This window comes from Pleurodeles waltl, chromosome 6 (genome assembly GCF_031143425.1).
Source record: "Pleurodeles waltl isolate 20211129_DDA chromosome 6, aPleWal1.hap1.20221129, whole genome shotgun sequence".
NCBI lineage: Eukaryota > Metazoa > Chordata > Amphibia > Caudata > Salamandridae > Pleurodeles > Pleurodeles waltl.
In genome coordinates this window covers 46,781,991-46,926,169 of record NC_090445.1, presented here as the reverse complement: position 1 = coordinate 46,926,169, position 144,179 = coordinate 46,781,991, and the positions used below count along the sequence as shown (strand labels likewise).

The following is a 144,179-nucleotide window of genomic DNA, read 5'->3' as shown; positions in this document are numbered from 1 at the left end:
CAGTTCTGATGTTCTTGATAAGTAATTGGGATTTCAAGATACTGGTATGCTTGGTACCGTTGAGGTATGTTTACAATTCTCTATGTGTGGAATGTAAATGATCTTTGGTCTTCCTCAGGAAAGATGACCCAAGAGTAGAAAGTTTCTGTTTGGTAAACTTCACTAGCTTCTACTAGGAATGTTACATCCCCGCCCTCATCTGTTAAGCCAGGCGCTACTAGGACTAATGTTAATGCTTGTCTAGCATTCTCAGGAATGTCTATGGCGTTAGCCATATTGTGTAATGGGTAAAGAGATGGGGATGTCGTAGTTTGGACTCTTGCTCTGAGCAAGACTGCTGGTCTCAGGATGACAGTACTTTCGTATGTAGGTAACTAAGTCTCTTCCTACAACTAGTTGTAACTGTTGTCCAAACCTTACCGGCTTACTAGCAGTACCTCACCAGAAACACAATAGTAAAAGGTGATTTGTAGCAGTCGCTTACGCATGGACTCAAATAAGATCTCTCAGGGTTGTCGTGGTTAAACGGGAATTACCCTTTTCTCACAGATTTAGTATGTCTCATACAAACAAAGGCAAAAACACAGATGCAGTGAAGTTAAAATAGTTTTTATTCAACATAACTGCAATTTGCGATAAGTTGCATGAACTGCAATGATTAAGATAATGAATATACCAAGCAGTAATGTTGTAAAGAGGAGAGTCATTGTTATAAAGACCCCCACCATTATGCAATGTATGAAAGAAATATATGTATATGTATAAAAATGGAATAAGCCCTAATACCCTGAATAAAGTAAGTCTAACCTCCTATCTGGAAAAGGAGAGCTGGGTTCGTTAAACCTAATCTGCCAAAGCCATGTCCATGAGAGGAGCCCCCAACCCTCGTTACCTTGGAATGAGGTCTCTATCTCAGTCTCCGCAGGGACACGAAGACTGGGTCAGCGTCAAGATGACTGCAGCATCGGTATCAGCGATGGTGGCGATGCCCTGTGGTCGGAATCCCTCTGATTATCTGTCTAAAAGTGTGTTGTATTTATACAGATCTACAAGGTCCCTTGACTTAAGTGTTATTCATAACAATAGATAACAGGCATGCTTGGGACGGCAATTAATATCAACAATTCCCTCGAAAGTATAGAGAGGGAAAATCCCTAAGTGTGAATGCCTACTGTATGTTTGTCTTTCGCGCTTGATCTTGACGCCTTGGCGCAGTGACACTGATAATAGAACTCATAACAAGTGGCCTAACTATAAACAAGGCTGCCATCTTAACAGAAATAAATAATTAAATGGAGCAAGCTAAGTAGGTTAAAAATCACTGGGTGACGGGGGCACGAGTTTACAAGCCTATAGCTAAGCTAACTCCTGTTACCCTGATAAAATAAACTAGGATTCACTACACCCTCCCCATTGCCGTAACAGGTATGATAAAGGTAAAGAAACCCAATCACTAAAAAGCTGCTACTGAACTAAACAATGCAAAAAAAAAACAAATTCTAAAAAATCTAAAAAGTCGTTAAAAAAACAGTCAGAGATGTCAATATCAATCATGACAAGTGTAGCAAACTTTTAATATAATCAGCATTTTTTAGAACCGGGAACTGGTAATCAAATTCATCAAATTATGTGCTATATGCAGGATCTTGAAGAAAGTCATCGAAGTCACCATTCAACGATCTAAAAAATGAATCAACATCGTCCGAAGTGAAATCGAGAGCTGGACGAACAAACAGATCCACAGAGCAGAAGTGAGCCGTAGTCATCGGTGTATCTACACTCCCTGCAATGGCCTCATCAATGTTAGATTGTATAACGGAAGGCTCATAGGCGGCCTCGTGGAGCAACCTCAGTCTCAAGGGGCATGACCGTGTATGAACCCTCATCGGGGACATCAGCAGTTCGTGGTCCACAGAAGATGTCGGTGCCACAGCAAGACAGATCGTAGGAAGATGTTCAAAGAGGCACCATATGCAGCGGAACACCGGTTGTACACACCATAGTAGAGGTCGAAATGACAATGACCAATCAAATTCCAGTTCCACCAGCAAAGGTGTACCGAAGATCCGAACCATGCGTTCACGGCACAGCGGTGTTGACGGGAGTGGCTCCATTGCTCTGTACTGCTGGAAAAAAACAACCACCGCGAATCAGAAAAAATAGCAGTAGTAGTCCGCCAATTAAAGCCAAAATTATCGGAAAGCCACCAAACACACTGGAAAAGATAGAATGGATGGCTGATGGGATGACTCCGAAGACAGTCTGGAAGATGGACACAAAACCAGACCCGACAGCCTTAAAGAAATGAACAATCCCAGTAGTGCTCGCAGCATTGAATATTCTAGACACCAACTCTCCAAAGTGTTTGGGGAAATCGGTATTTAAAAGGGATTGTATCTCGGCTGATGATCTCGCTATCTGGAGAGCATACGTCTCTTTAGCGGATGTCAAGGCGACCTGTTTTTGAAACAATAGCGCCTTCAGTCTGCTCAACTTGTCATAATTCACATTAATAGTATCTATGTGGGGCCACATTTCAGATACTTGTATCTCTCGTGTGGGGGGAAACAGAACATGGCCACAACACGTAACGACCTTCGTGACTGAGATCGCGTAGGCAATTCCAGGTCGCAAGCCGCAACAGCTGTCATCGCTCAGTAGAACATAACTTTCATTCGAAAGTACATGAAACACTGAACGAATCAAAGGGACGGGTGTACCTTTTAGAAAACAGGCCAAATTTGCGACCCCCGCATTGCAAAGACCGTGAAGAGACACCTGCTTGCATATCATGGAATGACGAACAGTAGTCTCACATTCACTACCGCTAAGAAAGACCTCCTGTTCACCATTTAGACAGCGATACTCAAAGGGTAACTCCCACACTTCCTTAATAAAGCTATCTCCCAGCCGCTCATATCGTCCCACTGCAGGATGTTTCAGGCAGTTCGAGAAACGAAAGGTCGAAAACTGTAAAGTTATTATGCCGTGTAAGAGCCAAATAGTCGAAGGACTTTCTGCTACAGTGAAGGGCAACTTATCTAATTTTTCTACTTGAAGCAAGGTGAAACGCGCCTCCCTTTTAGCCATCGTCTCTTGTTCCCTGGAAAAATTAAAAGTAGCAAATAGTTCACTCCCATTAATGTATTTCCATGGAATGTGGCCGCTTCTCAGTGTCTGTAATGTCCAACCCAGCTGCATGATGGAACGTAGCTGTGTTTGTCCATGATATAACCGGGACAAATCAGTCTGAGTGATATCAATAGCAGAAGACACTATATTTGACAGCGAATAAATCCTATTGGATAGCGTGTTCATGTCATTATCGACAACAGCCAGTGTTTTTTCTAAATTCTCCCTGTCAAGTTGCCTTAAACGTGTAGCAGCTTCAATTTGAGAAAGCTTCCAAATTTCATTATACATAGCATATAAAAACCGCTTCGAGCGTTGTCTTCTAGGACCTAATATGAAATCCTGTAAATCTATATTGTCAGAAAGAGTGTTCAGGTGTTGTTTAACTGCTGTCAAAGTGTTCGTTTGCACCCATTGCTGGCACAGCTTACCCACACTGTATGTTGTAATTATACCAGTATGTTGACCTGATAGAAATCGAGGGTCTGGTCTATTAATGGTAAAACCCCCGGATGTGTTCAAAAACCGCCGTTGACATTCATCAGTGTCGGTGGGCCACACTAACCATCCCCCGGAACGGGAAAGTGAAGAATTATAAGCACCAGCCTGAACCAGTGCATCCAGACTGCCCTCTGAAATATTCAAAAAGCGCTGCCAATCTTTAAACTTTGTTGGTGTAGGGATATTGGGCGTGTTGAGATCTTTGATTTTAGCTAACCCCAGACATGATGTCTGCTCAATAGTATCATTCAAAAAAATCATTTGCACAGGAATCAAGCAAGCTCGAAACAAAGCCTCCCTTCCCTGTATTTGCCAATCTTGTGTACCCCACACGCTTTTCAAATGTATAGTATTTTTCCAATATTCATAACCTTCAATCGATAGTCTGGAAACAAAATGATCAGAATAAATCAATTTTGTATCTGTCAGCAATAATTTACCAATTCGTGCTGCAGGTACTTTAAAATAATATGATTCCGCTTTCTTTGTATCATGCCCAGAAAAGTATGTGAATTTGTCACTGTAATACTTCGGACTCCCCACCTGTGGTCTCGAACAGTGTTCCCACTGTGTGTAGTTAAAGAGAGGCCTATATCTAGTTGCACGGTGCAGGTAGTGATGTCCCCAATTGTGATAGCAGAACATTTCCCCATAATTCATCGTATAATCATATACATCATTACTTCCAAAAGCGGAATAGTCCTTCATTTCAGTTAGCATTGAATCAACCGTTTGGACATCCCAATCATCAGAGACAACATTAGGTGTAATAACATCAGACATTGATATTTTGAACACGTATGGTACTTGAATTATCTCTGTAGGCCCGTATATATCGAACGGAACTTTGTCCCACACAATCCCATCAGGAATTGGAATAGCTGTAATACTGACAGAGAACAAATCACGTCGGACTTTGTGTGATGAACGATGTGGTGTTAGAATTACATCAACGGGCTCTACAGAGGAGCGATCAGCGATATAGTGACCATTAATTAGTAAAAAGAAAACAGTCACAAAACCAATCCATAAAAACAATGCAATAAATGTCAAACAGAACCAGAGATAGTTCCAGGGATATTTAAAATAGTTTTTTTTAAGCCAATTATAGAATTTGCTACAATTAAAGAGTCTGTCAGTCTCAGCTGAGGATGAATCTGAAGAAAAATCATCAATATCTACAAAATAGCCAGACGAAGTCTCCGCAAATACCGGACACATGGAACTCCCATCCACCGTTTGTGGAGGCTCTTGATAGTCAATGTTATTAGTTGTGGAAGTATTAGTGTAAAATACCGCCACATCCTGAAGCGGGTTGTTCACCGAAGTTGTTACTGGAACCAATAAAAGTTCATTTTCTGCCCTCCCCACGGTCGAGGAAGTGTCCGGAACAGCAGTTGACATAGTTGCATAGTCAGTAGCAGTGATATTCATCCTACTATGTAGATGGATGTCCTGTTGGGTAGTGAGAGGGGATCGGGAACTACCCAAGGAACCTCCTGGTCTTCTGTGTAGAATCGGCCACATGATGTAGTTTGATGTCATCAATTGAGATAAATCTGTTTGATTTCGAACCAGACAATGGCGGAAGGATGACAGTCCTGGTGCCTTTTATCCCCAAGACCTGTACAGGTGCTCTGTATGATGGACCAAATTCTTTTTTCACAGCGATCTTCTCACGAACCAGATCCCGAACTTTAGGAATCCAGCCAGTCGAAGTTTTCGCCAAGTCCCTTATTCCCAAGGTGGCAGCACTCGCAGATGATTTATCATCACGGAATTGTTGAAGCTCCTGTAAAACAGCGAGACGTTCTTTTATGTCAAATGGTGTATCTGCTGCCACCACACCAGGGGCATCAAGATCGGGAACATACATAGGTGTCCCAAAGAGAACCTCATATGGAGACTTACCCCCCAAGGACCGTCTTGGCAGATTATTCAGTGCTCTCTGGACCCCATATAGGTGATGCAACCAACTGCGGCCTGAACCTAATACTCGGGCTGTTAAGGATTGCTTTAGATCACGATTCCGCCTCTCCACGACCGAATTTCCCTCGGGATGGTATGGTGAGGAGTAATGGAGTTCAACACCCATCGTCCTCATGGTGTCCCTGAATGCCTTAGAGGCAAATGCAGGGCCCTGGTCCGAATGGAATGCTGCAACCGCATATGTACCGATAAAGATCAGCAAATCTTTTATAACAGTCCGAGCGTCAGCCGACCGTTGTGGCCATACCCACAGGAATCTAGAACAGGAATCTACAGCCACCAAAATATATTTGTATGCACCATCAGGTTGTAAGGGACCACAATGGTCCAAGTACACACAATGAAGTGGCTTATCTGACACTAAAAGAGAGGTCTGCCGAGGCCGTTTTATATTAGAACCTTTAATCTGCTGACAAATGTCACAGCAAAGGACATACTGTTTAGTCCGTCTGCATAGACCAGGCCACCAATATCGTTGTTGTAAAATGGTGATAGTGGCCTGTATGCCAGCATGTGCAGAAGCTACCCCCTCATGTGCTGCTGTAATTAGTCCTAATCTTTGATCTTCATTTGGGATCACTCGATCACCAACATCAGGAATCGTTGCAAAAGCAACATTCTGTGCACTGATATGATAGGTATAATTCATAGGGTATCCTTTCGGAAGGGTTTTTCCCGCAGCCGAGGCTTTAACTGCAATCAGTATTTCATTATCCAATCTCGTACGTGAACGAGTCACCGCAGCCACAGTAGCCGTAGCTACTGATGCTTTGGCTGCTTCATCAGCCAATGTATTACCTGCAACATGTATTCCTACACGTTGGTGTCCCAATGTATGAATTACATGGACACATGGCAGCTTATCTTTAAGATCAGCCACCCTTCCCCACAATATTCTGTGTTTAATGGTGTTCCCTTTAGAATCTCTGTACCCGTTCAGCTTCCAATGATTGAGGTATTCATTGTATGACTGGACGCAGTAGTATGAATCACAGACGATCAAAGTCTGTGTTCCTGGGTCTGAATGTTCAAGCGCTAGAAGAAGAGCCTTAAGCTCGGCCAACTGGGCTGTGCAGTCCCCTAAGGTCTGCGTATAGGTATTATGAGGATGAAAAATTCCGTCTTCCATGACCCCACATACGGCTGCGCAAGCCGCCGAGTATTGATGTTTAGTACCTACCACCGGTTGTGCCGAGCTATCAGTATATATGATGGAATCATAACTGTCTATTGGCAATATGTGCATGGGAGTGGGGTACTCCTGCTCATACTGGAGAAATTCTTGCGTCTGAAGTTTTGGGTCAAACACATAGTCAACATCAGTGGCGGTCAGAGATGTCGCCCATTGAATCCAGCGTGGATGTAATGCTTTAGCGTTTGGAACGCTGGCTTTAGTGACAGCCTCTAAGGCCGGTACTGGGGAGACAACAATAATGCGCTTCCCCTGGGCAAGTGTCCTCTCTTTTATGACGGCCATCTGAACTGCTGTCAGAATTTTTTCAGTAGGAGCAAAACGTTTTTCAGCATTGGAGTACAAATGTGATTTGTATGCTATTGGCACCGTGTCACCCTCATTAAAGGTGACATAGGTAAATCCAAGGGCACCAGCTATTATTCTGATGACCAAATTTGTTTTATTGTCTCGTGTATATAAGTGTCTAGCTTCCAGTAAGTCTTGTTGTAAATCCCTAAGGATGTGTGTGTGTTCAATTGTCCATTGCCTGCTAGAAAAATTAGGTCTAATTAAGTCATAAAGTGGTTTTATGCGTTCAGCATAATCCGGAATGTATGTTCTGCCAAAATTAAAGAAACCCAGTAATGACTGTAACTTTTTAAGTGTATTTGGAGGCTGTAGTTGAGCACACTTTTCTACGAAGTGCGGGGCCAGGCTCTTTCCCTCGTTTGACAGCTCATATCCCAGGAACAATACACTAAGAAAAGCTATCTTACTTTTCTTAAAATTAAATTTATAACCAAAAGCTGCAAACCCCAATATTATCCGATCGACCCTCGCAAGATGAACGTCAAGGGTGTCGTCTGTGAGATAAATGTCATCCACATAGGATAATGCATCGGAATCAAGCTCGTGCAAGATCGAAGTTACACGTGCCGAGAAAAGTCCTGGACTGTTTTTATAGCCTTTGGGTAAACGACAAAAGCGTTTTTGAGAGCCAAAAGAGAATGCACTTAGGTCCCTACTTTCATGTGCTAAATTCTGGCAGAAAAACCCATTAGATATATCCAATGTAGTTTTATACTTTTGACGCACTATATTATTGACCAGCGCTGTGCTGTGTGAATTTTGTATAGCATATGTGCGTGTATGACTATTCAAATGTCTGTAATCAACCACTATTCTAAATGAATGATCAGGTTTGGCAACGGGAAATAGTGGATTATTCATTGCTGATGTACAGGGCTCTATTACTCCCTGATACTCAAGTTGTGACAGTATCTCCGTCACTGGAGTTTTCGCCTCATGTTTAACAGGGTATTGTGGCTGTGGTTGTGGCGTAGATCGTATGGGAATAACATGACAAGGAGAGTCCTTGTCCCAACCTACATGATTACGGTATAGTGCAGGTGCCTGCGCTAAAGCCCATTCAACAGCATATGCTTGTTTGTCTGCGTCTGGAACAAGATTGGAGAAAGAAGGCAAAATGACATCTTCCCCATGCGGGAGCTTGCGGACATGTTCAGGCGGCCAATCTTTCTCGGCCAACAAGATATCACTAGCTAGTTCATCCCAGAATATTACACTAATAATACGTTCCACGTCTCCCTCAATCTGAATCGTTAAATCATAAACCCGATCAGGTGGGAGTACGCGGCCATCCGCCGTTTCAACTGCGATGTAATCGCTAGTTGCTGTCACAACCAGATGATCTTTCAGACTCTGGCGACATATCGTGACCTCTGCTGCGCTGTCCAACAGAGTCACTGCCCACGTCTTTTTCCTCAACAGTGTTCTCAATACTATTGGCATTTTTAATGGTCAGTGCCGCCACTTTCTTCTTTTTAAATTGTGGCTTTTGCTGAGCAGTCTTTTCTCCTTTTTTAATGGTAGACTGCGGCGAGTCTTTCTTTTCTTTCACGTATTCCGGACGTCGATCTTGACGGCCCCCTCTCTCGCTACGTCTATCCGGTGCGTCCTGAAAGGAACGAGAAGGACGTGAATCAGTATATCTGTCTGGAGTTCTAATGTTATCCCTATTCCTGAGATTATATCTCTTTTTGGAGTATTCTGGATGTGGAGAATCTGCTCTTTTATTTCTCCTATCTTTGAAATCTTTTTGTTTGTCCCAGCGCTTTTTAGAGCCCTCTTGTGCTTGCTTTGTACCTTCCTTATGGGTGGTACTTGGGGCCATATTTATACTCCGTTTGCGCCGAAATTGCGTCGTTTTTTTTGACGCAATTTCGACGCAAAACTAACGCCAACTAACGCCATATTTATACTATGGCGTTAGAGGCGAATAGCGCCAAAGTTCCCGGAATGTGCGTCATTTTTTAGCGTGAACCCCTTCCTTGCGTTAATGATATGCAAGGGAGGCGTTCCCGTCTAAAAAATGACTCCCAGGCCTTTACGTGGTATTTATACTCCCGGGCAAAAGAGACGCCCGGGAGTTGGCGTGGCTAAAAACGGCGCATTTGCGCCACTTTTTAACGCCTGCTCAGGGCAGGCGTTAAGGGGCCTGTGGGCTCAAAATGAGCCCACAGGTGCCCTCTCATGCCCCCAGGGACCCCCCCTGCCACCCTTGCCCACCCCAGGAGGACCCCCAAGGATGGAGGGACCCACCCCAGGGACATTCAGGTAAGTTCAGGTAAGTATAATTTTTTATTTTTTATATTTTTTTTTGGTGGCATAGGGGGGCCTTATTTGTGCCCCCCTACATGCCACTATGCCCAATGACCATGCCCAGGGGACAGAAGTCCCCTGGGCATGGCCATTGGGCAAGGGGGCATGACTCCTATCTTTACAATGATAGGAGTCATGTTGATGGGGGATGGGCGTCGTTAAAAAATGGCGCAAGTCGGGTTAAGACGATTTTTTCGACGTAACCTGACTTGCCCCATTTTAAGACGCCCATGCGCCATTTTCCCCCTACGCCGGCGCTGTCTGGTCTACGTGGTTTTTTCCCACGCAAACCAGGCAGCGCCGGTCTGATTGCGCCGTCTAACGCCATTCCATAAATACGGCGCCCGCTTGGCGCTTCAGAATGGCGTTAGACGGCGCAAAACTTTTTGACGCTAAACTGCGTTAGCGCAGTTTAGCGTCAAAAAGTATAAATATGGGCCTTGGTACGTCCAATCTTTTAGGTTTGGCTCTCAGCCCATCCCGTCCTATACTGGTATAGGTATCTGATATTATTTTTGGTAGCTGTCTCTCTTGGTCCCCATTTGGAGTTTCTCGGAGACGCTGGCGTATTGCCAGTGCCACCGCTTCCCCTTTAATATTACTTAGTATTATTGAGGAAACGCCGTCAAAATTACGCATTAATTTCATTCCCAGATCTAGGGCCGGTGCAGCCCCATGTTCATTTTGTATATGTTTTAATACTTCCGGTAAATTGGCAAGTGTAGGGGTACCATGTGTGGTAGTATATACGGCAGCGAAGACTGTACCCCAAGTGGCACATTCATCTACCGAGGGAACCATCCCGAATGGCAAGCACATAGTGAGCAGCCTATGTTTTTCCTGTGGCCCCGTATGGGGGAACACAGCTTCCAGCTGATTCGTTTTTTGAGCAATCCAGAACGGTATTTTTTCTCGTTCCGCGGGCACTTTACCCATAATAGTATGTACTGTTTGTGGATTAATGCCAGTAGCCAATTGATATCCACCAGCAATTGGTGGTGCTGGACGCGCTGGTGTCGTGTTCAATGTTCGCATTACGAACTGAACCAATCGTCTATATAATGCCACTAATTCATTATATAGTACTCTTAAATCTGCGATGGGCATATTCATTATGCCCGGGTGAGGTGTATATGTGGCAAACATGGGCCATGTAGGCCCTTCATTACTTAAAGGTCCCAGCCTCACCCGTTGTTGTACATGTGGTAGGGCGCCTTCAAACCAGTTCTGATGCTCTTGATACGTGAGCGGTATTTCATGATACTGGTATGCTTCGTATCGTACTGGAGCGTCCGCAATTTCATAGGTGTGAAATGTGTGCGTCCGTTGGTCAGCCTCTGGAAAGGCAATCCAACAGTAAAATGTTTCTGTTTGGTACGCTTCAGCTGCTTCTATAATTAAAGTAACCTCCCCACCCTCTTCTCTAAGGCCATGTGATAATAAATGTTGTGTAAGTGCATGTCTAGCATTTGCAGGAATCTCAATGGCATTAGCCATATTTTGTTTAGAGAAACGGAACACCAAAACAGGGGAAGTTTTTCCTTTTGTAAGTCCGAGCTCGAACAACCTACAGCCTAATTAGGGGTTTCCTGTTCGGCTGAGGAGGATTTTTCCCAAAGACCACGGACGTCTCTGTATAATGGTACTGAGGGTACCTGTTGTCTGTGAGACTGTGATAGTCAGGGTACCCGTAAATTAGTGCCTAAACACCATCGTTGGTGGCGCCATGTCGTAGTTTGGACTCTCGCTCTGAGCAAGACTGCTGGTCTCAGGATGACAGTACTTTCATATGTAGGTGACTAAGGGGCTGATTCTAACCTTGGCGGACGGCGGAGGCCGTCCGCCAAGGTTCCGCTGTCAGAACACCGCACCGCGGTCGAAAGACCGCTGCGGTGATTCTGAGATTTGCCCTGGGCTAGCGGGCGGCCGCCAAAAGGCCGCCCGCCAGCCCAGGGCAAATCAACCTTCCCACTAGGATGCCGGCTCAGAATTGAGCCGGCGGAGTGGGAAGGTACGACAGGTGCAGTTGCACCCGTCGCGTATTTCAGTGTCTGCTAGGCAGACACTGAAATACTTTGTGGGGCCCCCAGGGGCCCCGCGGCACCCCCTACCGCCATCCTGTTCCTGGCGGCCGAACCGCCAGGAACAGGATGGCGGTAGGGGGTGTCAGAATCCCCCATGGCGGCGCAGCAAGCTGTGCCGCCATGGGGGATTCTAAGGGCAGCGGTAAACCGGCGGGAGACCGCCGGTTTACCCTTTCTGGCCGCGGCTAACCCGCTGCGGTCAGAATGCCCTGCGGGGCACCGCCGGCCTGTCGGCGGTGCTCCCGCCGACCCTGGCCCCGGCGGTCTTAGACCGCCGGGGTCAGAATGACCCCCTAAGTCTCTTCCTACAACTAGTTGTAACTGTTGTCCAAACCTTATCGGTTTACTAGCAGTACCTCACCAGAAACACAATAGTAAAAGGTGATTTGTAGCAGTCGCTTACGCATGGACTCAAATAAGATCTCTCAGGGTTGTCGTGGTTAAACGGGAATTACCCTTTTTCTCACAGATTTAGTATGTCTCATACAAACAAAGGCAAAAACACAGATGCAGTGAAGTTAAAACAGTTTTTATTCAACATAACTGCAATTTGCGATGATTAGGATAATGAATATACCAAGCAGTAACATTGTAAAGAGGAGAGTCATTGTTATAAAGACCCCCACCATTATGCAATGTATGAAAGAAATATATGTATATGTATAAAAATGGAATAAGCCCTAATACCCTGATTATAGTAAGTCTAACCTCCTATCTAGAAAAGGAGAGCTGGGTTCGTTAAACCTAATCTGCCAAAGCTGTGTCCATGAGAGGAGCCCCCAACCCTCGTTACCTTGGAATGAGGTCTCTATCTCAGTCTCCGCAGGGACACGAAGATTGGGTCAGCGTCAAGATGACTGCAACATCAGTATCGGCGATGGTGGCGATGCCCTCTGGTCGGAATCCCTCTGATTATCTGTCTAAAAGTGTGTTGTATTTATACAGATCTACAAGGTCCCTTGACTTAAGTGTTATTCATAACAATAGATAACATGCATGCTTGGGATGGCAATTAATATCAACAATTCCCTCGAAAGTATAGAGAGGGAAAATCCCTAGTGTGAATGCCTACTGTATGTTTGTCTTTCGCACTTGATCTTGACGCCTTGGCGCAGTGACACTGATAATGGAACTCATAATAAGTGGCCTAACTATAAACAAGGCCGCCATCTTAACAGAAATAAATAATTAAATGGAGCAAGCTAAGTAGGTTAAAAGTCACTGGGTGACGGGGGCACGAGTTTACAAGCCTATGGCTAAGCTAACTCCTGTTACCCTGATAAAATAAACTAGGATTCACTACACGTTCTTATGAAAGTTCAGGCCAGGTTGAAGCACAATGCCTGGCTCTGGCTCAGCTAAAGTTCCTCTATGACGCTGAGGACAAAAAAGAGCTAAACTTTCAGTGAGACGTTATGGCCTTGTGGCTGAAGCTGCTGACGGTGTAACATGCGAGACTAGGTTTCAATCCCAGTCTTGGTTTACCATTCTGTGAATCTTAGAAAATCTCCCTGGGTTGAAAAATAAAAATGACACATACCCTGTGTTGTTTGTGAAGCACTTGTGTCCTTGGGCAATGTTTGGGCTGTGTAAAACTGAGCAAAATTAAATATGGAGTGTGCTGTTAACCACACTCTAATCTCACGCTCCAAACATTTATAACAAAGAATTAACCTTTGAAGGCAGAAAGAGATACCCAACTAGTGGCTGAATTGCACAGTGTGAAACTGGATAATCTAGACTCAATCCCGGCTTCCCTGCTTGACCAACTTGTGTGATCCCAGCCAAATTCTTAATTTCACTAATCCCCTTTTTTGTTTATTATTACCTATCAGAGTACCTTCAAATATGTGAGTTCATGATGTGTACTGTACAACATATTGTTTTGCATTTAGAAGCCTATAACATTGCTCCACCACTAATAAGAATCTAGGAAACATTTAGGGCCATATTTATACTTTTTGACGCAAAACTGCGCTAACGCAGTTTTGCGTCAAAAAAATTAGCGCCGGCTAACGCCATTTTGAAGCGCCGTGCGGGTGTCAAATTGATACTTTGACGCACGGCGGCGCAACCAACAGGTGGGAGTCATTATTTCGTGATGCACACAGCGGCGTCACGTCGTAAAGGAAACCAACGTTAACGCGACGCAAATCACTGTGTGACAGCGCAACCCGGAAAGCGTTGGTTTTTTTTACTCTATTGCGTCAAATTTACCAGCGAAAACTGCCCTTTCAGCAGAGGAGAGTCAAAATGGATCCCAGATGCCACTACAGACCCCAGGAGGATGACAGCAGACCAGGAACCAGCCAGGAGGATCCATACCGGAAGCAGGACATTTTTAGAAAAAAAAGAAAGTGTTGCTTCAGTGCAGAGGAGCAGGAAATCCTGGTGAAAGAGGTGACGGAACACCAGCACCAATTGTTCATCACCTCTAAATTGCCTATCAGTAGGAGAGAGGCCATATGGAAACAAATTGTGGACAAGATCAACAGTGTGGCTGAAGAACGCCAGACAGTCACCGAGTGTAAGAAACGCTGGCATGACTGCAAACGTAGGACAAAAGAAAAAATGGCCAGGAAGGCAGCAATGCAGACTGGAGGGGGGAGTCCAGCACACCAGGAGGCCCTGGACCACATGGAGGAGATGGTCGCAGCCGTCATCCCTGAGGAGATCGTCACAGGGATTCAAGGACAGGACAGCGCAGACTACCACGACACAACGCACATGCAGGGTAAGTCGCATGGGGAATAAAAATGCAATAATGGGGACTGTAAGCAGAGGGGGGATACCTACTACACAATGCATGTAAGTCAGCACATATATGAAGTGGCATGGGTAAAGGGGCACGGCAGGGGGGCATGCCCAGCACAGACTGACTCTGGGGCACGACAAAATACAGCACCAACAACAGTCCCATGGGGCCATCCTGTAAGTACAACAATAGAGCCAAGGGAAAGCAGCGACAGGTGTGAAGGCCACTACGTCAAACTCACATCCAGGCACTTGTCTTGCAAAATCTATCCTACATCAACTAGGTCCCTATCAGTAATGCAGTAGCCAAAACAACAACTGCAATGTAACTGCCACAACAGTTGACAATAACACCTTTCATCTCTGTGCAGCTATAGTACCAAATGGCAGGAACCTCCCCATTGAACATACATACCTAAATTAGGGGGTGAGGATGACATCTGCAACTATTCATAGAAATAAGACAAAGGCACCAGTACACTCAAATGCCGAATGTCCATACTTGACACTTACATAAGCCAAAGTAAACAGCAATAGGAGCCACACAGCACTAAGGACACACACATGCTGCATACGTCAGGGTCTCTCACGTGCCTGGCTAACAAGGCAACATCACTAATGTCATACTGCTCAGACAACAACATTGAGGAGGGGACACAGGCAACTGGTCACTGAAACACACCTGCACAGTCTGACAACCAAATAGAACCTTCATACGATAAACAGGCCAATCCAATTAAACACACATGACCCAACATCATCTTCAAACATCAACAATGTTTACATCCATACCACATCCTAACATTGACATGCATAGGATATGCCACGTCACATGTACATTTCGGGCAATGTGAATAAAAAGTGTTTGTGACAGGTCCTGAGAGGCAAGTGTGCTGCCAGGGCATTCACAACACCCACAGTCAGTCAAAGTGTAGTGTTGTAAGTGTAACGTATACTTTGCGCATTAGCTTCAGGCTTTAGGCCTTTGTGCACCTTGCCCTGAATGTACTTTAACGCATTTGCTCACATCTAAGAGCCTCAGAGCACTTTGCACTAAATGCTTTTTATTGGCCTTCCTATCAGTTAATTTAGCAAATAGCCAGTCCTATGGTGTTGTTAATTAGTCAAATCACACTGTTTTGCCTACTTCAGCACTGGAGTTTGCCAGAACATATTCACTCTGTGCCCCAGTCAAGGATACAGTCTGGTACATTGCCGATAGACGTGGTAGGGGTTAAGATTTGGTATTCCTGCGTAGGGACACTTTGTCATCACGATGACATATTACTTATAAAATCACTTCCTTGTCCCAAGACACGCAAGAGGGAGTTTCCAAACAGAGAACCACAACTAGACGCTGCCTGCCTTGCTGCAGATGCAGAACCAGATCACAGGCTATTGCTCTGATATGAGGGATGATGTCTCCCCAGTGATTCAGACAGGCAAGCTCCAAGCTTAACATGCTGTGCTATAAATAGAACAAGCAGAGGGATAGTAGAAACAGTTAGGCTCCATGATAGCTTTGTACTAATGTTTTACTCTCCTGCTGACTATTTCAATTCTAACAGTTTGTATTGTTTGGGTTATTGTGGCTCACACCTAAATATCTACAAGTCAGTTGTACAATGAAATCATCATATTAAACAAATACTGTCTTTGTCATTTGTGTATGAGAACATACTGGAAAAGAGAGAATTGTGTAGGATCTGAGTGACCACGACTTCCCTGAGAAGTTCCAAAGATGTCATGCGCTCGGATGTCTAAACATTCCTTTGCTGTGGGAGACCAGAGGCACTGCTAGTTAGCCACAGCAAAAAGAAAGAATCAGGGTGACAGAGTTAATTACAAGTGTGTCAGACTTAGTCCCCCACACCATTAGCTATCCTGCTGCCTAGAAAGCCAGTAATCTCATGTAGGATAATGAGAGCCCACCCAACAAAATGTCCCTCCATAAGAATAGTTAAACACGGAGGGAGGAGTAGGACAAAAACATGCCTATTCCTAAATTTTTACAAAGCAACACCTAGAGGTGATTAGGCAGACAAGTCTGATAGCTCTATATCATACATGTGACACACAGGTGGGCCATAGGCCTACAACAATGCCCATATGAACGACAGCAGATGCCAAGACAAAAACAGAGCACAAAGTTAAGGCATCCAAAGGCTTGTATCTTAGTGCAAAATTGTCACAACACAGACACACTAATTGTACCCTGTTTCATTGCAGAGGCACATGGATCTCCTGCCGATATGCCTGTCCCTGATTTCCCTGATGACATGGATGACGAGCCCATAAACATTCCACAGGAGACCATCCAAATGGTCCTTGAAAGCCTCCAAACCCCGCCTTCAGTCACAAGGAGGAGCACAGAAGAAGCAGACACCACAGGAGAACCACCCGCCACCCCAATTGTAAGACCTGCCAGCTCCAACACAGCTGAGGACTCTGACGACACTGGCACCAGCTTCGAAAGAACCGTCGTTGGGGTACAGCGGGAGCTGACCAAGGAGGTGCGGTTGGGGATGCAAACTATGGCAGCCAGCCTTGAGGGGGTGCGTTCGTGCATGATGTCTTCTGCTGATCAGGCAGCTGCTATGCAAGCCCGAACATCTCTCTTGCAGGAACTTGCCAAAACACAGAAGGAAATCTGCACAGCTGTCATCCAGTTGACACAACACCTACAACTGCAATCCAGTCAACGTGTGCACGAATGCAACATAGAACCCCTCAGGGCCGACCTGGCTGCCTACCATCGTGATGTGGCTGCCATTCTCAAAAACCAGCAGGCCCTCCTTGCTGCAGTACTGCCCTTCATAACTCCACAGGGAGCAGCCCCCGGGATGTCTGCCTCCACGTCTTCTAACACTGAGGTGTGTGTTGCCTCTTCACAACCAACAACAACAAGGACAAACCAGGCAACACACACATCAGAAGAAGAAGACATGGAACAGATAACATTCTCACTTGAAGAGTACCCGGAAGCACTAGTCCCTGCACCATGGCCTACTTTGACCAAGGTCCTACGTTTTGTCAAATGCCAGTCTCACTACAACTACACTCAATGACTGTTCGGCAATCCACTGTATGACTTGTCCCCATTGCCAGTGAATGTCTCTCTCCTACTATTTGCCAATTCCTGTCCCTCTGCACTGTCTGTGACATCACCCCAGCATGTCAGGAGCATCATCCACACCCCTTCTGTAGGATCACCATGTAAGAATGCACCAGAACGGACACAGCAAACATGGTGAATGGACATTTTGCACTACAGCACCTATAAATAAATAGCACTTGCACACCTATTATGTCTCTGTGTTATTTCACACTTCAACTGTGCAGTACCTAACTCCAAAGTGCCTGTGTGGCAACCATGTAGATTCTCAATACTACTGTCCTGATTTCATGTATTCTGAAACATCTGTGCAGTGGCCAGGATTGCATCATAGCCTTACCATACTGAGGAAAATAACTGATGAAGGGACTAAGCCCACACAATCATGCTGTGTTGGACAGAATGATGCACCATCTATAGCTATTCTAGACAACTAATGGTGGCTGAGAAATGTAGGCACCATGCAATACTAAAATAAGAAATTATGCCGCAAAATGTAAGGAAACATTAATAAATTACACTGCATCAATCACCCTTTCGGAGTATACTTCCATGAAGGAAAGTCATGCAGAATCAGTACACACATGATGTAGGTCAGCAATGAAAGCAACAAGACAAGAGTTTGAACAACTCCTCATCTACAAAGATCTCCCTGAACTTCACACTGCTGTCCGTCCTATCAATTTACCCACAATAACAAGTCTGGAAGCACTCTTTGTGAAGTAGGATACATACCAACACAAAACCTTGGTGATCAATGCACGCTACCAATGGTGGTTCTCCCAAATGGTGGATACTTACCAAGTTAGCACACGGGTAGCTGGAATGTTAAACCTCATTTTCCTGGGGATGGCGAGCATAGGACACAAATGTCATACTAAAACATTCAGCTACACTGATGTCAAGGCCATGATAAAGTAGCACCTAACGCATCATGTAAAGGGTTAACTATATATTTATTTCTATTGAGTAACACAAGAGGCAACTAAGGGAAAGGTAAACCTACACTAATCTAACCTGACTACTACTAACCCACAACTGTCCCTAACTAACCTAAGCTAAACTTACTCTACACATGTAACGAAACGATCTAAACATCAACCCCCCACCCACCATTATGAGACAGGACACATGCAGGACAACACTTACTAACCTACACACATACTATACTATCCTAAACAAACATATATTTTTTTGTAATTTTTTGTATATTTTTAAAAATTATTTTTTTTATTTTATTTTTTTAAACAGGAATCCCAACATTGCCCCCCACCCACCCACCCACACAAAAAATAAAGATAGAAAGAATAAGGACCCCCCACCCTCTTCCCTAACACTAACTAAGCTAATTACCTATACTTACCTAATACTAATCCCCAAAACCCAACTATCAGTAGAAAATAGGAAAGAGGAGAGAGGGGAGGGGTAAAAGTTCTACAGGGCAAAAGTCCTACAGGTTCGCCCTCCGTAGTGTCCGCCTGATGGAGCGGACCCTTTTTTTAATATAGGCCACATCCTGGCTCAGGTTGTCCACCTTCTTGACAAGCTTGTCCATTTTTCTACTTAATGCCAGGAAGGCGGCTGGGTCCACAGGAGGGGCTGATGTTGTTTGTGTGCCGGCGGAGGTTGAGGTTGTGCCAGGAGTTGGTTGCCCACTGGACTGTCCTGGTCTCACAACACGGCTGGGTCCAGGTCTGGAGGAAGAGCCAGGGTCTATTGTTCCCGACGTTGCTGGTGCCACTTGGTGAGACCTGGTGGATGTGGTGTTGGTGGCTGTTGTTGGCAATGTAGGCAGAGCCTGTGGTGTGGCCCACCACGCCCCGGAGGCCCGATCTGAATGATATTTGCGGGCCATCCTCCGGTACCCACACTGCACCTGCAGGATGTGCCTGTATCTCATGGCACGCCTCTCAAAATGGTGTCGATCTGCGGCACTCATGTTTGCAGCTGTGAAGAGAAAAGGCAAATATTTACCTTTGAATTGCATTGGGTGGAATAGCACAATGGGTTATTTGTACATTACTAGAAATGTATTGGTTGCAGCAATTGTCACAACATAGTTCACTGAAAGGCTCAGAGGAAGTACATGTGAAGCCTGCATACATAAGGGCATATCACACCTAGCATATCCATGTCTCTACATGATGGATGACATCACCCTAAACTACTCATCCAAATTATACCTAAGTCATCTGACATTATGGCTGCACCTCTTCTGCATACTGACTTCACTACATATGTCACTCTATGTGATAACTATCACAATCCTCACTCAATGCCATTTGTAATTTGTTGTGTGCTAATATTGAACCCATGGGCCATAACCGAATGTGTACACTAGGGGCCAGATGTAGGAAGATGGAAAATTGCGAATTGCAATTTGCTATGCAGAAAGGTGTCTCCAACACCGTCTGCGAGTCGCTATGGGGTCGCTAAGACCCACCTCATTAACATCAATGAGGTGGGTCCCAAGTTGCGCCCCCTTAGCGACTATGGGCACTCACGGGGATGGAGGCCTGCTGGGAACAGCAGACCTCCATGGCTGTGACTGCTTTTAAATAAAGCTGGTTATTTTTTCCCAAGTGTAGGCCGTTTGCCTGAAAGGAAAACGAGCTGCACTTAGAAAAAAATAAAAAATCTTCAATCTTGGATTATTTCAGGGCAGGTAGTGGTCCCTTGGACCACTGGCTGTTTTGTAAAAGATTTTTTAGGTCCACTCACAAAGGGGAAGGGTTCCTATGGGGACCCCTTCCAGTTAGCAAGTGGGTTACCATCCACTTCAAGTGGATGGTAACTGCGACTCCCTTTGCGACCACGTACTCGGTTGCAAATGGAATTGCATACCACTGCGAGTCGCAAATAGGACGGGAAAACCCCTTCCTATTTGCGAGTTGGAAAAGCATTTTGCAAGTATGTTCAGAATCACAAAATACATTTCTGCATAGCAAACAGACGTTTGCAACTCACAAAGAGCAATTTATGCCATTTGCAACTTGTAAACAGTTTGCTACATCTGGCCCTAGGTTCTAAATCAAGTCGCAAAAGGTCACAAGTACGTGTAACATACTGGTTGCTACAGTCCTAGGTACCCTGTTTCACATTAACATGGCAGTCTTTGAGGGTGGTGTGGGAAGAACAACCAACAATCCCATGTTTAATGCACACCCAGGAGTGTATAGAAAGTTCAACAAGTATGTGCCTTCACACACAACACCTATGAAGGGCTAGCAACACGTTGGAGTTAGCCAAATATTGTCACATCCAAGGTCCACACATGTCAAAATGCTATGACTTAGGCCAACATCACATACTATCAGTGAGGCATGTTTTACAACACACACAGAGGAGCAAGAACAGCCATTATCATGAGTCAACAGAACACCTAGGCCATTGCACTCAAGTCACACACACTTCTAGTTCACCTTGTGGAAGTACATGCCCCCGGAAGATCCAACCTACAGTGTACACAGTCCATCCTCAACTAGGAAGATGCACTTTTCATCAAACCATTTGCCAAAGCTATATGGGAGAATGTCAGTCTGATATGCAGACTCAGTTCATGCCAAGTCACCGAGCAAGTCTTACATTGACCAGTGTATTCCAAATGACTCATCCCATTCCCCATTGCGGCCCAACTGGAATGACCTACAGCCCCTAAATCTGAGAGATGGCTAGGTATTGCTTTACAGAAACAGAAGTGCTATTTGATATCCCACTAAAGCAACAATGCCAATGAACGGCCAGCGCATAAAATCATGAATTCTGTTGAACACACAGTAGCCCATCATGCATCACTAGCAAACAATAAAAATAGCACTCAGGCCACACTCAATGTAGGTATTGGGGTCCTCAAAATGTGCCACCTCTCCCACGGTGTACGGTGCTGGTCCACCTGTAAAGCATGAAAGGAAGAATATACTCAGACTCTGTGCCCTGACAAATAATTGCAGTTACTATGACACTGTGTGAATATGACATGGTAATGATACACTTTCTCACATGCTCATACTGCATGGATGAATTTTTATCCAACATTAACATTGGATGAGTTTCCTGCTACAGTTACACACCCTACTACACACATGCAGTGGCCAGGACAGTCAGGTGTTGTCAAAGATACCCCTCCATTAGTATGCCCAAACAATAATGTCTTCCATACATCTCAGCATGTGCATCCCAGAGAGACATCCAAAAGCTGGTTACTTGAGGACTGCATGACCCCTCACAATCAAACAGGCTAGGTGGAGATGTTCAACACACAGCAACCAGACACACATGTGACATATGTGTGGACAACATATCTAACTTCATGTGACGTGAAGGCAACACACATTTATAGCATCATCATGGGTTTCAAATTTTCTGTCTAGCTATGGCGTCAACATATGTAGGTATGTTGTTTCTACATGACTTACTCACTGGCCAATATGACTTGTAGAGTTCAAATAGAGGCATTAACGTGTCGCTTGTCTGACACAAATGCAACACTACATTACATACAGCTACAAGCATCTGGTATGTGTTGAAAACATGAGCCATCTGACTGCTAGCATTGATCTTCCTACACATTGTGCAACAAATACAAATTAGGGCACATATTTATACTTTTGTAGCGCAGCATTTGCATCATTTTTTGACGCAGAGACGGCGCAAACTAGCAAAATACAATTATATTTCGTAAGTTGGCGCCGTTTTTGCGTGAAAATGTGGCGCAAAATCGGGGATAGAAATGTATAAATATGGGCCTAGGTTTCCCTAGCATTACACACAGTCAGCTACTTATCTAGCAGATTGGGTAACAATCATCACATGTCCCCACACAGATTTCCATTATTCACATGTAATTGATTTGTACTCACCAACATGGCCACCAATCCTGATTCCCAGGTGGTCCAGCAGGTCCTGTTCCCTGGATATCAGATCTGCCCAGCGGTGCTTTAATTGATGGTCATTCCGCATGCTCCCATACACCCGGACCAGGTGATGGCGCACCTTCCCCCACCGGACTTTCCGTGCCTCCGTGTGATACCCCTGTATCACACGGCCCCCAGCCTCCAGCATCAGTGGGAGGAAATGGCAAACTAGCCAAATGAATCCCCCCAATTCATCCTCACCCATCCTGGAAAGGCGAGGCCTACCTGACATATTAATAGAAAAAATGAGAAAAATGAAATAAACAAGTAAAAGTGGGAAATGGGGAAGGGTAGAGTAGTGAAGGAAAAAGAAAAATGTGAAAAATAGCCCAACTAACCCCAAAGTTATACTACCCAGAACAGACTCCCACAGACAATACAAACAAAAACAGGCTTGGACAAAACTAGACTAAACAGACTGAGACAATATTAGGCAACAAGACTAGGATCACAAAAAGACAAAATACAACGTACACAGGACACAAAAGCAGTTAAACACAGGACAACACCTTTCACACAACCACACAGTCTAGATAAATCTGAGACTGCAAAGTGAAAGTGAAAGTTAACTCCCAGTACAGATTTAGTAAACAGGATATCCTATTACATCACTTCCTGCATAAAATGGCCGCCGTTTTTATTTTCCCGTTATGCGTCATATTTTCACGCATACACAATGTGCGTCATTTTTTTTTACGCATAACATTGCACATAATGCAGAGTCAAAAATTTTGATATGAATATTAATAAATTAATTAGGTACATGAGATGTCCAACATATTGTCCATGTTGCGTCAAATTTACCACGCATACATCATGGGCGTCATATTTTTTCCATGTACAGGAGTGCACATAATGCAGAGTCAAAAAATATGATATGAAAATTAATAAATTAATAAGGTACATGAGATGTCCAACATATTGTCCATGTTGCGTCAAATTTACCACGCATACATCATGAGCGTCATATTTTTTCCACTTACAGGAGTGCACATAATGCTGAGTCAAAAAATATGATATGAAAATTAATAAATTAATGAGGTACATGAGATGTCCAACATATTGTCCATGTTGCGTCAAATTTACCACGCATACATCATGGGCGTCATATTTTTTCCACGTACAGGAGTGCACATAATGCAGAGTCAAAAAAAATTATAGGAAAATTATAATTTCATGGCTAAATATGAGAAACATTTATGAAAATGTATATTTGACTCTGCATTCTGTGCACTCCTGTACGTGAAAAAATTATGACGCCCATGCTGTATGCGTGGAAATTTGAGCAATTTTAAAATTATGTCTTCTTTTTTTAAACTTGGGGAAGGAGATTTGTCATGGCCAAACGGTGCTATGTGATACACATTTGTGGTTAGCTATGACACATGTCCGTTGTTGTATGTATAGAAGGCATTCACACTGTAATATTTATGATACGTTAAATAATGTATTAACCATATTTGTCCACATATTTTGGGTAATTGCTGATGGCTATTTTGAAATGATGGATGGGATACCATGATGTATTCCTTCTCCAAAATGTGTCCACAATTATGATGGTGATGCTTTTATCTATAGTCCGAACAGGGAGTGCAATAGTCACTTACAGTTTTTATGGGGCTAACCATGTCCCATTATGAATTTGTGTTTCTGATTTTTGTTTTACTTTTGACATGTTGCCCACACATGTGCCTTATGCATGTGTTTAGTTCACAAGTACAAGATTCTTGTATATTTGTGGGGCGGTAGAGGTGGACTTAGGCCCCCAGCACCCAAGGGTTTGCCCATCCAGATTAGCTAATGTATCCATGGCTTTTATTTATTCTGTTATGCAAAACCTGCAGCAGCAGGCTAATGTAAGGCCATATGGTATGAATCACTGTTAACCATTCATTCATCTCAGTAGCCCATTTGACGTTTGCACTATTGATGATTTGGAGCAATCTGGCATACCATTTTCCAATGACTATGTTTGCAAAATCTCAGCGTTCCTCATGTGCTGATGACAAATATTTTGTTGATGTCTGTGGCCCTTTCTGCATTACCTGGTTTAGTGGCATGTTACATTCTTCCTGCTAGGTTCAAACTGGGACACTACTGTGATGGGCTGCTTTCAAATATTTGGTTGATTGGATGACATATGTGTATATGTGTGTGGGAATGTGGATCCACTATCACCTGTCTGGGTGTATGTTGTCACTGTAACTTCAAGGTCTCCTCATGTGTTAGTGGCAGCTAATGTTGTTCCAATTGGGTATTGCTCATATCAAACACTTGAGAGAAGCCATTGAGGACATGGTCACGTACACATGGATGGTCCCACCCTGTCTCTGAACACGTGTGATGAGACTTTCAAATGATCTACATTTTTGGGCTGGGTGAGAGACTGTCTCAGGTGTCTGGATCAGGCATGTGTCATTGCCACATTTGTACTCCTGTTGGCCTCTGTGGATGGTAATGTATCATGTAACATCCTACCCTCTGTGCATACATTTGTGATGTTTATTTTTGGTGTGATGATTGTTATAGCATTCTTGCTCAATGAGACGACATTCTTCTTCAGCAATTTCAAACTAAAGGTGGTCAGAAATGCATAGGCCAAAGCATGATGTGGTGTTTGTTATCTGTGTTTATTTACAATTGTGCAATAAGAGTTGTTATAAGAAATTATGAAAAAAAATTATTGACAAGCTGTTGGCGCCTACGCACTCCTGCTGCCGTGTTAGGTTGTTCCCCCTCCTGTTGCAGGCCAGCATCCTCCTCTTCGTCATCCTCAGGCATGTCTGGGTCCGGTTCAAGGAGGGGAATGTTCCTTTTTACACAAATATTGTGCAATATGGCACAACTGAGTATGATCTTACAGACCATCTCTGGGGAATAGAGTAGGCTACCACCAGTTATGTCAAGGCAGCGGAACCTTGACTTTAGGATCCCAAAGGTCCGCTCAACAATGCTGCGTGTCCTCTTGTGGGCGTCATTGTATGCCCGCTCTGCAGCAGTATTTGGGTTCACAAATGGTGTCATTATCCAAGGCTGGATGCCATACCCCTGATCAGCTGAAAGAAAAACACAGAATGGGATCAATTAGATGTATGAGGCACTGTTGTACAGATCTTTGATGGCAGTAGTTGTCTTGTGTTGTCTGTGACTCTTTTGTGTACTAATGTGACAACCTATAGTTGTTGGTGAAAACTTTTGCATTGAGTTTTTTTCCTTGGCTGAGCAAGTGTTTGTTGGCTAACCGTTTGTCAGCAGTATGTATTTGTTTTTTCAGTACAGTGTGCCCTCCCTAGCATTGTGACTTGTCATACAGGTGTCCGTGTGTCTTCACTGGGGGTGAGATGATAGTTCCATGCAGAGTTGAAACATGAAAGTGTAGTTAACACGTTCATGTGAAAGTACCCAGGACATCCCATACCTTAAAACTTATGCAATGTATTAGTGTACAGGTTATTGTGACACTTTCAATATGCAAGGTGACATTTAGGCAACCACACTCATTAATGTCTTCACATTAAGCTGTACAGTAAATTCCAATGTGTGACAGGTTCAATGGTGAGTTAAGAAACATGGCTAGTGATGTGAGGACCTCAGTGTGTTCCTGTCTAGGTGTTGCTGTTGTGGTGTATGTGTTGTGTGTCCTAGAGGGTTGCTGTGCAGTGTGTATATAAGTAGGTTTCTGTACTTACCAACAAGTAGTCCATTGCCATACCGTCCATCCTGGAAGTGTTGGTTGATGGTGCTGTGACGGAAGATGAATGCGTCATGTACACTCCCAGGATATTTAGCCACAATGTTGCTGATCAATCCTTGGTGATCGACTATGGCCTGCACGTTGATTGAACGTGTGTGCTTCCTGTTGCAGTAGAGGTGTTCACTCGCAGCAGGTGGCACAAGGCGTACGTGTGTGCAGTCGATTGCACCAAGGACGTGCGGGAAGCCACTGATGGCGTAGAACCCCTGTTTAGTTTCCTGCTGCTTCTGCAGTGTGTTAGGGAAGCAGATGTGGAGGGGTGTCAGGCGAATGATGGCATCCAGTACTTTTGGCAGGAATGCAGAGAATGATGGTTGGGATATTCCACCAACCAGGGCACCAGTTGTCTGAAACGAGCCACTTGCCAGCAGGTGAAGTACGGCAAGCAGCTTTGTTTCTGTTGGGATAGTGCGGGGTGTCACTAAAGTGGGGGCCAACTGCTGTTCAATATTTCTCAGCAGCTGCTGAATGGCCTGCCAGTTCAACCGGTACCTCTGGATGATGTCCCGTTCCCTGAGGCCATGCAGGGTTGTTCTTGGGCGGAATATCCTCTCCTGCCTTCTGCACTGCCTTTGGGGTCCCTGCTGTTGTTGTTGTAGCTGCTGTTGTTGCTGCGGGGCTCTGCGTCTACGTGCACGCTGAATGAAAATCACCTCCATGTCTCCCTGTTGCTGCTCTGCTGCTCTGTTGTTTGTTCTGTGTGTTCTGATTAAATACAGGTGTGTTTGCCCCATTTTAACGCCTGCCCTGACCCAGGCGTTAAATTTTGACGCTATTCGTGCTTTGCGTCATTTTTTTGCTCCGCCTACCGGCCCGGAGTCATTTTTGCCCGGAAGCATAAATACGACGCACGGCTGTGTGCGTCGTTTTTTGGACGGGAACGCCTACCCTGCATGTCATTAACGCAGGGCGGGTTGCTGCATCCAGAAACTGACGCACATAGCGGAATTTTCCTTTGCGCCGGCTAGGGCGTCAGTGTTTAAATATGGGGCAATGTTTGCGCTGATTGTGCGTCAAAATTTTTGACGCTCATTCGGCGCAAACGGAGTATAAATATGCCCCTTAAGGTGTACATGACAAATGACTTGACTCTTAGGGTCGCGCTTACAAGAATCTTACACATCTTCATCGATCCATCAGATTTCTTGCACCTGCCACACGTCCCCTAACAATGCCATGGATGTGCTGTATTTACAATACAGAGCTTCATGGCACACGCTTTCACCGATGTGTCAGAATTTCTGACACATCTGTTGGTGCTAAACTGACGCACTGCTGGAGTTGAGTCATTAAAGTGATGCACCTCCAGCAATGCGAGGAGAGTCCCATAGGAAAAAGACCTCTGTCAATTTTACACCTGCTCTGAGCAGGTGGTAAAATTTTGATACAGCGAAGTTGTAGAATGACACAGTGAAAAGTTGGAAATTTCACTACGTCATTTCTATGTGTCTTTTTCGAGGGAACGCCTACTCTGCATACATTATTGCTGACACAGGTAAAATCTGATTCAGGGCTTTACAAACTGATGCATTGGGCACTGCTAGCATCACTGCTGCGTCAAAAAAATTGACGCAGCAGTGGCGCAAAGGGATTGGAAATGAGGCCCTTAGGCCCATATTTATACTTTTTTAGCAGCGCATTTGCGTCATTTTTTGACGCAAAAGCGGTGCAAACTTACAAAATACAATTGTATTTTGTAAGTTTGCGCCGCCTTTGCGTTCAAAAGTGGCGAAAATGCCACACTAAAAAAGTGTAAATACGTGCCTTAGTTCACAAGTATGCATCACTACTACAACTGGGGCAGAAACATTTCTCAATCCATGTTTAAAAAAAAAAATCTCATTAAAAAAAAAAATACTTTTGAAATAATCGGTATGAAAGTGAAACGTTTCACATGTTACAGATATATACTTTTGTAATTTTTAAACACACCTCATCATATTCTAACATGCGTGTTGCATAATTTATATTGAAATATATTCAAGGCTCAGGTCATGCTTGGCGCGGCTCTCCCTGTTAATTGACTGGCTCGCCCACCTCTATTAATGAATGTTGGTAGGCCTGACGAAAGGACCAGAAAAAAATGTAGTCAAGTGCTGTAGTTATTTAAAAAATCCTGTAGATGGCACCATTTGATAAGGTGGTGGGTGAGAGGCAACGCTTTTGCTCTCTCTTGCTAAACTCTCTTAAAACCGAGTCCTAGCAGTAACACACACAGGACAGTGGCGGACGGGGGTAATTGCCTACATAGGCACGACCCTTGACCCTTCCAGGCACGGCAAAAGAGGCCATAGAGAACTCACCTGTTAAGTGCTTCCTTCATGTCGAAATGACCGAACGTTATGATGTTGTTTCATTTTAATTATCAGACAGGGGTCAAGAAGAAACTTCTAGAACAGTGGTTCCCAACCTGTGGTCCGGGGACCCCTGGGGGTCCGCGAAGCCTCCTCTGGGGGTCCGCGACAGCTTAGAAAATTAAACAATATTAACAGATAAGGTCCCCAGTTTATAGTGATGACTTAGTGGGGGGTCCCCAGACTCCAATAATGAGTCAGTGGGGGTCCCCGGGTCCCAGTAATCATGAAGTGGGGGTCCACAGAAGTCAAAAGGTTGGGAACCACTGTTCTAGAACACATTTAAAGTGCAGTTAATATTACAATTACTGTTTTCACGTATTCAGAAGTGGAAAAAATACTGACATTAGGTGATTTTGCCTATTGTTGTCTTCGCTCAGACATTAAAATACTCATCCTTGAAGTAAAAAAAAAAGATCAGGTTGCAACCCTATCTCATTTTTGAGGCAACCTGTAGTTAGGTGGTATGAGTTGGGGGGCTGGGAAGAAGTGGGGGTTTACCTGTGAAAGATGCAGCAGGTTCTGTGGCCCCCGGGCCCATGGCTGTGAGCATCCTTCTGTGCCTCAGCTATGGGTGTTTCTGTGTAGGAGTTCTGAGAGTGTTTATGTCTGTGTATGCGGTGCTCAGGAATATATTGTAAGATAGTGCATCCATTATACTATTCAGATAGCAGTAGTGCAAGCCTCATTGGAGGAGCAGCCATGGTGGAATTACAAATGTCCGCCCATTAGCGCCTGATTTAGAGTTCAGCAGATGGGTTGCTCCATCACAACCGTGACCGATATCCCGCCTACTGCATTACAAGCGCAATTGTATATAATATATTCAGTATCAATCCACATTACACTGCACCTTTCACCCCTTTCATGCGCCCTGCTTGTCTTATCATGTATTTTAACATAATATGCCAGTGCGATTGTTGGAAAATCTGAATCTCAAACAAATGTCCCCGCAGCAAGTAAGCGGACAAGAGAGCTAAGTGCAGACCAGAGAGCAGGGTGTGGGTCAGAGAGTGGGGTGTAGACCAGAGAGCGGGGTGCGGGTCAGAGAGTGGGGTGTAGACCAGAGAGCAGGGTGCAGGTCAGAGAGCGAGGTGTACACCAGGTGGTGCAGGCTAGAGACTGAGGTGCAGGCCAGAGGGAGTGAGGTGCAGACCAGAGAGAGCGAGGTGCAGGCCAGAGAGAGCGAGGTGCAGGCCAGAGGGAATGAGGTACAGACCAGAGAGAACGAGGTGCAGACCAGAGAGGGAGGCGCAGACCAGGGACCGAGGTGCAGGCCAGAGGGGCAGACCAGAGGGAGTGAGGTGCAGACCAGAGAGAGCGAGGTGCAGGCCAGAGAGGGAGGCGCAGACCAGGGACCGAGGTGCAGGCCAGAGGGAGTGAGGTGCAGACCAGGGAGAGTGTGGTGCAGACCAGAGAGAGCGAGGTCCAGGCCAGAGAGGGAGGTGCTGGCTACAAGGTGCAGACCAGAGAGCGAGGTGCAGGCCATAGACAGTGAGGTGCAGACCAGAGAGTGCGAGGTGCAGGACAGAGACAGCAAGGTGAAGGCCAGAGACCAGGGTGCAGAAAAGAGGCAGGTGCAGGTCACAGAGACACACGCGCAGACCAGAGAGCGAGGTGCAGACCAGTGAGCGCGAGATGCCAACCAGAGAGAGCGAGGTGCGGGCCAGAGACCGAGGTGCAGACCAGAGAGAGTGAGGTGCAGACTAGAGTGAAGTGCAGGTCACAGAGAGACACGTGGAGACTAGAGAGAGAGAGGTGCAGACCAGAGAGCGAGATGCAGACTAGAGAGAGCAAGGTGCAGGCCAGAGAGCGAGATGCAGACTAGAAAGAGCAAGGGTCAGGCCAGAGAGCGAGGTGCAGACTAGAGAGCGCAAGGTGCAAGCCAGAGAGCGAGGTGCAGGCCAGAGAGAGTGCGGTGTAGACCAGAGGGAGTTGCAGGTCACAGAGAGACACGTGCAGACCAGAGAGCTAGGTGCAGACCAGAGAGAGCGAGCAGCAGACCAGAGAGCGAGGTTCAGACCAGAGGATGTAGAGAAGGACAGAGGACACAGAGAAGGACAGAGAACACTGAGAAGGACAGAGGACATAGAGAGGGGCAGTGGAGATAGTGAAGGACAGACAGAGGACATAATGAAGGACAAAGGACACAGAGGACATAAAACATAGGAGATAGAGAAGGACAGAGGACGTAGAGAAGAACAGAGGACATAGTGAAGGGCAGAAGACGTAGTGAAGGGCAGAGGACATAGAAAGGGGCAGAAAACATTGAGAAGGACAGAGGACAGCGAAGGACAGACAGGGGACATAGAGAAGGGCAGAGGACATTGTGAAGGACAGAGTACATAATAAAGGACAGACAGAGGACATAGTGAAGGGCAGAGGACATTGTGAAGGACACAGTACATAGTAAAGGACAGACAGAGGACATAGAGAAGGGAAGAGGACACTGAGAAGGGCAGAGGACATAGTGAAGGACAGACAGAGGACATAGAGAATGGCAGAGGCCATAGTGAAGGACAGAGGACATAGTGAAGGACAGAGAACATAGTAAAGGACAGACAGGGGACATAGTGAAGGACAGAGGACATTGTGAAGGACAGAGAACATAGAGAAGGGCAGAGGACCTAGTGAAGGACAGAGAACACAGAGAAGGACAGAGGGCATAGAGGACAGAGGATATAGGGAAGGACACAGTGAAGGACAAGAGGACATAGAGAAGGGCAGATGTCATTGAGAAGGGTAGAGGACATAGTGAAGAGCAAGGGACACTGAAGGTCAAATGCACACTCCAGGTCTGGTGGCTTCGTAAAAACAAAAGTGACTGATCAGATGGCATAGTGAAAGCCAAACAGCGTGTTCAAGGTCAGAGGGTCTAGTCAAGGTCAATATTTCCAGCCAAGGTCAGACAGCAGAATGGGAGATAGAGCGCACAGCGAAGGCTGGCTGTGTACACAAGTTGGACGGATGACATGGTGAAGATTAGGAGCCTCTAAGACTGACTGGTGCATATCAGAGGTACAGTGTACACCTATTTTCCTCACTATTGCACAATGCTTCTGATGTGTACATCTATGTAACCACATCACACAAATATATGGCATTCAGACGTGAGCAGAGTGCATATTTCAAGAGCGCAGACACTCAGGTGTTCCTGGGAGCACGCCCTGGCCTGCCCTCCCTCCCACCTCCCCTACAAGCACACCTGGGAGACATAGCTCTGTACATCACTTCCCCCAGGCAGCCTCGGTGTGAGGGCTGCGGGTCTAGTCTCTGGAAAGGAACCACACTCCAACACACTCCATCCCTGCCAGTCTGCCTCAGAATCAGCCCTCTAGGACCCTACATCCCTGGTATTCTTCGTCGGAGTCTGACATCCATCACCGTCCATCCCTGGTATTCTTTGTTGGAGTCTGACATCCATCGCCGTCCATCCCTGGTATTCTTCGTAGGAGCTTGCACTCGAGCATCCTTCATCCCTGGTACTCATCGTTGGAGCCTGCATTCCAAGACACTCCATACCTGGTATTCTTCTTTAGTGTCTGCACTTCAGTACATTCCATCCCTGGAATTCTTCGTTGGGGTGTGTACTCCAACATCCTTTATCCTTGATACTCGTGGTTGGAGTCTGCACCGTCCATTCCTGGTATTCTTCTTTAGAGTCTGCACTCCAGCATCCTTCATCCCTGGTACTTGTTGTCGGAGTCTCCACCCCAGTACACTCTGTACCTGGTATTCTTCATTGGTGCCTGCACTTCAGTGCCCTTCATCTCTGGTACTCGTGGTTGGAGTCTGCACTCCAGCATCCTTCATCCCTGGTACTCGTGGTTGGAGTCTGCACTCCAGCATCCTTCATCCCTGGTATTCTTCGTTGGAGTCTGCACTCTGCCATCAATAATGATCCTGCTCTATGTATAGTCTTCGAAGTGGATCAATACTCTAGCACCTCGATCACCAGTGGAGTTTGATGAGGATCACAACTCCATTGGCCTCGGTCACTGAGAGTTTGTATTGCAGCTTGTCTTCCGGGAGGGTGCGCAGGGCAGCACCATACATCACCAAGGACATCTAGTGCATCTATTCCCAAAAGAACCCAAATTCTAGAACCATCAATCCCAGGTGTGTTTTTTAATGAGGACCCACGATTCCTGAGGAACTTGCTCTGTGTCTGGTTTTCCCAGAGATCTGTGTTGAAGTGCCTTCCATCAGTGAGACCCCTGAGTCATCAGAGGACTCAGCACTGCTCAAGCACTAGCATTGACGCAAAGGCTTTGTTTCAAGTCTCCAAAAAAAAAAACACTGCAGGTTTCTTCTTCAGGATACTGAAAGAGTGGGTCCCTCCTCGAAATCTGGTCTCCTTCGAGGGTCAGTGCACGTGGTGTCCAGAGGGACTCGGTCCTCCTGGTCTTCATTGAGGCCTGGTGCTGCTGGTCTCCAGAGGCGACGAGTGCTCGTGGTCTCCTGTGAGGGTCCACGCGCCTAATCTCCAGTGAGGGAGGAGCTCCAGACATTGGTTCCACCACAGGCATGCACATCTACCCCCTGGCCCTCACTCCGGTCCTCTTCCTTGTCATCGCCTGGACGTGGGTGAGTAGTTGAGTAAATCATGGGCTCCTCCTAAGGTGGGTACACTTTGTGAGTTATTCTTTCCATTCACCTGAGAGCATGAGGTGTTCTGAGAGGTCGTTGACACTGGACATTCAATCAGCCCTAGTTCCTCCTCTCGGAAGGAAAGGCTGGACCTGGGCACTTGTGGGTCGGTGGTAACAGAGAATCGTAAAGTCAACATCACTTTGGAGTGGGCGGGTGATGCCTGAGGTGTTGCTCAAAGGCTTAAGCCAAAGAAATTGACCATTGTGTTACATTTGGCACAGTGCCTATCATCTTACGAAAGAGACTGTACATCTTGTATTGTGCCATGGAATTATGTGTGTGTACGGTGGTTTTGCACCAGACATTGGTGCTCAGACTGTGGAAATTTCTTCAAGCGACACCTCAGCACTAGGTTCTGCGTGTGGGAATGTTTTCACCAGATGCTTCAACACTGGGTTTTAAGCTTTAGATTATTCCTGACTAGACTTTTGAACACAATGTTCCAACTTTAGAAAGTTACAAACAAACACTTCAAAACAGTGTTCTGTCATTAGCAAGCGGGTCTGAGCTTTAGAAAGTTCTTTCTCAGACACCTCAACATTGGGGGGCATATTTACAAGCCCTTATTGCCATCAGAGCAACAGGTGGTGGAGTGTGCCGGCCCTTATTTGCAAGGCCACGCAAAGCCACTTTAGGTGGTTTTTCACGTCCTTGTAAAAATGGCCCCCTTTCAACTATAACTGTGTGAAAGGGGCGTTCCATGGATATTGCTGTTGATGTTCCCACGCAACGCTCATGGAATCTGACCGCCCATGGAAACTGACGCATTCCCAGATTCGCAAGGCTGGGAAAGCGTCAGACTCCTATCCTACACCACCCTAGGGGTGGTGTAAAAGTGGCGCAACAAGGAGAAATAACTTTATTTGTCCTCGTTTTTTGCTCCATGTGTGCTGCATTCTGTATTCTGCAGCACACATAGAAGAAGGAAAATGCCATTAATGATTATTTATGTGTAGGAAGGTGTCCCTTCCTGCACATAAACAATCATCCCTGCAACGCAGGCACTCTTGCACCATGGTGCTAAGGTGCCGGCGTTTGCGGTAGGCAGCCAATTGTGTGCCAGCAAAGAGGAAAGTACAGGATGCATAGTATTGCTGTAACTGTGACGCATCCCTGCACTTTCATATTGACGCAGCGTGACACAGCAAGCTGGCTTGCAGAGCCACGCTGCTTAATTGTTTTGTAAATATGGGCCATGTTCTGAAATTAGAAATTTCTTCATTTCCCAGCTCATGTTCTGAGCTTTAGAAAGTTTTTCTTCTAACACCTCAACACTGGGTTCAAGAATTAGAAAGTTCCTCATCAGAACACCAGTGCCCGACATTAGAAAGTACTTTATGCCACAACTCAGGGTCAGGTTCTCAGAAGGGCACAAGAACAAATGGATCAGATATTATAAAATTCTTCACCAAACAATTCAACACAAGGTCCTGAGGTTTAGACACCCACATGTTGGGTTCTGAGCTTTAGAACATTGTTCACAGGACACTGCAGCCTGGTATCTGAGCTTTAGAACATTCCTAACCATAATATAACACGTTTTTGTAAAGTGAATGTTTACCAACAAGAGTATCTTGGCACTGAATAACAGATGTTTATTGTTACTCAACTCAGTGGTACTCATTTTAGCAGCTTTGGAAGATCAAAGGATGAATGCATCTGCCGGGAGTTGAACCTCTGACCATGAGGTCAAAAACTGATTCCTGCAGCTGGTGTATTAGTCAGGAGTCAGCACACTTCAACACCAAGTTCCAAGATTAAAATGTTCTTAACTAAAGTCCTCAGTGTCATTCCTTGGCAACAGAAAGTGATTCATTCTATAACTCAACACCAGGTTCATCACCAGACACGTGAACATAGGAATCAGATGTTAGATGTTTTTCCACCCAGTACTTGAACATCAGGACCAGACATTAGAACGTTCTTCAATCATCACGTGAGCACAGGTACCAAAGATTAGAAAGTATTTCATTCAACACAAGTACACAAATATAGGACATTAACAAGTTCTTTGCTCAACACGTGTACACAGGGATCAGACAATAGAATGTTCCTCTCCCAACACATGTACACAGGGATCAGACAATAGAATGTTCCTCACCCAACACATGTACACAGGGATCAGACAATAGAATGTTCCTCACCCAACACATGTGCACAGGGATCAGACAATAGAATGTTTTTCATCCTAATGTACACATGGATCAGACAATAGAATTTTCTACACCCATCAAATGTACACAGGGATCAGACAATAGAATATTTTACACCAAAATTTACACAGGGGTTTGACACTTCAGGTGTTGTACAAGGCACCTGAAGTTACAGACAGTGATTCGCACAAGTAAGGGGGTGTTAAGGTTTGTCAGCCGTCCACTCCACAAAAGGTGCTCTGTCAGACTTGTTCAGCGGTTTGTATGAGAGAAAGAGGCTTTAGAGAGCCTGTATATCACCCATGTTCTGCAGCATCCCTAATGAAACTAACCCCAGTCCACTTACATTAGTCTGCCTGGGGTAAATTGGCAATGAACCTTAAGATACCTAACATTACCTTTCCGGTGCCCTCTGACCTCCAGGTCCCGGTTTTACTGTGACTTCTAGAACCTTCACAGTGCCCTCTGACCTCCACATAGCCTCTGAACATGTATTGGCCCTCACTGTGCTCTCTGAATTTTGTCAGGCCAGTCCCATAAGGTAAAAAAACTGTGTATTCTACAACACATTTTTCATTATATATTCAATTGTGTTAGTTCTCAAACCATTGTAACTGAAGACCTTTCAGAGCACCAGGATCCGACAATCTTTATTGGGGCTCTTCAATGATTCCCTCAACATCACCCTCTACCAGTGCCTCTCATCTCTCCCTATCCCCTCTCTCACATGCATTTAATTTCTTTTATAGCACCTCTCTTACCAGCGTAGGGTGTTGGAGCACTTTACATCACCCCTACACATACAGAGACAATGAATCATACGTGTGTAAATCAGAGTATAGACAATGGCACGTAAGACAAAGGGGGCAACAAGGTGTAGGATTCACATCATCCATACTGATAGGCATTGTTTTAAGAGTACTGGGTCTGGGGAAGCATAAACTCCAGATTCAGGGTTTAACACAGTGGGTAGGGTTGACTTTACTAATAACAATTTATTTCTACCCAAACACCCCTTATAAGCAAAATTAGGATAATCAAAGACTGGGAAAAAACATAACTTTCTAACCTGTACAATGCAGTTTGCATGCAGCTCTTTGATGGCAGTTCATAGCTCACTGTGCTAGGTCATGATTGTAATTTATAAACTGCACAATAGGAAAAGAATCTCTGTGACAAAAGCAGTAACCCACTGAGCTATGCACATAAAATACTGTTTTATAATCCACATAGTACACATTCTTTGCAGCAGGCACATTAACCCTCTTTGCTACCTTAGATGAGTCAAAACTGCTACTGGACAAAACTCCCATCTCTCTCCAGCAGGTACATTAATCACCAGAGTTATCTTGGCTCTTTTATCATTGCTTGAAAGCTGCTGGATATACCAGGAACTCTGCAGTGCTTTTAAAACTGCTGCACTCAGTGCTTTAAATTGAAATGTTGAAGTGCAGGAACTCTCTCTTCTGAGTAACTGTTTACTCCTGGGAAGTGCCGGTACTCTCCCAATAAATATATGGTAGCAGTGCTGAGAAGTGCAGGTACTCTCACCTCCAAATTAAAGAAGTGTAGGTACTCAGTACCGGACAGTACCTGCCCATTTCAAGCAATGACTGCACTGCTACAAAGCCGTCACCCCCACCCCCCTGGCAACAAAAGTGGCCACCACCCTTCTAGCCTTCCGGGGAAACATTCGATGCCCGGTACGGTGGGTCCAGCCGTGCCTGCTCCTCTCTACCGCCTGAAGCCACAAGAAGAGGCTTCTTGTGGCTCTTCAGAGACCCCCTTAGCAGCTGGGTTAGTGAGTAGGAGCAGGGCAGGAGTCAAGGGTGCACCTGGGTACACGGCGTCTACCCACTATTTTCACAGGGTGGTGGAGTCTACCCTGCCAAGAGTTTGGCCTCCACAGAAATATGCTAAATTTGTCCCAGTGTCATTTTTAGACACTGGGACAGATTCAGCGCCATCTGCACGTTATCTGCTTTTGTTCGGACCAGCAACGTGCAGGCAGCGAGGGGGCTTATCAGATTCCAGCTGGGCCCATAACGAAGGACAGCCAACAAGCTCCTGGCTTGACGCTTATGGTGGAGAAGGCTGGCAGGTGGGGGAGGAGGGAGAAGAGGGCTTCACACCTAAATGCAATGGAGGGGAAACAAAGGCACACAGCTTTTCTCTACACAGGCACTTAAGAAAGGCATGCCTTTGGCTTCATTCAGTGCCTGCATATACAGTAGGAGAGCACTGTAGGAATGTCAGAGGAGTTGGTTTCTACCAGTATTTACACAAATACAGTAGCAATTTAAATGCCACTATTTTCTTTATATCTGTTAAAACGCTTGAGCGCTACTCATCCCAGTGAAGGGTGTCAGGGCACTTTACCTTACACATACATATTAGACATTGATAATAAATCATATATGTGTCAATCAATGTAGAGGATGTGTACATAAGACAGTGAGGGTTACAAGGTGGAGGAGTCACGCCCTTCATAGCTCACTGTGTAGTTTCAGAAGGATTACAATTTATGAACAGCATGTAACAGAAGGATCTTTGTATTAATTTGCATATAATAACAATCTGTTATCTTTGAGTGACATAAAGTGCTTTGCAGGAGACATATTAACCCTATATGCTACTTTGATTCAAAATTGTGACTACACAAAACACAGATCTCTCCAGCAAATATATTAACTAGGGTGGGCAGTGAGCTCTGCCTGCTTCACTGGCAGAGCTAACATACTCTGCTTGGAGTATGGAGTTTGGCCAAAAACTCTGCTACCCCCAGAGCGGAGGGGCACTCACTGCACTAGCTGTTATGGGTCACAAAGGGCAAGCACAGATTGACTGCGCTTAAGCTGTGTGGCCCATAACTAGTCTGCAGCCCAGTTATGGGCCACACAGCGCAACCACAAACAATATGCACTTGTGGTGTGTGGCCCATAACTGGGCTGCACGTTATTGTGCGCATCTGCATGGAACTGCTGCTGAGGGGCTGCATTAGTGCCAGCTCCATACCAAGGCCTCTCTCCTTTCACTGTCCTCAGCAGCCCGGGGGCAGAGGGAGGCAGAGAGCCATGCTGCTGGCAACGGGGACCCCGCTGGACCCAGCAGGTAAGACCCTCATTTCCGTTTCTCTTCTGTGTGCACAGGGGCTTCGGCACTGGGCATGGCAGGATTTGCATATAGGGGGGTCTGTGCTTGTAAACAAGGAAACTTGGAATCAGAGTTCCACTTGAAGAGAACCTTTCTCCCCAGCGTCCCTGGGAAAGGAAGTGGTGTTATGGGGTACGGTGTTGAGGCCAGCACGCACGACCATTAGCTGCTAAGTGGTAGTCCGGCAGGCCCGCCAGATGTGTGTGGCCTGAGAGAGTGCCTTAGAGCCCAATGGCAGGCAAGGCTAGGCTCTTTATGAAAAGCTGGTGAGCTGGTTTGCTGCTGACTAGCGGTGAGCCCTCAAGAAAGGGCGGTCTGAGGCTGTGTGTAAGTGCAGAGGAAGCGATTGCAAGGTTGGTGCAAGACAAGGGGTGTGCTTGGCCCTCTGTAGCAAGTTTTGGAAGGAGGGGAGTCAGTGAAAGGAAGTGTGGAGACTTGTGCCCGATCTCGTAAGCACTAAGTAGGGTTGGGCCGTCCGACATGGCTTAGCGCTTCTGAGATCGGGCGCATAAGCCAGGTGTATCTAGCCACTACGCGGCACTCTGCCTCACACGGAACTCTGTGGAATTGCACAGAGTTTTTAACCAACTCCACGGAATTCCACAGAGTAGAACTGTGTGCTCCGCCCGGGCCTAATATTCACCCCCAAAGTTATCTTATCATTATTATCATTCCACAAGATTTAGTTGGCACACAAAGATCTCTGCAGCAGGTGCCTTAACCCATAAGATCTTTTAAAATGCTGACTTTGCAACCAATTAAGCAGAACAGATTTACTGCCATGTGTCTCCCTGTTTCCAATTTCTTTTCAGCAGAGTTTAAAAAAATAAATGTAAAAATTGAGGCCCAGATTTAGCATCAGGGTTGTGTCACTATTTTGGCACAACCACGACTCAAAATCTCATTTGTTAAAAACTGTAATGTGCTCAAGTGTACTCATGATAGACCTGCTAAACATATGTCTGAGGTACTAACATTTGATGTTGTTTCTTGTGATGTCAGTTCCTGAGACGTCATTAACCCTGAGAGGTCATGGGTTGTGTTGACGTCACTCCGGGTAATTTCACGTGCAATGTCACATAGAATGATGTCACTTGCATGCAGCCTAACTTGGTTAGTCCCCTCACTTCTGTTTTTTAGGACTTGTGCCCTGCGGAGGAGTGAGGGAGATATGGGAGGGGGCTGGGCCACTCGGCATTACATACTCTTGCCACTTACAGCAAGCAGTCAGATCTGAAAGTCATGGCTTGGACTCTGTGCCAAAACCAAGGTTTGTGGACCCATCACATCTCTATGAGCCAGAAGGGGGCCGTGACGTATGGAGAAGGGTGCAGAGGCCTGCTAGCCCCATCGTTGACCTTCTGCAGGAAGACACGAGTGTAGGCACTACTCAGCCATGAGATGTACTCATGATGGTCCTTCAATGCATATGAGGAATGGTTACCTCCAGGAAGCTGTGAGTGCAGTCACTATTAGGGGTGGGTGGTGAACTCTGCTCCACTCGAGGGGTTTGCCAAATTTTTCCCACTCCGTGCTCTGCTTAGAGTATGGAGTTGTGAAAAACTCAACTGAGCTGAGTTTTTTTTCTCGTTTGCGCTCACCAACATTAAGTTGGCGACCGCAAGCAAGGAAACTCTTACTCCAGATTTCACAGCGCAGGAGGTCTCAGATGGTCGCTACCGCTTGCTTGAGAAACCTTCTGTTCACATTGAGGAAGCTGCCACTGAAGTAGAAAATCTACTCGAGTGGCATAAAAGAAGCAGTGCTCTCTTGCTCTGCGCATGGTGTCATTTGCACTGATTTTATAGCGCAAGACAAACACCTGGCGCTAAAAATCAGCCCAAACAGTGTGACCTAACGCACTCTGTCGCTTGCGGAACTCTGCATATCACAGCAGAGTTTTTTGGTCACTCCGCAGAGTTCTGCATAGCGGAACTCTGCAAACTCCACCCAGGCCTAGTCACTATGTGCCCAAAGTCACAAGAGCTGCAAACCTAGCAGAGGAGCTGCTATGGGTGGTACTACTCCGTATATGGGCGCTCCAGTGACTCTGGGTTGCCCTTAGGCACTGCCAACCTGGCACGGGAAGTGCACCCACTCGAGCCACAGGGGGCGCAGGGTGGGTGAGATGAGGGAAACTCGACCCCTTGAACCACAGGACCAGACCACAACTAAGAAAGAGACATTTCCAAGTACTGATCACATAGGGCTGAGTTTAAGAGGTGTATTAGGATGATCCATTCAAAAAAGAACTGTTTGTAATAGCTTGGTGCACAGTAACCAGTTCAAAATAAATTCCACACTTCTGAACGGTCTACAATAAAGGTCAACTTTGTTCTCCCCCCACTAACATGCGAAAGTCTGTGAACCCAGGACAATTTTGTCTATAGTGTAATAAGTACTTGTTAAAACTCCTGTAATTCACAACGATGCTCCACTGAGGGCCTGAGGGACTTTGTGGTGGGTACCTTAACCGCTGAGAGGCTTCTAGCACTAGTTTCACTTGGCACTCACCAGAAGAGATGAGAGGGAATTCAGCAAAAGCTGCAGAGTGCCAGCACACAGTCAGGATCAGAGACAAGCATAGACCTCTTGGTGCCACTACCAGCCATGATGACCCTGTAGAGGAAGTGTGCATTGAGCTCTTGGTACCTATGCAGCCCAATGGCACATGGAATACACAACCAATACAGATAATGGTGGTCTCTAGCATACATGATGGGGCTTTGCATGGCTCTGCTTGTGATTTGGGTCTTAGGACCAAGCCAGGCCCATGACTCTTCTTACGAACTTGGTGGCTTGCCCACCTCTCCTTTAAAGTAAGACACAGGGCCAGATTTACAAACCTTTTCCACTGGGTTTGCTTTACAAATGTAATGCAAACCTACCAGGGGTGAAGTGGCAAATAGTTGCGCAAGGGGGGATTCAGTCTGGTGTAGTGAGGCATCTGTTGGATTTCACCCTAAATTTGTACATATACAGAGAAAATTCTCACACAAACTCTCTCCCTCTCTATGTTTTGAAAGTCTTCAAAAATTACATTTGTTTGCATAATGTTGTGTCTACCCTCACTTAGTACCCCCACCAAGCCACATTCCACTGCCCCTTAAGCCCCTTTCCTGCACTCTGCTAGTTGTATAATGTATTTTAACATTATATGCCAGCGTGATTGTTGGGGAATCTGAAGCTCACCCCCATCCCCCAGTCTTATTGACCAAGCTACGCCCCTGAAACCTGTGCTGGAAAGGTGCCTAAAATTATCACAAAGCACTCCTTTGCATTACTCTACGCCAGAGGGATGTCACATGGGTGTGCCCATGCTACCGCTTCCAGTACAAAACCTACTTTAGACTCACACAGACACACTTGCTCTGTGGTGCAAAGGTGTGTGCATGGCGCTCACAGCCTGTTTGTGCGCCGGCGCTTGGGAGAGTGGGGGAGAGTGCCACATCTCTGTAAATATGGAACTTTCCTCCACTCTACGTGTCGCAAAGCATAGCAATTTTGGATGCTGCGATGTGTGACAGGGTCGTAAATCTGTCAGTTTTTACTACAAGCTGGGCCTAGCATCCCACTGCTTTAAAATTAAAAAGTCTAATAAAAGGGAGGATTACATTCCTGGACTGTGTGCCTGAATCTTACTCAGGAGAGGAGCCTAAAAGGCTGCTGCCTAGCAGTGAATTCATGAATCTGCTGCAGAGATCTGGGTGTAACCAGCAGGTCATGGGTTTCATCCTCGGTGGCGCAAACACCTTCTGACGTGGATAAAATGTGCATTTTTGAGTAGGCCGGTTGTAAAACCTACAATTTAAAAATCAAATGAGCAATTTAGTCTATGGTTTGCTTCTAGAAATGATCAATATTGTAGCCATATAGCCTGCTGCCAAGGGCTATGCCGGTTGTAGAACCTGAGTTGTAGGCCTGAGCCGCAGGGGAGGGCCTATATAGAGGGAAAGGGCCTCTAGCAACCAGCATAGCCTGAGGCAGAAGGGCTATAGGGCTATTAGGCCATTCCACCCACTAAGGGTAGAATGTTCTATATTAAAAAGGGAGAGACATGAAGACAAACATTGGAATGTTGGAGCTTCGGGCTTATACCAGCCATTATAAGCCCAGGACACTATGGGCCTCATTATGACCCTGGCGGGCGGCGGAGGCCGCCCGCCAGGATCCCGCCCTCCATTATACCGCTCCGCGGTCTGAAGACCGCGGAGGGTATTATGAGTTTTTCCCTGGGCTGGCGGGCGGTCTCCAAAAGACCGCCCGCCAGCCCAGGGAAAAACTCCCTTCCCACGAGGATGCCGGCTCGTAATCGAGCCGGCGGAGTGGGAAGGTGCGACGGGTGCAGTGGCACCCGTCGCGTATTTCAGTGTCTGCAAGGCAGACACTGAAATACTTTGCGGGGCCCTCTTACGGGGGCCCCTGCCGTGCCCATGCCATTGGCATGGGCACGGCAGGGGCCCCCAGGGGCCCCGCGACCCCCCCTACCGCCATCCTGTTCATGGCGGCTTTCCCTCCATGAACAGGATGGCGGTAGGGGGGGTCAGAATCCCCTCGGCGGCGCAGCGAGCTGCGCCGCCTTGGAGGATTCTAAGGTCAGTGGAAAACCGGCGGGAGACCGCCGGTTTTCCCGTTCTGACCGCGGCCAAAGCGCCGCGGTCAGTATGACCAAGGGAGCACCGCCGGCCTGTCGCCGGTGCTCCCGCCCCCGTTGGCCCTGGCGGTAGAGAACCGCCAAGGTCAGAATGAGGGCCTATATTGTCTTCAATGGAGTTCTCAACATTCCGATGTTCTAATATAGCCTTAGAACCCCCGTAGCGGGCTCTACCGGCTATTAAAGGCCCGCTCCCGCGTTAAATGCCCGAGCCGAAGGCGAGGGCATTTAACAAGGGAAAGGGCCTTTAATAGCCGGTAGAGCCCGCTACGGCTGGTTCTAAGGGTATTAGAACATTCTGCCACTCAGGGCAGAATGTTCTATTAAATAAAACAAATTGCTCACGGAGCCCGAGGAGATTAAAATCCCCTCGGGCTCCGTGAGGCTTTGTTCACAGCTGTTGCTGTGAACAAAGCGAACATTGGAATGTTGGCGCTGCGGGCTTTTACCGGCCAGTAAAAGCCCGCAACACTCCATTGTCTTCAAAGGACATGCCAACATTCCAATGTTATAATATATTTGAAACGCCCAGTGGGAGGTCCACTTACCTTCATCTCTATCCCTTTCTCCACAGGCCCAGAAAAGTGCCAGAGACAAGCACCCAGAAGCCCCTGCAGAAGCGGTGCCTAGCTGCCACTGCAAGTGTGTCCTGTGGCGACTAGACATGCATGCCTGCAAGAGCAGGGCCTTCCCCGCCAACAGCTCGTATTCCATGGATGCCTCAGCGACTGAGCCCCACTGCCACTGTGACTGCCAGCTGGGCAAGTCCTTGGCCAGCTTCTGTGACCGCCTCTGGAAGGCCGAGAAGATGGTGAACAGCTCCCCTGACATGAACAAGGTAAAGAGCAGGAAATAGTGGGGGGAAGCAACACCAGGTTCCTTCTAGTGGCACCACTGATAAAGGGGGTGCAGCTCAGGACACTCCCTGTAGCTCCAACAGGAGGGTGCTAAAGCTCCCTCTTCAGAAGTCCAGGTCAGGACCGTCTTACATTGTATTATACTGTAGAGGTTGTATAACTCCTCCTATTCCTGACGAGGCTGTGAAGCACATCCGGGTCATCAGGTAGAAGGATACGTTATTTAGTGTGCATGGTTGGTAGAGTGTGCACTTATAAAGAGGCCTGTGTGGGATCACATTTTTGTAGCAATTAAGCATGGAGTAAAAAGCAGATGCTTACCATCTTTTGGGTAGTTGGATAGGAGGCTACCAAAATTGTTTTGCCTATTTTGTTACATTTGCAAGTGTAATGTGCTCTATGGGGAAGGGTGGGTGTCATGCATGTTGTTTCAGGGGTGTGTGCCTGTTGTGATGATTTGAAAATGCACTTACACGTGGAGTGCATCCTCTGACCTGACCTGTGGATGATGAGGTTATCTACTTGGGATCAGCCAGGTTTCTTCTGCCCTCTTCTGCCCTCCTGAATACAATGTGGGTGTGGATCATTCTTATTCTTGCTGAAAGTGAGTTCCAAACCTTTGCTCCCTTAACAGGGAGTTATGTTCAACCAACATGCTTTTTCCTGAGGGGAGGGACGGTCAGGAGCCTGCCAGCCTGTTACAAATGCCGTTCAGGGTGGATTCCGTGCCTCTCTCTCTCTGGACAGATTTCTGTATGATGGTCCAGGGTGGAGGATGTTGTCTTCAGGGAAGGCTTAGATCTCACTGAAGGTTTCATTGACTTTATTTAAGAACAGCCGGTTGGAGATAAGTTGGAAGGAGAATGGGTATTCCTGGTCAAAGCCTTGTTTCTTTTGATATCTTGAGGTTGCTTGAGAACGTGCCAGATAAAGATTTGTTGATGATGATTTTAGTTCTTTAGACAAAAGGAACAGAGAGAAATATGTTCTTGAATATCTGTCGTGGTCTCTGGGTGGTGCCACTGGCTTTAATAGGTTCCACAAACTTGTTGGCAGCGAGTGGCTTGACGAAATTTATGTTCTGTGGATGTTGGGCAGCTGCCCACTTTGCAGGTTTTTTTCACTGTCTGATTTCCTCTGAAGCTGCTTTCCCAAGTTCTTGGAAGTAGTGCAGCCTCTTCAGCTTATGGTGGCAGCTGTAGCGAATTCGCCAATTTTGCATGATCGACCTGGATTATTCGCCTCTGTCTAAACCCACTTTTTGCTGGTATTAGAACTTTGTACATTGTAACACTACTAGTCAGTGCCACAGTGTGTGTTCTCTTGCCCTAAAATAGTATTTGGTAAAATGTGTTTCGCCCAGTTGGTATATTTATCTTGCCTTTCAAGTCATGGTAGACAGCACTGACATTGCACCAATAGCATGGGAGTTAAATCCATATATGGCTGAAGTGCATATGAACACCAACTTCATGTATGACAAATGTATATGACTGTCAAGAGCACCACTACTCTCTGGCTTCATTGCCATATCAAATGGCAGGGAAAAGTTTATTTCTTGTGTAGGAAACCCTATCTTTATATATTAACAAGTTATTCCTAAAAATATAGAAAATATAGACCACAATGCAGGGTGCCCAATATATATATATATATATATATGTATATATATATATGTGGCACACTATATATTTAAGAAGTGTGCCTTCACAGTGGCTGGTGGCTGGTGGCCTAAAAGCTATGTTACTATGTAGGTGCTGCTACATGTTCCATACAATAGGCCTAGGTGTGATTCAAATATTTAATTCTATATCTCTGCCTGGGGAAATGATAGCAAACTCATTCTAAGTCATTTCCTACTTAATTATCATAATCTCATGTAAAGGTCAAATCCGATTTTTTGTTACCTAAGTGGAAAATTAACTTTATAAAAAATGTCCTGCATGAGCTTTAAAACCATTTCTGCCACTTATCACACCTCCGGGCCTGGAATATACATTATTGGCTGGGAGAGTTAACAGCCCTGGCTTCGAAAGCAATGTCCTGACTCTGAGCTGAGGAAGAACAGGGTGGTGGTAATTGCTGACCACTTAGCAGGGAGTAGCTTTCTGGAAGTGGACAGGAATGGCTGGCTGAACAAAGGACAATCTTTTCCTATTCATTCCTAGATCCCTTAGCAACAGCCAAAGTCCAGTGAACAAGTGTGGACACTGTAAGGTGGGAGGAGAGCTCATCTAAATAGGAGAGTTGTTAAAGGGCTAAAGACAGGCCTGCCTATGGCAAAATAATTCTACCAAATCGAAATGGGGTTCCTGGGTAATTTTACAGTAAGGCAAAGAGGAATTATTGCAAAGGGAACTGGGGGCTGTGAGAACATAGTTAGGACTGAGTGACTGCATTTCTCCAGTCAGTGGCTGGTGCACATGATAAATATGGTACCCCGACAACTACCTCTTCAGAACATTCCTTGGAAGACTACACCTGAAGAAGATAGTTCTGCTGATATAAAAATACTTCTGACTTCTGCTGCAAGTAGAGGATTCACATAAGGAATTCAGACTCCTGTTGGCACCCAGTGTAGGAGGCTGGTGTGGCTTATAGTGGGTACCTTGTGGTACTTACACCCTGTGCCAGGGCCAGTTATCCCTTATTAGTAGAATAGAGGTGTTTCTAGCAGCTTAGGCTGATAGAAGGTTGCTATGGCAAAGCAGCTTAGGCTGAACTAGGAGACATGCAAAGCTCCTACTATACCACTTATATCATATAGCACAATATCATAAGAAAACACAATACTCAGAGTTACTAAAAATAAAGGTACTTTATTTTTATGACATTATGCCTAAAGTATCTCAGAGAATACCCTCACTTAGGAGGTAAGTAATATACACAAGATATATGTACACAAACCCAAAACAGGTACGTAACAGTAAGAAAAGTAGTGCAAACAATGTAGAATCACAATAGGATGCAATAGGTGAACATAGATCTAGAGGCAACACAAACCATATACTCCAAAAGTGGAATGCGAATCACAAATGGACCCCAGACCTATGGGAGCTTGTAGAGGGTCGCTGGGACTGTAAGAAAACAGTCAGGGTGTCCAAGATAGCCCACCCCAACTCCTGGAAAGTAGGAGTAAAGTTACCCTACTACCCCAGAAAGACACAATAGTCGTGATAGGGGGATTCTGCAAGAACCACAAGCACCAGCAAAACACTGAAGACGGATTCCTGGACGTGAGGACCTGCAAGGCAAGGGGACCAAGTCCAAGAGTCGCAATAGTGTCCAGGGGGGGCAGGAGCCCAGGAAACCCCGGAGGAAGGTGCAAAAGGGCTGCCTCCGGGTGGAAGAAGCCGAAGATTCTGCAACAACAAAAAGGGCTAGGAACTTCTCCTTTGGATGGAAGCTGTCCCACGGCGTACTGGATGTTGCAGAAGTGTTTCCACGCAGAAATACTGCAAACAAGCCTTGCTAGCTGCAAGGGTTGTGGTAGAGGTTTTTGGGTGCTGCTGGGGATCAGGAAGGACCAGGATGTCGCCCCTTGGAAGAGGAGACAGAGGGGGCGCTCAGCAACTCAGAGAGCCCCCACAGAAGCAGGCAGCACCCGCAGAAGTACCGGAGCAGGCACTTGGAAGTTCTGTGAACTCAGAGTCACAAAAAGAGTGTCCCACGACATAGTATGTCCAACTCAGCGGGTTGAGCACTGCAAGACGGAGTGGTAGGGACCCAGGCTAGGCTGTGCATGAAGGAATCCGTGGAGAAGTGCACAGAAGCCGGAGCAGCTGCAAATCACGCAGTGCACAGGTTTGCTGTCTGGCGTGGGGAGGCAAGGACTTACCTCCACCAAATTTGGAAAGAAGGGCCACTGGACTGTGGGAGACACTTGGACCCAGCTCCTGTGTTCCAGGGACCACACTCGTCAGGATGAGAGGGGACCCAGAGGACCGGTGATGCAGTCTTTTGGGGCCTGCGTTAGCAGGGGGAAGATTCCGACGACCCACTGGAGATTTCTTCTTGGCTTCCAGTGCAGGGTGAAGGCAGACAGCCCTCAGAGCATGCACCACCAGGAAACAGTCGAGAAAGCCGGCAGGATGAGGCGCTACAATGTTGCTGGTAGTCGTCTTGCTACTTTGTTGCGGTTTTGCAGGCGTCCTGGAGCAGTCAGCGGTCGATCCTTGGCAGAAGTCGAAGAGGGAAGTGCAGAGGAACTCTGGTGAGCCCTTGCATTCATTATCTGAAGAATACCCCAGAGGAGAGACCCTAAATAGCCAGAAAAGGAGGTTTGGCTACTTAGAAAGGAGGCTTGGCTACTGAAAGAAGTAAGCACCTATCAGGAGGGGTCTCTGATGTCACCTGCTGGCACTGGCCACTCAGAGCAGTCCATTGTGCCCCAACACCTCTGTTTCCAAGATAGCAGAGGTGTGGGACACACTGGAGGAGCTCTGGGCACCTCCCCTGGGAGGTACTGGTCAGGGGAGTGGTCACTCCCCTTTCCTTTGTCCAGTTTCGCGCCAGAGCAGGGCTGGGGGAACCCTGAACCGGTGTAGACTGGCTTATGCAGAGATGGGCACCATCTGTGCCCATCAAAGCATTTCCAGAGGCTGGGGGAGGCTACTCCTCCCCAGCCCTTCACACCTATTTCCAAAGGGAGAGGGTGTAACACCCTCTCTCAGAGGAAATCCTCTGTTCTGCCTTCCTGGGCCTGGGCTGCCCAGACCCTAGGGGGGCAGAAACCTGTCTGAGGGGTTGGCAGCAGCTGCAGTGGAAACCCCGGAAAGGCAGTTTGGCAGTACCCGGGTTCTGTGCGAGAGACCTGGGGGATCATGGAATTGTCCCCCCAATACCAGAATGGTATTGGGGTGACAATTCCATGATCTTAGACATGTTACATGGCCATGTTTGGAGTTACCATTGTGACACTACACATAGGTAGTGACCTATGTGCAGTGCACGCGTGTGATGGTGTCCCCGCACTCACAAAGTTCGGGGAAATTGCCCTGAACGATGTGGGGGCACCTTGGCTAGTGCCAGGGTGCCCACACACTAAGTAACTTGGCACCTAACTTTCACCAAGTGAGGGTTAGACATATAGGTGACTTAGAAGTTACTTATGTGCAGTGAAAAATGGCTGTGAAATAATGTGGACGTTATTTCAATCTGGCTGCAGTGGCAGGCCTGTGTAAGAATTGTCTGAGCTCCCTATCGGTGGCAAAAGAAATTCTGCAGCCCATAGGGATCTCCTGGAACCCCAATACCCTGGGTACCTAAGTACCATATACAAGGGAATTATATGGGTGTACCAGTGTGCCAATGAGAATTGGTAACATTAGTCACTAGCCTGCAGTGACAATTTTAGAAAGCAGAGAGAGCATAAACACCGAGGTTCTGGTTAGCAGAGCCTCAGTGATACAGTTAGGCACCACACAGGGTACACATATAGGCCACAAACCTATGAGCACTGGGGTCCTGGCTAGCAGGGTCCCAGGGACACATATCAAACACACTGACAACATAGGGTTTTCACTATGAGCACCGGGCCCTGGCTAGCAGGATCCCAGTGAGACAGTAAAAACTCCCTGACATAGACTCACAAACAGGCCAAAAGTGGGGGTAACAAGGGTAGAAATTGGCTACCTTCCTACACAACCCCACCACCCCAAACGAAGGACAATAAGGCTAACCTTGGCCAGTTGAGTCTTTATTGTCTAAGTGTTGATAAGTGGAGAGTAGCTCTGCAATAGATTGGTTACTCCCTTTATCATCCACTATATGGTTACTTCCCTGTGGGGATGTAAGCCACCCTGTTTGAAGTTTTTTAGCTAGCCAACAATGTGAAGTTATATTCTCAGAGTTCCTATTAGTATGTTTAAGTTTAGAGCAGTGGGAATTGTCCACTGGATCTATATCAAGTGATGAGAATGCCAGACAGGGATGCTGTCTCAGTAAAGCCATAGCTGGGCAAAAATGTTGTCCATATGGCGGTAAGAGAGAACAGGGTTGCTGTTTCTCTTGAGTTGGAGCAGGGCAGGCATGCTGTCCTATGAGCTCCACACTAGGGCAGGACTGCTGTCCTAAGTGTTGTGAGGCAGTGCACGGTTGCTGCACTAAAGTTTCTCTGGGAGGGTTGGAAGGATGCTCCATGTTAACTAAAATGGTGCACTTTTTCTCACCAATATTAGTTATCCCACAGAGAGGTACTTCTACCTCAGGGAGTTCAGCTGTGCTAGCTGATGGTTCCCTTGGTACAGGTGCCACCCCAGGAGAGTTTTCTCCCACCACATCCTGAATGGCAGGGTGGGTAGGGGATACTTTGATGCCCTTTTTACCTGTTGTTGGAGAAGGACCCTGAGTTTTCAGGCCTTTTTCTCTCCTTTGATTTTTCATTTCAGCTGAAATGAGAGGATGCAATTCCTCAGGGATACCCAGCATGGCTGCATGGGTATTAAACTCTACTTCAGCCGAACCTGAGGCCTCTAGGTCATTACCTAAGAGACAGTCTACAAGTAAGCTAGGTGATACTACCACCTGCTTGGGGCCAGTAAACTGAATTATAGCTAAGGGCAGGAACTTAGTGGAGTTATGGACATCAATAATCTTGTACTGTTGTCCAATGATGTGTTGTTCTGGAGACACTAGGTTTTTCAGTCACCAAAGTGATACTGGCACCTCTGTCCCTGTAGGCCTGAGCCTCAACACCATATATTGAAACTGTCTGCCTGTACTTACCCATTGTAAGGGGACATGCAGCCAGTGTGGCAAGGCCAGTGCCGCCAGGTGTGACAGAAACTGTCTTGGGACTGACTACCCCAGTTTCTATGATGGACCCATAAGTGAACCCAACAACACCCTTATTTTGACTGTTGCCAGCAGTCCCACCACTGTTACCACTACTGCTAGGGGCACTAGAGTTTGATGTATTAGTGGTGGTAGGGTCAGGGGGTTTACCTGGACAGGACTTATCCCCTGGCCTATGGCCTTTATTTTTACACACAAAGCACCAAGGCTTTTTGATGTGTGTGTGTTGTGAAGAAGAGGAAGAATTTGATTTATCCCCACCCCCTGAAGAGTGTTTATGATTTGAAGAAGGATCTTTGGTTTTACCCTTGTCCCCATGCTTATCCTGAGATTTCTCACCATCTTTCTTCTTGCCATCCTTGTCACCTCCTGTATGAACTTTTCTGTTCACTCTTGTTCTGATCCATTTGTCTGCCTTCTTTCCCAATTCTTGGGGAGAGGTCAGATCTGAGTCTACTAGGTATTGGTGCAACAAGTCAGACACACAATTGATAAGAATATGCTCTCTCAGAATAAGATTATACAGGCTTTCATAGTCAGAAACTTTACTGCCATGCAACCACCCTTCCAAGGCCTTCACTGAACAGTCCACAAAATCTGTCCAGTCTTGAGAAGACTCTTTTCTGGTGTCTCTGAACCTAATCCTGTATTACTCAGTGGTTAAGCCAAATCCATCCAAGCGTGCATCTTTCAAAACTTTGTAATTATTGGCATCACTTTCTCTGACAGTAAGGAGCCTATCCCTACCCTTTCCAGTGAAAGATAGCCACAAGATAGCAGCCCACTGTCTTTGAGGGACCAACTGTACCATACAGGCCCTCTGAAGTGCAGCAACCCACTTATTAATGTCATCCCCCTCCTTGTAAGGGGGGACTATCTTGTGCAGATTCTTGGAATCTTGCTCTCTTACAGGATTGCTATCAGAAATACTGCTGCTGCCACTATGGGGAACTAACCCCAACCTCTGTCTTTCCCTCCCTATGTCTAGGGATTCCCTATCTAAGGCCAGCTGGTGCTGTTTAAGCTTCAGTCTGGTCTCTTCTACCCTCAGCTTTCTGAGTTCCCTTTCCATTAAGTTATCCTCAGGGTGGGTGGGTTGGGAATGTTTAGACACAGAGGAAATGTGGGAACTTTCAGAGAGAGACCTGTCCCTAACTGTCTGGACCCTAGTAATCTGGCCTCTAGGAGTGAAAAATGCTCTACTGGTGTGGGACACTCTAACACTACCAGTGTCACTAGGTGCCCTATTAGGGGGCAGGACCTTGTAAGAACCCTCCCCAGCTTCTTCGGGGAACTCCTCTGAGTCTGACTGGGAAGCTTCCCCTTTTTCTAACCTCTCCTGAGATGGGCCAGACTGGTTCTGGTCATCTAGAATGAGCATGTTAAAGAGAAACTCTTTTGTAGGATTCTTACCTATAGTCAAACCTCTATCCAGGCACAGACCCCTCAAACTTTTATAGTTCAAACTCTCATATGTTGCATTAACAGTTTTTGGGAGTGGGCTCTACTACAGACATGATAGAAAAGGTTTAAGGATAGTGAGAGAAAAAGTTTTAGAACTTTAGAAAGCACAGAGAAAACCTTTTTCAAACTTTGGAAAACCTTTAGAAGTTTTCAAAACTTTTCAGAAACTTTGTTAAACGTTTTAGAGTAGAAAAGTAAACAGTTTTGGTTAAGTGTACATATACTGAACTATTTGGTATATGATTTTCTTATGAAAAGCACCAAATGACAAAGTGGTAAAGCAGTTACAAGTACTTATCCCACCGCTGCACCACCAATGTAGGAGGCTGGCCTGGCTTATAGTGGGTACCTTGTGGTACTTACACCCTGTGCCAGGTCCGGTTATCCCTTATTAGTAGAATAGAGGTGTTTCTAGCAGCTTAGGCTGATAGAAGGTAGCTATGGCAAAGCAGCTTAGGCTGAACTAGGAGACATGCAAAGCTCCTACTATACCACTTATATCATATAGCACAATATCATAAGAAAACACAATACTCAGAATTACTAAAAATAAAGGTGCATTATTTTTATGACAATATGCCAAAAGTATCTCAGAGAATACCCTCACTTAGGAGGTAAGTAATATACACAAGATATATGTACACAAACCCAAAACAGGTAAGTAACAGTAAGAAAAGTAGTGCAAACAACGTAGAATCGCAATAGGATGCAAGAGGTGAACATAGATCTAGGGGCAACACAAACCATATACTCCAAAAGTGGAATGCGAATCACGAATGGACCCCAGACCTATGGGAGCTTGTAGAGGGTCGCTGGGACGACTGTAAGAAAACAGTCAGGGTGTCCAAGATACCCCACCCCAAGACCCTGGAAAATAGGAGTAAAGTTACTCTACTACGCCAGAAAGACACAATAGTCATGATAGGGGGATTCTGCAAGAACCACAAGCACCAGCTAAACACTGAAGACGGATTCCTGGATGTGAGGACCTGCAAGGCAAGGGGACTAAGTCCAAGAGTTACAATAGTTTCCAGGGGGTGCAGGAGCCCAGGAAACCCCGGATGAAAGTGCAAAAGGGCTGCCTCCGGGTGGAAGAAGCCAAAGATTTTGCAACAACGAAAAGGGCTAGGAACTTCTCCATTGGAAGGAAGCTGTCCCACTGCGTGCTGGATGTTGCAGAAGTGTTTCCACGCAGAAATACCGCAAACAAGCCTTGCTAGCTGCAAGGGTTGTGGTAGAGGTTTTTGGGTGTTGCTGGGTACCAGGAAGGACCAGGTTGTCGCCCCTTGGAGGAGGAGGCACAAGGGGCGCTCAGCAACTTAGAGAACCCCTGCAGAAGCAGGCAGCACCCACAGAAGTACCAGAGCAGGCACTTGGAAATTCTGTGAACTCAGAGTCACAAAAGGAGGGTCCCACGATGTTGGAGTCCAACTCAGCGGGTTGAGCACTGCAGGACGGAGTGCTGGGGACCCAGGCTAGGCTGTGCACAAAGGAATCCTTGGAGAAGTGCGCAGATGCTGGAGCAGCTGCAAATCAGGCAGTGCACAGGTTTGCTGTCTGGCGTGGGGAGGCAAGGACTTACCTCCACCAAATTTGGACAGAAGGGCCACTGGACTGTGGGAGACACTTGGACCCAGCTCCTGTGATCCAGGGACCATGCTCGTCAGGATGAAAGGGGACCCAGAGGACCGGTGATGCAGTCTTTTGGTGCCTGCGTTAGCAGCGGGAAGATTCAGTTGACCCACGGGAGATTTCTTCTTGGCTTCTTGGCAGGGTGAAGGCAGACAGCCCTCAGAGCATGCACCACCAGGAAACAGTCGAGAAAGCCGGCAGGATGATGCGCTACAGTGTTGCTGGGAGTCGTCTTGCTACTTTGTTGCGGTTTTGCAGGCGTCCTGGAGCAGTCAGCGGTCAATCCTTGGCAGAAGTCGAAGAGGGAAGTGCAGAGGAACTCTGGTGAGCTCTTGTATTCGTTATCTGAAGAATACCCCAGAGGAGAGACACTAAATAGCCAAAAAAGGAGGTTTGGCTACTAAGAAAGGAGGCTTGGCTACTGAAAGAGGTAAGCACCTAGCAGGAGGGGTCTCTGACATCACCTGCTGGCACTGGCCACTCAGAGCAGTCCATTGTGCCCCAACACCTCTAAATCCAAGATGGCAGAGGTCTGGGACACACTGGAGGAGCTCTGGGCACCTCCCCTGGGAGGTACTGGTCAGGGAAGTGGTCACTCCCCTTTCCTTTGTCCAGTTTCACGCCAGAGCAGGCCTGGGAGATCCCTGAACCGGTGTAGACTGGCTTATGCAGAGATGGGCACCATCTGTGCCCATCAAAGCATTTCCAGAGACTGGGGGAGGCTATTCCTCCCCAGCCCTTCACACCTATTTCCAAAGGGAGTGGGTGTAGCACCCTCTCTCAGAGGAAATCCTTTGTTCTGCCTTCCTGGGCCTGGGCTGCCCAGACCCCAGTGGGGCAGAAACCTGTCTGAGGGGTTGGCAGCAGCAGCAGCTGCAGTGGAAACCCCGGAAAGGCAGTTTGGCAGTACCCAGGTTCTGTGCTAGAGACCCGGGGGGATCATGGAATTGTCCCCCCAATACCAGAATGGTATTGAGGGTGCCAATTCCATGATCTTAGACATGTTACATGGCCATGTTCGGAGTTACAATTGTGAAGCTACACATAGGTAGTGACCTATGTGCAGTGCACGCGTGTGATGGTGTCGCCGCACTCACAATGTCCAGGGAAATTGCCCTGAATGATGTGGGGGCACCTTGGCTAGTGCCAGGGTGCCCACACACTAAGTAACTTGGCACCTAACCTTCACCAAGTGAGGGTTAGACATATATGCGACTTATAGGTTACTTATGTGCAGTGAAAAATGGCTGTGAAAATCAGGCTGCAGTGGCAGGCCTGTGTAAGAATTGTCTGAGCTCCCTATGGGTGGCAAAAGAAATGCTGCAGCCCATAGGGATATCCTGGAACCCCAATACCCTGGGTACCTAAGTACCATATACAAGGGAATTATATGGGTGTACCAGTGTGCCAATGAGAATTGGTAAAATTAGTCACTAGCCTGCAGTGACAATTTTAGAAACCAGAGAGAGCATAAACACTGAGGTTCTGGTTAGCAGAGCCTCAGTGATACAGTTAGGCACCACACAGGGAACACATATAGGCCACAAACGTATGAGCACTGGGGTCCTGGCTAGCAGGATCCCAGTGACACATATCAAACACACTGACAACATAGGGTTTTCACTATGAGCACTGGGCCCTGGCTAGCAGGATCCCAGTGAGACAGTAAAAACACCCTGACATATACTCACAAACAGGCCAAAAGTGGGGGGTAACAAGGCTAGATAGAGGCTACCTTCCTACACCCAGGGACTGTAAATGCTCCCTAAGGGTCAAGTGCTTGGCCTCCTTTTTCCCCACTTCAGGGACACAAACAGTAGGAGGGTTACTCACTCCAAGAGCGCTCAGCTGACCACCAACGACTTAACCCTGCGGGAGACCTGGATGGAGAGCGACATGATGCCTCGAAGTTTGCCCTGATGACCTGTGGGCTGTAGAACCAACTCAAATGAACTTTCCATGTCAGAGACTGAGGGCCTCATTTAGATATTTTCTGGATGAGTTACTCCATCTCAATGGTGATTTATGTCCCGTCTGCTGAAATCTAAATTCCATTATATCATATGGGATTTAGATTTTGGCGGACGGCATATCCATCACTGTTATAATGGAGTAACTCATCCACCAATATCTAAATCAGGCCTGTAGAAAAGTGTTCCTTTTTGACGTGGTTACCCCCGACTTTCTGCCTGGTATCTGATACAATTTTGACTGAAAATGCACTGGGCTCCTACTAACCGGGTCCCCAGTGCAACATCTTTTTCCCCAAAACTGCACAGTTGTTTTCCCAATTGGCAAAACCTTTAGCACCCTCTGTAAGTCCCTAGTAAATGGTACCCCTGGTACCTAGTCCCTGGTATACTAAGGAGGGTTCCTAAGGAATGCAGCATGAATTGTGCCACCCTAAGGGACCCCTCACCAAGCACATGACAGGCTGCCTTTGCAGGCTGCCTGTCTTGGTGCAGACAAAAGTGAAAACACAACATGGCACACAGCCTGTGTGCCATGTGCCCTAACACTGAATGCAATATCTGTAAAACAGCCCTTGAACAGGCCTTACAACCCTAAGGCCAGTGCATTATATTACATGTGAGGGCAAATCTGCACAAGTAGATATGTCCCTACTATGTCTTTGTCGATTGTCTGACACAGTAAGTGACCAGGAAAGCCATTTTAAATACAAATGCTGGCCACTGGTCACTTCAAGTTCCCCACATACATTATGGCTTCACTGATGACTGGGATGCTTGGTATCAAACATCTCGTATTGGTGAACTCACACTGATGCCAGTGTGGGATTCACCAACACATGCACACAGAGGGCACCTAAGATGTGCCTTCTAAAATCTACCAGCTACTAGTGTGTTAACTGACTGGCCCTGACCAGTTCAGCCACCTTAGCTACATTTCGGACACCCTAAAGTAACAGCCAGCGCTCTTGGGATCCAGAGACAAAAGCCTGCACTGGCCGGGGGTGTTGACACCTCCCCCAGGCTGGGAAGCTTCACAGGCTTAGCTGCCTTTGTAAAGCTACCCAGGTCTTTCCAAATGGTGGAAATGACCAACCCCCCTGTCCTGACCCCACTTTTGGCAGTGAGACAGGAGGGAAATTTAGGCAGATTAGGAGGGGTGTCCACTTCATGCCAGTCCCACCCCTAAGGAGGGCCAGACTGGGAACCAAAGCAGCCCTTCTTTGTCAGACCAGCCCCCTGTCGGGAAGGGGGAGGGGGACGAAAACCTGCGGCTTTTATTCTTTTGTTACTGGGGGCCACTATTGCAGCACTGCTGCAAAACTGGCCCCCAGTAACAAAACCAGCCCCCAGCGCTGAAAAACCGTCCCCCATCCTTCCAGCCCACAGGGAAAATGCCTGATGCCTGCTGTGGTCAGTCGGGCCCTGCTCCTAAGTTGGATGAACTGAAGTGGAAACCACTTTTTACATTCCTCCACCTTGGTTTGAAAGAAATTAGGCCTCTAGGGTCAGGGTTATGCCCACTTCCCAATGGAAGTGGTCATAGAGAGGGTGTAGTCACCCTAAAGGTGGGCAACCCATTGGCTGCCACATGGCACTCCCTGTAACTCCTCTAAAGTGAGTGTTTAGGTGGCACCCCTGAACCCCAGAACTCAGGCTCTGCCAACCTAAAAATAAAAAGGACAAATAAGATACACACCCGCAGAAGAGGAGAAGAAGAAGCAGCTGACCTGGTACCAACCCCGCCGGCCTGTCTGCACTCCTCGACAGACTCTTCACCAGAACACACCTTGTCCTGCAGCGGAACCTCCAGAAGCCTGGGAGGACTGCCTGCCTTCGAAAAAGACTCAAGTCTCCTGTGAGTAGGGGACCTGCTCTCCAACCAACTCTAAGGAAAGGATTCGGCAGCCTCCGGAACCGCAAAGACCCAATGGCTGAAGTCACCACTGCACCCACCGTCACCGATCAGAGTGTTAGTGGTCCTTCAGTGCCTGCAAGGATCCGCAGCTGTCCAGAGTCTGAGTCCATCATGGTTTCACCCCTCCTGGACTACCTGTAGTCGCCTGCAGCCTCTGCACGCAGGCCCCCTCTCCCCAGCCTCTGAGGTGAGAGAAACCCAACACCTAAAGCAACCACTGCACCTGTTGCCACCAGCCCAAGTTGAAGTGGACCCCTGGTGTCAACAACGTCCCCCAGCTCTCCTGAGCTTGAGTCCACTGTGGTTTCACCCCTCCTGTACTACACGGCTACGCCAGCAGCTTCAGACCACAGCCACCCCCAACCGCGAGTGCTCCTGGACAAGGAAGCCCAATGCCAAAGGACGCCCATGCATCCGTTGCCCTTGGGCCTTGGAGAAGCGGACCAAAGGTGCATCTACGTCCCTAAGCAGCCCACATTTGCAACCTACCTGTTGGTTGTCCCTGACTGGCCCCCCAGCGAGAGCCTGCAGCCTTAATCCACTGAGATCAATCCCCATTGAAATACATTAGTCACCCAATGCCATACTGCACCTCTGCACCCAGCTGCCCGGTGCTGCCCAAAGTGACCTGTTGGTGTGGTCCTGACCCTTGCCCAGGACCCATCACCATAAGTCTACAAGATTGGCCCTGTGAATCATCATAAAGTGCTTGTTTGCTGAATGTGTTTTCCTTCCATAGGCTAACATTGAAGAACTCTGAAATTGCACTGTGACGATTTTTGCAAGGAAGAAGTATTTATGCTTAAAAAGTGCTTACCTTATAACGAAGTTCTTGCATTTAAAGTATAAACAAAAAGAAGTGTTATTTTTCTAAATTGGTCTCAGATGTATTCTTTGAGTGTGTGTCTTATATATTGCCTCTGTGAGTACAATAAATGCTTAGCACTACCCTCTGATAAGCCTAACTGCTCACCCACACTACCACAAAACAGAGCACTAGTCCTATCTACATTTGCCTCTGCAAACCAACTGGGGATCCTCTGGAATCTCTGCACGGTGTACGTCCATATAGAGAGCCAGCTTCCTACAGGCCCTATGTCAGAAAGTAAAAACTTTGACCAGGGCAAACCACTTGGTGAATCCACCCACTGCTCCATCGTGGTCAAGTCCCGGTCACGCTTGAACTGTTGCTTCTAAATGCTGCTTTACATTATTTAGGCAATTTTTGCCTTCAAACTCTGCATATTTATAGATCTATTCCCCCCTATTCCTGTTTTAAATATCTCAGTGTCATTTTACAGGCTAAATTTGTCTCTGTTTTTCGAAATTGGTTTTTGAATTTTATTGTGGTTTACTCTTTACTTTAACATTGTTTTGTTTTGACATACAAGATTGTGTTTATTGAGTCTCCTGATCCCTAACTTATAGCCCAATTTGTCACATCATCTACTTTGTAGTTTCTTGAGCTTAGGCTCCATAAACAGGTCCCATAAACCGCTGGGTACTTGGCTCTTCACTTATTACTGGTTAATCTCTTGTTCATCCCCAACCATCTCAGTATCAGGACACCCTTTTGGGTAGCCGCACACACTGATCGAATCTTTTTCATTCAATCACATCGGAGTCGAAACCTGTGGCTGAGGGTTTTTGTTCTTTCCAATGTCTTCAATGAAAACTGTTTTTATTCTTCAAAATCTTTGCACCTGTGCGGAACCAACCTGGTCTTTCATCTATTTTGGGGATTTAATGTGCTCCTATACGGGGACCGTTTCTTGATGGTGGTGGAGATCAGCAGTAGCACTGCTGAACTTTCATTACAGGATTGATTAGTAGTGAATCTATGTAGGAAAGTACCATCTTGCCTGGCTTACATTTCACTGTATATATGTTGTTTTAGTGTATGTGTCACTGGGACCCTGCCAGCCAGGGCCCCAGTACTCATAAGTGTGCCCTGTATGTGTTCCCGGTGTGATGACTAACTGGCTCTGCTAACCAGAACCTCAGTGGTTATGCTCTCTCTGCTTTCTAAATTGTCACTAACAGGCTAGTGACCAATTTCACCAATTCACATTGGTATACTGGAACACCCTTATAATTCCCTAGTATATGGTACTAAGGTTCCAAGAGATCCCTATGGGCTGCAGCATTTCTTTTGCCACCCATAGGGAGCTCTGACAATTCTTACACAGGCCTGCCACTGCAGCCTGAGTGAAATAACGTCCACGTTATTTCACAGCCATTTACCACTGCACTTAAGTAACTTATAAGTCACCTATACGTCTAACCTTCACCTGGTGAAGGTTGGGTGCAAAGTTACTTAGTGTGTGGACACCCTGGCACTAGCCAAGGTGCCCCCACATCGTTCAGGGCAAATTCCCCGGACTTTGTGAGTGCGGGGACACCATTACACGCGTGCACTATACATAGATCACTACCTATGTATGGCGTCACAATGGTAACTCCGAACATGGCCATGTAACATGTCTAAGATCATGGAATTGCCCCCTCTATGCCATCCTGGCATTGTTGGTACAATCCCATGATCCCACGGGTCTGTAGCTCAGACCCGGGTACTGCCAAACTACCTTTCCCGGGGTTTCACTACAGCTGCTGCTGCTGCCAACCCCTCAGACAGGTTTCTGCCCTCCTGGGGTCCAGCCAGGTCTGGCCCAGGAAGGCAGAACAAAGGACTTCCTCAGAGAGAGGGTGTTACACCCTCTCCCTTTGGAAAAAGGTGTCAGGGCTGGGGAGGAGTAGCCTCCCCCAGCCTCTGGAAATGCTTTGATGGGCACAGATGGTGCCCATCTCTGCATAAGCCAGTCTACACCGGTTCAGGGACCCCCCAGCCCTGCTCTGGCGCGAAACTGGACAAAGGAAAGGGGAGTGACCACTCCCCTGACCTGCACCTCTCAGGGGAGGTGCCCAGAGCTCCTCCAGTGTGCTCCAGACCTCTGCCATCTTGGAAACAGAGGTGCTGCTGGCACACTGGACTGCTCTGAATGGCCAGTGCCAGCAGGTGACGACAGAGACTCCTTCTGATTGGCTCTTACCTGTGTTGCTGGCCTATCCCCCTTCCTAAGTAGCCAAATCTCCTTTTCTGGCTATTTAGGGTCTCTGCTTTGGGCAATTCTTTAGATAACGAATGCAAGAGCTCATCAGAGTTCCTCTGCATCTCTCTCTTCACCTTTTGCCAAAGGATCGACCACTGACTGCTCAGGACGCCTGCAAAACCGCAACAAAGTAGCAAAGACGACTACTGCAACCTTGTATCGCTGATCCTGTCGCTTTCTCGCCTGTTTCCTGGTGGTGCATGCTCTGGGGGTAGCCTGCCTCCTTCTTGCACCAGGAGCTCTGAAGAAATCTCCTGTGGATCGACGGAATCTTCCCCCTGAAACCGCAGGCAACAAAAGACTGCATCACTGGTCCTCTGGATCCCCTCTCAGCACTACGAGCATGGTCCCTGGAACTCAGCAACTCTGTCCAAGTGACTCCCACAGTCCAGTGACTCTTCAGTCCAAATTTGGTGGAGGTAAGTCCTTGCCTCCCCACGCTAGACTGCATTGCTGGGTACCGCGTGGTTTGCAGCTGCTCCGGCTCCTGTGCACTCTTCCAGGATTTCGTTCATGCACAGCCAAGCCTGGGTCCCCGACACTCTAACCTGCAGTGCACAACCTCCTGAGTTGTCCTCCGGCGTCGTGGGACTCCCTTTTGTGTCTTCGGGTGAGCTCCGGTTCACTCCTCTTCCAAGTGCCTGTTCCGGTACTTCTGCGGGTGCTACCTGCTTCTGTGAGGGCTCCCTGACTTGCTGGCCACCCCCTCTGTCTCCTCATCCAAGTGGCGACATCCTGGTCCCTCCTGGACCACAGCAGCATCCAAAAACCCTAACCGCGACCCTTGCAGCTAGCAAGGCTTGTTTGCGGTCTTTCTGCATGGGAACACCTCTGCAAGCTTCTTCACGACGTGGGACATCCATCCTCCAGAGGGGAAGTTTCTAGCCCTCTTCGTTCTTGCAGAATCCACAGCTTCTACCATCCAGTGGCAGCTTCTTTGCACCCTCAGCTAGCATTTCCTGGGCATCTGCCCAATCTCAACTTTGTTGCGACTCTTGGACTTGGTCCCCTTGTTCCACAGGTACTCTCATCCAGAAATCCACTTTGGTTGCATTGCTGGTGTTGGTCTTCCTTGCAGAATTCCCCTATCACGCCTTCTGTGCTCTCTGGGGAATATAGGTGCACTTTACACCTGCTTTTCAGGGTCTTGGGGTGGGCTATTTTCCTAACCCTCACTGTTTTCTTACAGTCCCAGCGACCCTCTACAAGCTCACATAGGTTTGGGGTCCATTTGTGATTCGCATTCCATTTTTGGAGTATATGGTTTGTGTTGCCCCTATACCTATGTGCTCCTATTGCAATCTACTGTAACTTTACATTGCTTGCATTACTTCCTTTTGCTATTACTGCATATTTTTGGTATTGTGTACATATATCTTGTGTATATTTGGCATCCTCATACTGAGGGTACTCACTGAGATACTTTTGGCATATTGTCATAAAAATAAAGTACCTTTATTTTTAGTATATCTGTGTATTGTGTTTTCTTATGATATTGTGCATATGACACCAGTGGTATACTAGGAGCTTTACATGTCTCCTAGTTCAGCCTAAGCTGCTCTGCTATAGCTACCTTCTATCAGCCTAAGCTGCTAGAAACACCTCTTCTACACTAATAAGGGATAACTGGACCTGGTACAGAGTGTAAGTATCCCTTGGTACCAACTACAAGCCAGGCCAGCCTCCTACAATCTACCAGCTGTAATTAGAGAGCAGTGATGTCAAGTTTCTTCCATTGTCCAAAGAGGGTTTTGTTGATTTCTGTTGGTGGCATTGTAGCGGAGAGGAGGAGGAGGCGGAATGGACAATTTGGTGGCCTCTCCATTTTATGAGTTGTCACAGTGATGTGCCCAGGCTTGTACTGTGCATATGTCTGGTTCTATGCATGAGATCCAAGACCAGAAGCGTGGGTTGTTTTAGTACAGTCTGTAGATCAGCAGAAACCAAGAGCAGAAGGCTGTAGAAGGTGAGTTATTGATATGTAAGAATTTTCATTTGGCGATTGCAAGCTAGTGCTGGAAGCAACATTTTTTAAGACGAGCACTACTCCCTTGCCAGCGATAGCTGAGGAAGGTTGCTCTCATGAAGAGTAAGCTCTGTGTTATCTCGGAACCATGCCTCAGTGGTAAAGAGAAAGTCTGTCTGGAGCCAGAAATCAGGACAAAGATGTTTGGTGTGGCTGGTCCATGATTTTGTGTTGATGAGGGTGCCTGATAGATGGTGTTTAGAGGTAGAGTGTGGAGGTGATTAAGGGTAAGAGGAGATGAGCGAGGAGTAAAGTAGATGACACTGGATGTAGCAGCAACTTGACAGGTAGTGTCCTATGATTCTTACCATGGGGGTAAGACTGCTGAGTTTAGGGTGGAATGCACCACCGTGTGTGAGTGACTGAGTCGGTTTTGCACCAGAAGGAAGCTGTCGGCCTGACTGCATCGGCTAGTTAGAAGCACCTCATCCAAACCTGGAAAGTAAGGATGATTTGTGGCAGCCCAGAGACATAACACTCAGACTCCTCGGAGAAGTTGTGGTCGACAGATCATGGCCCTTTCTCTCATGTCCACAAGGTCTCATACACATGAAGGCAAACAAAGGGATGCAAGAAAAGGTTCTATACATTTATTGAAGCGACTGCATCCTAGTAGTATAAACATGAGCTGGAAGACAAAACTAGAGTTGGTGTAGCTGTCAAAAAGATGACGGACAACATGTGATGGCTCTGGCCGAAATCCCCTCTGTCCTAATTCAGCCTAAGTGGTGTTTTTAATACAAACATGTGATGTTCTAAGAACAGGCCTGGCGTGTTTCTATGTCTAGGGTGTGAGGCTGGACTCCAGGACTCTTGAAGCGGCAATTCTAGGTAAATTATCACATACAGCCTTGAACACAGAGTGAAATGTATGCAAAGGGCTGATAAATGTAAAACACGAACAGCAATGCTTTCTCAGAAACAACAACAACAACAACAAGCCATGCTAAAATGTAATGAAATGTAATAAATGTAATAAAATGAATAAACAACTAAAATGTGTATGTAGGTAAAAGGGCACACACCTGGGGCCTAAGGCTAAAATAAGAGTGCCCAAGCAAAGCGCAAAAAATGAACCCACAACAGCAGAAGGGGCGAGGGAGAAAGTGTGAGTAGGGAGGTTGATAGTTAAGGTTTAGAAAAGAAGAGAAGTCAAAAAAAATAAATAAAGAGTGGTGGGAGGAAACAGGAAAGAGGGGCAAGTAGAAGAAAAAAGATAGGGGTGAAAGTAAAGAATTAAGGGGATGAAAGAGGTAGCTTCCCAAAGCCATCACATAATAAGAGTCAATGGTGTCCTTCTAGCAGTGACGCAACCCACTGGAAGGCCTTGCTTCGGGAAAATCTGCATGCATATGAGTCTTTAGGGTTCTTTTCTAGTGCCTTGCAGTAGGGACCTTTGGATCGGGATATTTCTGCAGCTGATGCCTGGCCTCTACATACAGCCCACATCAAGACCCCTCCTGAGGCTTACATCAGAAACAGCAGTAAAGCTGCCTGTGAAAGGCCCAGATCAGTTCACAGATCAAAACAAAGCAGTAATGAAGGATCCTCCTACCCGGTATAAGTCAAGACTAGGACATTTCCTGCAGCTCATATTTGACCAGACATTCCCCCCAGTTCACACTAGGCCAGGTAACTCCCTGCAAGTCATACTAGGTCAGTGTTGGACCTGGCTTTTTGACAGGGTCATCCCCAAACTTTTTGCCTCCTTCCCCCTATTTTTTTCTGACCTGTTGTTGTTGGCTTTTGAACTCTGGGCAGTTTACCACTGCTAACCAGTGCTAAAGTGCATATGCTCTCTGTGTAAATTGTACTGTTGATTGGTTTATCCATGATTGGCTATTAAATTTACTTGTAAGACCCTAGTAGAGTGCACTATATGTGCCTAGGGCCTGTAGATTAAATGCTACTAGTGGGCCTGCAGCACTGGTTGTGCCACCCGCTTCAGTAGCCCCTTAACCTTGTCTCAGGCCTGCCATTGCAAGGCCTGTGTGTGCAGTTTCACTGCCACTTCGACTTGGCATTTAAAAGTACTGGCCAAGCCTAAAACTCCCCTTTTTCTACATATAAGACACCCCTAATGTGTGCCCTAGGTAACCCCTGGAGCAGGGTGCTGTGTGGGTAAAAGGCAGGACATGTACCTGTGTAGTATATATGTCCTGGTAGTGTAAAACCCCTAAATTCGTTTTTACACTACTGTGAGGCCTGCTCCCTTCATACGCTAACATTGGGGCTACCCTCATACATTGTTGAAGTGGTAGCTGTTGATCTGAAAGGAGTAGGAAGGTCATATTTAGTATGGCCAGAATAGTAATACCAAATCCTGCTGACTGGTGAAGTTGGATTTAATATTACTATTTTAGAAATGCCACTTTTAGAAAGTGAGCATTTCTCTGCACTTAAATCTTTCTGTGCCTTTCAATCCACGCCTGGCTAGGTTTAGTTAACAGCTCCTTGTGCATTCACTCAGACACACCCCAAACACAGGGTACTCACTTGCATAGATCTGCATTTTGAATGGGTCTTCCTGGGCTGGGAGGGTGGAGGGCCTGCCCTCACACAAATGACTGCCACACCCCCTACTGGGACCCTGGCAGACAGGATTGAACTGAAAGGGGACCTGGTGCATTTCTTAGCCACTCTTTGAAGTCACCCCCACTTCAAAGGCACAATTTAGTATAAAACAGGGCCTCTGCCCTACCTCATCAGACACTTGCTGGAGAAGAAACCTGAACCAGAACCTGCATCCTGCCAAGAAGAACTGCCTGGCTGCTCAAAGGACTCACCTGTCTGCTTTCTACAAAGGACTGCTGTCTTGCTGTTGGCCTGCTGTCTTGCTGAACTCTTGTCTGGCTGCAAAAGTGCTCTCCAAGGGCTTGGATAGAGCTTGCCTCCTGTTCCCTGAAGTCTCAGGACCAAAAAGACTTCTCTTTTTCATTTGGACTCCTCGTGCGCCGAAACATTTGACGCACAGCTTGCTCCGTGGTGAGAAAATCACTGCACGCCGATCCAGAAAGACGCTGCTCGACGCGACGCCTGCGGTGCGACATGAACTTCGACGCACGGCCTCGCATGGACAACGCCACCCGACTTCCAGAGAGGATATCGACGCGACGCCTGCCGTGAGAAAGAAAATTCCACGCACAGCCTCCCGGAACGACGCTCAGCCGGATAACAAGCCAAGGAATCCACGCACAGACCCTGGGACATCTAGTAATCCTGCGTTCCATAGAAGGAGACGGTCCGCGTGCCGGAAAATGAGGCACGTCTTCCCCGAGTGAAAAATAACGACGCAAGTCCGTGTGTGAAGGGGCGCAACCGATGCTCACACCATTTTTCCTCCCGTAGAACAACGCACGTCTCCCCGCGTGAAAAATAACGACGCAAGTCCGTGTGTGAAGGGGCGTAACCGACGCACACATCATTTTTTCACGCATCTCCTCTTCTGTGGCCCTCTGCGGAGATTTTCCACTCCAAACCAGGTACTTTGTGCTTGAAAGAGACTTTGTTTACTTTTTAAAGAGTTAAGACACTTCATATCACTTTTCAGTGATATCTTTACAAATTCATATTCCATCTTTGATCGTTTTGACCTGCAAATACCCAGATAAATATTATATATTTTTCTAAACACTGTGTGGTGTATTTTTGTGGTGCTATATTATGTTATTGTATGATTTATTGCACAAATGCTTTACACATTGCCTTCTAAGTTAAGCCTGACTGCTGGTGCCAAGCTACCAGAGGGTGGGCACAGGATAATTTGGATTGTGTGTGACTTACCCTTACTAGAGTGAGGGTTCTTGCTTGGACAGAGGGTAACCTGACTGCCAACCAAAAACCCCATTTCTAACAGTCAGGATATGTATGGTTTAACAGCAACGTGCTGTTGCTCACTCCAGATCAGGACATTGCCGAAAGCTCGCACCAAGGCAGTTGCACAGCTCCTTCGCAATACCTCAGATAGAGACATTCACTACAAGTCATTTAGGACATTCCTGGTCCACAGCTCCCAAGTCAGCAATGAAAGAGCTCTCTCAGAAGCCCATAGCATGATACTTATGCAGCTCCCACCATGCAGTCTAACCTTGCTGCCTGTCCTCTCTCTCTCAGATCACCACCTTAGCTGATGGCCTGTCTGGAACTGTGCATAGCTTGGACCTCAGGAAGCTGAACTCAAACCTGCATCGCATCCAGTCCCAGATGAAGGCCCTGGAGCAGGTGAGTGACATGGTGTTGCCTGGTAGTGCTCATTTGTCAAGAAGGGTCTTTTCGGATACTGTGCATGGTGCAGAATGCAAGTGGCAAGGCAGGCCCTGTGGTGTACAAGGAAGGGAATGGTAATGTAGAATGCACTGGGTAGATGGGTGTGACAGAAGAAGAGCGTAATAGCATAGACCACATGATGAAGCTGGCCAGGCAGGAAGTCGCAAGTAGGATACATGGTGTACTGGGGAGAGACAGGATAGGGTTCCTAGTGCAGATGGTCATGGCAAGCAGGATAGGATAGGGTGTATGGTGTAGAAGGTGAATCTGGTGGTTACATAGAAGCCTGGGAGTGTAGAGCACATCGCATTGAAGTGGGAAGCAGGACATGGCATGGTAGGACTTATGAAGGTATTATAGCGTAGAGAGCATGGCACAGAAGGATAAGGCCAGGAGAGGCAGTATGGAGCTCATGGCATAGAGAGGTATCATAAGGTAGGGTACATGATTAGATGTCCAGGCATTGAGTTGTGGCAGGGTAGGGTGTGGCAATATGTGGAATATCTCTACATCGTTGGCATGTCCTTTCCGATTACTTGTAGTTGTTTAAGTACAAATACTGGTCTAACAAGCATTAGCAAAGCCAACAGGTTTCGCCTATGTGAGGTCTATTGGCTTTGTCAATGTTTGTTAGACTTGTTGCTTTGCAACATGGCTTGAATTAAAGGACAAAGTAAAGGAAAAAAGCATCATGTTTCGGCCAGTGTTGAATGCATCATAAGGCTGTTATTTTCTTTACTTTTAGCCATGCTGTGCAACATGTCAACTAAACACTGTCAAAGCCAATAGATCTCGCATAGGTAAAACCTATTGGCTTTGTCAATGCTTGTTTTGTGCCAGAAGGCATGGGAACCTTGATGTCCCAAATTTTAAACTGGGGAACCAGGTTATAGTTTCGGCGTCGGCTCAATATCCGTGATTCTGGGCAAATCACTTAATCTTCCAGTGCATAAACAAATAATGTGTAATGTAACTGGTGCTCATGTAAAATGCACCAATAACTTTGGGTTGAGTTCACGCTATATGAAATAAACTGCAAAAAAAGTCAAGCTTTCAGAAGAAGACTATACGAATTATGAATAATGGGGGCAGGCTCTCTGACTGGGAAAGATCATATGGCACTGATCCCTTGGGATACCGTGGGAAAAAGGGACATAAGCAATTGAGTAGTCCTAGCAAAGAGTTTCTATTTTTAAGTTGAGTGTGCAAGCACTTTGAACTGTTGTAATCTATCTGCTGGCTTTTAACCACGCCCATCACTATCACTCATTCATGGGCTTGTCTTTCAAAAATCTCTTGTTAGCATTTGTAAATGCTTTATGTTTGTCCCGCCTTGGGGCTGGTTTGTTACCGCCTTGGACACCGACCCTGTTACATGCATAATTGCATTTTTGCCAATACGTTTGACTGCAAGCCAACTTCTTTTTCTTTTTATGTTTCTCCTTCGCGCACATGCTCATGGCTGCCATGGCACTTTGAATTGGCTCACTTATGTCAACTGTTTTACTTTTTATTTTAAATTTATGTGGCAAGAAAAGTCCAGTTAGGAATTTACAATACTAATAGCTCTAACTTGAGCAAACACGAGACCCATTGCATTGCAAATGCTTGTTTTGATTTACATTAGGACACTCACACTTGCCAATACAAACAACTACAACCTTTTATAAGCCTATGCTTGTTCAAAGAATGAAACTGCTACACATCTCTCTTTAGCACCCCGAATCATGACAGAGAGAACTCTGTCCCCAAAATATGCATAGGGCAGGGTTGCGGTATCTATCCAAAAGTACACGATAACTGCAAATTAATACAACTAAGCAGAAATATAAATTAAATATGCTTAAATGAGGCACAAAAGCAAACGTGAAAGCTGTGTGCCTACTTAACAAAGCAATAGCGTAAACATATCTTAAGCAAACATGTAGACGTCCCTCCCTTTGCTGAAGTAATTGGAATCTGTACATGAAAACAAACATACCCCTTTATTGACATGTTTCAGTTTTTAATGCATCAGGGTACTTGCTGTGTGAAGGTGAGCCGAGGGATGCCGCAGTGAAGTGTTTGGTCTGGTTTGGTTAAGGGGCTCATCCTGCCTGCTGCTGCACATTGATGCAGACCCAGACACCGCCGGCAGGCTCTGCGTCAACCATCACTTTTGGAAAGAATGCCACTTGAAGACAGAAATCCAGATGAGCCATGGGTTGCACTGGGCGGGAGCTTTCCCTCCTCGTCTAAACTCGCCTTGTGCTCAGTGTCATCCCACAACCTAGTGTTGTTTGTACACAGAAGCCATGCAGCATCAGCGGCTGCATTCAACAATTATTAGATTTATTTTATTTTTGTATTTTATTATATTGAGCGGACTTGGCCGGAAGGTATTGGAGCACTTTACATGAGCACCAGTTACATTACACAAGGTTACTCATTTTTTTCATGTACGGGGGGTTTAAGTGGTTTTCCCAGTATCACAGGATATTAAGCAGATGCCGGGACTCGGACCTGGTTCCCCAGTTTCAAAGTAGACAGCTCTAGCAGTAATGCCACATCCTCTCCGTTACATGCAGGTATTGTGCACGAGCGTGATGTGTGTTATGCTCGTGCTTGTTTCTCATGCTGTGCTTATTTCAAATGATGCCTTTCTTCTAGTACAAATGAGCGTGGAATAGCTATGCGCAATCATGTCTATTGCTATATTTCATATGTGTTTGGCTCAACGTGTGGGGGCATGCGCGAGGAGCTGTATTGTGTTGTGTATATAGGGGTGGGAGTTCGTCACCTGGACATTCAGTTGTTAAAATTGACTTGATGTAATTACATCTGTAAGATGAAAATGCAAGATACAGTTGTCTCTGGTATCTACTCATGGTTCTGCGAGGATCATTTCAAAGACTGGTGATTGCTTCCCCTTCATGTAAATGCCTTGGTTTATCGGATGGCCACCATGTACGTATGTTGTCTCATGTAATGGTGCACAATAGGGATTCTTCTGTCAACCTCATAAAAACTACTGCAGTATTTGCGGGTTGGAACACATAGGTCCTAAGTTGCCCTTGCAATTGTACGTTTGTCCTGAGCAGTAGGGAGCATGCTTGAATTAAAACACCAACACAGCCTGCGAGCAAGAGGGTGCTACATACGGCAAGGGGTAGGGAGCACACTAAGAGCATGTGGGAAAGCCTATAGGATGAGAGAGACCTGTGTATTCTTGTGATGCAAGCTTGGGCACCGGGAGTTTCCTTGTCATCACCCGAAGTTGCAGTACTGTTCCGTTGGGGTTGGTGAGGAAGTGGCAGCGATTTAAGGGTGTAGTGACATAAGAACAACAAGTACAGGGTGCATGTCAGAAAGTAGAAACACTACCAAGAGTGGGAGGAGGGCAGGAGTGCAGATGGCATGCTTGTTGGTAAATTTATAAAAAGTACCTGCAGAGTGAAGTAGCCAGTAGCCAGTGACCGGAAGGTGTGCTTGGTCAAAGCTCCACGGATGGTATGGACGGCAAAAGCAGAGCAGGAAGTGAAAGCAGATGACATGCTACCTAATGAGAAACAATGAAAAAATGACTACTCACAGCTCATCATATTCTTTTCTATAGAAGCAATTAATGGCAAGGGAATTTAAAGTTCTGCGTTCTGTGCATGTAGAATCTCCCCATCTAAGCTGCTGTATTCTGCACTATGTGGAATTCCAAACTAGTGCATGTGGAGAGGAAGCTTTACATATAGGAAGTTCCCATAGTCATCTCTTTGTCAGGAGTTCCGCACTAGTGCGTGAGCAAGCTCTGCTTAAAGAAAGTTCCCTTATCCATCTTCCCTTCTGAACTATATGGAGTTCCGGTCTAGTGCATGTGGAAGCCTTGCATATAGAACGTTACCATGGGTATACTCATCCAGTGGCGGCCAGCAGCTTTGGGAGGGGGGCGGGCGGGGCACACACACAAACACACACACAAACACACACACACAGGCTCATTCTTTCACACACAGACACGCACGCACGCTCATCCATTAACAACACTCATTCCATTCAAACATACACGCACGCACCAAACATTCATTTTACAAGATCACACACATTCATTCTTTCACACACACACGCACGCACGCACTCACATCCATTAACAACACTCATAACACTCCAACATGCACGCGCGCACCAAACATTCAATGTAAAACATAACACACATACATACATACACACACACACACACACACACTTACCTTTAGCCTCCAGGTCCCAGGAGGGTTGGGACTGCTGCCTTCCCTCACTGGCTGACCTGAGGTCAGCCAATGAGGGAAGGCAGCAGTCCCAGCCTCGTCACAGAGTGGGATGGGGTCAGTGAGACTGCTGACCCCACCCCACTCTGTGACGAAGTGTCACTGATTGACACTCGCCCTGGGCACTTCAGGGCTTAAACCTGAAGCCCCCAGGAAGAGTGTCAATGGGTGACGCTTTCCTCGTCACCCAGGGGAGGGCCTCAAGGCACCTTTGCTGGGCCGAGGAGGTCTCGCCCATAGGGGTCATGATCTCCTCAGCCCAGCAAAGTTCAGCTCAGGCAGCCGGGAGTCTGCGCAAATCGCGCATGTCTGCTCCTGGCTGCCTGACCTGAACATGAAGAGTGTCTGTCAGACTGACCTTTGTTCAGCCTGACAGACACTCTTCATGGGGTGGGGGGTGGCGTGGCGCCTCCGCCCTAAAGGACGGGCCGCCACTGTACTCATCTGAGCTGGAGTATCCTAAGCTTTTTGAAATTACGCACTAGTGCATGAGGAAGTGTTGCATGTAAGACGTACCCATAGAGATCTTGTAGTGCCTGGAACTCCTACACTTGTGCTTGATGAAGCTGTGCACATAGGGATCCTCCCATCTTAGTTGCTACTTTCTGCATCCAGCATCCATATCTGGTTCTTCTGGTTCAACTGTTGACAATGAGTCTACATCCAAACCTACATTTTTGAGTTACAGCTGACCTTTGCCATACTGGGCAACAAACTGACTAAGGACCCCTGTTTCCTCAAGGTCGGCAAAGTCAACATCTAACCCTGGATTACTAACAGGTTAAAATCCATGCTGATGATCAACATGTTCATAGAGATTTGTTAACTTGGCAGTATCCAACTATGGTTTATTCAGGTGGCACTTGGGTGAAATCTCTGCATCCAGCACTGGATTGTGCATAATTTATCACTGGTCAGAGGCCAGATTAGTACTTTTGGCCTTCATTTACTAAGGTTGACGTGAGTGCTTGAGTTTGGCAAAGCATTTTAGCACTGCATGTGTGGGTCTTTAAAATGGTAAGTAAATCAGTGCTAAGTTCTGTGTTGGTTTGTGCAAGCCTCCGCGCAAAACATGATCAATGAGTGCTTTATCTTAGTCAGGCAAGGAAAGACCAGGGCCAGTTTAGAGTTGGTCAACATGCCCATATCTAACACTGGTTCGTAAATGACCCAGGACTATCCCATCTATCAGGGAGACAAAAGCTCTTCAGGTGCATTTACCATGTGAGCTATCTTACTAAGATTCCAGGTGAGATGTACAGAACCCATTGTAGGATATCACCAGTCTGCCTTTCTCATCCCTTACGTATCATGCCTCCTCCCTAACTCCTCATCTTCTCTGACCTGCAGGCCAAGTGTGTGCAGTGCGGGACCATTACAGAGATATAGTGCTAGGGGAGAAAATGAAACAGAGCAAATTCGTTTGCACCATGTTTGTTTCTTATGTAATATGGAAATAACCAAGCAATGTTTTGCAGCAGGACAGATGCCACACTAATTTCACTTTACTTTTGGTGTGTTCATATGAAAGACGTGGCACAAACAGGCTGTCTCGCACCACGCACGTAACTTTGTACAAAGGTGTGGGTGTGAGATGTCTAGCATAGGTTTTGTGCCGTAAAGGTACCCTCCCAGTACAAATCCCATGCTTAGACACTTATTTAGATTTCACACATGCAATGAGCAAAACGTATGAGAAATACATACATTTCTCCTATTTAATACCTGTTTCAAAGAGGTGTTATTTTTTCACGTAAAACCAGGTCTGGTCATTTCTGTCAATCTTGCTTTTCTCCAAAAACCATGGGTGGTAGTGTTGGAATTCCCAAACATCACCTCTGGAATGCCTCATTGATGCAAAAGAGTGCTCCTTCGGGTTTCAATTCAGTTTTATCCAAGCCAAAATAGCAATTACAAAGTAATAGCAGCATTCAGTTACATCACCAAAAGGAAATATCATTAGCACTTCACTACTCTCATGATGTATCTATTCTCTCTATACTATAAAGTACTACACACCACTCTGTGTATTCCAAATTTGTAAGTCTCACACCAGTTTAAAACACAAACACCAATATGGTTATTTGGGAGCATAGATGGTCTGTATAAAATTGATTCATAGCCTACTCTTGTTTCAATTATTCACCCTTGCCCTTTAGGGGCCTTAAGGGCAAAGAGACACGACCAGTCATAATCACATAGCATATCTAGGACCAACCTCCTCTCCCTCCGAGGAGCCTGCTTCTGCATCAATGCTTGAAGCCTGCCCTTCGTCCTGGTGCTCTGGAGAACCATTATGCTCCTGGAGCAAGAGTCCAGTTGTAAAGGAGTCACCCATTAGCAAGATGCAGTCCATCCATAAATAGCAGAATCTGTCTCTTGTGACTTGAATTGTTGCTATGCATTCTCTCCTTAGTTACCAGTTCCCTGCTGCTCAGCCAGTGTGTGAGGTCATGGAATATTGAGGAGTGCCCAGTTAGTGAGAGTGGGTGGAGCAGCAAGGATGCTGCTCCTGGTGGGGGATTACCTGTAACCTTTAACTACACTGAATAAACCTACATCTTATAATCTACAAAGGATCCATCTTCAATTGCAACACTGTCTTTATTTAGAACTGACAGGAGTAACTTTTGTCTGCTCAATTCTATCTTCTATGATGCAGCAAAAAGTGATAGTAGTGTTCAAGTCTGAGAAAAGGCTGGGGTGAAAAAAGTACTGTAGGAAGCTGGTCTGGTTTGTGGTGAGCACCTATGGTGTTATCACCTTATACCAGGCCCAGGAATTCCCTATTAGTGAATTTTAGGCAGTGTCTAGGTATACCAGGGCTCTGTAGAGGTAGCTGTGGATGAGCAGCCAAGACCTATCTAGGAGACATGCAAAGTTTATGCAATACCACTATAGTCACACAGCACTACCACACATGAAAATAACACACAGTGTAACAAAAATAAAGGTACTTTATTATGGTAACATAAATACCAGAATACTATTAGGCAATACCCCCAAATGGAGGTAAGCGAACACACTATTATATACACATTAGCATTCAGTAAAGAACATAGAAAGCAATAAGCATTGGCAAAGTATTAAAAAACAGTGTAGGCCCTAGGGGAGGGCCCAACCATATACTAAATAAGTGAAATGCGAGATACAGTCCACCCACCCAAGGATGTGAAATTGGTAGAGGGCAGCTGGAGGAACTAGGAACCACAAGAGGTGAGTACCAAAATGACCCCCAGCGACCAGGAGAGCAGAGTAGGAACCCCAAGAGGTGAGTACCAGAATGACCCCCAGCGACCAGGAGAGCAGAGTAGGAACCCTAAGAGGTGAGTACCAGAATGACCCCCAGCGACCATGGGAGCAGAGATAAGTACCTGGTTTTCCTCAAACCCAACAAGAGATCTTTGGAAAAGGATTGTGAAAGACCCAAACAAGACTGGAAGAACCTAAAGGTGGATTCTGGTAGAAGAGGACCTGCAAAGGAAGGGGATCAAAGTCCATTTTGTGATGGAGAGTCCGTTTGTTAAAGGAGCCACTGCCAACCCTTCTGTGGATGCAGGACCAGGTCGACGGGGGATGAAGAAGACCAGCTGTGCAGCCCCGGAACTGAAGAGGAGTCCCTGAAGTGATGCAATCGGTGTCCCACTTCGGCTATCGGGTTGCAGTGGGTCAGAGGTGCAGGAAGACCACCAACAAGCCTTGGCAAATGCCACAGAGGTAAAAATAAAGTGTTGAAAGGCTGAAGAGGACCAGCAATACCAAGGGGACTCGACCAAAGGAGGAGAGTCTGGGGTGACCCTCAGCAGTTGGGAGAGTCACAAGGAGAGGAGGTAGCCCCCACAGGCAACCCACTGGCAGCAGGCACAGTAGTCACAGTGAGGCCCACTCGACACACCTGAAGAGGAGTCCCACGTCGCTGGAGCAGCCGAGAGGAAACTATGCTTGGCAGGAAGAAGTGCTGGGGCTACATGAAGCCTGAAGATCTTTTGGAGGAGGAGCAAACAAGCCTTTGTAGCTGAAAGAGTCCCGATGAACAGGGGTACTGTCCTGCAAGGAGAGGCAAGGGCTTACCATCTCCCAAGTTGGACAGCTGGCAGAGAGGACCATGGGGACCACTCATGACTACCACTTGTGATGCAGGATGCACGAAGTTCCAGAGGCGAGCAGATCCACACAGCAAGTCGTCATTGCAGTTGTTGCCTGCAGATGCAAGGGAGTGACTCCTTCACTCCAAGAAAGATTCCTTCTTACTTCTTGGTGCAGACTGGAGTCTCGTAGAGCCCAGAGTATGCACAGCTAGGGAAATGTTGCAGTTGCAGGAAGGAGCCGGAGAAACAATGTTGCAAAGCGTAGTCATCGCTGGAGTTGCAGATTGTTGGTTCCTGTAGAGTCCAGTTGCGGTTCCAGTGGCCAGAAGATTAAGTAAATGATGCAGAGGAGTCCTGCTGGAATCTTGCACATCACATCTGAGGACCCATCCAAGAGGGAGACCCTCAATAGCCCAGGAAGGGGGATTGGTCACCTAGCAGGGTTACCACATATCAGGAGGGGGCTGTGACGTCACCTACCTGACCTAGCCAGTCAGATGCTCCCAGGGGCCTCTGCCCACCTTGGATTCAAGATGGAAGAATCAAGTGGCCACCTGGAGGAGCTCTGGGCACCACCCCTGGGGTGGTGATGGACAAGGGAGTGATCACTCCCCTTTCCTTTATCTAGTTTCGCGACAGAGCAGTGACCGGGTGGCCCTGGAATGGTGCAAACTGGTTTATGCAAGGAGGGCAGCAAATGTGCCCATCAAAGAATACCGGTGACTTGGGGTGGGGTGGGGGGGGGGTTGCCCCTCCCAAGCCATGTAACACCTATTTCCAAGGGAGAGGGTGTTACCTCCCTCTCTCACAGGAAATCCTTTGTTCTGTCTTCGTCTGCCTGAGCTGGTCAAGCAGCAGGAGGGCAGAAACCTGTCTGAGGGGTGGCAGCAGCGCGGGCTGCCTGGAAAAACCAAAAGACTGGGAGGAACAATGCTGGGGTCCTCTAAGGTGCTCCCAGAGTGCATGGAATCATACAACCAATACTGGCAACAGTATTGGGGTATGATTCTGACATGTTTGATACCAAGCATGCCCAGGTTCGGAGTTACCATTATGTAGCTGGACATAGGTAGTTACTTGTGTCCAGTACACGGCTAAAATAACTTCCCCGCACTAGCGAAGTCTGGTGTAATGGAACTGGAGTTCGTAGGGGCACCTCTGCTCATGTAGGGGTGCCCTCACGCACAGGTACCCGCACCCTGCCCTCTGGGCTAGGAGGGCCTACCATAAGGGTGACTTACAGTGACCTGGTGCAGTGACCTGTAGTGAAAGGGTACATGCACCTTTTCATGCAGGCTGCAATGGCAGGCCTGCAGACACATTTTGCATGGGCTCCCATGGGTGCCGCAATACATGCTGCAGCTGGTGTGCCAATGCCCTGTGTACTTAAGTACCATATACTAGGGACTTAAAAGGGCGCACCAGTGTGCCAATTGTATGGTTTGCAAAGTCCTAGGCAACCAAACTTAGAGGGGGAGAGCAGGTTAGCAGGATCCCAGTGAAAACAGTCAAAGCATACTGACAGCAGGCAAAAAGTGGGGGTAAGCATGCCAAAAAGAGGGGACTTTCCTACAGGTACATTTGCAAAAAAAAATGTCCTTTGCTTTGAAGTGCTTTAGCTGTTATGAGGCCGCTCTATAATTGTGGACTACTAGTCAGTTACGCCACTTTTTGAAAGTTCAAGTTGGCAAACTAAGCTAAACTCATGACCAAGATTGTGGATGAAATTTGAAAATGTATAATATTGTAGTTTGGTAGCACACATTAGCTTTGGGGAAAGCAATCTATACATTTCCTAGCAAATATCGGATACTGTGAAAGGTCTTTTTCTTCTTCGGATTGGTTGTCTTCCACTTAATTGCCTGTTAGCAAGAAGAAAATGCGTCCCAGCCGACCTTGCTAAATGTATTTTGTGCGGTTTGGGTCCACAAAATCTTTTCCATGTACTTGGTCTTTGCCCGGTATTAAATGATGTTCAGAAGTGCTTTTATTTCCTTTAACGTTTTAACTTAAACACGCATCAAGACTTGATTGTTTTCGTTTCTCATCCTCCAAATAAACAAGTATCTTTCTCTATATTTACATTTTAAGAGCCCTTTGCCGATATAATAAGGAAACTTAAATTGTTATGTTACATTGATTGACCTGTGTCTGTACTATTTTAATATTTGGGGTGTCTGTTCATGGAAGTACTGTTGATCTCTCAGGAGGTCTACATCATTATCTTGAGAAAACTTGAAACTTGGCGAAAGTAGTGTTTTCACCTGAACACACCTTCTGTAAAATGGTGACCCATCGGCTATCTCAGCGGAAGCCGTTCCTGACACAGCTTAATTATACACGGAGCTAGCACGGACCCTCAGTCAGTGATGGAGATACGTGACTTCCGCCATCTTGTCCGCGGGCCAGTTTCTTGAAGAAAGCAGGCCTGACTGAGCCTTTCTCAGGCACCGCACGGGGCCTCTCTGCCCTGGCCTCGGGCCCCTTCAGCACCCTCAGTCACACCCACCCCCTCCCCCGGCCCTGTGCCCGGGCCTGCCTCTTCAGCCTGCGAGCAGAAGCCCGCATCCTCTCTCGGCGAGGCGTTGAGTGATCAAGTGGGCCCTTTAAGGTGGGGCGCTCTGGTGCTTGGCAGCTGTGAGTGTGGGCCCGGGGCAGAGAATCGGGGCGCTGAAGGCAGCGCGAGTATATGACAGTGCCTGCCAGTCCGTCAAAAACGTGTCCAGAATACGTGGCCATCCAATCCTTGGCCTCTCTGTAGAGAGAGCACAGGGCAGTGGTCACGTATTCAGTTTATGATTTTGATTCTTTGCAATTGTGTAGGAAAGGCCCCCCCGTTATTTGGGGGTGGGGGGGGGGATGAGGGCGGGGGTACACACACTTTAAAATAATGACACGGGGAAAGTAAAAGAAAATGCTGTGCTCGCTCGCTACTTAATAGTCATTCCTAACTTTAACGCCCCACCACTTTCAAATGTCTCTAGCCGCCACTGGCAGAGGTGTCAGGTGTGCCGACCCAGGAGGGCTCTGCTCGAGTCGCATCCACAGAGCTGTGTGGGAGTCTGTGTGGTGCCCGTCACTCTTGGGTATCGGGGAGCTGTGCATGGGGTACACAACTAGAATGAAATGCTGCGCTAGTTAGGAAGGTAATGATAGCGCTGCATTGGTAGAGGTGCCTCGGGCGGAACAGAACGTAGTGCTACAGGAAGGGGTTTAGCTACGAAGAGTGCATTAGATGCAGTGACATCAGAGGCAACTGATGTAGGGGGCTCTGCTCCCCAATTATGACTCACCAATGACACAAGGGCACAGTGCCCGATTTGGTGCACTTGCTACGTCTTGAAGAGGATTGAGGTGCATTGGCAGAGTTGAGTCTAGGTCTCTGGACTAGAGATGCTACTGGTACTGGCGAGGTATATCACCAGGAGAGCTCAATGGAGGTGCAGGTGAGGCTTGAGGTGCATTGGCAGAGTTGAGCCTAGGTCTCGGGTCTAGAGATGCTACTGGTACTAGAGAGGTATATCACCAGGAGAGCTCAATGGAGGTCCAGACGAGGCAAGAGGTGCATTGGCAGGGTTGAGTGTAAGTCTCGGGGCTAGAGTTGTAGATGCTACTGGTACTCGAGAGATACATCACCAGGAGAGCTCAATGAAGGTGCAGGCGAGGCTTGAGGTGCATTGGCAGAGTTGAGTCTAGGTCTCGGGACTAGAGTTGTAGAGGATGCTACTGGTACTGGAGAGGTATATCACCAGGAGGGCTCAATGGAGGTGCAGGTGAGGCTTGAGGTGCATTGGCAGAGTTGAGTCTAGGTCTTGGGTCTAGAGATGCTACTGGTACTAGAGAGGTATATCACCAGGAGAGCTCAATGGAGGTGCAGGTGAGGCTTGAGGTGCATTGGCAGAGTTGAGTCTAAATCTCGGGCTAGGGTCGTAGAGGATGCTACTGGTACTAGAGAGGTATATCACCAGAGGTGGAGAAGTGTGGCACAATGGTTAGAGCGGCAGACCCTGATGCAGAGATCTGGCCTGGGACCAGGGTTCAATTCCCACCTTGGGGGTCTTGGGCTCAATTCCCTTGGACCAGATAATTCTCGTCACAGTGCCTAATCTAATTAATGGGTCTAACTCTGGGCAATAGCTTGCTTAATCTCCACAACAGCCCTCACAGTGCTTGGATGCCTGGCTTCACCCTGGGGCTGTCCAGGAGTGGGTGCCTCACAGGGAAAAGCCAGGAGGGGTTCCACAGCAGTATGTGTACAGCACCTTGAGACCCTAATGGGTGAGTAGTGTGCTATACAAGTGCGAAGTTTACAGTTTTACCAGGAGTGCTCAATGGAGGTGCAGGCAGGGCTTGAGGTGCATTAGCAGAGCTGTGTGCGAGTCCTATTGAAGTAGCAGCGTGTGGTGCAGGTCACTAGTAAGGTGTGGTCAGGAGGGGTGCAGATAAAGAGCAGGGACTGCTGCAGGTCAGGAATGTGAGGTGTTAGAAGAGTCTTGTTTAAGGCAGAGGGTAGGGTTGAGGTTCAATGTTTGAGGTTTGTGTCCCCCAGCACTGGCCAGGAGTGCAGCAAGCTTGCCTGTGAGGTGTATTCATGGAGCTGTAGAGCGTTAGCATGCGGCCAAGCCCGCCAAAGCTGACCAGCTGTAGTTTACTCTGAGCCGTACAGGATTGACTTGATCAACCAGAATTGATGAAGCCAATAACCCCGTTTTGGTATTTGTATGGAAATGCCTTGATTGGGAAATCATTGCACGGGTAGCTTGAGTTTTAACACTTCCATCTCTGCACCCTTTACTGAAGCTCTACCATTTGTTCTTTTAACCTGGCGACAGTGTCATCCTAAGACCTTTGGGGGTCCTGGACCAGAGATATTTTGGGGACCCCTCTATGGAACACATTTTTGTTTTGATCACCATTTCCTGAAAACTCATACCCTCCAGGATTCGAATCAATACTAAATTGAAGTTTCAGAGTCACACAATAGTTAAAATATGTCTTGCCCGGGGCCCAAAAAGTCTTAAGATGACCCTGGGACTAAGTCAGGGTAGATGTAAGCAGAGGGGGAGAGGTTTAAAGAGAGAGAAATGGAATAGAAATAGGTCAAATGAAGAAATAGAGAGAATGTTCAGTTTCACGGGGGACCTTGGAAGAGGGGTCCCTGTGCAATTGCCCACTTTGCCCATGCCTTAAAACACCCCGCGTGGCGAAGGTGCTCACTGACCCCTCTTTTGTACAAGTGCCCATCTCAGTCCTCTGACATGATATCTGAGCAAGTTCAGAAGATACCTTGTGTAGCCACCTCCAGCCCTGTGCCATCCTGATGTATGTGTAGCAAAGCTATCACTAAACAGCTGCATCTGCAGCTGGGTTGAGGATGTTTTTAGGGGTGTTAGGCCCAATATGTTTTTAGAGCCCCTTGATCAGAAGGGGCCCATCCTAAAGGGCAGTGGACCACTCCCCTACCTTTTTCCCAAAGTGAAGTGTCTGTCAGGCTAAGCAAAGGTCAGCCCGACAGGCGCGCTTCTTGTTCTCTCTTCTTGATCAGGTCAGGCAGCCAGGCGCTATACATGTGCTTAATGCACAGGCTCTTGGCTGAGCTTTGCCGGGCTGAAGATGGCACAGCCTGGTGGCTATGTTCTCTTCATACTGGCAAAATGCCTCAAGGTCCTCCCCCCAAGACGGGGGGGGGAGTGGGGCAGAAGCATTACTGATAGCCTCAGACCTGGGCACTTCAGTTTTAAGCCCTGAAGTTCCAAGAGCCAAGTGTCTATTACTGATGCCTCATCACAGAGTGCTGTGGGGTCAGCAACTCTAAAAGACCCAATCCCACTCTGTGACAAGTATTAACATGCCCTCTCATTCGCTGGCAATGAGAGGAGGTAACCAATCAATCAATCCTGGAACCACCAAGATTTTCCTCCCGAGACCCTGCAGGTAAGTGATATGTTTTTTAATCTTTGGTGTGTTCATGCATGTATGTGTGTATGTATGAATGTATGTGTAGTGTGTGTTGTGTGTGTTGCATGTGTTTCTGTGTGTGCTTTTGTGTGTCTGACCTCCTGTCCCCTCCTCTGCTACAATTACCAGCCGTCACTGCCCTTGATGAGAATTTTACACAGAATACAAGCATGGGTTTAAGGGGAGAGGCATTTATTGACGCATGGGTAGCATTCTAAAGAAATTAATGTAAGTAATGCATTTTAGGGTAAATGATATACAAAATGAGGGTATCTTGCTTAGAGTAACTTTAACATCGAGACTTGAAGAAATCTGACTTTGCCACGCTACAAGGCAATGACAGTGGTAGAAGTAAGCCAAACATACACAAAGCAACTTATCATTAAAAAACAAATGTAAAATATATGGTACTTGTGGCAACTGGACGGGTACCAAGGCATCAGGGGTTACTGGGCTCTAATTCACCCCTGTTGTCCTCAGGCCACAGTAGTATTGGACCCCAAACTGGATAACCAAGTACTAATCTCCAGTACTTCACTCTTAGGTTAGTGAGGTCAAATAGTCCAAAGCTTACTCAAGAAAGTGAGGTAAGTTAGACACTCAGAATACAGGCAATAAGATTAATGTCTAGTCTGTACTTTAGAAAAGAAAAGTATGTTAACACACACAGACAGAATATATTACACAAACCAACATACACAGTAAAAACCAGAAGTTTCTAGGACCCTTTGGGTAGAGTTCTGACCCCAAACATAGGACTCCGCCTGGACCCACTGCAATCACGAGCACTCAAGCAAGAAATATCCGAATCATTATTGACAGCAAACTGGACACGTCTGCCCACGTCAATGCAGTCGCTATCTCATGCTGCCACACCCTAAGGATGCTGTGAAAGATATTCAAGTGGCTACCAAACAACTTCAGGAAACCCGTCATCCAGGCCGTCATCACCAGAAGACTGGACTACGGGAACACCCTCTACGCAGGTATCACAAACCAACTCACTAAGACTTTAGACCATCCAGAACACAGCAACCAGACTTACCCTTAAGCTCTCATGCCAGTTCCATGTCACCACACCTGAGGGGACTTCATTGGCTCTCAATGCCTAAGTGCACACATTTCAAACTTCTCACCCACTGATACAAAGCACTACACAACACAGGCCCAGCCTACCAGAACAACCGTGTACAGTTCCACTAACCCTCCAGACACCTCTGCTCAGCCATAATCTCACTAGCACATGTGCTGTGCATCCACAAAAACAGATCAGGAGGTTGTGCCTTCTCAAGCATCACTCCTAAAGTGTGGAATGGCCTCCTACTTCCCAGTAGAGCCTCCTTCTCCCTTCTTGATTTCAGCAAGAAGCTGAAGACCTAGCTATTCGAGTAGTCTCCTCGAGGCTGGCCTCCCTTTCCTAGGAAGCGCCCTTCCACAGTCACCACCCATAAGTCCTCGTAGATAGCTGGTTTTGTACTCGGCTGCTACAGAATCTTTTGCCTAGTTAGCTAACAACCACCTCCTTCTGTAAGACTGGCAAATTCCTATCTGCACACAAATCAATCACAGAAACACCTTCTCAAACCCAGCCCCAAGTCCTAGGTCTGGCAGAGAGAATGGTAATCCAAGAGAATGCCGCTCCTGGATTTCTGCTTTCTGATGAATACTTCTAACCGCAGATCCTTCTCCTAGAATATCCCCAGTTGCAAGACTGTATTTGGCATTTTTTGTAGCAATGCTACCACACGCTGCTAGGTTGTGTCATGCAGATGTGTTCTGGTTCTGTACCACCCCAAAAGTGTCGGAGCATACCTACCTATAAGTGCCACCCCTAAACGCTGACATCAGTTCCTGTTTTTATGCATTCTGAAACAGATCTGGAGCCCTGTCCCTGACATTGTCTATTTTCCCACAACCCCAAACCTTTTTGCAATGTTCTAGGTCTCCAAAGAGAGGGAGGCAGGACATCAAGATATCAATCACACTCCACCAAGGTCAGTGGTTGCAGAGCCAATTTCTCAGTTGGTTCCAACAGCCTCAAGTTTCCTGGCCCCATTGGAACCACAGGGGCCTCCAGTCTGGTTACTCTTTGCGATTTCTGTCTCCAGTGTCATGTCTCCCCTCGGGACCTATGACTTTTCCCATGCCAACTACAATAGAGGCTTCCACCCCAGTCCCTAGAACCACGCCAGCTCCCTTGCCCCCATAGTGGGTGACAACACCACTGCTGCCAGTGGATGATCCGGTGCAGACACCCATGTCGGATCCCAAACTGACATCGGCTCGAGCTCCGGACGTGTTGTGCTATGACATTACAACCTGTCGTCATGCAATCTTACTCTAACCCTGTGTCTCTAATACCTCCCAGCTACCAGCAGAGGCACCATTCTATTTCTGACCCTGTGCCAAAGCACGGTGCACCTCAGGATTTTGATGATGATGATGGGGAGGAGGCTGGCATGCTCCCCCGTTACACTGATGTTGCCTTAGACCTTGATTTACAAAACACCAGTGGGCTTGACACCTCCTCTGTGACAGAGCTTTACTCTCCACAGAAGAAAGTGCCTCATTGCTGTGGTAGTTTTGGAATGCAGCTGAGGAGCTGCAATTACAGCTTCTCTCCAGTGAGACACAACAAATGTTGTCATGAAAATTCTACTGTCCGAGCCGGCAACATCTGAGCACTTGCTCCCATTTAATGATGCTCTCACAGATAATTTGATGGCAACCTGGTTGAAACCATGTTCTTGCTCACCTGGTAGCAGACAAGTGGCTAGACATCATAGACCGGCGTTTGGTGATCCCAATTATCTCACCAAGTACCACACGCCAGAGGGAGCCTTTTTGTAAGGCCTCAACCATTGTGATGAATGCTAACTCATTTCCAACCAACACTGTGGACGGAGAATCCAAAAGCATTGATTGTTTTACAGGCATATATTTTCCTCTACCAGCTTGCCACTGTGATCCATAAACACAGCCTGTCTATTATACTGATACGCACATGCCCTTTGGGTCATGGCCAGTGAGATCTTGCTGGCAGTCCCAATAGGTAGGAACCATCAAGGCCCAGATTTACTAAATTCTCATGCAGCGCAGTGCGGCAACCAAAAATGTTGGGCTGCATGAGAAGGAGAGAGCAGGCAAGCACCATTTTTACAGAGATATGGTATTCTCCTCCTCTCTCCCTATCGCCAGCACAGAAATTTGCTGCTGTACATCACGCACACTCATTTGCACCATAGTGCAAGGTTTTCTGTGTGAGTCTAGCATTCCAGTACAAAATACTATGCTTAGACTAATGTTAACACTTATCCCGCTGTGTATGTGTGCTGTACAGTGCAGCACACATGCAAAGTCAGAAAAGAAAGGAGAAATAAAAGCACTTCTCTGTGATAGCACATAGCTAAAATGAGCACTATTTTGTGACGCAAAACCCGGTCTGCTTTTTTTTTTTTAAATAGGGTTTTGCATCAAAAACCTTGGGTGGTTGCATGGGAATGCCCATGCACCACCCATGGAACTCCCCACTGGTGCTAAGTGATGCAAAGCAGTGCTATGCACTGCTGTGTGTTACTTTCAAACGCTTTTCCTGCACAAATCAAGTTTTGCACTGGAAAGTATATAGGTAAAAACAGATTTTGTATCACATTTGTGAAACAAACATGGCACAAAATAGTAAATATACCCCCAAGTATCTTATCTGTAGTGGGTGGGTACCATAGATTCATTTTCATGGCGGTGGGTACCAGTGCTGTCCTTCCTAGACATGCCTGGCTGAGGTCCACCAGGTTGTCTGGCAATGTACAGGCTTCCCTAATGGACATGTCCTTTGATGGATCTCACATGTGTGGAAAGAAGGCAGACTCTGCGTTGGAACGCTTTAAGAACAGCAGAGCTGGGCTGGATAACTTGTGCCACGATCAAGGACTTGATTGTATCTCACAATGCTGGTACAGGCCGAATCACCTCTCTGACAATGGGGGATAGGTGTTGTAGTGATGGTCTTCTTTTGTGGTGACTTCGTAATGTACATTAAACACACATTTGAATATTTGCTTTGAAACCTGCTTACAAATGGTCTGTGCCAAGGAATGTGTTTTTTACGATGATGTCATTTTCTGTTAACTTTTATTAATGAAAACAACAAAAAAATATTTGATGCTATTGACCAATTCCGAACAATTTCTGTACCAGCTCTGAAAATTTAGGAGATACACCAGAGGGCTGGCATATAGGGGGTCATTCCTACCCTGGCGGTCATAGACCGCCAGGGTAGGTGACGGAGGAAGCACCGCCAACAGGCTGGCGGTGCTTCCGGGGGCATTCGGACCGCGGCGGTAAAGCCGCGGTCAGAAAAGGGAAGCCGCCGCTTTCCCGCCGGCTTCCCGCTGCCCCAGGGAATCCTCCACGGCGGCGCTGCAAGCAGCGCCGCCATGGGGATTCCAACCCCCTTCCCGCCAGCCTGGTTCTGGCGGTTTTCACCGCCAGAACCTGGCTGGCAGGAACGGGTGTCGTGGGGCCCCTGGGGGCCCCTGCAGTGCCCATGCCACTGGCATGGGCACTGCAGGGGCCCCCTACCAGGGCCCCACATTGATTTTCAGTGTCTGCGTGGCAGACACTGAAAATCGCGACGGGTGCAACTGCGCCCGTCGCACACCAGCAACTCCGCCGGCTCCATTCGGAGCTGGCTTCCTCGTTGCTGGTGCTTTCCCGCTGGGCGGGCGGGCGGCCTTTTGGCGGTCGCCCACCCGCCCAGCGGGAAAGTCAGAATCACTGCGGCGGTCATTTGACCGCGCTGCGGTGTTCTGGCGGGGGATCTTTGGCGGGCGGCCTCCATGTTTGTTACGATGATGTCATTTTCTGTTAACTTTTATTAATGAAAACAACAAAAAAATATTTGATGCTATTGACCAATTCCGAACAATTTCTGTACCAGCTCTGAAAATTTAGGAGATACACCAGAGGGCTGGCATATAGGGGGTCATTCCGACCCTGGCGGTCATAGACCGCCAGGGTAGGTGACGGAGGAAGCACCGCCAACAGGCTGGCGGTGCTTCCGGGGGCATTCTGACCGCGGCGGTAAAGCCGCGGTCAGAAAAGGGAAGCCAGCGCTTTCCCGCCGGCTTCCCGCTGCCCCAGGGAATCCTCCACGGCGGCGCTGCAAGCAGCGCCGCCATGGGATTCCGACCCCCTTCCCGCCAGCCTGGTTCTGGCGGTTTTCACCGCCAGAACCTGGCTGGCAGGAACGGGTGTCGTGGGGCCCCTGGGGGCCCCTGCAGTGCCCATGCCACTGGCATGGGCACTGCAGGGGCCCCCTACCAGGGCCCCACATTGATTTTCAGTGTCTGCGTGGCAGACACTGAAAATCGCGACGGGTGCAACTGCGCCCGTCGCACACCAGCAACTCCGCCGGCTCCATTCGGAGCTGGCTTCCTCGTTGCTGGTGCTTTCCCGCTGGGCGGGCGGGCGGCCTTTTGGCGGTCGCCCACCCGCCCAGCGGGAAAGTCAGAATCACTGCGGCGGTCATTTGACCGCGCTGCGGTGTTCTGGCGGGGGATCTTTGGCGGGCGGCCTCCATGTTTTTTACGATGATGTCATTTTCTGTTAACTTTTATTAATGAAAACAACAAAAAAATATTTGATGCTATTGACCAATTCCGAACAATTTCTGTACCAGCTCTGAAAATTTAGGAGATACACCAGAGGGCTGGCATATAGGGGGTCATTCCTACCCTGGCGGTCATAGACCGCCAGGCTAGGTGACGGAGGAAGCACCGCCAACAGGCTGGCGGTGCTTCCGGGGGCATTCTGACCGCGGCGGTAAAGCCGCGGTCAGAAAAGGGAAGCCGGCGCTTTCCCGCCGGCTTCGCGCTGCCCCAGGGAATCCTCCACGGCGGCGCTGCAAGCAGCGCCGCCATGGGGATTCCGACCCCCTTCCCGCCAGCCTGGTTCTGGCGGTTTTCACCGCCAGAACCTGGCTGGCAGGAACGAGTGTTGTGGGGCCCCTGGGGGCCCCTGCAGTGCCCATGCCGCTGGCATGGGCACTGCAGGGGCCCCCTACCAGGGCCCCACATTGATTTTCAGTGTCTGCGTGGCAGACACTGAAAATCGCGACGGGTGCAACTGCGCCCGTCGCACACCAGCAACTCCGCCGGCTCCATTCGGAGCTGGCTTCCTCGTTGCTGGTGCTTTCCCGCTGGGCGGGCGGGCGGCCTTTTGGCGGTCGCCCACCCGCCAGCGGGAAAGTCAGAATCACTGCGGCGGTCATTTGACCGCGCTGCGGTGTTCTGGCGGGGGATCTTTGGCGGGCGGCCTCCGCCGCCCGCCGAAGTTAGAATGACCCCCATAGAAGGGATAGCCATCCCAACCAGTGATGTAGCAGACAGGCCTGTCCTTTTAGGGCCACAGACACGGATCTGGCAGACAACAGAGGCCTATAGGCCTACAGGGGCAACCAAATTCCATCTCCTCTCTCCCTGTAACAGTGGCCAACAAACCACTTTAGTGTGCCGTAAGTGGCATATGCCTAATCAGTGAGGGCCAGTATTTGGACCCCCTTCCTGTTTTGGTGATCCATCACATCTGACAGATGGGCTTTGCAAATTGTTCAAACAGGCCTACATTTTCTGTCCTCCCACTCAATATTTCTCCATCATCAGAATGAATTTGAACAGATGGTTCATCCTGCCACTGCTAGTGTGCCACTTGCTCTCTAACGGCACCATAGAAAGTGTACGGGAATCAAGGAAAGACAAGGTTTTAATTATTGCTATTTCTTATCCCAAAAATTAACAGGGGCCTCAGGCCCCTCTTAGGACTCTGACTACTGAGCACTTTCCTGCAAAAAGCAAAATCAAAATGATCACACTGTTTCTGATTCTCTGTGCTCACTCAGGACCCAGGATGCTAGATAGTGTTCTTGGAGAAGCAGGGCATATATTTGTATGCATACATCCTGCATTCTCACAGGCTTTACCTGTGGTTCAAGCTGGGCCAGGAACATTTCCTATTTGCCATGCTCCCTTTTGCATCACTAGCGACCCTTGACTGTTCACGAAAGTGATGATAGTGGTCGTTGCCCATCTTCAGAGGTCAGGAGTTCCTGTAATCCTACAACTCGACTTCTGGTTGCTGAATGTTGATTCAACTCAGTTGTGTACCATAGTGGAACTTTTAACATAAATGGGTTTCATCATAATTGTAGGAAAGTAGCATCTTTCTGACATAGTTACCCACAATTTTTGCCTGGTCTCAGTGTGTTTAGACTGTAGTGCACTGGGATCCTGCTAATCATGACCCCAGTGCCTGTGCCCTCTCCTCTAAATTTGGTTCCTGGTAAACCTTACACCCTACAACTGGCATTCTGGGGCACCCATGTAAGTCCCTAGTATATGGTACCTAGGTATCCAGGGCATTGGTGCACCAGGGGTCTCCCATGGGCTGCAGCATGTATTGGTCCCTCAATGGGAGCCCATGCAATCTGTGTCTGCAGGTCTGCCATTGAAACCTGCGTGAAATTGTCATTCACCCTTTCACCACCGATAGAAGGCTCACCTTATATCCCGGTCACTGCACTTATGAACTATAAGTCACCCCTCTGGTAGGCCCTTCAGCCCAAGGGCAGGGTGCATGTCCATAAGTGTGAGGGAAACATTGCATGAATAGGGGACCCCTGCAAACCCCAGACTCCATTCCCTGGGCTTTGTAAATGTGGGGAATCTATCTTACGGTATGTAGTGGACACTGATCAACACAAGTGGTCCAATTACATAATGGCACTTCCGAACCTAAGCATGTTTGGTATCAAACATGTTGGAATCATGCAACTACACTGATTCCAGTGCTAGTTGCATGATACCCTGTATTCTGGGGATTCCTTAGAGGATCCCCCAGTGCCCACGCTGCTGCCCACCCCAGACACTGTTCTGCCCTCCTGCTAGTGAGCCAGACTCAAGCAGCAGAAGGAAGAACAAAGGATTTCCTGCAAGGGAGAAGTGTGACCACCTCCCCATGTGTATTAGGTGTCTATGGGCTTGGGTGGGGTGACCTCTGAATGCCACCAGACTGCTTTGAAGGGCACATTTGGTGCCCTCCTTTCATAATCTGGTTTGCACCAGTTCAGGAAGCCTCAGTTCCCACTCTGGCATGAAGCCACACAAAGAACAGAGGAGTGACCACCCCACGCCACCAAGTCCAGCTCCTCCACTAGGGAGGTGCACAGAGCTCTGGCAGGTGGCCACCTAATTATGCCATCTTGGAAATAAGATGTGCGGAAGGCCCTGGGAGCATCTGAATGGTTAGGCCAGGTAGATGACGTCCCTGACCCCTCTGACAGGTTGGTCACTTCAGAAAGTGACCAACCACCTTTTAAGGTTTCTTAAGGGCTCCCTCAAGGGTGGCCCCACAAATATGTCGGGCACGACTCTACAAGGAACTCTCTGCAAGACATCTTCTGCTCCTGGCCTCTGGAACTACTGCTAGTCTGCTTTGGAACTGGTGGAAAGGTTCCCATTGCAGCATTGTTTCTCCGTATCCTGAAAGAAATCTGCACCATCCAAGGATGTGCATCTTCAAGGGTCACAAGCACTCTGTTTGCAACTGGAAGCACAACGGAATCTCCCTTGGAGTGAAGGAGTCACTTTCCTGCATCTGCAGGCAACTCAAGACAACATCGACCAGTTGGTGGGGTCTGCTGTCCCATGGACATCGAAAGGCTTCGCATCACAGGTGGTGGTTCTGTGGCCTCCGCTGGGTCCTGCCTAACTTAAAACCAACTTGGGAGACAGTGGGCCCCTGCTCCTGCCAATGGACTGGAACACCTGTCCACCGCAACTGTTGCTCTTGCCAAGGGTTGTTAGCTCTTTGAGTACCAAGAAGCCCCAGCCTCCAGTACTCTGCAATCTGAAGATCAGCCTCCGTTTTGAAACTCCTGCGATGTGGGAGTTCTGTTTTGTTGTACTGCTGAGGCCTTCTTGTGACTCCCTCTGTCCATCGCCAGTTGGTCACTCGTGAGGGCTCCAACAACCTCTGCTGGCCTCCCTGTGTGCTGAGGGCCAGTCCTGACTCTCACTCAAGGGAAGAGTCTCCTGGACCTTGGTGGTCCTCAAAAACTTGCAAATCCATCATTAGCTCCTCCATGCATTTACCAGGGCTTGTTGGTGGCCTCACTGGTCACTGACCCTCCTGCAATCTGGCAACGGAGTGAGACAGCTTATAGGTGACTCCTAAGATCTTCTGCAGCTCCTGGACCCCGCAGCTGGACTCCTTCCTCCACCAACCTGCAGGAACTTAACCTCTAGGAGGGTGGGTATTGCCATCTGCACCACCTGGGCACCTTCGAGGGTGCTGGACTCTGTCCCCTTCCTTCTCAGGTCTTCTGCATCTGAAATCCATCCTTGGGTTCCACTGGCCTGATCCACGGGTCGCGACAGCAGCTGGACAACCGAGGCATCCATTGAATGAAGCTAGGATTTCTGATGTCCTTTCACCCACCTGCATCTGGGTCCTCAGGTGTAGATACTCCTGTCTTCTGGGTATCCCTGGGTGGGGACACTCTCCAACCTTCTTCCTGTCTTTGGGTTTCCTCGGAGTCCACTGGGAATGGTCCTGAAACTCACAAATTCCAACATTCCCGGTGTTAGTCTATAGGAGGACCGAGTAGGTAACCACTCTGTACCTGGTCGCTGGTGACACTTGCTGTACTTACCTCTGGTGTTTTCATTCTTCCCCAGCCCCTACCTAACTACCACACTTACCTTGGTTGGGTTCACTATTTCGTATTCCATTCACTTAGAATATAGTTTGGCCCTCCCCATAGGGACCTGTACATTTTATGCTATTTCTGCTTGTTATTTGGTATATGTATTGTGTGTAGATATCGCCAAAGGGAGATACATCAATGCTAGTCTATTAGTTAGTGCTGTAATAAAGAATCCTCTATTTTTGCAACACTTGTGTGGTTCTTTCTTGTGTGAGGGTTATTGTCTGACTTCTGTGGTATTTCAAGTGCTTTACATTCCTCCTGGATACGCTTTAGCTGCTCCCCTCAGCTACCTCTAGAGAGCTTTTGCTATCTCGACAAGTAAACACTGTCACTATAGGTTGCCTGGACTCAGTATAGGGTGCCACACCATAGGTGTACACCCTAAACTGAGCCAGCCTTCTACATTGGTGGTGCAGCAGTGGAATAAGACACTTGCATTGCTTTACCACTTGGTCAGCAGTGACTTTCCAAAAGAAAGATCACTACTAACTATTTGTTACACACTACACTAGTAACTTCAGGAACTTCTAAACTTTTTGCTTGGTAGTCAGGGGTCTAGCATAGCCCTTTCTCCAAACATTTAAAGTTTAGAAATTTAGAGTAGGCAGGTACACTACTATAACACCATGTCCGTAGTTGAGGGAGCTGACCAGACTCAGGAGTCTAGGTATAGAGGAACTTAAGACCCTGTGTACAGCTAGGAAAAGTAAGACAGGTAGCAACCCTACCAAAGCTATTCTCCTAGACTTGCTTATCCAGGATGACACTCGGAATCCTGATAGGGAAAGAGAATTAGAAGAGGAGAATAACCACCAGTGTTGGAAAATTAAGTACCAGGTACTTCCTATGGCCACACTTGACAGAACCTTGAGGATTCTGGAGAGGACTTGAACCTGCAGGGAGCTGTGCTGGTAGCACCAGAGGGGGTGTAGTAGTAGGCCTACTTTTTCTCCCCCTGGGTTGGTCAAAAGGGTATCCAGGAGGGGTAGATCCTCCTCATCCTTATTTTCCCTTGCCTCAGCATCTTCTGCTGGGACCATCCACTCTAGCTCAGAAGAGGGATGCGTAGATAGGGGCATTCAGCTTGCTGAAACTTGAGAATGCCAAACTCAAGTTGAAAAAGCAGCAGCTAGCTCTTGAGAGAGAGGCACTAGAGATGGAAAGGGAAAGCAAGAATTTGGGGTTAGAACCCCGTGGTGGCAGCATCAGAGATTCCAGGGCCAGGGAAGACACCCGTGATTCCAGGAATCTCAGCAGAATAGTCCCTCCTTACTAGTCTGGGGATGACATCAATAAGTAGATTACTGCTTTAGAGAGGGCATGTAAAGTCCAGAAGGTCCCTCAAAGGCAGTGCGAAGCTATCCGGTGGCTCACCTTTGCAGACAAAGGCAGAGACAAACTTTTGGCAGTTAGAGAAGAGGATGCAGACAACTACCAGGTCTTGAAAGAGGCTCTGAATGATGGGTTTGGGCACACAACTGAGGAGTATAGGATTATGTTCAGGGAAGGATAGATTTTGTTGACTGTGCAGTTAAGGTTATGGAAGGCTGGTTATGTGGTAGTAATGTGCATGACTATGATGGGCTGTACAGTATTATCATGAGATAGCATATAGGTGATAACTGTGTCTAAGAAGCTGCATCAGTACCTGGTTGACTCAGATCTGACCTCTCCTCAAGAATTGGGAAAGAAGGCAGACAAATAGGTTTGCTCCATGGTGAGTAAGAAATCAGTGGCATGGCCAAAATGCAGTACTGACTGTTTACCAGCCAGGACAGAAGTGTGGGTTTAAGAGCCTGTGGCCCAAGAGCACTCCAAGACAAGTGGAGTGGCCCCCGCACAACAGTAGAGTAGAAAGGTGAGGTCACCTATTTGGTTAACCCGGGCACTCCAAGAAGCCCCCATAGGGTGCTTCATGTGAACCGCCTTAAACCTTATTATGACAGGGCTGACATGAGCTTGCTCATGGCCACTGATAAAGGGCAGAAGGCAGCAAGTGACCCTCTCCCTGACCTTCTCTCCCACAACTCTGTTGAGGATTCAGTAGATTGGGTACTCTTTGCAGAATGCTTCTCTGAACAGCAACAAGATGACTGCAGACAAGTCCTCAGTCAGTTCTCTGAACTTTTTTCCCTGACACCCAGTCAGACAATGTGGTGTGCACATTATGTAGACACAGGTGAAAGTATGCCTGTCAAGAGTAAGGTCTACAGGCAGACTGACCATGTCAGAGATTGCATCAAGGCAGAAGTCCAAAAGATGCTGAGCCTTCAGATAGCCCTTGGGCTAGCCCAGTAGGTCTTGTACCAAAGCCACATTCCCAGGGTGGAAAGAAAGAAATTAGGTTTTGTGTAGACTACAGAGGCCTCAATGCAGTCACTAAGACTGATGCCCATCCAGTTCCTAGGGCAGATGAGCTGATTGATACTCTGGCTTCAGGCTGGGGTTGGGTGGCCTCTGAGCGCCACCAGACTGCTTTTATGGGCACATTTGGTGCCCTCCTTGCAGAATCCAGTTTGCACCAGTTCAGGAACCCCTGGTTCCTGCTCTTGCATGAAACCACACAACAAAGGACAGGGAAGTGACCCCGCCCTGTCCAGCTCCTACCCTAGGGAGGTGCACAGAGCTCTGCCAGGTGGCTGATTAATTCTGCAATCCTGAAAATGAGATGTGCACAGGGCATCTGACTTGTTAGGCCAGGTAGATGATGTCCCTGACCCCCTCTGATAAGTGGGTTATTCCATAGAGTGACCAACCTCCTTTTAGGGCTGCATAAGGGCTCCACCGAGGGTGAGTCCTCAGAATCGTCGGGAAAGACTCTACAAGGAACTTTCTGCAAGACATCTTCTGCTCCTGTCCTTTGGAACTGCTGCTGGTCTGCGTTGGAACCGAAACAAGTTTGCTTCTGGGGGGGAAGGCTTCCATTGCAACAATGTTTCTCTGGATCCTGCAAGAACTCTGCAACATCCAAGGTCACAAGGACTCTGTTTGCACCTGGAAGCACAAAGGAATCTCCCTTGGAGTGGAGGAGTCACTCCCTGCATCCGCAAACTCCTCAAGACAACATGAACTGGCTGGTGGGGTCTGCTGTCCCGCAGACATCGAAAGGCTCTGCATCACGGGTGGTGGTTCTGTGGCCTCCTCTGGGTCCTGCCTATTTTCTGACCAACTTGGAAGATGGTGGATCCCTACTCCTGCGACTGGACTGGAGCTCCTGTGCACTGCAACTGTTGCTCTTGCCAAGGTTTTTGGGCTTTTCCTCCAAGAGATCTTCGAGCCCCAAGAAGCACTAGTCTCCAGCACTCTCCAGTCCGAAGATCAGCCTCTGTTCTGCAACTCCTGTGACATGGGACTTCTGTTTATTTGTGCTGTTGATGCCTCCTTGTGACTCCCTGTGTCCATTGCCTGTGGGTCACTGGTGGGGGCTCCAACAACCTCTGTTGGCCTCCCTGTGTGCTGAGGGCTAGCCCTCGCTCCCCCTAAAGGGTAGAGTCTCCTAGACCTTGCTGGTCCACAAAAACTTGCAAATTCATCTTCAGCTTCTGCTTGCATTTGCCAGTGCTTGTTGATAGCCTCGCTGGTCTCTGACCCTTCAGCTCATAGGTGACTCCTAGGATCTTCTGCAGCTCCCGGGCCCCGCAGCTGGATTCCTTCCTTCACCAACCTGCAGGAACTTCACCTCTCGGAGGGTGGGCATTGTCACCTGCACCACCTGGCCACCTCTGAGTGTGCTGGACTCTGTCCCCTTCCTTTTCAGATCTTCTACATCTGGAATCTGTCCTTGGGTTCCACAGGCCTGATCCACGGGTCGCGACAGCAGATGGACAACCGAGGCCTCTATTGAATTCATCGAGGGTTTCCGATGTCCTTTCATCCCTATGCATCCGGGTCCCCTGGTGTAGGTGCACCTGTCTTCTGGGTATCCTTGGGTGGGGATTCTCTCCAACCTTCCTCCTGTCTTTGGGTTTCCTCAGGGTCTAATGGGGAGGGTCCTGAAACTCACAAATTCCTTCATGGTGTTAGGATGACTGGGTAGGAAACCACTCTGCACCCTGTTGCTGGGAACGCTTGCTGTACTTACCTCTTGTGTTTTCATTCTTCCCCAACCCATAGCTAACTACCACACTTACCTTGGTTGGGTTCACTATTTCGCATTTCACTTACTTAGTTTTTGGTTTGGCTCCCTCATAGGGCCATGTACATTTTATGGTATTTCTGCTTGTTATTTGGTGTATATATTATGTGTAGATATTTCCAAAGGGAGACATACCAATGCTAGTCTAGTAGTTAGAGCTCTTATAAAGAATCCTTAATTTTTCAACACTTGTGTGGTTCTTTTTTGTGTGAGGGTTTGTGTCTGGCTACTGTGGTATTGCAAGTGCTTTACATTCCTCCTGGATAAGCGTTAGCTGTTTGCCTCAGCTACCCCAAGAGAGCTTTTGCTATCTGGACATCTAAACACTATCACTAAGGGTTGTCTGGACTCAGTATACTGTGCCACACCATAGTTGTACACCATAAACTAAGCTAGCCCCATACAAAATCAAGCCAACAATCAACCTCACAGAGGCTTCTGTTCATTGGAGCGATCCTGCACCCATTAATTTCATGGACTTTCCTCCACAGCAAGTCAACAACATCAGGCTATGATCTCAGTGTATAAGAGTCAATTCAGGATCTAGGTGATCCTCGTCAACTGCACCAAGAGGCACATATGAGCCTGCAGTGGAATCTGAAATGCCAGTAGGCCAAGCATCAAGGCTGCCTTTCCGACACCAACCGGTTGTCAGAGGAGACAGCTCATTACCTTCTGTGTTGGCTGACCAATCACAACTTCCCTTTGGCAGGCTACTCTCCCTTTTCACCCAGACTTCAAAAGTGGTGACGGATGCATCCCTATTTGGTTTCTGGATTACTGGAGGGGGGCGGGGGATATCAGCGGGCTCCGCTCCCCAATGGAGGACTGGATCTACATTAATTTACTGGAGCTACAGACCATTTGTCGCCCCCCGCCAGCAGCAGAAGCTGCAAACCTTTCGTTCTGAAAGTGGCGGGGCATTGGGGGTGACGTGCACTTTGAGGGAGAGCGCTCAGCACTCTCCCTCAGAGTGCATGTGTGTTTGGCAGGCCATCTTGGGCCGGTCAAACACACATGTGCAGTGCCGGGCTGGAGAGAGCCTGCACAGGCTCCCAGTCTGCCTGGGAGCACCTTGGCTGGGTGCTCCCAGCCAATCCTGATGCTGCTCTGAGAAGCGTCAGGATTGGCGCCGGGCAGGCTGGGAGCCTGTGCCTGCAGCAGAGACAGGAGCGGCACGCGGCGAGTTAAGGTAAGGTTTTTTATTTTTATTTTTTAAAATAATTTATTAAATTCCCCCCGCTCCCACCTCACCTTGTCCTCCCTTCCCCTCCCCATCGCGCCACACCCTCCCAGCCCCTTTTAGGAGCTGGGAGCCGCAACTGGCAGATTGATGTCTTGCAGGTCACAAGTGTGTGTCTACATCCTGAGGTGGCGCAAGTCATCTTCCACAAAAGAACCCTGGCTATGACTTTACACCACCATTGTGAGAGTGCAGTGTCAAAAGCTTTGTGCATTTGAGTATCCACAAGAGCATTCCCAAAGAGGTGCATTCTGGCTGGAGTCCTCTATCTCTTCTGCCCAGAGTTCTGACAAAGATCAAGAATGACTGAGCCCATGTCATCTTGGTGCAACTGGTACCCTGAGCTCTGAAGTAAGTGCATTTAATTTCCAATCAGGCTGACCTTCTGTGTCAGCATCAGGGCAGAACTTAAACTTCCATGCGTGGAAACTGAGTGGCAGCAGTTAACTACTTCCTACCTGCTGCCTCAGATGGTAGATGTCATCCTCGCCACCAGACGCGCCTTCACGAAATCCATCTACATTGGGCACTGGTACAAGTCCATATACTGGTGTGGTGTCCAGGACACTGATCCTTTACAAGTGAAGCTGTCAAATGTCCTTTTGTTTGTTTTGCCATTAGCCCAGCAAGGGTTTGCAGTGGGCATTGTAAAAGATCATTTGTCAGCCCTTTCAGCCTTTCTACATTTACCGAACCAACTGTCCTTGTTCAAATCACATTTAATTATGTGGTTTATTAAAGGTTTGACACCTATGTTCACTCTCAAACTGATTGTGTTGGCGCAGTGGGTCCGTAAACTGGTCTTGACATTCCCCATGTGTACATCTTTTGGGCCCGTGCATAAATCAAACCCCTTTTTCAGAGGTCACTTGTCAGTGGTTCCTAAACTAAACAAAACAGTTGATTTGCAAAAGGGTTGTTTTCCAGGAGCACACGAGGTGCTACACCATGAGTAGATGCCTGGGTTGTGGCAGGAAGGTGAGAGCTTGGATAATGGGAAGTTTGGGGGTCATTGTACATCAGAAATGTCTACTTAGCTGTATATTGTAATAGATGCAACACATTCTTGTGATGTTTTCTGCAATTGATGTTTCCTTCTAGGGTTTGAAGACTGACCCAGGTATAGACACCCTTCTTTTAAAAAAAAGCCTAGCCAGCCTGCATCAGCACTCTGACGTCTTGCGCGGATACACGGACACCATGAAGGCGCTGGCCAAAGAAGTGTTCAAGCTCAACCTCCTCCTGAAACAGAGTGGTGTGCATGCACCACAGAAACCAATCAAGGTAGGAGGCCTGTGGCAGCACCTGCTGGTATATTTTTGGTCAATGCATCTCTCTCTTCATGCCCTTGCTCACATCTGTAAATTTTGATAGAAGTTTGGTTTGATTCAGTTTTTGGAAGCTGGAGAGTAGAGATTGCTGTGGAAATAAATTCTAAAAGTTTGTATCCATGAAAGAAAGAAGAGTAATCATGTGTTTGTTTTGTTACTGAATTGTTTCTTGATATTGCTAGTTTTTGCATGCAGTGGCGGCTGGTGAACTTCAAAACTGGTGGGGCCATGAGATAATTGCTGCCCGCTAGAGAGAAAAATCATCATTTTGGGGCATAGAATAAAAATATATAAATAGCACCGTACTACTGCTCGTATACAGACAGTCCAGAAGACATTCCAGCATCAGAATAAACCTCAAGCTTTCCTTTTTTACTCATTCTCATGTTATCAGCAGTTGCCTCAAAATATAAATTACCTGCAATGCTGGTAAAATATCCCTCAGTTTAAAAAAAGTCAGTTTAGGATGCAGGCTACTAAATATTCCCTTGGACATAATATGCGCTTGTGAAAAAGGGACTATAGCTTGAGGGCAGCTTTGACCTGCATGTTAAGATCCTGTGGTTGGGTGAGACCACTTAACCTTTCGTCCTGGGAACGTGGTCTGGCCAGCCTGCAAGATGGCCATCACAGAGTGAGGCTCCGCGAGGCAGGAGAATAAATCCTACACTTATCGAGGCTACGGAGGCTGCCCATAGCAGAATCCTAATAGATATCAGCCTATGACCTCATAGGGGACCCAGCAGAGTGAGTTTGGCTGCCAGAGGGATACTGGAATACAGAGGCGCTGTCACGGCTGTGAGCAGCCTGGGCCGCATGATAGTGGACTGCTCTGAGGCATCGGCTGAGGGGTCGAGGTAGCACCAAGGCAGAGAAGGAGGACCCGCCAGCTGGGGAGAAGAGAGGTGCCTGCGATGGACCCTGTACCACGGGTGGAAAGAAGGCTGGTGAGCCCGGGCCCCAGCTGTGCTAAGCTTGTGGGGAGCGACGACTCGCTGGGCTCCTCTGGCCGAGGGCGGGCTGGAATGCCTGGACCTGCCGGCAGACGTGCTAGAGGGCTGGCACGACCTGGAGGCCATGGGACGAGCCCGTGCTTCTGAGCAAGCCGCAGAGCCTGGCCGATCCTGTAGGATCGATAACCATGGCCCATCGGCAGCGGCCCAGAGAGTAGGTGAGGTTCTCACAGGCAGGCGAGTCAGCCCACGACAGGTGGAAAAAGTGCAGAAACGATGGCGGAGCAGGTGAGAGCGGTGTAGCAGTTGCAAACGGAGGAAGGATGGGAGCGGACCCACAACGGCTTGATCGGCTGTGCGGGCCAGACCTCTGCAGGCTGGTGAGGTGTTTGCAGCATCCCCCTAGGGAGCCTGCCTTGTGGGGCATGAAGCGGGGGGACCCCCTCCGGATGACTGTGAATCCTCCACTGCAAAAAAGATGATGGACAATATAGAGTGGGCACACTTCGCATTTGAGCTGTGACTGCCCGGGTGGAGGAGAGTGACTTTGAGACACTAGGCGGAGGTAGGCTACTGCCAACTCAAACATGGGGAAGTCAGACCATAAGCAGACTAAACTTTCATTGAAAAACAAGAAGAAGGCTAGGCACACGAGTATGATGGCAGAGGAGATGTACTTGGAGCATTCAGAAGTGAGTGAGGTCCAGCCGACCACCATAAAAGCCATGTTTATGGACCTCAAAAAAAGCCTGGTGGGCATTGATGCCAAACTTGACTATCTCAAGGACTGAATAGACCGTTTGAAAGGCAGAGTGGATGACCATGATAATCGTTTAGAACAGGTGGAGTCCCGAACCTTGGATCTGGAGGATGGACGGCGCGGCGAGGAGGATCGCCTTTTCCAGATGGAGCGTGTTCTGGAAATAATTCACAACAAGAATGAGGATCTCGAGGCCCGCTTACGCAGAAACAACATCCGCATCTTGGGAGTCCTGGAGTCAATGGCTATGGGCAGAATGGAAATTATGCTGACTATGTTTTTTCCAGACGTGCTTTCTCAGGTTCTGGTGGTGGAGAGGGGCTTGAATAACGCTCTAAAAATGAGGCTAGTGTCAGCATATTTACAGCGCCATGTGATTGATGTGTGCATGATACAAGAAATTCATTTAACTCCTGAAACTAAATCACGGCTGCGAGCAGGCTGGATGAGAGAATGTCACACAGCTACCTATATAAGTTATGTGTGGGGTGGCCATAATTTTACGTAGGAGTCTACAATGGTGCACAGAGAAGGTGATCTGTGGTCCGAATGGTCGCTATGTAATGCTGCAGGGGCTGCTCCAGGACAGGCCTTTTCAGCCTGTATCAATTTATAGTTCCAACACTGATGACCCAGAGTTTTTTGCAGAGACTTGGTGTATGATGAGTGAGCTGGGGGCTGGAACTTTGTTGTGCTGTGGAGATTTTAATGTGACTTTCAACCCAGCAGTAGACCGAAGTAGCCGCGCTCGTCCCCCACACTGTCGGACAATATGGCAGAGCATGCCCTGGTGGATATATGGAGAACCAGGCATGGCACACGCAGGGAAGGCACTTGCATTAACACCGTACACAATAGTTGGTCACGCATAGATATGTGGCTTGGGACAAGGGATGCAGAGCTCTGGACTGCGGAGGTGGAACACTTGCCCCGAACGTTATCAGATCATTCCCCAGTGCTTATTGTGCTGATGATTCCTGGGGAGCTTGCCGGGAATTCTCCTGGTATCTGCCAGTGGGGCACTGTGCGATCAGGCTTTTAGGGAGGAAGTGCGGGCAGCGATAGTGAATTATTTTGATCAAAACATGGGCTCTGTCACCACCGCAGGAATGCTCTGGGAAGCCTTTAAGGTGGTTATATGCGGGGTCTGTATTGCTAAACACCATGGTGTGCTCCAGGAGATCCGACCTGAATTGGTCGGGCTGGAACCCCAGCTCTCATCATTGGAGCGCCGCTTCTGCGAGAGCATGGACTACACAATACTAGGGGAGGTAAGAGAAAAATTGCCACGGTATGTAGAGGAGGCGCAGCACGAGGTAAGGAAGGTACAGAGGTTGATGACAGACTTCTACACCTCTTTATATTCTGCGACGGAGGAGCTGGATCCATCAACATACACTGACTACTTTGACACCATCAGCCTCTTGTGGCTGGAGAACTCCCATAGACAGTATCTTGATGAGCCATTCACGGTTGAAGACGTCTCCCAGGCCATACTCGACCTTCCTGGTGACAAAGCACCAGGCACAGATGGTTTAACAGCGGCCTTTTATAAAGAATACGCGAATATCCTGGCTCCGCACTTGCTGGATATGTATGCGGAGTCATTGGAGAAGGGGACGCTTCCACCTTCACTCTGCAAAGCACTCAGAGTCACTATATTAAAGCCCGGCAAAGATCCAAGTATCTGCAACTCCTACAGGCCGCTGTCGCTCATAAACATTGACAATAAGATTTTAGCGAAATTTGTAGCATCCAGATTGCAACCTCTGTTATCCACTATAGTGCTCCTGGACCAGTCAGGATTTCTACCTGCTCGCTCCACAGTATACAACCTTCGTACATTCTTCGCGCTGGCGCGGATGGTGGATCCGGGAGACCGGGTAGCCGCGATTTGTTTAGACGATAGCTTTTGACTCCCTGGCGTGGCCATTTCTATTCAGCCTACTAACCAGGATGGGGCTGAGTCCCAAATGTATTCAATTGGTCCGGTTGCTTTATACAAACCTTATGGCCAGATTGAGAATCAATGGTATTGTCACCAGCCCCATCCCAGTTGCAAGGGGAACCAGACAAGGTTGCCCCCTCTCGCCACTGCTGTTTGCTGTGGCGATTGAGCCGTTAGCAGCTCGCTTAAGACAGCACCACAATAACTGCGGGCTCGCCTTTTGACAGCACCCAATTCTGGTGTCGATGTACGCTGATGATGTTGCCCTGTATGTACGTGATCTGCAAGATCACTTGGACCCTATCATAGAAGACTTTGTGAGTTTTGGCCACCTTTCAGGCATTACCATCAACTGGGCCAAATCGGTGGTGCTCCTTTTATCAGGTGTCACAACCCCACACTGCACTGAATATCCACCGCACTGGATGTCAGACCCAGTGCGCTTTCTAGGAATTTGGCTTAGTAGAGATGTGGACGAGCTCTGGGCTGAGAATTATGGCAGAGCTATTGCATGGCTGGAGGATAAAGTTGTGTCCTGGCGTTTGCTCCCGTTCTCATTGATAGGCTGGATAGCACTAGCTAAGATGGTCGTACTACCGACATTTTTATACTTATTTATCAACATCCCTCTCTCCCTCGCAACCAGCTTTCTAAAACGACTACGATCGGTATTAATTTCGTTAGTGTGGGCGGGAAAGCAGCCCAGACTTTCGTGGGAAATGCTTACTCAACCATTCGAGAGGGGGGGAATTGGTGGCCCCTGATCTAGAATTGTATTATTATTGCGTCCAGGCACACTTCACGCACTTCTGGATTCATCCCATTAGATACTTACCCCATCTGGCCCCTGTAAATCATGTTGTGTGGACGAATAGACTAATCAGCTTAATAGATCAACCCCCTAAGCGGATCAAGACGGATATTGATTGGGAAGCATGCATGGCTCAAGCCTGGCGTGCACTGCTCCGCCGAACTGGTGCCCACAGGCTTTGTGCCCCTTCTACGCCAATTTTGGATCTCCCAGAAATGCAGATGACGGAGGGAGGGGCCCGCACGCGACTCAACAATATGACCCTGACCACGCTGGGATCACTGTTCCCAGGGGTCAGTTCATTTCTTCGGAAGCTGCACTTCGCGAACCCTACAATACAGCGCTGCACAAGCTGACATATTTACAAACAAAAGCAGAGATGAGTACGCAATATCTAGAATTCCCCTCTGCACCACAGAGGTGTCATGCGCTTGAATTGTTATAGAGGGCTCCATCACCCTGCAGACTAGTCACCGGGCTGAATGCTAGTATGCAGGCCACCGCCCCCTCAACAGGCCCAAAGACTCGAATGCAGCGGGAATTAGACCTGGGAGAGACCCTGTTAGATGAAGTCTGGCATTACTGCTGCGCTCATATGCGTGATCTTTCCCCTAGCTATAGATTGCGTTTAATTCATTTCAAGTTCTTAAACCGCATATACTATACACCGCAGCAACTTTTCTGCATGGGTCTCAAAGCGGATGATAGATGCATTAGATGCTTCTCACCAAATGCCGACTTTCTCCACAGGGAATATAGGGCTACTGGGGAGAAGTGCTAGATGCAATTGACAACATAATACGACTGAGGGTCCCGTGCAGCCCTAAGTTTACAATTTTAGGGTATGCCAAAGACATCCCGACCTCGCAGAGGAGATTGGTGGGACCGCTGCTGGTCTTGTCGAAGCACAGAGTAGCGATGAACTGGGGGAGAGAGGACGTACCATGCAAGGCAGACTGGCTGAAGGACGCAGCGTACTGTCAGGAGCCGTTAACTGCTTATTGGGAAATGATACTGATTCACTCCCGTCCGACGGATATATGGTTGCCCCTCCAGATGCATGTTTCAGACGTAGAGGAGGCAGTTTTACTGAGCAGTGTCAGGCTGCATTGGCCCGCCCGAGAGAATTTCCTGTCAGGTCATAAATTGAACGTACACTTATGAACCTGTAAGTGCTATCAGAGTGCGCGTACATTCCTTCTAATCCCCTCCCTCCTTCACCTTTCCCTTCCTCCCTGTTACACACATGACCACCATAGGGACCGCTGCTCCTGCCGACTCTTGCATTTATGTGTGCTTAATACAGAATGATTAGCATAGCTATCAGAAGTGAACGCGACAGAATTGCAGTATGTACGATGATGCGCAGAATAACACAGGCATATTGGTGAAGATAGTAAGTGCTTGTCATGTGCTGTTGGTCATATGATGTTGTATACCAAAAATGTAATAAAAAAATAAAAAATAAAAAAAACTTTCATCCTTTGAAGGACAAGGGAATTTCAGGACACCAAATGAAAAGTAATAGAACCCTTTCTCGATTCCAGCCCCCTCGTTCAGTCCATGTCTTTTTTCCTTTGCTTACTAGACATCAAAAGTAATTTCTTGATATAATCGCAGCTTTTATCTGGTTTCCACAGTCATGAAACCAATGGATGTTGAGCCTATATGTAGTCCTATCAGAACACAGGTTAGAGCAAGGAAACTGGCCTTTTCTCTCTGTCCTACATTCTTTATAGGGTTTAGGAAGATTTGACAGAAAACACATCACCGCCCAATTTTCCTATTTTGTGCATTACAGTGCTGCATGGAGCATGCGCAGCATGCCTATGGATTGTGCATGTCGGAGGGGAGAGGAAAAGAAAAGAGCTCCATAGACATGCGCAATGATTGTCCCCCTTTGTATTCCCAGCTCCTGTGCTGCTGACATGCGCACCTAGAGCAGCCAGCAAAGCACGCCTCGGATAAGTAAACACATAACTGCCAGACCAGGCAGTTCATCTATTTCACATTTTCTGCTGCTGCTTCTCTTTCTGTACTGGCTGATACACGAGGGACGGCGCCCCTTCCCCCCTATGCACCAGCTGCTAGTGGTAGAAGAGCACAGGCCGATAATGTGCCTAGTATCAAATAGCTCTGCAAGGGTTAGAGCGCCAGGATTAGAACCGAGATCTATCAGTGAAATAGCCAATGGTTTAAACACTATGGTGGTCATTAAGACATCGGCGGTAAAAACCGCCTACCGCTGTGATGACGGCCGCCAAAATACCACCACCGCGGCTACCAGCCGTCTGCCATATTATAAGCACTGCCGGACTTCTGCCACAAGAAGTGTGGAAATCCGGCAGTGTTCATGGTGGTGGACTGTGGTAAGGCGGTGCTGCTACCACCAGCACCGCCACACCAGTAGAACGCCACCAGCCGTATTATGACAATTCATACGGCCTGGCAGTGTTCTGCTGGCGGTAGCAGCACCCCTTCCCGTTCCATGCCGGAAGACCTCCTCGCTCAAGGTAAGTCGGGCTTCCGATAGGGGAGCGGGTTGGAAGGGTGTTGTGTGTGTGTCTGAGTGTGTGAATGAATGTGTGAGTGAGTGTTTGAATGCGTATGTGTGTGCTGTGTTGTTTGCGTGGTTGTATGCGTGTGAGTGAATGCATGTAAGAATGGTGAAGTGAGTGCGTGTCTGCATGCCAGCTTGATCGTTGTAAGAATGTGTGTGAGCATGTGTGGATATATGTGTGTATGAATGTGTGTATGCCAGTGTGTGTATGAATGTGTGTATGTCAGTGTGAGTGATTGGGTGTATGCGTGGTGCGTGTCTGCGGGTGTGTGCGTGTATAGGGGGTGGGTGTGTGTGAGAATCGGAGGGGGTGGGGGTGCTTGGATGGAGGTGGGGTGGGGGCTGTCAGGTGAGTTGTGGGGGGGAGCCACCTACCAGTGATAGGGAAGGAATTCCCTGTCATCGGTAGGGCCTACCGCCATGGTGGTAGGCAGGCTCATAATGCCGCCGGCGGTACTATGCCAGCCGCCGGGCTGGAGATACACAGCCAACCTGCCAATCTCATAATGTGGCGGTATGTACAGCGAGCCTGTTGGCGGTCATACTGCCACATTAACACTCACTGCTGGGGTTATAATAACCCCCTATATCACATCTTCAGCCCATTATAGCATCAAATATCACGTTGAGAACCTCATACTTCGTTTTTATTTTGTGGCTCGTTATTTCTTTAACATAAAGACATGCAGTATCTTAGAGGAGCAAAACTTGTTTTGTTGGTTTTACTTTCAGCACAAAACTTGTTTTGTGCTGGAAAGTTGCCAAAAAGTAACGCTTTGCCTTACTCTGCACTAGAGGGGCCTAACATGGGTGGTACATGGCCATTCCCTTACTACCACCCATACATTTTTAATTTAAAACCCTACCTACTAACCATAGTAGACAGGGCTCTGCACCAAAAAGTAATGCCACGTTGAAGCAGGCATTAAAAGGAGGAATACCTTTATTTTCAGACTTTTCATTTTCGCTGCACACTTATAAAGTGGGGAAAGTTTTGCAGTTTGTCTAGGCATAGTATTTTATACTGGAAGGGCAATGGCGCTGTGACAGTTTTCAGAGTTCAGATGTTGCCATCAATGTTATGTCCCTGGATTGAGTAAAAATCCCCAAAAAACTACCAAGGACAAGAACAGCAAACAGGCCAAGTCGATTCAGCAGAGACTGGTAAGGTTGTAGTACGTAGCCGGTGGTGAAATTTGGAGCACACTGTCGCCAATTTATTACTAACACATGGTGTGGTAGCACACTGTCATTTTTAGACAGCACACTTTCCACTGAAAATTGTGACACAATTCATATTGATATGCAGTTTTACAGATAAAACAACATTTTTTACAAATAGTAATTAGGGTTAATATTTATCATTTGTACATCACCAAGTAAAGTGTGTTGATTTGTTTGGACCCTATTAAAATCTTTTTTTCATCACACTTCCGAATTGCAAAAAATGGGCAACAGCTGATCCATGCTTTAATATGTGTGCAATTCACTTATAGATATTTGCATGATATTGTGTCTTAGGAAAAAAACCTGACTTCCTACAGCCTTTCCTTTTACACTCCGTGTGCCCCAGCAATATTGTCAGATAGTTCACTTTACAAAATCCCCTAAGTTTGCAGTCAGGAAAAGAAAAGAAAATATCAATCTCCATGTTAAAAGAATAAGCAGAACTTTGAAGACATAGCCCGACATTTGACCTGTCATTGAATGCACCGCAAATGTGATAAGATAAAAACCAGATTTAAAGGCCTCTTTATTGCTCATTCATTTTCTAAACTCAAGCATGGTTAATTTGGGGGTGCTACGGCACACCAGCACTTCTACTTTCAAGTGTATATGTAAAAGGATGCCCTTCCAGTACAAAACTAGACTCACACAGAGGTCAAAGTTGTGTGCATGGTGCTCAACAGGCCAATTGTACGCCAGCGCTAGGGAGAGGAAAGGAGAGTGCCATATCGCTGTAGATATGATGCTTTGCTCCTCTCCTCCTGTGACACCTTGCAGCAACTTTGGGTGCTGTGCCGCATTGTCTGATAGGGTCGGAAATCTGGCACAGAGCTTTTCAGAAAACACAAACAATTTAATTTTGAATCATTTGTTTATGTGAACAGTGCACTTTAAATCTTACCCACGTCAGAGTAGACAGCAGAAGAACGCAGTTGCTCCTTATGGCACAGCACTCTGATGCCAACTATCTGAACATAGCAGAGAAGGTGGAGACCTGCATATCTTTTATTTTGCCCTGAGATATCTGGCTTTGTTTTAGAGAGTAAACAACTCTGTTTGTCTTGTTGTCTGGAGTTCACTCTGCAGAGTAAGTTGCGTTTTGAAGAGTAGTGTTTTGGTTGGGATTTCCAGCATATAAGAATGCGGATGATATAATAATTCCTAAGTTACCCTAAGTAACTGCCTAGACTTCCAGTACAGAATCATCCACTCTGTTGGACACACAAGACTTACTGGGTGGAAAGTATTCAATTTTTTATTTTGACATTTTTATTAACATGTGAAGTGAGTACACTATCAAGTGTTCATTGTGGTCGCAACACTTACAAGTTTCAGAATCAGAATAGTTACATTGACCGTGTTAATGTGGAGTTGTCAACAGAAGAGAGAAACAAGCAAGCACTGGCAACAGGAAGTGGAGTCTCAATGATGGCCACCTACGCACTCCGTTCCCAGTCGTGTTTTGCCTACCATGGTAGGTACATTACTCAGTGACGGTGTATTGGGTAGAGCGAGCCCACTTATTTTGGGTCAAGGCTCGTGTTTGCAACCTAGGGGTTCACCTTTGTTCTTTCAGTGGGCATTTCTCAGTGAGACAGATTAACAGTGTGTTGACAACTTTGTTGGCGATACTGCACATTGCTGTACATCTAGTCGCTATCCGGGCAATTAGTCAGATGTGTCATGATTTCATGAGTAATGTAAGTATTCCAATTTAAAGGCATTTGTCTACAGACCAGTTGCTCTGGCTGCACCAACAATAATGTTCCGCAGGACATATTTGTTGAACACTTTCTTAATCCCCTGAATGTGTGAGCCGATTCCATAGTAGTTGTGGAAAGCATCTGAGCTACATCGTCCGGTACTTCCGGCGTACCATCCACGAAGCATGTTGTTCTCATAGACGTGTAATCTAGTGACTACGCTGAGAGGTGGTTGAGTCTAGGATCACACATGGTCTTGCAGGTGAAATGTGGTTGATTTGCAATGTTGAGTTGTGAAATAGTACAGTGGCTAAGCTGACATAGGGCCAAGCCATTAAGTTGAGATATGGTTTAGTGGATAATTTGAGATATGGTCTACTAGCTAAGTTTAAGTATGGCCATGGGGGTGAGATTATATGTAGGGACTGAATTAAGATATGATCTAATGGCCAAATTGAGTTATGGTCTAATAATAGTTTGAGTACTTCGAGTTATGATTTATTGGTTAAGTTAAGAAATAATTGAGGGCCTGATTTAGAGTCTGGCGGACGGGTTACTCCATCACAAACATAGCGGATATCCTCTCTGCCTTATTACAAGTGCATTATATACTATGACAGTGGTTCTCAACCTTTTGACTTCTGTGGTCCCACACTTTATCATTACAGGAACCCCCACTGAGTCATTATTGGAATCTGGGGAACCCCCACTAAGTCATTACTTGCATCCGGGGGCCCAGGCCTAAACATTGGTGATGATTTGAACCACAAAACAGTACACAAAAATATAAAAACAAGCATTCCATCAAACACATGCACAAATGATAACACATTTTATTTAATTTGCAAACAAATATAAATAAAAAACAATACATTTAATTTTAATAGGCAGGTTGAAACTTTTCTAAATTCAAATGAAGCTACATGTTGCCCATAGGATATTCTCTTTGATACACATGCACTGCCCCCACAAATGAATATAAAGATACTAATGTAATTTTTAGCCTCCAATTTCAAATTCCTTGACATTTACAGTATGTTTTTAAATTTTCAATTGTACATTTAGGCACTTGAAGAGGCTTCACGAACACACAGGGGGTCCCCAGACCATCGGTTGGGAACCACTGTCCTATAATATTTGTTGGATGTCATGTCTGCTGTATTACAAGTGCATCATGTCCTACGATATTTGTAATAAAGTGATCGGGAAAATCGTCAAATTTGTGACGGCGTACCCATCTGCCAAACTCTAAATTAGGCCCTCAAGTTCGGATATTGTCTAGGCCCCAGCAGATATGTGATATGGTGGCTAAATTGTGGGCTAGAGGTGGTATGCTGATTGAATCCAGGTTCATTGAGTAACCACATGGGGATGTTCTCCTGTAGCTATGTTGAACTATTCTTCAATCACAATGCTGAAACTTTCTAAAGTGATCGTTATGAAATGGTGTGCAGTTCCCTGGATGAAATGCTCTCCAGTGTACCGTGAACCTGTTGAAATGTTCTCCAATTACTGTGTTGATATATTCTAAAGTGACACTGTTGAAATGTTTAACTCTTACCATGTTGAAGTGTTCTTCAATCACAGTGTGGAAATGTTTTCTAGTTGCTCTGTTGAAATGTTCTCAAGTGACTGAACATGGTGAAATACACTTCAACAACCGTGATGAAATGTTATCCATTTGTTGTGTTGAAATGTTTTTCAGTTGCTGTGTTGAGTTGTTCTAAATTGACCATGTTGACATTTTTCCAGTTACTGTATTAAAATATTCTCCTGTAACCATTTTGAAATGTTTTCCAGTGACTCTCTTGAAATGTTCTCCTTTGGCTGAGACTGTGTCAATATGTTCTCCAGTGACTGTGTTAGAATGTTCCAACAATACCATGTTGAAATGTTCTTGAGTGACTGTGTTTAAAAATTCTCTAATAACTGTATTTATATATTCTCTTGTCACTGTACTGAAATGTTCTAAAGTGACTGTGTTAATACGTTCTAAAGTGATCATGTTGAAATATTCTCCAAGCATTGTGTTGAAATGTTGTTCAGTATTCAGTGCCTTACTGTTGTGAAATGTTCTAAAGTGAGCATGTCGAAATGTTCTAAAGTGAACTTATTGAATTGTTCTCCAGCTGCTGTGTTGAAATGTTCTCAAGTGTCTTACTGTTGTGATATGTTCTAAAGTGAACTTATTGAAATGCTCTATAGTTGCTGTGTTGAAATGTTCCCCATTGACTTACTGTAGTGAAATGTTCTAAAGTGAACATGTAGAAAAGTTCTAAAGTGAACTTATTGAAATGTTCTCCAGTTACTGTGTTAAAATGTTCTACAATGATTGTGTTGTAATGTTCCCCTGTAGCTGTGTTTTATGGTCTCCAGAAGCCGGTGGCAGTTTGGAAATGTGCTCCATTGGCCTTACTGGAAAGCTTTTCAAAGGGCAGTGGTTTTAAAAAAAATGTGTTTTGGTATTTGAATTGTGATCTACTGGCTAAATCGATGACTCTGGATGCTGTGAGGAAAAAAACTCTGCATAATCAAACCCCAGAGCAAACACAGTAAGCAGGTTTATTCAGATCGATTCTATGCAGAAGTCTGGGAAAGCAGTATAGCCTGTTAAAATGTATTAGCATTTGTATATAATTTATAGATACCATTTTACTTTGAGTGCAACAATATTGCCACATCTCCAGTTCAACAGGCTCCCCCAGATCCGCTACGCATTTATTGTAATTGCATGTTTGATGGCATGTATGGCTGTAGATACACATGCTCTGCATACTCCTGCCATCTAGCATTGGGCTCAGAAGTGTGCAAGTTGTTTTTCTCCTAAAAGTCTTTCGAATCACAAGATATAGTGGCTCCTCCTCTTGCTGGTAATGTGCAGGGGCATCAACTCAACTCCATTGTTAGATTGTTTAATTCTACCATCGGGTCCAGTCGTGTATCACCGAGCTCCAAATTGAGACCGTGTTTTTGGACTCTTTCCATTCGGGATCCACCCATATTTGTCGGTATTGTTTTTGAACGTACTTTCCCCCATAATTCTCATTTCAGGACTAAGAAAACATCACCCTTTGGATCAACACACTCGATCAGAGGCCCTTTGGGACAACCATATTTTTCGATTCCTTAGCAAAAGCCCTGAGGATGGAACTGATTTTTTTCTGCTTTTGTCCAAAGTGCCACAGAAAGCTCCCACGGACTGACCAACATCAGGTCTGCAATCTCGTTTTGTCTCCTGACCACAGAGAAAAAAAAGGGAGCAACTAGTTTTTTTTTTTAGGAAATGTTCGAATAGCTGACATATGCAGGCAGCTACATGGTCTACACCCAACACATTTACCAAACACTCTTGTGTGGATGTATTAGCACGCCAACAAGCTAATGTAGCGCAAGCAGTGCTACGTATACTTTTCCAAACTACTGCAACCTCCACAGGTTAGCCACCACTTTTATGGGGCACTGCTTTACACTCTATGCATAGCATGTCCATCTACAGCTACACATGCCATCAAATGGAAAATGTTACTTACCTAGTAAGCATCTGTTTGTGGCAGGGATGTAGTGCTGTAGATTCATATGGGCCCACCCTCCTCCCTGGACACCTGTGGTTGTTGCAGTCGATTTACTTTTCATTCACTCCTTTTACTTGCTTGAACATCTCTTTATATACACTTACTCTACACTTCGTTCACATCCACCTGTGGGAAAACAATCTAAAAATGGAGCCCATGCTGATGCGCATATCCAGCAAGAGGAGGACTCACTATACCTTGTGACTCGAAAGACCTTTTGAAGAAAAACAACTTGCACACTTCTGGACCCAACACTAGATGGCAGGATAATGCATAGCATGTAAATCTTCAGCACTACAAGCCACGAACAGATGCTTACGGGTAAGTAAAAGTTTTCTTATATAGCGCTTATTACCCTTGACACGGCATCAAAGTGCTCTTCGATGAGTATCAAACTACTAAAGAACCCAAAGGTGGATTAGTCGTGTATTAGTAGAATTTTTTTATTGGAAGGGGTAGACATGGTAGACATGTGGGTCTGTTAGTTGAATGAATAGGATAGAGGATCTTGTTTGCAGTCACTGGAGGAAATCTGTGTGTAAGTTATATGTCCTAGATATCCAGGCACTATTCCCTTTAAATTGTATGGTCTACCATTGGGTCTTTCAGGTGATGTTCCTGTCTCTTGATTCGTTATTCAGATAGAACCTGAAGTGACCACCGAGGGGATGTGGTGTGCTGACGTTTTCTCAGCTTCAATAATCTTTACTGTTTACTTAACCCTTTGGTTCTCCTGACTTCCTTCCAATCCGAAATGAATTGGCACCGACCGATTTTGGGAGCTTCATGCCACAGAGCAAAAAGTCGGCAGAGTTATCAACCAGCTACTTCGTTATTGTCTTGTCGTCTGCTTCACGCAGCTCAGTCTCTGACCTCTCTGTGTTTGGTGGTTGGTCCTCAGCCTGGTGTGGCTGAAATGGAATGGAGCGCAGCTGAAGGTGAATGAGGGGTGGATGCTCCTTCTTGCTTAGTATGTGACAGCAGAAAGATTTAGCTTCTGTCAAGGTGCACCCCAGTAGCACTCAGCTAGTGTGGAAAGCCCTATAAGCTGAAATGTGTGGCGGCAGAAAAAAAGAGACTCTGAGCCCCGCAACCACAGTGTGGCAGCTGGAAGAGGCTCTCAGAAGATGCACGCACCATGCATGTACGCTGGTAAATAGACTAACGCAAAGCCTTGATGATGTCGTCCTGTGTTGGCTCTACTCTTCCTCCTTATTGACCTGATTTGTGGATATATTATACCTACCTCATTGATGATTTTTATGGATTGTGAGGCCACTGTTTGATCACATAGTTACAAATGCGCATTTTGTCTACTTCAGGTGGATTTGTCATGGCTGTGAAACAACAGGTTGAAGTCCGGGGGTCTATTTTGTGATTCATAGGTTAAGCTAACATAATTTATATACAGTGAATGACTTGTATAGGGACAGATGTACATTTCCTTTTTACCAGTACAAAAGTGGTTCCCAAACTTTTTTGGCCCGTGGCTCCCTTGACTTATTGGCCATTGGCCGCGGCTCCCCGTTATGTCACTTTTTTGACGGGGGCAAGGGGATGTAAGCCAGGACTCGGAAGCACTTCCATTTTTCTGCCTACAAAATAATTGGTATGGAACCAATAAAGGGCTTCTGTGATAGGGACTTATCTTTAGTGACTTGGAGTACGCACTGCCAGTACTCTGCTGCTGCAGGCCAGTGCACAACATTTTTGTCACACTCTTTCTGCCTGCCATAGCACTTTCTCCTTGTTCCTGGCAAGTTAAAAAAAAAGCACATTAGCATTTTCGATCTCAGATCCTGCAGCACCACGCTTGGAAGTCCCACATATGACAATAGGCCTGATTCAGGCCTTGAGGGAAGAAATACATTCTCCTGAGTCTTTTTTTTAAATCTCCCACTTTCCTCTTAAGTGTTGACATTTTTGTAATTTCATGTTTACCTTCTTTTCCTGAGTAGCTGCAGAACACGGACAGAAGTAACACTCCATCACTGTCCTGATTGTGCCTGACCCTGCCTAAATGGACACACTCTTTATTTATTACGCAAGACGTCACGCTCTGGTCCAAACCATTCCAGGCGCTGACAGCTGTGGCTTCCATAACATCCTCACATGGTATTCCCATATGGGTTACTCAGGGCTGCAAATGCACATTACAAAACCCTAACAAGTTTATTTTTGCACTGTGATTCTTTCTTTTTCATGCTATCGTACGGCTCTGTTCCAAACATACCATCTTTAGAAAGGAGCCGCATGGTAGTATGAAAGAGAAAGAATCACAGTGCAAACAGTGCTTAATTTGAGCCAGTGCTTTCCACAGGGCTTAATTTGAGCAGGTGGTTTCCCTTTTTCTGCATCAGACATTTATTAAGAGCAAAAGATACGTATGGGAAACGTGGAGAAAGAGAAAAACTAAAAAGCATCACAAAGGGAGAAAGTAGAAAGCTGCATGAGTGAGCTGAAGGAGTAGGGAGTGGCTGTAAATGGATTAAAGAGACCCGAGAAGGCTCGCACATTTAAATGCAGCATCCGCTTACTTCAAAAGAGAGCTTTGAGCACCAGCACATTTTTATTTACAAACTAAGCACTGGGTGTCCAGTGGGGGGCACCGGCACTTATTTTTAGGGACTGGCACTTAGGCCCATATTTATGAAAAGTTTGCGCCGCATTTGCATTATTTTTTTAACGCAAAAGCGGCTCAAACTTACAAAACATAGTTATATTTCGTAAGTTTGCACTGCTTTTGCATACAAAAATGACGCAAATGCGGCGCAAACTTTTCATAAATATGGGCCTTAGTTTTCTGCATCAGACATTTACTGCGAGCAAAGGCACATATGAGAAAAACGAAGGAAGAGAAGGACGGAAAAGCTCCACATTGGGAGAAAGCTGCAAAAAGGGGCAGGGAGAGGCTGTAAATGGATTGAAGAGACCCAAGATGGCTTTAGGATTACCGCTGCCTCAATGTTCTGTGCATGCATATTTAATTTCAGCAGCCGTGTGTTTCAGAGGAGAGCTTTGAGGTACGTTTTTATTTGTAAATTATTAGACACTGAGAGGAAACAAATCAAACTTGATGGGTTTTACAATTTACTATGTAACATTGCAAAACCCTAACAAGTCTGATTTATTTCCACTGTTATTTCTTTCTTTTTCCTACTACTGTTCAGCTCCGTTCTAAACATAACTTGTCTTTAGAATGGAGCCCCACAATAGTATGAAATAGAAAGAATTGCAGTGCAGCTAAATCAAACTTGTTAGGTTTTAGCAATGTTACGATGTCTATTGTAAAATCCATCAAGTTTGGTTTGTTTCCACTGCAAGTCTTTCTCTTTCATACTACCATGCAGCTTTGTTAGTTATATGGTAGTATGAAAGAGAGACTCACAGTGGAAACAAATCAAACTTGATGGGTTTTACAACTTACAACATAACATTGTAAAACCCTGACAAGTTTGATTTATTTCCACTGTGATTTGTTCCTTTTCATACTACTGTACACCTCCATTCTACATTTGATGTGTTTTTAGAATGGGGCCATGATGATGCTCAACATATTGTTACAGTTAATGCAGTGGACAGGGATTGAGAGCAGTACTGAGTTAAACATTTGATACTTAGGAGAATACAGGGGTGCCAGCCTCAAGATGTTTGTCAAGTGCAGAACACAACTACAGTACAATTGAGAGGAAAGTGATACAGTTTGGTTTCGAGTGTCCATCACTTAATGACTTATTTGTGGGGAATATAGTTTGTGTTGATCACACATGATTGGTTAATCTGTTAACTGAGAATGGCCTTCGCAAACCAAGTCTGAGACTTGTCAAGTTGTTGTCCAAAATGTTGTACAATTTCAGGGTGAAATACATATCTGAAGGAAAGAACTAGAGGACTGACTTACTATCTAGATGCCCACTGAAGGGAACTTTGAGTGAATCATCTAGTAATGAGATTGAGTGCTTTGGTGGTGTGCTGGATGGTGTGTCTGTTTCAGTGGGGTAATAACCTAAGAGGAATAGGAACAGGAGTGTGAAAAAGAGGACTACTTATTGTTTAATAAGGGTTTCCTTGTGCACAGGTAATCAAGGGAAGGTAGTGCAGGTAGGGAGTTGATGTTTTTTTAAAAAAGTGTGTGAGGTGCTGAAAGTGGATTTGTCAGAGCAAACACGTTGGTTCTTCCAGTGAGGTTCAGGGTATAATTCATCATATTTGCCAATCAAGGTCATTTGGCGTTGACTGGTATGAAAAAATACTGAGACTGTATTACTGGTAGCCCTGGATGGACACCAAAGTAGACACATTTGTGACGTCATATGCAGCATGTACAGAGGAAGATAGGTTGCATCGTACTCATAATACCTGTCTATGCCAGTTAGAGTTTTTGAGTTGCGCCTGGGAGAGCTGGGGATGGATTTCATAGGGCCAGAGTATCAGTTAAATGGTGAGTTGTTATACACGTTGGTTGTTGTAGATTACCATTCACAATGGGTGTATTGCAAACTCATAAGAGAACCATCCACCAGTGAGGGATCCCCGAAGGTGTCAGTCACTGGTAACAGGGTTCAACCTAAATCCCACAAAATTGATTCATTCTTTAAATTATTCGGAATCTGATATTTGAACACAGAAAGTTAAAATAGAACAAGTGAATTGTATGCTGAAATAAACCATACAGCTGGCTTTGGATTCAGGATGGGATGTGCATGAGGCTGTTTGATCAGTTGTGGAATAGTCATAATATTCTACATTAATCCATAAGAGTTACCTCGTTCTTGATGTTGTGTGGAAGAAACTCAGAATGCAAGTTACCCCCTGGATGGGTACTCCAAAAACATGAGGTGAGGAGTGTTGTTCTGATGTAAGGGATGTAAGAAGTTAAGTTGAAGAGTCACTGTGAAAGAGTAAAGTACGCTATGTCATAGGCTGCTTCATGGGGTGGAATGGTGACTTTTGTGGAAGGGGATATGTTGAAGGTGAGGAAGCCTATTCATGTCAGGAAAGGGTCCTTTAAGTTCTATACCAACACAACTGTTGTGCAAGTATCTAAGCATTCTGTAAAAGTTGCCAATGGAGAAGTGTGTCAAGAGTTCAGGGTGCATGTTCAGTTAGGGATGAATTGCAGTATTTTAGAACTACCAGTGAGGGCAATCTTGGGTTCTACTCTGGTGATATACAGAATACAGATTGAAGTTTCCAATGGTGGAGTAAGAGAAGTGTGTCAAGAGTTCAGGGTGCATGTTCAGTTAGGGATGAATTGTAGCATTTTAGAACTATCAATGAGGGTGATCTTGGGTTCTACTCTGATGATATACAGAATACAGATTGTTCTGGAAGTGGTAGACTGTATGATTGCTCAGTGGACATTGCTGTTTCCGTGCATCAGGTCTTGTGGATGGAACGGTTCCTGGAGAGTGTCTTCCGACAGATGGGTCATTGATCACAAATGGAATGAATGGTGGTTCAGGTCTGCTGGTTGATAGCTTGTCACTCATGAACGTTGGTGCTAAAAGATATGTCCGTAAAACAAACTATGTGGAGCATTTATTGTGTATTGATTTTGCTATTTGGCATGGTGTATTATGGGCTACGTTTCGGTTCCATTGTTGTCAAGTGCTATTCCCTTCAAATTGTGTGCCCTACCAAAGCATTTTTTGGGAAAATTCCAGTCTATTGGTTTGTTATTCAGTTAGAGTCTGAAGTGACTACTGACGGGACATCCTGTGCTGACCTTTAACTAAACTTGAATAAACATCAGTGTTTACTTACTGTTTGGTTGTCCAACGCAACCCCTTGTTGTGTAAGGAAAGAAAAGAGTGAACTTAAAGATGAAGGGGTGCAAGATATTGTCACCTCGGGATTGGTTGGCATGGGAGTGTCTCACCCAAATGCATTTTAACACTGACTTTTTCTCCTTTGTGCAGAGGCAGAGTGGGTCACAGGTCAAGGGACACCCAATGGTTGATGGGGTCACAACAGGAGCAACAGTGTTGGCTACTATGGGCAATGGACCAGGTAGGGAGTCTTCCATTCATACCAGACCATTTCTGAACCATATACTCATGTCTGCCATAGAATAAAAATACAATTGCATCCTCATGACCTTCACACTCACTGACCCCAAGCTAAGCTCTATCTATACTGCTGTATCATGGGTCTAACGCTCACTAACCCCAAGCTCAACTCTCCCTAGTCATGCAGCCTCATGGATGGCTCACTGACTGATACCAAGCTGACCTCTTTCCAGGGCTATAGATTCATGGGTCTTACACTCACTGACCCTAATTCTAGCTCTCCAGGTTCTACAGACTCATGCACCACACATTCACTGACACCCGACTGAGCTCTCCCTGTTTTGCGGACTGATAGGTACCACACTCACTGTCCCTACTCTCCCAGTACCCTGGACTCATGGCCCACACACTCAATGAAAACAAGCAAACTCTTCAAGTACCACAGCCTCACGAATCCCACATTCACTGAGACCCACCTGAGCTCTCCTAGTATTACGGTCACATGGGTCCCGCACTCCCATACTGTAAGCAAGGTGCCCAAGTACTACAGTCTTGGGATGCCACACTCACTGAGGCCCCTCTGAGCTTTCCCAGCACTACAGTTTGGAAGACCAATGCACTAACTGCAGTTTTAACTGCTTTCACAGAAACTTTCACTACTCCAGTGAATGCAACTCTGCCATCTACCCATCCAGAGGCAAGAAAGAATAAAAGTTCCATTTATGTGACAAAGACTCCTGGCGGAGAAAAGGAGGGCACAGAACAGAGTAAGTAAATCTCCGGGTGTATCTAAGAGCGTGCTATAGCGACTGTTCTTGAAGTTGAGCATTTTCTCCATTGGAAACTTATATTGCTAATACCTCTGGCAGTGTTCAATGAACATGTACAATATTTGACAAATCTCAGGTTTTCTCAACTGAAGGCCCTTGGTTCAAATTCTATGTAGAGAGGCCAAGCAGTGGTAAAGGTATTGGAGGTGATTCTAAATGTAGCATTTCCCATGTAAAACCCACAGAAAAATCAGAGTTTGCATGAAGGTAGAACTTTACTCAGAAGAGATTTTGTTTGGTTGTAGGTGAAGATGTTCAGATGATTAGAAGATATATGTGTTACACCAAGGTAGTGTCAGGCATTGAAGGATTCATCTTTTGTGTAAGTGGAAAATTAGGTGGAAATGCTGGATTTCTAATGATGTTGATGCCATTTGCAGACTCTGCTTGCAAGTTGGCATACCTCTGGTTCCTTCTGATAAGGTTCGCATTTCAAAGTTCATGCAGATATTCAAAGAGTGGTAAGGTTATTGGAGATGGGCAGTAGAAGCATTTGACATTTCAGGTACCTTTGCAACAGCAAAAGCCATTATATAGAAATACAACAAATTGACATACCGATGGAACTTGAATAGCATACATTGTTTATGATTTAAGTGTAGACCCTTTAAGTACCTTTTAGATACCTGAACCACGGAGGGTAATAGGCGGGCTTCGAAGAGTTTATCTGTTGCATTTTCGGAGCATTAAATTTGTGAACAGTTTGTGAACTGAACAATTCCTGAACTACATTGGAACTGCCTGAATCGGATTAACTTTGACAAATTGAAAATTTGGTGCTAGCTCCCATTATGTGATTCTAGTTGTTAACAATCCAGCCTGCAAACAGGCCTCACCGTTTAAGATCTTCGGGGGCCCTGTGGTGGCAGAAGTATGATGAAGTTACCTTTGTGTTATGTTAATACATTATGGTTATTCTATTTTTCGTAGTTTATAGGATCTTGCCCATTAGCAACACCCTCCCTCTAACATCTGTAATCAGCAAAAAATTCATGCAGAGAGGCTCCTTTTTAGATCTCCCTTGACAGCACAGCTGTCACCAGAAATAATTTGTGATAAACCTAAAAACGAGCTTTCAGGAGTACTACAAAGAGAGGCTTAGGCTCTGCCCACATGTTGTAGCCAGAAGCACCTGTTTTGATTGGACACTACTGTCTGAGCCTGAACTTTCAGGTGGAAACACAAGACTTTACTTTGTAATGCTGGGAGAAAGACAGACATGAGGAATGCATTATGTCCTTCATCATTAACCTCAGACTACAGAGTGCAGTTTGAGAGCACTATGGCGAGGCTATACTAATCTACATGGATGTTTATGGATGTTTAGGTCTAGTTAACAGTGAGTGCATCTATCGCTTTACCTTATGTGATGAACTAAAATGAGCTTTCAGAGTACTACTGAGAGAGAGAGTCTTTGGCTCCACCCACATATGGGTTTATCTGAGCACTGGATATGATTGGTCTGAAATTGTGTGCTTCCACTAAAAGACTGCTTGTATTGCATTTTTGGGATTGTGGCAAAGCGTATACTGTATACAGCAGGACTGAGGTGGTTATGCTGGCAAGTGAGTGATCATGGCTATAGACCTGGGACCAGATTCACCAAGATTTGACACAGCGCAACGCAGCATGACAACTTACTGCGCTGCATCAAAGAGAGAGAGCAGGAATGCGTCACGTCTACTAAGTTAATGCACATTCCTGCTCTCGCTGCGCTGGCACACAAAGTGCAGCCCAGCGCCAACACAGGCACCTGTGCTCCATGGTGCAAGGGTGCCTCTGTTACAGACAGGATTGTTTATGCCCAGGAAAGTTTACTTACATAAAACAATCCTTAGAGTCATTTTCCTCTTTCTACGTGTGCTGCACAATGATTTAAGCCCTTGCATTGCCTTGTGTCACCTGGCGTGTCGCAATGACAACACAAAGGCTTAGTAAATCTCACCCTTGATCTGTTTACTGTGGAAGGTTCTGATGAAGGAACTAGCTTTTGCATATTTGTGAAAAATAAAAGTTTAAGTCAATAGGTATGTAAGTGTGAATTGTTGCAGATAGGTGTTTTGTTACAAGAAATCTCCCAAATTACCACAGTAGGCAGTGGTTTTCGTGTTGGTTAGCCCATGTAGCAAACCCTGGGTACAGAAAGTTTACTGAGAATCCTTGTTAGCCCCTGTTAGGAGAAATTGTATTTTGGTTAGCGAACTGTAATTTTGGATGCCATTCTAATTTAATGACTGCATGCCTGATAATTGCCTTATGGAAAATCTTACGCTCAAAACTGTAGGCCTGAGTTAGTTATGGTGACAAGTTATAGATTGGTGCACTGGGAAATGTTCTGTCCAATGCCATAGGTCTCGTCAGCCTATAATGACACATTATGACTAAGACAATTGGTCTACCTTATTAATTGTGAAAAACATTTCTTAAGGCTAGTAATTCTTTAACAGTTGGTTGTTATCACAGTGTGTTACAAGCTAAACAGGTATTTTGTTACATGAAATATCACCGATTACTGTCATAGGCAAGGGCTTTTGAGTTGGCCACACACTCTGACAAACCCTGAGGGTTTTCAATGTGATGGTTCTTATTAGGCTCTGTTGAGAACACTTGTATATGAATCTGCAGCTGTATTTGTTGACATATTTGTAATTGTATAACTGTATGCACAATGCCCGCAAGTTTATATGCACTTCACTAGACCGGTGTTGGGTAAGGTGTAAAGCCAAAGGTAAATTGGAAAAGTTTAATTGGGAAAAATCATGCCAGGTTTCACAGGTTTTGTTCTTTTTATTATGAAACAGAACCAAGCCAGGAGGCCTGGTCTATGTATTGTGAAAAGCATGTGTTAACGACACTAGGCTTTGAATGATGACTTGTTATTACACTATGCTATAGCCTGTAGGCATGTATTTTATTACATGCAATTTCACAGATTATCGTAGTAGGCAAGGGTTTTGGTGTTGATGATCCACCTGAAAAAAACATTGGAACAGTAGATATGCACTGTAATAATGCTTGTTAGGCTCTCCTCGGAGACATCATACTTTGGTTTGCCAACTTTAATTTTGTATACATTTATCCTTTATGACCATATGCCAGATGATTGCCTTGTCGAGCCATCTAGGTGTAGTACAGTGAGGTTAAGTTGATTATGGTAACAAGCCAAAGATTAAAGCTATAGATCTGAATATTTCTTATTAAACAATATCATAAAGGCAGTAGACTGGTATATTTATTGTGAAAAGCATATGTTAAAGTTAAAGGGGGTTTAAGAATGGATTGTTATTGCTCTGAATTAAAGACTACAGATAGGTTTTTTGTTACATGAAATCTCAAGGATTACCTTAGTAGGCAAGGGTTATAGTAGATAGTATTTTAGTTTGCCAGCTGTAATTTTCTATGTATTTGCAATTTAATGACTGTAAGCCGGATGGAGGCCTTGTGGGAAACTTACGCTAAAAACAAGCCAATCATATCAGCTATGGGCTTGATTGACGGAAATGTTATACCAGATTGCCTGAAGTCTGGCCTGTTTATTATGAAAAGTTATTAGAAAGGCAGTAAGCCTGGTATAATTATTGTGGAATGTATATGGTTAAGCCAATAGGACTCTAACAATGGATTGGTATCACATCATGTTACAGGACATAGAAAGTTAGTTGGTTACTTGAGATCTCTCAGATTACCATAGTAGGCCAGATGTTTGGTACTGGTTAGCCCCTCTGAAATACTGTAGGTATAAAAGATTTGCTCTACTAGCTTTTCTTGTTAGGACATCTTAGAAAAGATAGTATTTTTTGCCAACTGTGATTTGTGTACTATCCAATTTTATGACTTTGTGCCTGATGGTTGCCTTGTGGGAAGGTTTAAACTCAGTACAGAAGGCCTCATTTGGGCCTGGTGACATGCCAATGATAACAGCTATATGCAGCAGTTATTTGGCTTTGTCAATGTTTTTTAGCCATGACGTACAGTAGCGTGGCTGCTATGCAACATTGTTGAAAATATTTAAAAAGCACTATGTCATAGCATTTTTATTACTTTCAGCCATTCTGCTGTATAACGTGGCTAAAAACTAAAAAGAACATTGACAAAGCCAATATGTCTCGCATAGGTGAGACCTGTTGGCTTTGCCGATCCTTTTTATTTTAATGATTCTTAAGAGGATGCAGCAGTTCTTCAGGCAGTGGTAATGGGTCTCTTGCTAGCCACTCATTTCATCTGCAGTGCATTGCATCCCACATGGCCACATCCTCTAAACTAGGAGACCATTATGAAATGCTGTTGTTTTTAGTGTATTGTTTTACCGTTCCAAGATAGCCAACCAGGGGTGTAGCTTCAGGGTGGTGTTTGTGGTGTTACAACCCCCTAAACAAATGTATTCTGTAGTAAATAGTTGGGTACAGGTGCTTTCAGTTGGGTCTGGTAAGGTATCTGTCGGATTTGACCCTGGATTTGTACATGCACACACAGACTAAAATACCCCCCCCCCCACACACACACATACACTCTCTTTCTAGTCTCTGCCTTAAAACTTTATTAGTTTGAACACTATTGTGCTTTAAGTACCTCTAAGAATGCACTCCCCTCTCTTTCCACTGCCGCTTAAGCCCCTTACGTTTCCCGCTTCTCATTATTAATTTTAAGAAGATATTCCTGCGTGATTGTTGGGAAATCTGAAGCTTACGCCCTCCCAATCTTACTGACCAAGCTACACCCCTGTGGCCAAAATGTTGGTTCTAAATGTGGCGGCCATGCTGGAACTTTAAAACAATGATTGGCTATTTACAATACATCTGCAAGACAGACACCCGCTGCCATGTTTAGTTTTGTGATTGCAAGCAAATGGCCACTGTGTTTAGACAGTAGAATGTTTTATCTATTTGTATTCTTTTAACTTATCAAGCATATGTTGTTGTGTTTGTGTGTGGTTTATTGCGATTTTTTCAGAGGATGAATGCAAGAATAAGTCAATGGATGAATTAATTGATGCATTACAGATGAGTGACAAAGTGAATGTATGATGAGTTTTTGAATGCCAAAACCCATCAATGTCACCAAAGGCACTTTCATTCATAAGCCAGACCCGTTGGCATTGTCATTGCTAGTTTCAGAATGCAAACTGGTGAGGGTGCACAAAGTCTGAAAGTCTGATACATGCGTGGGTGGTACAGCTAAAAAAAAAAAAAACACCTTTACAGTAGTTCCTTGTCCCACCAGTAAATGGAGATGATTATCAAGCAGTAACATTGTAACCATTACAGGTAACTTCTAGTGTAAGAATTATAATAAATGACTCTCCGTTTCAACAGAGGATTACACATCATTTACGGAAATCCCCATGACCCCCACCAATGCAGTTCCATGGAATGAGCAAACCACACCGCCCACCCCACCTGCAAGAGGTGAAAACACCAGCTCCACCTATGAGATAGGATCTCCACACAAAGCTGATGACGATGGCAAACGACCCAACAATGGTATGTGCTTCTCTAAGGGTTTGTGAAAGTGCATGTACTTTACAAGAGCAAATGTCTGAGAAAGATGGTATTTCACAACAAGTTTGCATACAAAGTGCCAGCACTAGTCTGCACATGAAGTGAGTGGAACTGGGAGACTAGCCTGGAGGGAGCTACACATTCATGCATGTAGTTACAAGCCCCCCAAAAATACCTTAAACATGAAGCAGACATCGCATATTGCCTTAATAAACTAGGGTCCAGATTTACTAAATCTCAGCCTGCAGCACTGCGTAAAAACATGCAGCTCTGCAGTCAAAATAAATTGCACCATCGTATTTACAGTGTCTTGAGCCCATTATTCCAGTGACCATGCTCCTGCAAAAAGTGTTTTAGCGCATCATTAATACTCAAGGTACATCCTCCAGTACAAACTTCTGCTTGATGACAACTGCCCAAGGGTAAGCCACATAAAATGTACATTTCTGTAAATTACACCTTAATTTTGGGACTTTCACAGAATGTTCTTCATCATTTTTTGCATATGGTTTCTTTTGGCACTAGAAATTCATGCAAAGCCAGATCGTGTAGTTCAGTAGATCTGGGGCCGTATGATGGAAAGGGCGCACTGTAAACAGGTTCTCCAGTCGCAAACAGGGACAGTGCATCCTATTGCAATAAATATGCTACCCCCGGGGTAGCTGTGAACTTGCACTGCCTTGGGGGGGGGGGGGGGGGGGGGGGGGGGTTGGAAGGGCATTCAGGGAAACACGTGGTGACTGCTTCAAAGCCGCTCTGTTTCAGAGTGCAGGTGGAATGTTGCCTGCACTTTAAAGAAAGGAGAGTATTTCTCCTGTGGGCAGGTTCAGTGAGTCACATCTAAATAGAACACCACGCTAACCTTTGTGTTTATTCAGTGAATTTCTATGTTTTTTTAACGTAAACTAAGATTGAATATGGTGGCAGAAAGAACGATGGGTTGGAATACTACCCTGAGGGATTGCCAGTGATTATACTTATTGCAAGCATCCTCCCATCACATTTTGTGTGTTTGATGTACCACCCTAAGTGGTCAAGGGTATATCCATATGTGGGTTCCTTGCTCACTGTGCCACTGGAACCAAGCTATACCTGACTGAAGAGTCGTAATCAGGGCGAAACCAGTCTTTGGTTGCTTGTGTATTGCATATTTAAGAGCCATTAGCGCCACCTTAGCGCCGCCATAGCATCTTTTTTTTTAAGCCAAGGTGGCGCTAAAGTGGCTTTTTCCCACACCATATTTACAAAGTGGTGCAATGCATGCATTGCGCCACTTTGTAACCCATAGCGCCACATTATGCCTGCGCTAGGCATAATGTATGCAAGGGGGGCGTTCCGGCACATGGAGGCCCGTAAAAATCGAGCAGTGAAATTTAAAATATTTCACTGAGACATTGTTGGCGTCATTTTTAACGCCTGCTCAGAGCAGGCATTAAAATGACGCTTCCATAGTAACCTATGTGCCACCTTGCACTTTGCTGCACTAGTGTCAACATTTTTGATGCTAGTGTAGCAAAGCGCCACATTAGTGTCAAAAATGTTGACGCTATTGTGCTAACAACCGCCATGGTACACATTATCATAAATACGGCGCAACCATGATGTTGTGAGATGCCGGTAGGGGGGTGCAAAAAAAGTGGCACACCATAGCTGATGCACCACTATTTCTTAAATTTGGGCCTTAAAGTGCAGGATTACATGTGAAAGCAGTAATTGAAAACAGAGTTATTTCTGAAACTGCTTCTCGCACCACCCACAGAAGGCAGTGGGCTGGGATTTAAGGTTAATTTAATACTTTTATTATAATACCATTGTATTGATTTGTTTTGGATTGTATGCATTATTACCCCCCTCAACCTTAACTAACTCTTAACTGTAAATCTTTCCAGCAAATATTGGTAAGATTCTGTGATCCCAAAACCAATTATATAACGTCAATAGACCCTTACCTTAACGAGGATCAATGTAGGAATTAATCCTAATAGTCACATACATTACTTAACCGTTACTGGTGCATAAGAAGGGTGTCGAGACGTGAATGTACCCTGTAGGGCAGTGATTCCCAAACAGTGGTCTGGGGACCCCCGAGGGTCCGCAAAGCATACTCAAGGGGTCCAGGATTACTCTATAAAATAGTATTAACTGATTAATAAAGTGTATATAGATAAAGAAGCAAAATGTACGATTTCAAAGTTTAAAATGTTTTGTAAATGTGAAGAAATATGAAATTGGAGGCTAAGAATTAAGTTAGCATCCTCAGATTGATTTGTGAGAGCAGTGCAAGTGCATCATACAGAATAGATTATGGATGAGGAGTGGCCTCAATTAAATTTAGAAGCGCTCAAATCCTCTTACTAAAATTACAGTTTTGATTTTTGTTATATTTGATTGTGAATTACATAAATTATTTCATAATTTGTGTTTTTGTTTGATGAATGCTTCTTTCTGTATTGTTTGTGTATTGTTTAGCGGTTCAAATCATCGAAAATACTTAGGCTAGGTTCCCCAGCTTCCAGGAATATCTCAGTGGTGGTCTCCGGTTTCCAGTAATTATTATGTAGGGGTCCTCAGAAGTCAGATGATTGAGAACCTCTACAGTAGAGGATACAGCAATGTTCCACTGTCATGAATGCCCATCTACAAGTAAAACTAGTATTCAGACTATTATTTGGCCTTGCATAGACCTAGACCTGTCCTTGACCATGTGAGGACCTGCAGTGGTGCTCCATGCATGCCCCCCAAAGTAGATATTTAACTGATGCCCCCGTCATGAGTGTATCAGATAAAGTTGTGGTGAGAGCATGGTCTGCTGAGCTATTGCATGTAACTTTTCACTGTTATGTGAAAGCCATATACTAGTGCTGACATCTTGTCTGCATGTTTAGTGCGTGCGTGTGTGTGTGTGTATTTGTGTGTGTGTGTCTCTGTCTCTTTGTGTGTGTGTGTGTACTGAGAAAGATTTATTTTGAATGCCCTTAGATGTTGCATGGCACACCATGGAATGTGAGGGTAGCATTCCCGCACAGTGGAAGTGTATTGAATGCAGTATCTAGGAGGGTGACCCAGACACTGAACTGAGGATGGTGGAGAAATTCCAAAAATACTTAAGGGACTGCTGATTTCGTTTCCATACAACTGCCTTTTGGTAGATGGAGACAGTGAGGGGTACAACTGCATTTTCTGTTGTTCAAGGTGATGAAGCTGCTAGGCAGGGCCTGTCATGTTTTCTGCCTGATGACAGCCGGGTGCAGAGATCTCACACTTCATTGTGCCCGTCTGTAGGTACTTCTGCTTGCAGCATGCCTTATTACTACCTGCTGTGGGGTCATCACTTTGCACAAACATTGTGCCTGAAGAGTAGCCTAGAAATGACATTTGAACCAACCAAAACTGGTTCTGCTGCATGGGCAGTGTGTCCACATCCCCTGTCTGAAAAAGGTTAATTTCAGCTGTAAGCAATTGTTTACAACTTTTCTGTGGCTGGTTGGGCTTCCCTTCAACCAAACGCTTGGGAGGAGGCCAGACAACCTCCTGTGAATGGGCAGCAGCTGGAGAAGAGACTGTGTGAGCACTGCAGGAGGATGGAGCATATTTGTTCACCAAAACATTCAGGTGAAAGGTTGCTCACACTCCCATAGTGTTCCATATGTGTGCACAACACTCAGGAGCAATTTTGACAGCTGGGCTCCCTATGTGGGCCTGTAACAATAAAGGGGGAATTCTGAATTGCCTGACCATCTCCCAACATATTCTTTGGGCACTAATATGTATTCATGGTCACAGGGACCTTCAAATAATTGAATATAAGAAGTGCTTTGTTTTTTATTCTCCCTGGTGTTTGCAAACACAGTGAGAGACAAAAACACAGTGTAAAACTAAGTCGCTTCACGAAAAGGGAGTGTCTGTGGCACGTGCAACACAATTAATTTTTTTAAATTTCTCCCAGTGTTTGAAATCCAAATTCAGATATTGATATGTTGGCATGGCATTGTGGAAAAGCTGGTTATGGCTGCAGCCTAACTTGTTCTCTCTCTGTCTAGACCGATGATTGGTTGGCATCACCTGCGTAGTAGATATTCCAAAGTTCCACCCATGTTTGAGCTTTTTTGGTATGTCGCCCTTTTGATCTTGTACATGAAGTGCAGGCAAGAACTTGAGCACCTAGTACCTCACATTGTGAAAATCAGAAACATTCACCTGGTTTCAGTTGATCATCCAACCCTACCACCTTTTTCTTGATTTCCATCTAGTGCGCAAAGATGAATGCAGTGGTACGCTCCTGGCTATTGATCCACCAGTCTCACGCGGGGTACTTATTGGAAAGTGGTTGGTGCTTGGATGAAAGATTCAATGTCACAGGAAGGAAAGATCTACATCACAGAGAACCTCTTCGGCAGTAGCCTACTGGAGTTCAGAAACTTGGAGCATCTTAAGCAAGGTAGGAATGGTAGGATCACAGATATTACATTGGGAAGACATTTGATAACATCACAGTTATCGAAGGATGAATGTTTCATTTACCATACCCTTCACTCATACTTCAGAAGTGGGTGAATTTTATCCTCATTATCCATGTGCTGGGAGACACCCGAGTAAAGACCTAATCACTTTGTGAGGGGCTGGACTCTATGATGATAGGGTCTGTCTGCCACTGAGAATGTTCATGGGCTGTGAGTCTTGTGATCTTCTTTACATTCTGCTGCGGAAGGTAGGCGCAGAATTGCACTGTGTCCAAAATAGTTCAGATAAAAAGGAGATTCTGTAGACATGTGGTCTAATAGCTATGTTGTGATGTAAACTAGTAGTTACATTAATATATAGTCTAGGAAGTAGGGTGTAGTCAACCAGTTACGTGGCATATAGCCAAATAAATATTTTGAGATGTAATCAAATAGCAGTGTTGAGATATGTCATGTTGAAGTAAGATGTGGTCTACCGAAAAAGTTGATACATTGGCTAGTGGTGATGTATGTAATAATTATATTGGGATATACTGTAATGGCTACATTGAGATGTGGTTTATTGGCTAAACTGCAATCTTGCAGCTAATCCCAAAATGGTCTACTGGACGGGTTAATGTATAGTCTAATTGCTTTTTGGGATGTCATTTGTTGGCTAGATTCACATTTGCTCTAGAGTCTTCTTTGAAGTAGCTGTTAAAACATTCAGTCTAATTACTGCACATGGTGTGCTCACATGTCTGTGTTAGATGTAGAGAGTGTCTATGTTGAGATGTAGTCTAGTGTCTGTCTTGCCTGACCTACCTCAGTGTTATCTGAGACCCAAAGGAAGCAGGGATAAGGCATATCCCCCATCCCCTAGATCTCTAGGGACCTGCAGAGAAGCAGTGCTATGCCACATGGTGATCTGCCATGACTTGAAGGCAAGTTGTGGGTTCACAGCATTTTCTGGTGTCTTCACTCCCTACTTCTGTTGAAAACATTGCGTACATCTACTCTACTACAGTGTGACACCAGGGCACTTGCGATGGTAGGATCAGATGCAACCATAGGCAGGTGCCAGGAATCCAGATATTTTTACAAATACACGCAAAGAACAACGGAGAGAGAATGCCACATGTATATGCTGGCAGAGTACTAGGTACTTTATTCCAAATAGCAGCAATAGGCGCAGAGAATCCCAGACGAGGGGGATATTGACCAGACACGAGTTACACATTCAGTGTGTGGAGTGTGCTAGAATTGAGGAAACCCCATACTTTATTTTCCCCCTTTCATGGCTTATAACCCCGCCCATAGTTGATATGTGGCAATCAGCTGAAGGCAGACAATCTATACCATGAAGCTGCATTGGGTAGCTGTCAACAAGGAAGACATTCTGAGTGACATCATAGACACTTGAGCTTCTTCATGTCAGTGACCCCACTTGAATTCTTTCTTTGAAAAACATGCTTCTTGTTAACAGGTGCCCATCTATAAGTATATATACAATATGTATCAGGCTGAGGTAAGGAGCAGGAAGTCTGAGAAGTAGGAGACAGACAGCTTGTAGGTCAGTACTTGAAGGCCTGAACAACAAGTTACTTATCTTTGGTAACGTTTGTTCTGGTGGATACTCTATCTAATCGTAGAACAGTTAGATATGTTCTTTTTAGTGCAGATTCATCGTGTTCTGACTGTCCTGCAGGCATCAGACTGGATCCAGAGAATTTTTCAACAATGCAACCGCATGCTGGTAGGTGGTGTCATTCGGTTGCTCTCTGACCCTATACTGCCAGGGAACTGACAGAGCTGAGCCACATATAAGTGCCATCCATGTGTGATGACGTCAATTTCTTGTCTTTTCCCTTTCTGTGCCCTCAGACACAGAGGACAAAACAATTGTTGGTGACAGTATGCTGCTCTCTAATTTTGGACCTTTTTACACGTCTAAAAGAGGCCACTCCTAAGAACGGGGAGTCGGGAGGGCAGTGAGGAACCAGAAAGAGCGTTACTGAAGGTAAGTAACTTGCTCTTCTGATTGACACTTCTAAGTGTAGAGTTCTCACCCTTTGAATAGATACCAAGGCAGTAGCTCCCAAAGGTGGAGAGTCTGCAAAGTTCCAACAGAATTGAGCAGAAAATGTGTCCTTCCTGGCAGACCTGGCTGTCAAGTAGTGTTTCATGAACATATGCACCGTTGCCAATGTCACAGCTTGATAGACATCAAGAACAGTCACCTCTTGCAATAACGCCATTGTAGCGGCCTGTAGTGACGTCTCTCAGACAGAAACTGAGTTTATTGTTGGCCTCCCTCGGACGTGGCTCCCCTCTTGCCAGCACAGGAGCAACTGACTAGAATGGAACTCATGTAAACCAAAGCTTCTACAGGGACATAGACATCGAACCATACTACAGGTTGCCTTAAAGGCATATTACAGCCGTTGTCTTGCTAGAATGGGTTCTCAGACGCTCTGGGGGCTGTTTCTTGGCCAGTGCATAGCAGAGCTTGATGCAGTGGACTATTCTCCTAGACAGGGTTCTCTTATGCGAAGCTATCCCTCAAAAAACCCCAGAGAGAGCTGACTGTCCACTTGATGGGCTTGTTGCGATCAATATAAAAAGTCAAAATCCTTTTAAGGTTCACTGGATGGAGCCTCTCCTCCTCTTATGAGGGGTGAGGAGAAGCTAAGATCGTTCATAGAGTGATCAATTGCCCATGGCAAAAGGGAGTCTCTGCCTTGGGTAGAAAGGGCGCTAAAGTCCTCAGTACCAATTAGTCTGGGAAGAAGGTGGTGAAGAGGAATATATCAAGGCATTGTCAGCATGTAAGGATACCGCATGGGTATGCGTTCAAGCCTTTAGCGCCCAAAGTTGTAGTGCCCCCTATGTCTGCATGTCAGTGGTTCCCTTGCAAATGCAACCAACAAAGGGAAGAGAAGGCCCCCCGGTCGAGTCTCTCTTTCCAATTCAGTGCGTAGAGACCACTCGTCTCATGCAAACCTGTGCCAGGGGGTTGGTGTTAAACAATTTACTCCATCTAATATAATCTACGGAAACGCCCTATATGCAGGAATAACAACCAAACTCCTAACAAACCTGCAAAGAATCCAGAACGCATCCGCCCGCCTCATTCTGGACATCCCACGCAGCGACCACATTTCCCCCCACCTCAGAGACCTTCACTGGCTACCAGTATCAAAGAGGATCACCTTCAAACTCCTCATCCACGCACACAAGGCCCTCCACGACACAGGCCCAGCCTACCTCAACGACAGACTCACCTTCCACACCCCCCACCCGCAATCTTCGCTCCGCCAGCCTCGCCCTCGCCTCCATCCCCCGCATCCGCCGCACCACCGCCGGAGGAAGATCCTTCTCTCACCTAGCCGCCAAGACCTGGAACTCCCTACCGCTCCACCTACGCCAGACCCAAGACCTCTTGACATTCAGGAAACACCTCAAGACATGGCTCTACGACCAGTAGCTCCCTCCCCCCCCCCCCAGCGCCTTGAGACCCTAACGGGTGATTAGTGCGCTCTATAAATCCTTGATTGATTGATTGATTGATTGAATCACTTCCCAAGCCTGATTGTCGTAGGACCTCCCACATGCTCAGCATCCAACAGTGCCAATGCATATTAATCTTCTCTCAAGTGTGGTGCATGAAGTAAATGTGACAACCTTCCTAGGTTACAGATCTTATTTCTACGTGGGATGATGCCACACTGGTCCTCATGTACAAGCTTGGCCATGGGGTGTATCCATCTACTTGCTAATAATTTACTGAGTACATTTCCTTCTACATTCAACATAAACAATGGGCGATATGCAGTTAATTCGGTTACACCTCTCTTGGGTTTAGGAATCAGCACTATAAACTCCTCTCTTATCAAGTCAGAGAGCATGCCAGTCTCAAAAGCCTCCACATAGACTTCTAGTAACTGTTTGCCCTAGCAACCTTACAATATGTAGAATTCACCGGGTAGGTCATCTACCCCAGTGTTTTAGCCCCAGATGTGGAGTGTATGGTGGCCACTATTTCTTCTTTAGTAAGTGGTGCAATGAGTGCGTGCTGTTGTTAAACAATGACTTTAGTAATAGGAAGCACAGGGAGGTCGTCTGCATCCGCTGCACATCCTAACCCAGTGATTGTATGTCTTATCTCTCTCAGATGCCAGCAAAGGCCTCATTTGATACACTCCTGCATTACAATTTCTTTCCCTTGGTTACTCCTTATCTTCATAATGGAGGAGTGTTGTGCCTCTTTTCTTAAAAGCCAAGCCAGTGGCCTACCCAATATGTCTCCTTCCTGATACAATCTGTGACGATAGGTAACATGGGTATGTCAATTTAACCTATCCCATTTTTCTCCTGATGATTTCTTAAGTTTGTCTACTCAAGTTAGCTTGCAATATGCTTTGCCAGCAAGAACATGTCTTTTCCACATGCATTTTTATACCATTTGTCAGAGATACATTCACCCGATCACCACTTTCATAGCTTCCCCTTCACTAGTTCCATTGCTAGTTGTACCCCCATTAGAGTCAAAATATTGTATTAACCTCTCCTGTAATCACTGGGAGAATATCATATGAGATCTTCCACCCGTAATCACCATAGCGGGATCCTCGGTCCCTTCCTTCTACGCGCATATCTTGCCAGGTCTGGCACAACCTGAACTTTGTAACTGTGTTGGAGGTTACACCTAGAACACATCCAGTTTACTGTGTTCCCATGGCAGGTGTATAGTATAAATAAGTTCTATCCTCTGGGTGTAAGAAGCGCCAGATGTCCAATAAGCCTAGTACTTCTTTAGGTCAACTGGTATGACTAGATTACTGTTCTGCCTGGGAGGGTGTTGATCCAGTGCCCCTTCAATCACACAGTTTAGGTCTCCCACCCAGACCGCCTCAGCCTGTGTATATGGTCCTGTAATTCTAAGTATGTTCCTGAAAAATCCCCATTACCAGCATTCAGATCATGTAAATTAACCAGGAATATATCTTGGGCATCTTTAGCACCCATGAATCTACCCTCCGGATCAATAGCAGTGTCTTATAGATTGAAGGGGACACCAGGCGCTATACACGTTAGGATTCCCTTTGCGAAGATAGAGTAAGAAGCAGTGTACAGCTGGCCTCTCAATTGTTTCCGAGTTTTTGCAATGTTATTGCCATACATATGTGTTACCTATAATAGTGCAGTACTCACTCTATATCGCTTTAAGTAGGCATGAACTCCATATAGTTTAACATGATTGTTTAGTTCCAGGTATTTACTTGCTTGCCATTTGGCATGTAATAGATCCATCCAACAACTCTAAATCTTAGGTGCCAATGGTCTCCACACACGCCCAGGCAGGGCAACTAGGTACAATGTGTACGTGCAAACCAAAAACATAAGCACACCCGCAACATTCAAACTCCCTAATGTGCCCTTCCTCCTCAAAGCAGGGGTCAACGGCAACAGTGCAGTCCCTCTAACTAGTCGTCGCTGCCAAACACCCGAACACTAGTCCTATCTTGCAGACCATGGTTACGCTGCGGAGAACATCACTCGATCTCTCGCGCCACTCCCTGATCAAGGGTAAGTGCCCAGATTCCAAGATGTAAGTCACTCAGCCGCTCATCCCCCTCAGTAATATTTCAATCCTCATATGTACGTCTTGCATTTAGGAATGTTCTCAACTCCAATAGGATTATCAATTATCTACAATTAGGCATGTATGGCGCTCGACGCTGAGGGGCTGCCATCAACATCTATACATCTTGGACCCTCCAGACACAGCACTGGCTATTCTCATGAACATTATTTATATAACCAGAGATCCATTCAGACAAACAAGGACCCCGGCCCTCGGCATTCCCAACATATTAAATGAGGACATTGGCTGTAGACTGTACTTATGGCCCCATCAGCCAATAAAAGTCAGATGCAGCTGCCCTCATTCGAGTCCCCGCTGATGTGTGCAGCAGGTCCACTCCCAGGCAAAAAGCTGTCCTCATTCTCGTGCTCAGGATTCACCACCATCAAAGTTCCATCTAGCTGCACCTCAATCCTCTCCTTTTTGCTGGAAATGTCCCCGCCTGCAGCAAGCCAGGACCCTGGCTACAGATATGAGGACCTGAAGTGCCCACCCACCCCCACCCCCAGACTCCAGTGGTCTAGCAGGTCCACTCTCTCCAGTCGCCGGAGCAGCCACTGCTTCAATCCAGCCCCAGGCATCAGCAGGTGAAGAGCAAAAGCAGGCCTTTCCATCATATTGTACCCTCAGCTTTGCAGGCAACATAAGTCTATACTCCAAATTCATGTCCCGTAGCTTTCGCTTAACTGAAAGAAAATTCTAAAGTATGTTTTGCACCTTTTTGCTGTAATCTGGAAAAATGAATGTTGACCTGTTTTCATATTGTGGGGTGCCCTTCCCTTTCATGATACAGGATAGCATCTCGGTTGCATTGATTAAAGAGTCCATCAAGCATTGCCCATGGAGGCATAATCATTACCGGCGGAGGTGCACCGGATGGGGGGAGGTGATGCCACCAAAGGGACTCAGGCCCATATTTATACTCTGTTTGCGCCGGATTTGCATAATTTTTTGGACGCAAATCCGGCGCAAACTTAACTCCATATTTATACTTTGGCGCTAGACATGTCTAGTGCCAAATTTATGGAGTGTGCGTCATTTTCTGGACGTGAACACCTACATTGCACTAATGACATGCAAGGTAGGCGTTCCCATCTAAAAAATGACTCTAAGGCATTTGCCCCTTATTTATACTCCGGTCATAAACCGGTTTAGTCATTTTTTAACGCCTGGGTCAGGACAGGCGTTAAGGGACCTGTGGGCTCATTTCCACGGTGGGAGACCATGGAAGCAGTCCACAGGTGCCCTTCCCTGCCCCCAGGCCGAAGCGCCGGCTACTGCCATTCCTTAAATATGACGCCCGGCTGGCGCGTTGGAATGGCGGTAGCCGGCATTAAACTTTTTGATGCAAACCTGCACTAGCGCAGGTTTGCGTCAAAAACTATAAATATGGGCCTCAGTGTGCACTTTCATTTGTAAAAAAGTTAGTTGTTTGTGTTTCATTGTGTTAGCTATTCAGTCTTCAAATAAGAGTTCAGCTGAAGACTCCTCGGCCTCTTATGAAACTACAACAAATCTCAGAGCTCAGTCGCTAACTCGAAGATCATCAGTTGCTTACTAAGCCTCCGCATCCTGCTAGACTTTTCATAGGTTGTTTTTAATGTTCAACCCATGCTGGTGTTTGATGTCACCCTTCCTGCTTAGCGTTGTGCTGTTCAGCACACCCCATAGTTCACTATTGCTCACCACCGCTTGACATCATTTAGTTTCTTGCCCTGCCCTTCCTCATCCTGTTTTTTAAAGTTGCAGCCTACCAGACAGCAGAGCTCTCTGCTTTGCTGAAGACATCTTGGGGACATTCAGAAAGTTCACCGAGAAATGTATTCTGCCTGTTGCTTTACATTGGCTTGTGGTTTGTAACTCACATTTTCTTGCTTTACATTTGCTGGCTTTATTTGTTTTAAGCTGTCCAGCTTGAGTTCAGTCTTTCACTGACCAAAACCTTATTTACAGTATCCTTCCATGTTCTCCCTTTCTGTAAACAGGCCTGTAAATCTTGTTCTTATCTCATCACATTTGCTCTGCATTCAAAGACCGAGGTTAAATGTCAGGCGCTGTCTTCCAAGGGCGTTTGTTTACTTTTCTTTCTCTGACTTCAAAGTGAGAGGATTTATGGGGCAATCTTACTGGATACTGGGGTAGAAAAGAGTGGTTTTCTGGCACACGACAACAGTTAACTGAACTGTATAAGTTTTTCAGAATATATCAAAATTAGGAACACAAAGAAAGCACATTTTTTTGCTATTTCAGAAGTGTGTTTGAAACAAATACTTTAATATGAGCAAAACAAATCATTACCCTATGTGATGCAATTTCTACACATTTTCATCTGTACATTCCATAGATTTAATAGTAAAACTTCAGGTCTGTGCAAATATAATCATAATTTCAATGGAAAATATGTTGTCAGTAATAGCAGTGTGCTGCCACACCACGAATACTCCACTTTATGCCACTCCATTCTACTCTGCACCACTCCACTCCACACCACTGCAATCTACTCTGCACCACTCCATGAATCTGCACTCTGCATCACTCCACTCTATGCCACTGCACTCTGGGCCACATCACGCTACTCTACCCTATACCACTTTACTCTGGGCCAATACACTCCTTGACATTCTGCACCACTGCACTCTACACCATTTCAGTCTAGGCCACACCAATCCAACTCTGCACAACTCCATTTATGCCAATGTTCTCTAGGACACTCTAGAACACTGCACTATATGGCTCTCTAATTTACTCTGCACCACTGCACTTTATGCCACTTCACTCAACTCTGAAACAATCTACTCCATGTCACTGCACTCTGTGCCACTCTACTTCACTCTATACTACTGCATAGTACGCCACTCCACTCTTAACCACTGTACACTACTCTGCATCACTTTACTCTACGCCACTGCTGTCTACACCATTCTACACTACTCTTTCCCCCTGCACTCTGGCACTCTACACCACTTTACTCTACGCCATTACACTCTATGTCACTCTACACAACTGCACTCTTCCCTACATCACTCCACTCTATGCCTTTTCACTCATCTTTGAAACAATCTACTTTATGCCACTGCACTCTACGTCAATGGACTCTACACAACTGCACTCTACTCTGCATCACTGTATTCTATGCTACTGCTCTCTTCACCACTCTACTCCACCCTTCCCCGCCTGCACTCCGACACCCTACTTTGGAACACTGCAGTTTCCACCATTGAACTCTAAGCCACTCTACTCTGCACTACTCTGCTCTACTCTATGCCATTGTATTATACTCTGCACCACTCTTTGCTACTCTGCACCAGTGTACTCTATGCCACTCAACTCTACTCTGTGCCACTGCCCTGTGCATCAGTTAACTCTACACCATTCCACTCTGCACCACTCTATGCCACTGCTCTGTATGCCACTCTACTGTACTTTAATATGTGCCACTCTACTCTGCACCACTCCACGCCACTACATTCTATGCACCACTCTAATCTATGCCACTACATTCTACAACACTGCATTGTATGCCACTCAATTAAAAAAAAAATGCACTCAATGCCACCGCATTCGATTCCACTATACTCTGCAACACTCTACATCAGTGCACTCAACACCATTCCACTTTATGCCACTCTAAGCGACTCCACACTATGCCACCCTAATACACCACACTCTCTGCCACTCCACTCTACAGCACTCTACTCCATTCTTCGCTTCTCCACGCCCCTCTCCTCTACACCACTACCTTTTGGTCATGCTGAACAGCAGCCACGCTGGTGTACAACATGGCTAAAACACATGAGTAAATCCAATAGATCCTGTATAGGAGCGACTGATTGGCTTTGCCAATGCTTGTGGTAATCTGCATTTCTTTTTTCTTTTCAAGGATCTTAATAGCTGCAATGTGATACTGGGTGTTCTTGTATATGTGATGGCCTTGTGCACACTTATTATTATTACAATTACGACTACAAAATGGGTTTCCACAATGTTGGAAAGGTAAAATAAGAGTACAAATAAATGGGTACTGCAACTAAAGAGTGAACGTGTGCATGCGTGGCCATGGAGGCACTCATCCATCATCATGCAGGGCCCAGATATTTTGGGGGTCATTCCAACCCTGGCGGTCAATGACCGCCGGGTTGGAGGACCGCGGGAGCACCGCCGACAGGCCGGCGGTGCTCCCAAGGGCATTCCGACCGCGGCGGTAAAGCCGCGGTCGGACCGGCAACACTGGCGGTCTCCCGCCAGTGTACCGCCGCCCTTTGGAATCCTCCAAGGCGGCGCAGCTAGCTGCGCCGCCGAGGGGATTCCGACCCCCCCTACCGCCATCCAGTTCCCGGCGGTCCGCCCGCCGGGAACCGGATGGCGGTAGGGGGGGGGGGGGGGTCGCGGGGCCCCCGTAAGAAGGCCCCTACAAGTATTTCACTGTCTGCTTGGCAGACAGTGAAATACGCGACGGGTGCAACAGCACCCGTCGCACCTTCCCACTCCGCCGGCTCGATTACGAGCCGGCATCCTCGTGGGAAGGGAGTTTTTCCCTGGGCTGGCGGGCGGTCTTTTGGCGACCGCCCGCCAGCCCAGGGAAAAACTTAGAATACCCTCCGCGGTCTTTCGACCGCGGAGCGGTATTTCGGAGGGGGGAAGTCTGGCGGGCGACCTCCGCCGCCCGCCAGACTTGGAATGACCCCCTTTATCTCTTTTTTTTTTTTTTTTTTTTTTTTTTTTGCTCTTTAGCATTGGCAACAATGTATTTTTCTTTTTCCCAAAGCTGATCAGCCTCGTAACAAGCATTGGCAAAGCCAAAAGGTTGTCTCATGCCTTTCAAAGGCGAGACTGATTTCCTTGCCCGTTTATTTTGGATTCAAGACTAAACCAATTTAATAATAACTATAAATTGTGGTAAAGCTTTCTAAATTTTGAGTTTATGAGCAAGGCTTTCAAGATCTTAGAGTGTTTTTTTCACAAAGATTTTTTTCTGTACCTCTTTATGGTATATTTGAGCAGCCTTAGGAAGCAAAGCAAGGAGTCCTAGGGTGAATACTGGGACTGTCCCAATTAAAGACTAGTGTTGCTGTATTTCTTTCAGCAAAGATATAATTTTGAAGGTTAAAAAAAAAAAATTGCAGTTCTAAACTAACGTATGATCATTCTAAAGAGGCAAGGTTTTTTCTAATCCTGGCTATTAATATAGCTTTAAAGTGGTCAATAAGTCAAAATAAGAGTAATTGTTTGTTTCTCATGTCTAAGCAGGTCGCCGCAGTCAGTCCTATGCTCTGCCTTGCAGCTGGATTGGAGCTGGTCACCTGGTGTACAACGGCTCATTCTACTTCAACGAGGCCTTCACACGCACCATCCAACGCTACGACCTACACCAGCGCTCCGTCGCTGCCTGGAGCACCATAGACGACCTGGTCACCCAGCCCACATCCCCACTTGTTTGGAGAGGCTATTCAGATGTCACCTTTGCCGCAGACCAGGGTGGTCTTTGGGTCATCTACCACTCCAATGATTTTGCCTACCAAAATGAGGAGTCAGTCGTGGTAGCCAGGCTTGACCCAGAGGACCTCATAATTCAAAAGGAGAGTAGCTGGAAGACTCGTCTACATCGAGGATCATATGGTGTATACTTCCTGATCTGTGGGGTTCTGTATACAGTGAATGCACAGGTCGGCCGTGACAAACTTGTGTCCTATGCTTTTGATACCCACACAGCTTCACACACCCATCCAGAGTTAATGCTTCCTGGAGAAGTGTCTTTGCTCACTCATCTGACTTATGATCCAATGGCCGAACTACTTTGTGCCTGGGCTAATGGCACTTTGCTCACATACAGCCTACAATTGTCTTTCTAACCCTTGGATGGCCAATGCTGAATGACTGGCCTCGCCCATCATCAAATTAATCGACAGGCATTTTCTCATCTGGAGTTTAAGAACATTAGGTTCTTCGTTCAAGATAAAGCCATGAGAATATCAAAGTTGAAGCATTAGAAACATCAGTGACTTTAAAGCTTAGGGGACCCGTGCCATCAGTAGTAGCATACATGCAGCAGGTACATTTCGTAGGTTAATCCGTTCTTCTTGAGTGCCGCTGTCACCACAGTGTGGCAAAGAAGCCACACAAAAGGCAGTTTTTAATCTACTCGGGAAACAGGAGGGTTTCCAGACCCATAAAAGCACTAGATGATCTTCAGGATCCTTCAAAGTATAGCTGCAGATTGTTCCACAGTTTGACTACATGAACCGGGATGGCTCGATCATCCATCCTCCTCTCTTTTGTTTGCAGTATCATCAGTTTGCATGCTGTTGAGGATCTTGATGAACTAAGTGGATAGGAGTTCTGCATTCACTATGAGTTCGCTCCAGGCCTCCTACATAGTGAACTTGATGCACTATGCGCAGTGCTTTAGGGTTTACATGGGCTGCGGCATGCAGCCAGTGCAAGGCTCTCAGCACCACCATGTAAGGCCTATCGACAGTCTTGCAGCCGCAGTCAGAAATCTTTGAGGTCTTTGGATCAGACAGTTTGCAAAGGATATGCATGGCCGAGGTGAGAAAAACCAGAACGAAGAACTGCTTGCACTGAAAGTTACATTCTAAGTTGAAAAATGTGCTTCATCCCCCTCATATGGAGCATTTCTAAAAACTAACCAGTTAGGTGAGTTCACCAAGAAGCAGACATGGGGAGTACTTTGTCTCAAAGGCTTGAAAATGGGATTAAGGATGGAAGGGCTACTTCTCCATAGGGTGCATCACATAGTACTCACCTTAAAATTCAAGGTAGTGGAGTAAATTACACTGCTTCTTTCTTTTCATTCCAAGGACTTGCAAACAAACTTTTCTCCACCTGAAAATATCCACTATTGTGTCTTGAAGAGCCTGCGAGAGACTAGCAGAGACCCCTTCAACTTCTCATTTTAATCCGTCCTGCCCTGGGACAAGCCAAGGCTTCATCTAAGATCTGTGCCATCATGGCCACAGACAGATGATTACATTGGAAGGATATGGAAGGGCTGAATGGTTGTAATTACACTGGTTACCATGGTGAGCTAATGGCCTGGAATGAGAGGCATCAAAAGAATAAAAACTATGAGGTCTCACCTTGTATGCTGCCCTAACCTACACATTGAACATACATTTGTTACATCTGCCTATCTTACGCCTCTACGTCTGGGGAGAAGAATTGGTGTGAAGCAGAAATACAGAACATGGCCAACTGCTGGACATATAGATTAAAATTAAATTAATGTTGCTCTCCAACTCTACTGCGCCCATGTAGCACCTGTCTAGTATGAGCCCTCCTTCAGCACAATCATTTACCATCCACTTGTGATAACAGCTGAGATGAAAAGCATAAACCTTTTCTCTATCCTCAGCTCCTATATATATAGTGTCTGCAGTCCTCTTTGTATGTCATTGTTACCATCAGAGTGGCTCAACTAATCATCGTACTGGGCGGGGTGATTGTGCTCTCCATCTAAAAACAGGAGTGGTTTACTGACCCAACACAAACCCAACTTACTTTTTATAACACATAAATGCATTTTGCAGTTAGCTTGTTTAATCATGCATCATCATTTACAAGAATCAGGTTGCACTGTGCCAAACCAAGTAGCCTGCAGTGAAATGCTCCTGTTTAGTTGGGTTCACTACTTACAAATATATGTTCTTGAATTTGTTGCAACAGCTGACATTTTTAAAAACACTTTTCAAACATTTTATTTTCAACTTTTCTGTAAATATTTTTTATCAGAGGCTAATCCTCATGTTGCCAACCTTTGAAGCAGCAGGTGACAGCGGAGCTGACATGGAGTACATTTTATGATCCCAAGAGAGCAGACGTGTTGCATAGTGAAAGGTTGCATTTGCTTGTTTGTGGAAAGTAAAACAAATAGTCCTGCAGACTGCACTTCCTGCCATCCAGAGTGCAAAGGCATCTCATTAAATGGAGGAGATGACAAAAACAAGCATTGGTAAAGTCAATAGGTTTAGTCTATGTAAGAGCTACTGGCTTTGCCACTGTCTTTTAGATACAATGTAGAGCAGAGTAGTGCCAAGGTGTGGAGTGGCGTAGAGTGGACTGGCAGAGAGTAGAATGGAGTAGAGTAGAGTGCAGTGGCATTGAATGGATTGGCACAGAGTTGAGGAGAGTGGAATGGGGTAGACAAGTGGCATAGAGTGGTATAGGTTAAAGTCGAGTGGCACGGAGTGGGGTGGGGTAGAGTAGCACTGGGTAGAGTGGCGCAGAGTGGGGTGAAGTGGCACAGGGTGGAGGGCATGGAGTGCAGTGGCTCAGGGTGGTGCAGAATAGAGTGGCATATAGTGCACTGGGGTAGTGTAGTGGAGTAGAGTGGTGCAGCATGTAGTAGCATAAAGTGGTGCAGAGATGTAGAGTGATGCAGAGCAGAGTGTAGTGGCATTGAATACCATAGTGCAGAGTAGATTAGAGTGGCGTAGAGTGCATTGGCATAGAGTGTATTGGTTCAGAGTAGAGTGCAGTGGTGTTGAGTGCAGTGGTGTTGAGTGCAGTGGCCTAGAGTAGAGTGGCATAAAGCGCAGTGGTGTAGAGTGGTGCAAGTAAAGTGCAGTAGAGTGGTGCAGAGTAAATTGGCATAGATTGCAGTGGCATACAGAGCAGTGGCATAGAGTAGAGTTGTGTAGAGTACAGTGGCAGACTGTAGTGGTACAGAGTAGAGTGGTGCAGAGTGCAGTGATGTACAGTCGTGTGGTGTAGAGTGCATTGTGCAGAGGAGAGTGCAGTGTCAGAGTGTATTGGGGCAGAGTAGAGTGCAATGGCAAAGAGTTCTGGTGGCATTGAGTGCAGTGATGTAGAGTGGTGGAGAATATAGTGCAGTGGCATAGAGTGCAATGACAGATTGTTACGGAGTATAGTGGCATAGAGTGCAGTTGCACAGAGTAGAGAGGCAAACTAGAGTGGGGAAAAGTAGAATGCAGTGCAGTGGTGCAGCATAATGTGCAGTGGAGTAAAGTAGTGCAGAGTACAGTGGGATAGAGTGGTGCAGAGTAGATCAGAGCAACAGAGTGCAGTGGTGCAGAGTAGAGTGCTGTGGAGCAAATTAGAGTGCAGTTGCGTAGAGTGGTGTAGAGTGCAGTGGCATCAAGTACAGTGACATGGAGTGGTGCAGAGTAGAGTGGTATAGAGTGCAGTGGCTTAGAAAAGAGTGGTGCAGAGTAGAGTGCAGTGGCATAAAGGGAGGTGGCATATAGTGCAGTGGAGTGGTGCAGAGTATAGGGTTGTAGTGTGCAGTGGCCTAGCGTAGAGTGCAGTGGTTTAGAGTGCAGTGGCAAAAGTGTAGCAGTATAAAGTGCAGCTGCGTAGAGTGGTGTAGAATAGAGTGCAGTGACACAGGGTGCAGTGGACTAGAGTAGAATGGTGTTGAGTAGCGCAAAATGCCATGGCGGAGAGTCAAGGGGCGTAAGGTGCAGTGGCAAAGAGTAGTGTGGTGTAGGGTAGAGTGTACTAGAGTGCAGTGGCTTTGAGTAGAGGGGTGCAGAGTAAAGTGAAGTGGTGTAGAGTACAGGGGAGTGAAAAGAAGCAACATGGAAGGGGGGTGGGTGGTAGGGAATAGAAGCTGCATGGATGGGGATAATGGAGACGGACTGAAAACACAAAGGAAAAAATAGCTCCAAAAACAGGAGCGGAGGATGGACACAAGTACTTAGTCCATAATCCAAGGGAGGGCCAAACACAAACAGAGGACATGACACCTGCATTCCGTGAAAAATGGGGACTAAGTAAATGAGAGTGCCACAAAGCTTCAACATGTCTTGCAGAGACAGTGCATGCTCTGTCTAGGCAAAACTTAAAAATAAATAATGAAAGGAAGTTTGTAGCCTCAAGCACTCAGTTTCATATGCTTAAATTGACAAAAAAACAATTATTAATTGGGGCTTATACATTTTTAGAATGATAAGTAAGGACCTCTATCCCTTCTAGACATTCACACATGTAGGGTAGAGTGCACTTAACTTCATAGTGACAAGCAGGAGCATTGCGAATCTCCGCTCTAGCAGCTTCTGGGGGATGGGGTTCTTTATGGGGCCCTTTCGGTTTGCAACTCGACAGATATAAGCGGATACATTCCTTTATAAAGGAGTGCAGTTTCAATAGAGTAAGCAGGAGAAAATTAAGAATGAAAGATTGGGGGAAGAAGAGGGAAAGATACCAGGAATATTGAATAGAAGGAAGGGTGAAAGATCTATGGATGAATGAGTGGGTGGATGAATGAGTGGGTGGATGAATAAGTGGGTAGATGGAGGAATGGGGGAAAGAAAGTGAATGGACAGGTGGAAGGATGGCAG

At 46.3% G+C, this 144,179-nt stretch overlaps 1 protein-coding gene across 1 annotated transcript; it reads left to right on the top strand.

The window, feature by feature from the left end:
* The first annotated feature begins 43,665 nt into the window (after positions 1–43,665).
* LOC138301850 (olfactomedin-like protein 2A) lies at positions 43,666–142,011 on the top strand. Its single transcript, XM_069242345.1, has 8 exons — positions 43,666–43,903; positions 66,951–67,058; positions 97,672–97,854; positions 117,357–117,447; positions 118,094–118,213; positions 123,589–123,756; positions 128,025–128,212; positions 139,108–142,011. The coding sequence occupies exons 1-7, from the start codon at positions 43,730–43,732 to the stop codon at positions 128,114–128,116; spliced, it is 936 nt and encodes a 311-aa protein (XP_069098446.1). The 5' UTR covers positions 43,666–43,729; the 3' UTR covers positions 128,117–128,212; positions 139,108–142,011.
* Positions 142,012–144,179: the final 2,168 nt, after the last annotated feature.

Bases quoted from the DNA above. Each gene is read 5' to 3' on its own strand.
- LOC138301850 (XM_069242345.1), top strand. From the start codon at position 43,730: ATGCATGCCTGCAAGAGCAGGGCCTTCCCCGCCAACAGCTCGTATTCC. The intron at 97,855-117,356 runs GTAGGAGGCCTG...TCCTTTGTGCAG, and splicing joins CACCACAGAAACCAATCAAG to AGGCAGAGTGGGTCACAGGT. The intron at 117,448-118,093 runs GTAGGGAGTCTT...CTGCTTTCACAG, and splicing joins TACTATGGGCAATGGACCAG to AAACTTTCACTACTCCAGTG.